At 36.8% G+C, this 103729-nt stretch overlaps 2 protein-coding genes across 2 annotated transcripts; one reads left to right on the top strand and one right to left on the bottom strand.

Annotated features, from left to right (window-relative positions):
- The first annotated feature begins 415 nt into the window (after window positions 1-415).
- LOC140160422 (neurotrypsin-like) lies at window positions 416-9985 on the top strand. Its single transcript, XM_072183657.1, has 6 exons — window positions 416-422; window positions 2081-2252; window positions 2770-2942; window positions 5573-5734; window positions 7866-8024; window positions 9030-9985. The coding sequence occupies exons 1-6, from the start codon at window positions 416-418 to the stop codon at window positions 9179-9181; spliced, it is 825 nt and encodes a 274-aa protein (XP_072039758.1). The 3' UTR covers window positions 9182-9985.
- Window positions 9986-16236: 6251 nt separating this feature from the next.
- On the bottom strand, window positions 16237-87561 carry LOC140160421 (uncharacterized). Its single transcript, XM_072183656.1, has 25 exons — window positions 87193-87561; window positions 86111-86317; window positions 84989-85057; window positions 83070-83100; window positions 82288-82392; window positions 79871-80013; window positions 79110-79199; window positions 76834-76917; window positions 76471-76577; window positions 75110-75229; window positions 74643-74716; window positions 72514-72605; window positions 70425-70570; window positions 70036-70079; window positions 68307-68470; window positions 67319-67485; window positions 65096-65603; window positions 63109-63271; window positions 32570-33317; window positions 31884-32137; window positions 29852-30006; window positions 28237-28369; window positions 21439-21563; window positions 20518-20585; window positions 16237-17710 (listed from the first exon to the last, which is right to left on the bottom strand). The coding sequence occupies exons 1-25, from the start codon at window positions 87544-87546 to the stop codon at window positions 17665-17667; spliced, it is 4197 nt and encodes a 1398-aa protein (XP_072039757.1). The 5' UTR covers window positions 87547-87561; the 3' UTR covers window positions 16237-17664.
- Window positions 87562-103729: the final 16168 nt, after the last annotated feature.

Raw genomic sequence — 103729 nt, 5'->3', positions numbered from 1 at the left:
TTTCTGTAAACATTTGTGTTTGCTGTTCATTAAATTAACAACAAATGTTATTTAATGTTATAAAAACGATTTATACCATTAATGTACCCTTTATATAACCCGACATTTAAACGTTTTCTGACAACATTTTTCTGACAACATTTTATAACCTTTTGCGAATGATGTCGAAAACGTTTTGTGTTTGCTGGGTATATAGGTTAACGTCCGTGGTCCCGGAAGCTGTTCCGTGCAGTGCATTTTACTGTTGTGTCAGTTGGGTAACTGCTTGGTTACTGACATGTGTTTAGAGTAGAGTATTGAAGTTATCCTGTGTGTAATTTTTGTTCATGTACAGGCGAATAATTGGAATAATAAGATATGACCTTGTGAAAAATTATAAGTTTCTTTTTGAGGCCAGTTATGTATCTCGTAAATAATGTCTGGTACTTGGGCAATTTTTTCGTTTTAATACGCCGGTAAGAACAGCGACGAAATAATTATAATTATATACCTCAAATATAGATTTTGGTTACTGGGCATAATACCGACCTAATAAAAGTAGATAATAGGACCAATAATACGACGAAACGAAAAAACGAAACGGAAACCTTTTTTTTAAATAAAAAAAAAGGCAGAAAATTAGGAAGCCTGATACTATTTTTATTTCAATATAAAGGCAATAAGAAAAGCAATTTATTTTGTCAAGTCATACAAGCATGTAATACAACTGAAGCTTGTTGAACTTTGATCGGTGTTACCCAGTGATATCGTGCAGCAACGTGTGATCGGTGTTAACCAGGGATATTGTGCAGTAAATAATGGCACACACTTTATCATTGTTTATGAGAGCATTATATCAGCCTGATTGATAAGCCATAATTAAACACCAAAACACAACAAAGTCTCTCTCTGTTGTTGCAATTTTAATAAAATAAATTCAGTTATTTGCAGTAATTTGCTTTAAACGTATTTATTGATAAATATCGGTGATAATGGTAAATTTGTAAAGGTGGGTCAAATCAGTGAGAATCTCGCATTAATTTTGGTAAAAAATGTGTCATTCATTGAGATGTACAAATTATATTGAGGGTTACTTAAGGAATCGGATAGCAACGTTTGCAAAGTATTTTTAAGAGTAAGTCCCGCCTAGGCGGGAGCCCACACAAGTTAATGAAGCCATGCGATTTCTCGCAAAATTGGGCCGTAAAGAAAAATAAGTCAGGGTCAGGCCTACTTTTAGGGTGGTCGGGTTACGCCAATCAAACATTCTTCAGGCCTAACACCTGTACCCTTCAAATATTTCCTACAGGTTGTTATTGGAAACGCACCAGAAAGTTACAATGGATTGCAAAAAACTATAAGAAACAAATTGAGTTTTCTTTGTCTGCGAGTTACACTTTGTAAATCAAAGATTTGAACTGGCCCAATGTACGAAGGTTTTAATCCTGGATAAAAGTTAACTGATTATTTATATCCATTACAAACAGCAGAAACTAGCAGAGCCTTGAGGCATGGGGCGGGCAAATGGGCCACCCTCGTGAGAAGTCTTGCCTCACTCCTCCCCCTTTGGGATACTGGCCGCCCCGATATTTAATATTTTTATGCCTTTTTGGTAATTTTTTGGCACGCATTTTGACCAATTTCGTGTAAGTTAGGCCCCATGTCACAGGAGGAATTGTCCAAAGTTGTCAAAATAGTATAAAGTCATTCAAAGTTTTACAAAGTTGCTGAAAACACATGAAACACGCTTAAAAGTTTTCAAAATTACTCAAAATTGCTCCACCCTGCGTACAAATGCGTAATACTGAGGCCTACTAGTACTAAGTTGCCGAATATCACTCAATGTGGTCAGGCAAATGCGAGGCATATTTGTATAAAATGTTGTGAATGTCGGAGGTTTTTGGACAATTTGGTCAACTTTGGGGAATTTCCCCCTGTGACATATGGCCTCAATTTTGCCCCCTTGAAACTTGCCTCTCCCCCACACCACACACCCGCCCCCTCTGAAAATGTCCTGGCTACGCCACTGGTCCGTCCACGTCCAGTAACCATGATAACATTTAAAGGTTTAGTCTGATCATACATTGCATTTTCTCTGCAGCTTCTGCCTACAAAGAAGTGAGATTATCAGGAGGAACATCACCCTTTGAAGGCCGTGTAGAAATCTTACATAATGGAGAATGGGGAACAGTCTGCGATACAAAATGGGGCATGAATGACGCCAAAGTAGTATGCTCACAACTTGGGTATCAACTACATACTCTCGCGGACACGTAAGTATAGTTATGAAAATATCTTTCCAGGATCTGTGATTATAGGCCTACCAATCACGACGTTTCGTGTGACAAACTGTCTCAAACAATGTTGCTTTCTTAATTGCACCCATCAAGAAGCAGGCCTTTCAAACATTTATGACACATTGCGAATACACTGTTAGAGCGACCCAATCGTGGGTGTCATGAACAAAAGATTAAGCCAAAATATTTAAGAGTGACATTTTTGCGAACTAAAGTTGTTCGCAGGGCACCCATCATGCCCACTATGGTTGGGTATGTTTTACCAGTGGCTTTCTTTCACTTTACCTTGTTATTTCAGCTTAAATTTGACAGAAATCTTCACTGCAGTTATTACTAATATTATTTCTGCATTTATAAAGTGCCAGTTTGCCCAAGCGTGCACTTCTTTAAAATTGACGTAAGTCGACAAATCGTACATTATGGCTTCAAGGTGCGATTTAATAACCAACAGCATTCATTTTTGTGCCATTTTATAATCCTTATTTTTTGACAGCTCTCTTGAATTTGGTCCTGGCAATTATTCGAGTCAGATCTGGATGGACAGGGTGGAATGTAATGGCAATGAATACAGTTTGGATGAATGTGATGCTAAATGGTCGGATACGGAGCCTATTGAATGCATAGATCATTATAACGATGCAGGAGTCATCTGTAGTCCGTTTGAAGGTGAGCCAATGCTCCTTTAGATTTATCATTATACTACCTTTAAACATGTTAACATGTTAAAGACCATCCACTATCATACAAAACTTATCATCTTAACATCTACAGCAAGAAAGAGTCAGGCATGAAAACTGGTCTTGAAAAAAAAAACCCACACATTTGGGACTTCCCTTTTCCAGAACGTTCACTGTGTATTGCACCATTATTGTCTGTCCAAATAACTTAGACACCCGGTTTTTAGGATATATTTCGAAAAGTTTTCACTTTGGCAAAAAGTCATGAAAGAAAAGTTGCTAAACACGGTCAGACCTAACAGAAATTATTAGTAAAGCGAAAAAATATTCTTCCTTGTCTACTTTTATTCAATTTTGACCGATTTACAGCAAGATATCTGGGTCCAGCCGAATATTCCTAATGACTTGAAACTTTTGATGGGATAATCTATTTACAGTAAGGGGTGTTTGAACATTGTAGTCATGCATATTGATCAGTGATGACACCCTTTTTCTTTGATCCTTTTACTAATTCACAATAATGGCGGTCTACTCAAATGCATTCAACAAAAGCATCTTTGCAATCACCGCGAGAGGTCGTCTCACACGCATAACAAATACACTACGATCAAATAGGTTGATGACAATATTTGATTGAATGGACAGTGGATTTCGGTGAAGGACATCGGTTCAAATCCTTTGTTTGGAGCCAATCAATAATTTCATGCACAACCTCTATAACTCAAAAGATGTCACAGTTGGTGCATTATAACAAATGATAGGGCAAGTTACTGTGCGTCTGGAGTGTATTGTGAATTATACTCCTCACCAATAACATCAGAACATTCATAGGGCATACAATTTGTATTTTCTTGGAATTGGGCCAAGCCAAAAGCATGCACAGAACAAGATTCAAATACTGCGCCGAATTGTTGTAATTGGTTGAGGGACAACTGGGATCACTGCGTTAATACACTAAGAATAAATATACCAATAAGAAACACTGTCTGCATTTTATGAACTGAATTATATTTTTCATTTTTATAAAATGTTTTTGGTGAGGAGTATAATTAATTTACTATTCATCCATTCACTATCCAAAATCACAATACCTACAAATCTGTATAATGAGACCTTCCAAAATAATGGTACCCAACTTCTACCGGATTATTTTTAAAGTGTTGAGAAAAAACCTTCCAATTTCAATAGAATTTCTGGTAAACTCTCACTCAATGCTTTGGAAACACAAAAATCCCGTTAGGTCTCAGCGAATGTTAACACTTTTCTTTCATGACTTTCCTTGAAAGTGGATATTTTTTCAAATAAGTAACAAAAACTGGATACAAAGTGGATATATGATATCATGGGGAATACCCACAGGAAGTGTTGTAATGTGACAGAATAGTCTATTAATAGATCATGGGTTTTCAGGAGTATAAAAATGTGGAAGCTTTAGTTTGCTCTTTGCAGAATATCATGAGAGTTTGTAAACTTTCTACGTGTTGTTCATAAATGTGCTTCAAAAAGAGGTACATTTGAACCAGTTTGCATAGTTAATAATGTGATATTTTAATACAGCAACGAAGGAGATTTTAAGTATATGAAGGTACTCCTCCTCCCCAAAGGAATAAAGTTCTTCTGTCGACTTGCTGGAGTCTGGTTTTTAAAACAACAAGTCTGTCAATAAAGTGGAGCAGTGCAGAAAGAAGCCCGTTTCCTGGAGAAAGAGAGTGATTGGTGAAAGAAACACCATTTTTGGAGATTGTCTTCTGCACAAGTGTTTTGAGAACGGCGCAAGGTTAAAAGTATTTGGAGAAAGCAGCACAATTTCTGTGCAAGGATTTTATACACAAGGATATATATAAATGCAACCGTACAATGGACTTCGCTGAACAGTGATTTTCGTAGGATAAGCAAACAAGGAGATATACATCAGCCATGCAGAACATTGCAATAGAACTCTAAGATCACCAATAAGATTGCTGGTTATATAAGTACTGATTAATTTAAACTGTGATTGCGTGATTATATTGTATGTGCAATTGTTGTCATGTAAAGTAAGAAAAAGGTAAAGGAGACGATCCTGTATAAACAGTGATCGGAGTGCCCATCTCTCTTTCATTGGCGATTGGGCCAGACTCCTCCATGTAATGTTGCTATCATGGGATCGCTACACCTCCTCTATAGCGAGTCTGTTACCTTCCCAGCATGTAAGAATGCCGGTACCCATTTAAACACCTGGGTGGAGAGGAGTAATCGAGATAAAGTGCCTTACTCAAGGGCACAACACGACGGCGTCGCCGGGGCTCGAACCCGCAACCTTCCGATTATGAGTCAGTGCCCGTTCCGCTAGGCCACCGTGCTCCCCTAAATTGGTACATTGTCATGTACCAATCATATTTTACTTTCAATTTAAGACTTAGATTTTGTTAACTTAATCAAACAGTGTATTGTTGTTGTGCATTCGTGTGAATTTGGGTAAAAGGTGATTTTGGCCTTGAGTCAGTACAACTCGTAATAAAATGTTTGCACCGACTCAGCACGGAATGGGTACTGTATACAATTTTGAATTTGCTGCGATTCAGTCACGTCAAACATCTAGTACAACCCCGGAGTAAAACTTCTTTTCTTTTTCCGCAGAGGGAGCCATACGTTTGTTTGGTGGTGACAGTCGTTTTGAAGGCGGAGTAGAAATGTACTATCGTGGTAAATGGGGAACTGTATGTGATCATGGCTGGTCAGGAAATGATGCTAAAGTTGCTTGCCGACAATTAGGGTATCCAAAAGCAAGATATGCAGTATGTAAGTACAACTAAACTAGTGCGAAGGCAATTGGCCCCAAAATGACCTTGACAAAGCTTTACCGTATGGCTATAGACGAATCCAACGAGCCAAGTCATGGTCAGGATTTGGTCGGCCATATTTGGTTCCCCGCATGCACCAAACACGGGTGATAGAATGCAGTTTAAAATACCCTTCCAAGGCCGCATCATTTAACATTTTAGGCGAGATAGCTGGGTCCCGTCGCGGCTATGGCTGCCATTGAGGAGTAGGAATGCGTGAAATTGGATTCGTCTATACTATGTAGACTTAACAATAACATTAATGAGAAGCAAGGCATATTGAAATGCAGAGTCCAAGAAACACAAAATAATGGTTAAGTATTAGGAATTAAACTGCTCTGGTACAAAAGTGACTTTGATTTGTTATACCATGCACAGACAAATTATGAACTTGTGTTTTTAGCAGTCTCACCCCCTCCAAGCGCTAAAGAAACTTGAGAGACAATACAATATAATACAATATTAGTATGATTAGCAACACTTTAACATAGCACAAGTGCCTTTCTCATGCATGAATGGATAACACCATAAAAGAAAAGAACAATTGGATCACCTTCACTTCCAATTGAAAATCACACCCCCACTATGGAAGATTTTGGAATTCCATCAGTTTAAGGGATCTAAAATGAGCGTTTATTGCGTTTCGATAGTATTTTTGTGGGACATGAGAGCACCTCAGACCTATCGAATTGCATTCTGAATACGAAGCATGTCTTTCTGATATCAAATAATTTTCATTTTTGAAAATCACAATATAATACAAATTTTATGACAAATTATAAAAATTTTATATTTTTCAAATTTTTGATATATAACAGTCCTCGAAGTAAATTATATAAATCTAATGATATATTCTTAAAGTGTATGTAGCAGGGAGGAAAAGCCAACGGTCAGTTGAAAATTTTGACCTTTCATATTGAAGATATAGATTTTTTCCCAAAAAGACCTAATTTTTGTTGGTGTTTTGGGAAAAAATCCATATCTTCAATACGAAAAGGTCAAAATTTTCAATTGATCGTCGGCATTTCATCCCACCTACATACACGTTAAGTATAAATCATCAGATTTATAAAGTTTACTTCGAGTACTGTTAAATATCAAAAATATCAATTTTAATGATTTGCCATAAAATGTGTATTAAATTGCGAATTTCAAAAACCAAAATTATTTGATATCAGAATGACATTCTTCGTATTCAGAATGCAATTCAATATGTCTGATGTGCTCTAATGTCCCAAAATAAATACTGTCCAAACGTTCATACCCCAGCCCTTAAATTATTCCAGATCTAACCATTTTCATCCATTAAAAGTAGATTTGGTGATGCAGATTTTGGAATACCAATCCAAATTGTCTAATTGTAGGCCAAATTGTGCAAAATTCAATTGGATATTTATAAATTTCATAACAGCTGGAATCTGAATTTCACATAAAACTAGCCAAAATTTCCAATGACATTGCCCATAAGATGCAACTGGAATTGAGATGGCAGTGAAATCGTCCACAGGGTGTGTGGATTTGAAATGGAATAGCATATTGTCAAACCAGTGGCTTAACTAGGGTTGGTAGCGCCCGGGGCAAGAAACAAAATTGGCGCCCATACACCCCAGAAGATCTTAGACGCGGGTAATTCTTGAAACAATTGCAAAATTTTGGACAAATTAGGCCTACCACTAATTAATTTTGGTTACTAGAAGTTGAATATCGGTCTTAAAATGTTATTTCAATTGATTTTGCGAAAATTTTGACTTTCATCGCTTGGAGGCGCAGAATTGATGCTGAATTGGTCAATTTGGCGCCCCCTAAGGGTATAGCGCCGGGCATGTTGCCCCTCCCGATTGAGGCTCATCACACAAACATTCTTATTTCATTTTTGAGTTTAATCTTAATTGCTTTAGTAGTATAAAATTGCGTATCACTGTGGCCTTGTATTCACTCCACCGAAACACGGGAAAAAACATTAGCTTTCACCCAATACCCAAAATGATAAATGATAAATTATACTGTGGGGATGAGACTGTTAGTCAGGTCAGACACCAATCTGGGTTCATTATATCAACAAATTGTTCTTTTCTCTGTGATATTTCCAGTGAATGCAAGGCAGTACTACGGTAGTATAAGGTATGACTACATCGTTGAAGATCTTGGATGTGATGGTTACGAATCTAAACTAATTGACTGCTGGCCAATAGATTTCACTCCTGGCTACTGTGATTCGTATGACTTAGCAGGTCTTGTTTGTTATGAAAGTAAGTTGAATTGTAAATTTAAGGTTGGTCAGATGGCAGGAACAGTTTTTAGCCATTCAACTAAAAAACTGCAGTGTACTTCTTACTATTAATACATTGATCCTATAGGAAACGAGTCAAGGAAGTAAATAATCATATTTCTATTTCCGTATGTCTTGCGGTTCTTGAATGAAGGCTAATAAGCTATCAAAACAAAATCAAAAATATTTCAAACATTTGCATGAAAATGAATATTTTAACTTCATTAACTCAGTTTTAGGCCAAACAAAGGTTCGTCTTTCAAACCCAAGTGCAGTAAGTATGTGAAAGCAATCCAAATATGTATTTGTGCTGGGCTTTTTAAAAATCATTTTAGTTATACCCTGAAAAATTGGGCACGGACACACAAAATCCTGAGTAGAACTTAGCTTAAAAAAAAAAAAAAGAAAAAAAGAAGCATAGCACACCGCTCTTTTGCAAATAATGTGCGACACAAATCTGTTTTTGGCCCAAACACATGTGCATTCTTAAGGCACCATCAGTAAATTTGCTAAATCAGACAGTTAAAAACTTTTTTTGTAAAGAGAATACCAAAACAGCCCAAGGCCAAAATGTCCCAGTTTGGTAAATGTTTGGGGAGTTTGATCATACATACTCTTGTAGCTACATGCAAATGAATGGAGAACTTCAAATTTAACAACAGTGTCATTTTTGATCTTTTTGTTAATAAAAATATATAATGACAATTGCATTGTTTTATCTTTCACTTTCAAGCTATTTCTAATTTTTTGCTGGGTTCTCCGATAGTCCACTTTAATGTTAAGGCACCAGAAACAAATATGTTTGTTCTTTGGATCGAGTCGATGCTTGTTATTAATAATAATAAATTAATTGATTTCATAAATAATAAGGATCGACCAAGCATCGATAATTCGATCAAAAGATCGAACTAATTTGTTTCTATTGCCTATGGATGTCAATAAAGAGAATTCTAACTAAATATCAAATTTTTTTATCTCATTTCAGCTGTTCCGGTTGATGAAGAGGGCCTATCTCCAGAAGCTATTGCTGGAATTGTTGTTGCCTCAATATTCGCTTCATTATTCATGCTATGTTGTTGTGCCGCTGTGTGTTCCTCAAACAACAGAAAGCGTAGCACACGTACTCCATCGCAGTAATCAAGGTCAAATTAACACAGTGTATAATGTTGAGTCTGATACCGCAACCTTTGGTGGGTATCCTGCCCCTCCCTCCCCACCTGGTCCTGGTGTTAGCACAGAGCCTTTTACACCACCTGCTGGGTATATACCAGGGTATCTACCACCAATGATGGTTCCTACTGATAAACCACCAGCATATGAGACATTGGATAGGAATGCTACAAATACCGCATCATCACAACCGCCGAGTGTTTCAGTGGTCACAACCAATCCTGCATATCCGCCACCTTTGCCTTCTTCATCACAGCCGGGCGTTTCCGTGGCCACAACTGATCCTGCATATCCGCCACCCTTGCCTTCACAGCCAGGCGTTTCCGTGGCCACAACTGATCCTGCATATCCACCACCATTGCCTTCTATAGACACTCATCCAGCTGCAGAGTCATCTCCTATTTACGAACAAAGTGGACAGTAATGATTTTTGATTGAATGTACATGTATAACTTGTGCATGTGGGGTGAGTGCAAATTGGGGTCAAGGGTTATCTTGGGGTCATTTTGAGGTTTATATACCTTGTGTAAATGAGCATGGAATTAGCCTTTAGCACAGGCATCTATTGAGGGAGTATACAGATTTATTCACTGAGCTGCTTAATTCCTCAGTGAAGTCTTTACACTACTCTAGCTCATTGCATCCATTTTCAGGTGGGTATCCTTCCCAACCCATGGGCCTGGTATATTGCATGTGGTGTGAGCAGGGTAATTTTGCGGTGGGAAAGTTCTACTGATGCAGACCTGTAATATCAAAAATACAAGGCAAAGCCATAGGCAAAGAACATTTTACAAATCAAACATACACATGTCAAAGTGTGGATCCTTGCATTTATATCCCGGGGGGGGCCACTCAGCTATAATGGTGTACACATGCGTGAACAAAAAAGCGCGTAAAAAGGGTCTTTTTTCTGACGAAGCGTAATGCTGCGTTTGTGTTTAGGGGTCTAAAAACACTGATTTTCAACAAAAAGGGGTGTTCTTTTAGGGAGTCATAGGTAAGAAAAAACATGTTTAGGGGGTAATATTTTGGTCAAACCTGAAAAAAGGGGGTAAATTTTGAGTCAAACCTGAATAAAGGGGGTAAATTTTGACGAGAAATCCTTGTTAAGGGTTGGTGTTTTCTCGAAGTCCCAAACTTGTTTAGGGGGTATTTTTGAAACCCTTGTTCACGCATGTGTACACCAAATTGTCCAAGTGGCCCCCCCGGGATTTATATACACCCTAGATCCACCACTTGCAAACTTCGCTTTAAAAATTATTCAATTTTTTCCCCGAGCTGGGTAGGAGGCTGTGGGCATCCAGCGTTTTTTCACCTCTGGTGCTAAATACCGGGACAAAAATATTAGCTAAATCTTACTATGCACTTTTGCCTTTTGGCCTGTTTTAGCCAAATATTATCCTCAGTATGCTCATTTTAGCATTAAAATTTTAGAGTACAAGATGATATCCTGACATTATACTATTTTTTAAAGCATATGTCAACATATATTTCAACTGCTTAGTTCAGTACCGGAAGTGAGTAAGTACAATAGCTGCTCTGTGAACATTTGGCAAATTACACTTCTGGCACGGAGCAGTTGATTTGTAGTGGCATCTGTTTCACCCTGTGGGCACTACCGCCTTTCTTACACTGCTCATGATTGGTTAATTACATGATATAATCATCCAAGTACCAATTAAAATAGAGCTTTTAGATCTCTTGGTACTTTTAAGCTTAATCCCTTTCAACCCTACATGCTAATCTTACCATATCTCTGATTGGCTTAACATATGATATAGCCCTCTTTGTAATCAATCGAAGTTAGAAGCCAAACAGAAGCTTGTAATTTGGCCCATGAGGGTTAAAACAATACTATGCAATTTTACCAAGGCATAATTTTGAATTTGGATGAGCCAATCTCATCGCATAACGTTTCACTACCTGGAGAGAATTGATCAAAAATTGAATTCCCTCCTGAGGTTGGTACATGTGTTTTGTATCTGTCAATGAGTTGACCCGATCACAAGCATGTCATTATAGCTAGAGGCAATATATAGACCTTTTCTGTAATTGCCCACCTTTCGTTGTAGATGGGGTAAACATCGATGTCACATGACAAAAAGTGTCGAAAGCGAGGGCAAATCTCGCCGTAGATGGGGTAATTGTGACAAAAAATATCGAAAGCAAGGGCAAATTCCATGTTTTCCCCATCTACGGTGAAAGGTGGGCAATTACGGAAAAGGTCTATAACACAAATGGGTCATTGAATTACATAAAAATGACCTTGTGTGGTATTCAGTCCCCAGGAAGTGAGTTTTGCCTGAGGCAATTAGTGGTGAAATGTTAATCCCTCACTACAAGAGTTATTACCGTCGATTTGGTTGAAAAAGGAGGTGAGACATGATCAAATCTCTCCAGGTAACAAAACGTAATGCAAAATCACTAAAACTGACAAAAGTTGAAACAATTTGAAACTCTTTCGATCAAAGTTGTATAAACGTTGAAATGATTGTTGAAATCAACATTTATACATTGAACGAAGTAGGTACACTAAAGAAAGCTTATCCTGAGTTACTCAAGTTAATAATATTTATTTCTCATTTCATTTGTGTAAGGAAATATTTACATTCTTACAAAAAGCACAATGAACCCAGCATGTTTACTGCACTTTAATGCTTCAAAATTTATTATCAGGTTGTACATAATCTCAAATCCTGAAACATGTGTGTGTGAGTCCATCTGCAATTCTATTTAAATTGTTATCACAAGTACATTACAAATATGGAGTGCAAAATATTGATCACCTTAGAACTTCTATAGACCTTTTCATACTGAGTAATTCCGATAAAACCCGAAGCATGAAATAATTTCCCTAGTCGCGCACCCGTCGCGCACGCATAAAAGTACCTCTTCAGCATCATGTACAGTGTGAAGTTCCAATGTGTAACAGGCATCATAACTACGATGAACTTTCGATTGTCAATTTAGGGACGAGAGAGGTACTTTTGCCAATGATACTCAACGTGCAATTGAGCGTATGGTTGTAGCGTTGTGTAAGACACTGACTATGGAAGAGGTGATGAACGTAAACAAACACGTTCTGGAAAAAAAATTTAACTGACGAAAAATTACGGACATTATCCATTTCTTTCCATTAGTATCTTATTGTGAAAACCAAGTAGCTGAGGTGTTAGCTCAATATGCTAGGAAAATATTTCTGGGCGATGACCCATGTTCAAATTGGCTTAATAAGCTGTATTTTCGCGCAAAAGGGTGTCGTAATTCATGACATTTCTTGTCTGCCAGTTTGGGTACAATTTGACCCCCTAGCTTACTAAATAAATATCGCGGTTTTCCGAACTTTTCCGATCTTGATATGAAAACTTCTATTGTAAACAGTACTTGATTGATAGGTAGGGGCTATGTAAACTGTTGCATAATTAAGACAATTTATTGAGCTGAAACAGATAAAAATTTGTACACTTTTTGGTGTTCACTTGAATATCTTGGGAAAGTTAATTGATTAATTTACATATGTGTTATCTAACAGATCATGATAGTTTTTTGTAAATGGGTGCATTATTTTGCTAAAGAACAAATAATTATGTTTGTTTGGGGTATTTCCTTTTTTTTTGGGGGGGGAAGCAAAATTTTTTACCAGGTATTGTAAAACTTGGTTAGGGAATGTACAGTACACTAACCTTTATATTGTGACCTTCCAGTGTTAGAAACTCAAACCACAAAACTACAGTGTATTTTAACGTCACAATTTCTGCTTTCGATCCTTAGATAAGAAAATGCCTTCAACAAACTTTATACACACCATATAAGGTGTCTATTGCTATTCATACACTCTTAAGATAGTGAGAATCAATAAGAGCAAACATTAGAAAAATACAAACAATGCAATGATTTTGTATAATGCACTTAAGTATGCACAAGTACACACTTCGCGTACTATGCACAGTGCTTTCGGACATTGTTTATTTTTTCTTGCAGGTTGATACATTTATAAATATGCTTGTATTTTCCAACAATTTTAGTGACAATCTTGTTATGAAAATAGCAAAAAAATCATGGAATTGAATTCATTTGTCATGTATGAAATAGGTTAATAAATGCGTATCACTTGTTGCTTGAGAAATTGTACAGATAACACACTTGTACAATGTTGATGTGTCTAATGCACTCCCTAGGGCTCTTGCATTAGACACATCAACATTTATTAACCTATATAATTAAACCTTATTAACCTAGTCAAATTAGCTCAAAAGGCAACAAATTGCAGCACAATGTCTGTTTTCACAATACAGGTCCTTGTATGAACGATGATCACACACTTTAAGTCTAGAAAAATGAACCATCATACTTCTATGGTCAAATTAAACTTTTTTAAAATCCTTAATACTTTGGTGTGGTTTTTAACAGATTATACTTTGTACTGAGTTTGAGTAACCTTTTCTCATATATTTTGCATGGGGTGATTTTTCTAGTTGCTATACATGTTCATACAAAAATACATGAAGGTAAAATCAATTCTGTAATTTCTATTGCAATTTTTACCACTTGTAGCTTTTGAATCAAATTGACTGGCCTATATGATTTGACACAAAGTCCAATCTCCCTCATCCGGACCTCTTTGACACGGATCTCTCTATTATCTTTATAGAAAAATGTTTTTAATGCTTTGAGTGCTTGCATGATTTCATGAAAGCCATAAGTATAGCATAAAACACCCAAATAGTACTTTTCAGTGAATTATTACCCCCTTTGGAATCACTTATCAATGTTCAGACTTTCAAATGCAGAATTACATATAATTCATTTATCTGGATTTTCACTTATTCGACCAATGCTTGGTCCCATCATGGTCAGATAAGAGAGGTTAGACTGTACATGTGTAAATGATATATATGTTTTTTTCATATCTACATATTTCATTTTCTGTAAATACATTAAAAAAATGTCTGTTTCATAAAATATAAATGTATGTATCACTATGGTGATGTACTCAATAAATACACAGAATTAAATATAAATATGTTCCCTGACAGTACAAAAATATGTTGAAACACTACCAATTGTGAGGTAGGTTCCCAGCAAACAAAATGTTATGTTTTCATGGCCTTAATAATTATAACCTAACAAGGTTACTGATATTGTTACCAAAACTAAAACAATTTATAATGTTTTAAGACATTTTTGTATTTGCTGTGTTAATATTTGTACATGTAGATGACACTTTGGACCCAAATTAATTAATTAACTTCAATGTGTATTGTTCAGCGAGTTATGCATGATCGATGCAGTTTAACTCAATGTCAGACTCTTATCCGGACGTCTTTTGGATCTCTCTATTATCCGGACACATGGTCTTCATTTAAGTGTCAATTAATTTTATCTATGTACATAGATATCAAAAGAATTTCCACATTATTTTTGTGTGGATAATAAACTGTTTTGTGACAATAAAACCAGCATGGGTAAACTTCTCTTCATCAAGTTCCTTGTTTTTAATTTCTCATTACTGTTTCCCTTTTGCATAACAACTACATTGTTCAAATTAATGTTCATACATGTACGTGTTGGCAAATTTTAAAAGCAGTAAGTTGAACAGTCATGAAACAACAAAAAATCATGGGAATAACCCAAAAGATTGATGGCTTCCTATTAATGTTCTCACACAGCTGGCCCCTTCCATTCCTGTCCAGCGGTTCCCAAACTGGGGGGGGTCTCAGCCTCTTCCAAAAGGGGTCACAGGACTTGCTGGAAATTAAAAAAAAATTACATGAATCTGTCCTAGTAAAATCATTTTGGGAGCCAATTTCCAAAATCATTTTGGAAATTGTGTCCCCCCTTTGTGGAAATTTTGCCTGGTACACTGCTGTTAAGTTTGGGTAAGTAACAGCATTTGCATTATGCTGTGCGTCGCACCATGGAGGTATATAAATAAATGGAGAATGATCGCCAGAATTCTAATCTCTTAAGTGGAGATTATCCTATTACCTCTATTCAATGAGTCACCAAACTTGAATGACTAGCCACTTCAGCCAAGCTATTGATCTCCACGATGGTTATGAGACTCTACCATGGTTCATTGATCGTCACTCCCAAAATTTCCTCATAGGAATTGACCCTACATTGACCCGCACCGGAAGGCTTGTAAAAGAGACTATATAATGACGTCAGCTAGTCAATTAGCTGTTCAAAGTCGCCAGTTTTGATAGCTTATAGTTTCAATGTATGATTGTGCGAAAACCCGTTGAAAATTGGATGTTCTGTTCTCAAGTTATGAAACTGTTTTCTACACTAGTTGTGCCGTAACTTGACAAATATACTTAGTTTTCATGTTCATATATCAAGCTTAAGGGGGTCTGAGGGAGTTCAAATATAGTGCAAATGAAAGCAAAACGTTTTTACCTTCCGATTGTGAAAAAATTATGTTGGGCCAATTTGGGCCGATTGAGTTAAGAGCTAGTAAAATTTACCGGAAGTACTTGAATTCAGGTAAAATCTTTTCATCATCATTAAACTTCTCATTTTATAATAAATAATTATCAGTATTTAGGCCTAAATGATTATTAATATTATTAGGGGCCATCATTTTCTTTTGGAGGGGTTCCAAATAGGTACCGGGGGTCATAACTTTTGGAAAGAAAAATAGGGTCATAGCCTAATTTAATTTGTCAAGAATCATGGCCAAAATGTAGGGGGTCACACTATTAACACAGATATAGGCCTACAGATAGGGTGTTTATTTTATTCAAAAAGACTGATTTCAATGCAATTTTTTGGCGAAAATGACATTTTGATATTAAATTTTCTGAAACATGAGCACTTTCCAATAAACATTATAAGTAACTGCATTTAGCACCCCATTGAAATAAATGACCAGTGAAACAGACTTAACAATGTAATCAGCTTAGCATAATCAATATCCCCTGAAATTGCCTATTCAACAATAATTGGTCATAACCAACGTAGTACAAAAGATGCTTGGCTAGATCATTCTCCATTTATTTATATACCTCCATGGTCGCACCATATTTCTAATTTAATTTGAGTCATGGGGGAAAACTTGGGGAAGCTGTGGCATAGGCAAAACAAATAATCTACATTTTAACAACTCCTCCCTAACAAAACTAATTTTGTTTACAGGACATCATTGATCTTTTTGGTTGTTTCTATAAGATTTACCTCAATATTTCAATGCGAAGTTGCGAACACAACACTTTCAGGTCAGTCGTAAGAGTCTGTGTTACAACATCAAGTCTTGGAAGGTCAACTCCATCACAATATCTCTGGAGTACGTTCTCCAGATGAGGATGTGTGTCTCCACATCAAATATTGAGGGAAATCCCAAATCATTTTGTCTTGAATGACTGTTTATATCTACTTACTGCATAGCAACAACGTTGTTATCATTGTTTATCCGCTCAGACCTCAATGTTGAAGATGGTTACTATACTAACTTACGCTAACAGTAATAATATGTGACATGTCATGTCAAAAGGAGACACTTTTGGGCAGGTTATCAATTTTGAGGTTTTTACATATCTTAAATATAGAGGTATTTTGCTCCACAACGCCGTTTTCCCCAATAAAATCGGACTTTCCTAAGCGAAGATATTGTGTTCGGAAGTTATGGTATTATAAAATTGGAAATTGAGATATCGGCCCTTAAAAATATAATTGACAATGTTGAGAGTAGGAATTACCTTGAAAATTGTCTAAAACAATACAAGATGCCAGTTATATTCCGGTCTGAAACTATCAGACAATATTTTTAACATTAATAACATCACAAATTCGCAACAAACCCAAATTATGAAAAAATCACCCCGGACAGATTTTTGGCTATTTCTCCATTTAAAATTCTGCCCAAAAGTGTCTCCTTTTGACATGACACGTCACATATAATAGAGTTATTTGTTTTATAACCTGTTGATGACACAAACTTATTACATCAAGTACCTTGCCTGTCATTTCGCCAGTCTCCTCACAATACAGAGCTATAATAGTTTAATACCATGTTAAACAAAATCGTTCAACAGAGCTGTTAAGTTTCATACCATGTTAAACAATGTTACTCGCAAGGTTGACAAGTAAATATCACCAAAGAAATACCTTGTTGAGGAAACTTAATAGAGCAATCTTTTCAGTGACATTGTTTACTATGGTATTAAACTGATAGCTCTGTATGTGAAACAATCATGTTGCGTCTAATTGATCAGAATGTGATTACCCGACGATTTGTTCAGTTGAGAGGCATCTCAGATTGACTCATGCTGCAGTCATCATGCTGTGCATGCTATAATCATATGCTTCAACAGAAAAAGTCCCAAGTTTTGGAACTATCTTAAGAACCATCGAACTATAAAGAAAGCTCATGTCTGTTGCAAAGTTCCCTGATGAGCACTGTCGATCAGAAAGGATACATCTCCATTTTCATCTCTAGTTCTTCCATTTTACCAGTCATCAAAAGGATCATCGTCATCCGTTGTGGCTCCTTGGCTGCAGAAATAAAATCATCATACAGGTTTATTTATACATTTTAACAGAAGAGTGTACATGTATGGGTATTTGACCTAATAATAAACACCCTCCTCTAATAAGCACCCCTACAGTCAAGTAGCAGTCAAGTTGGCTCAATCGTTAAGGCGTTCGACTATGGTGCGAGAGGTTGCGGGTTCGAACCCTGGCGGTGCCTATTACGCTCTCGTGGAAAAATTGAGTTAGCTTGAAATTCCCCTGGACAAGGAACTCACTGCTAATTTGTCTTGTTGTAACCCGTACGAAACTCGGGGAGATGATCCTGGTTGTGATGGTTATTTGTGGAATGTCTAGGGTGTGTGCTCTTGAAGCAGCAAAATCCCTGAATTGTTGTTTAATGGTTTATGGAATGATGTGGGGCCATAGTGGTCAGCGACAACCTGTAAAGTGTGCTGAGGCTTGTGGATCAACGTCTAGGCGTTGTGCCTGTGCGTAGCGCACTATAAATCACTGCGCTACAGTGACAAATGTAAGCATCTCTTTTCCCTGCACCTGTACAACTATATTCCATCAAATTGTTGGCATAAAATCACCTTGTAAACTTTCTAGTTTAGGATTCTGATTTAATTTAGTTTTAGTAAGCCCCCCTGACCATGATTGCCTTTAAAAAGAGGAAGCCCCATCAGAGCAGTTCTTCTGGGGTAAACCAAACCGTTGTGGTTATCAAATTAATCAGTGACAAGGTTATCTCTACATTTGACAGTTGCTAATAAGCCCAATCGCCATTCTAACTTCCGGTTTTTGAGAGCAGTTTTGGGACACTTTGACCTCTGACATATCGGGAAAATTGCGTAATTCTCGCTATTCGCAATAAGGGCGCCGCCAACGGTTTGCGATGTAATAATAATGTATAATGGAAAAAGGTCGACATCCAAGTCCGCATAATACGAATATTACCATGCTATTACATAGGAACACGTGACAATATTTTTTAGTTTGTCAAAATAAAGGTGTACAATATTTCTGAATTTTCTGAAAGGTCAAAGGACAAAGTATCTTAAAACTGCAAAACTGTCCTACAATGCATTGCAAACTTCCAATGCCGATTGGGCTTATTGATGCAATTAACATTAAAACATCATTAGCACCTGTCAAATTCAGAGATAACCTAGTCAATAATTAATGTGATAACCAAGGAGGTTTGGTTCACCCCAGAAGAACTGCTCTGACAGGACTTCCTCTTTAAGCAATTAAGCACTTGGGTGCAACTAGTTCAAATAATTTAAATGCTTGCTTTTCTTGCATAATGGTCCAATACCAAAGGAAGGCGTTTGCAAGTTAAGACCCCTTATTGATGGCAAATCTGATAATGAAAGAATCTCAACCTTTATCCACTTCATGCATATTCCATTCTCTGTAGTGTAATCTGCACAACCAGGTTCTTATTGCTGCCTTCCCCAATGGTACACTGATGCCGCGCACCTACTTCTTTGGTATCAGAGTACCATGTGACTTCATTGTATGGGTACTCTCCAGTACACACATGGAATTACACATATGGTACACACCCTGGTACGGGATTGGTGCTGCACTGGTACTCTAGAGTACCCACAAAGTGATTGGGCAGCAGTGCATCTCGGGTAGCCAAAAAGTAGCTGGGCAGCAGTGTGGGGGCAGCAATAGGAATCTAGTAGGTAGGTCTAATGTTACAGTCATTCAGGTCTTGGACTACCCTGTTGAGTTAGCATGGTTAGAGTACAATGCCATAAGACCTGGCGATTTGAAACATTTTTTAAACAGCTGCATGCACAATTTTGCTTTAACTGTTACACAAAGAGTAAGAGAAGCCTTTTTCCCTTTCATTTAAAACTCCCAACATTTCAGCGAACATCTTTATTTCCATCATTGGTCATCTCATATCTACAAGAATCTTTATCAATCGACATCACTTTAATTGTATCCATACTCACGATGAAAAATTCTCAAAATGCTAAATCCCTTCCAATGCACACAACTCAGCAGCTAAATGACTAAACAGGCAGTCTACACATATCATGAACATAAAAACGGAAGCTAAAGACTGAATGATATGGTGATGTTTAAGAATGTTTTAATGAAGCTTAAAGCCATATGATAACATTTGCTGAGCAGGACGCCCTCAATATTTTTTCAATATTTTGTTTTTTTACACGATTGTAATATACTTTAATAAACTACATGTAACATGCCCTGCAAAAAGGTGCTGTAGTTTTGTCAAAATTCGCGATTTTGAATAAAACGCAGGAACAGTTGTTTTATTATTACAATGGAAATATAAGTCGAACGCGTACACAATGTTTACATCACAGTACGTACACAGCGTGAGGGATGGTACACACAGATCAAAGGCCAGTGCAGTAGCACAACTGAAGGAGTGATATGCATTGGCGACATTTGTATGGTAGTAAATTTCAGTTTTCTTTGCTTTACCTCAATTGTCCAGCTCAAAATTAAAAGGAGTCATATCTGACAGTAAAAGTTAACATTTTATGCAAAAGAAATACTTATCTATTTTTTATGGAAATGATAACATGGCTTTAATTTAACACAAATGTGTGATAAAGTGGTCTTGCACAAAACATTTGTTTTGAATTGAACTTCATTAAAACATTATTGAACATCACCATATTGTTCAGTTTTCTTTATATTTTTATAATGCATACAAGTTCCTATTCATGTTCAATGGGAACTTGTATGCATTAGGAATGAATCTTATGGTGCTTTGCAATGGCATGGTGCATTGTAGTGATGTGGTGAAAAGTCTTCTTTGAGAGTCAGTATTAACATACCTCTTCTGTTTATCCACTGCTTCTACACCTGAGATGGACTCCTGAGAGAGACCGCTTAAAATAGACGCCTGCAACTGAATAAATATATATAGATATCAGCTAGACTGCAACAAATGACAACAAACGTGGATATATATATAAATAATATCTGTCTTGACAACACAAAAGATGTTGACATATATTTGTAACTGATTAATTAAATGGTTACACTTTACAGCTTTTAAAAAAGAGCCTTTTATGCTGATACTGTATATTTTGAAACAGATTTTGACAAAGGATGCATGCGTATGAACAAATCCCCCTTCTATGCTACGCATGTGTATACGGCCTGTGGGATTAGGTTAGCGTGTGCGGTTCAAAACTGCCACTGCGAAATCCAACATGGCGTCACTCTCAACTTGAGATGAGACACACTCTATAAACAAGGGTTACTTTGGTACCAACTTTGGCATATTTTGTGATTAAATTACAGGCAACTATTAACCAATCTGGTTCATTCCTCTTTAACCTAAATACAACCAAGCTCGTGAGATGCTCTAAATACATTCAACATCTGCAGAAACATTAACATATTTGACTAATATTGATTGAAATAAACATAATACTGCAAGTTGATTTAGATTCTAGGGAATAATGTAGTTTCTAATAGATGCAAAATTATTTAGACTTTAATACTCTATACCCACTGGTGTTTACTCTCTCCCTGCAAAGTGGTTGCACCAAATATAACATTTTTGTCCAAATTGGCTCCATTTTGGTTCCAAAATTCCGCAAAGTCACTAATCATAATACAGTATTGCACATTCTTGTGATCCAAATCCAATTTTCAATGGACCAAAATCACAACATATGGCCTCTGAGTGAACCCTGATATCCAGTATCTTAAGCCGTTCATTTTGGTTCGTAAAGAATCGCACTAACCTTCTGTTCATCTTCCTCATCTTCCTCTTGTGGTTTTTTGACCTTTGAACCCACTTCCTGTTGTTTTCTCTGCTGCACCATCTGCATGTATTTCTGCATGACTGGGTCAATATTCAAACCTTCATCTGCATGAAATAAGATGGAAAAGTTGACTTAAAATGTTCACTTCAAATATAACACTTGAAGACAAAAGAGAGAAAATGTGATTGCTAAGGCAATGGAAACAAATTAGTTCAATCTATTGATCGAACGTCAATGATTTTTCGATCCTTATTACTTATGAAATCAGTTGATTAACTATAAATTAATTCCACGCCACTGGAATGCACTGTCCACGTCCATCAGAGAGGCCCTTTCACTGCAGATCTTTAAAAGGAATCTTAAAACCCACCTTTTTAAATTATTGTAATTTTATTTATTTTTCTTTGTTCTGTGAAGCGTTTTGAACTGTGAAAAAGTGCTATAGAAATGTTTTATGTATGTAAACTGGTCCCAAAAAAGTAACTTACCAGGTAAGAAATTCGTCTGTCAAGTTCAAACGACAAATCGTATTATACTGAATAGCATATGAGTGGAAGCGGTGTACATTTACGCGGAGTTTGACACCTCATTTGTCGCAAACAGATCAAAACTTTTGAAGTTATGCTCATTTGAACAAGCCTACTATCAAATTTGAAAGTTGCAGGTCCGCCCCAATGAATTCACACAATAAACAGACACATTGTTAATTGTCATTTAATTGTCATTGAACTTTGATCATTCTTCATCCTCACAAGAAGCAATAGGAAAGTTAGTCATGCAAAGAAGAAGAGGAGAGCACTGATTACACCTGTATACTGCCAACCATCTCAAGTGGTATGAGTGCAACTTTCATTCCAGTGGATAGGTTCGGTTAAATAAGCATAACTTCAAAAATACTCATCCGTTTGCAACAAATGAGGTGTCAAAATTCGCGTAAATTAACTCTGCTTCCACTCATATCCCATTTAGTGTAACACAATTTGTCGTTTGAATTTGACAGACAAATTTCTTACCTGGTAAGTTTCTTTTTTGGAGCAGTTTATGTATGTATGTATTGTTAATTATTATAACATGAATATTTGCCTGTATTGATATAGAACAATATAAATTAAGCATTAATTTTGATTAACAAGTGGTTAGTTCATTAACAACATGCATCGAGGGATTAGAGACACTGGATTAAATTCAAAAGTCGATGGAAATGGTTGATCTGCTCAAAAGCTTAATTGTTGAAATAAGGTAAGAACTTGAACTAAACTCATGCCACAGGATGTCGTGAATACGGTGGGCGCCCGGGGGGGACTCTAAATAATACACATTTAGCAAATTGAAAATACCCTGGGTGGGCGCTTATTGGGGCATGGGCGCTTATTGGAGCATGGGCGCTTAGGCCAAAAAAAAAGAGGTTTGTCTCAAAGCTTGCGCGCACATTTTACCTAGGGACCTGAACCCTCTTTTTTTCCTCTCAATTCGCGAGTTATAAAAGGTTGTTGGGTATGGGGGTGACCAGTTGGGTCCCCTCAACACCCTTCAGGTGCACAACCAAAAAAATATAGGTAACTTTTTATTTTACGGGGGGTCATAGAAGGGGGGCCTCGATGTTTGTTAATTTTTGTTCAAAGTATATCGACATTGGACTCAAATTAAAGGAAATTTTGTTTGGATCATGACATTTATTTTGTCATACAACCTTCCTGAAAGAAGATAATTTGAAAAATGTAAACCAGTGTGTATTTGTAGTTGAAAATGTGTGTTAAAGTTTATATAAGGAGTACGGGTATCAAAACAGGTAAGTTCATCATAGTTCCTGAATGACTTACTATCAAAATGGTATTAAGCTGTATAGCTTATTTATCTGTGGTAAATTAGTTTATACCTTATCTGTAATGCCCTCATGTTGTTAATGTTAATGTCCCTAAATATTGTTAATACTCTATAATATTAATAACATTTGAACTTGCCAGAGCAATCGTAGACAAGAATCAAGATCACATGTTTTAAAGGTTATTCTACTTATTGGAGGATACCACCTGGCATATAACTTCTTTAAAGCAATTTGCAAAGATATGAGAGACAGTGGTGGTGAAGATATTCTGAGAACTAGTGGGCTGTGTCAAGAAGGAACAGCCAGAAAGATGTTTGGTGATAAAGCTGACTATTACCAAACCCAGATTTTGAATGAAGCGATGTGGCGCTTCTTCTACAATGCATTTGAAGATTGGTGTATTGAAAGGAGCAATGTTGATTAGGCTGATGACATTTCAATGATTTTGCAGATAGTACTGCTCGAGTACAACCTGTACAGAGCTGAACTATTAGAAGCAATCAGTAAATCTCACTCCAAGATTGAGATTCTCTGCAAGCACATGGAAGAATTCCAAGACTAAATCTCTGACAAACCAACGGCAAAGCTGTGGATGACATTTATGGAGATGTGTGATATTCTTCTCAAGTTCCTGTGCCATGAACGAGAAGGAACTGGTTTGGTCATCTAAGTGAGACTGCAAATATGCTACCATACCTAACCGCTGCAGGTCATTACAAATATGGTCAACAATCTCTCCCTAAATACTTGTCAGAGATGAAACAGCTAGAATCTGTAGCACCTACCATCTATAACTCATTTGTACAGGGGAACTTTATTGGTAGTTGTTGCTGTAACAGTAATGGACGCCTGCATCCGTAGCTACAGCCCACAGATGTATAGATGGTATGCGATCTGCAGGCAGTCACAATGCTGTTTCTCTAGACATGCTACTGGAACAAACATATAATGCAGATACGAAAGAGTCCAGTGGTCTTGATGGCATAACAATGAATGAATCGGCACAGACAAAATGGGTCTACACCAAGTCTCTAACAGCTGCTGCATCATTCCAGCTAAAATACATGTTGTATTTAAACCCTGAAACACAAAATCCTCACCATGAATCTGGCAAGGCATGTATCAGTAAGGATAATGGTCTGATTCTGAATATTACAGAGAATAATGACAACAACCCATTTTCAGTAGCCAGCAGCGATCTAATCAACATTGCTTACAGACAGATTGCCAACAACGAAGTAAAATCTGATCTGACCACCGTGAAGGATATAGGTGTAAAGGCCCTGCAAGAAACAACACAAAGTAACAAGACTAAGAAGCCTGTCGTAAAACTGAACACATTCCATACCTGAGCAAGAAAGGCAAGAAGCCTGAGAGTCAAGTTCCTGGTAAGAGTATAGAAGTTGAAGCTCTCATGAGAATGACGCAGATTACGGCAAGAGGTGGTGAGGTATAATGTAACTAAATTCATTAGCAAACATGAATGTGCTAACAAACCACCATCCCTATTTGACAAAAACGGCGAAATGAGAGCACCCAGGACAAAGGCCATTCTTGTCAGGGTTCTGAAAGAAGACACACAGGTGACACCAGAAACAGAACTCCCACAAACCAACCTCAAAACATGTCTCATTATTGATGGCATGCATACAATTAGGAAATGGTCTTCTTAGAAAGAAGAGCCATTTCCGGTTGTTTCCACCAGGTATAGAAAGTCGATGCTTGACGATGTCCCTTCCGGCACTGGAGAAGATGGAGGCTTTGAAGATGCTGAGAGAAGTATAATGTTGACAGAGTGTAGCTCACGTGACGTTCCGGATTTAGAGTCCTCGCATGAGGAAGCAGATACACGGATAATGCTACATGCCATGTATGCCACCACAGAGAATGCAGTCGAACGAGTGGTTGTATATGCAAATGACACTGGCGTTGTTGTTCTCAGTATCTACTGCGCAACATACCTCAGCCTTAAAGAGCTATGGATAAGAACGCAGCATGACTGTTACTTGCCGATCCACAAGCTTGTTATTGCCTTGGTGATGAGAGATGCTACGCCATTCCGTTTATTCACAGCCTTTGGTAGAGATGTAACAAGCTACCCCTTCGTCAAAGGAAAGAAGTCGTGGCTCGACAAGAGCAAGACAGTAGAATTAGATGGAATCGCGTTAATCGCTAATTACGCAGAGAGTGACAGTATCTACAAGCCAGATAGACCAAGTTAGGACACTGTTGATGGCTCTGTGTATAGTTCTACCAAAGACCAGTCATCCTTCTCTAGTCTGGCAGAAATGCGAGCTTACAAGTTCCTCAACGCTTCTGCTGCACTCAACCCGCTTCCACCTACAGAGGATGGATTTCGTCTGCTTTTGAAACGGGAAACTTAGCAACCATAATAGATAAGATAGCACGTATCCCGAAGCCTGACATACTATCACCAGAAGACTATGGATGGAAGTTGGAAGGAGACCATGCACTATGTCCCAGTACCCATCACAGTTAGTGCTTGGCCAGATGGTACCACCAGCAAACTATCATGTGGTTGTACTAAGCAGTGCACCATCAACTGCTCATGTGCCAAACGTCCGACCCATGTTATATTAAACGTGCATAGGAGGTTTGCCTGCAAACTGTAGTCGCGCAAGACACACAAAACAGTTAGGTTCCAGTGACAGCAGTAGCAGCGATGAGAGTGAATGTGAGGATTGATTAGGTAGGCACTTTCAGTTCAGTCTTCTGAAAACCTTTGTGTGTTTTTATAGTTTGAGACAAGAGACAACCATTATTGTATTATATCATACTAAAAAGGTAAAGGTAAAGGAGACGATCCTGTATAAAAAGTGATCGGAGTTCATCTCTCTTTCATTGGCGATTGGGCCAGACTCCTCCATGTAGGCCTAATATTGCTATAGGGGGATTGCTACACCTTCTCTACAGCGAGGTTGTTACCTTCCCAGCATTTAAAAATGCCGGTACCTATTTAAACACCTGCGTGGAGAGGAGTAATCGAGATAAAGGGCCTTACTCAAGGGCACAACACGATGGCGTCGCCGGGATTCGAACCCGCAATCTTCCGATTATGAGTCAGTGCCCGTTCCGCTAGGCCACTGTGCTCCTATCATATATCATACTATGTTGTATAATTATTAGAGACATAAAAAGCTATAGATTGATTACTGATTGGTGATTCAGTGAAGAACATACCTGTTTCGATACACATAACCCATAATTTTTACAGATTTTCAACTACAAACGCACGCTGGTTTACATTTTTCATATTATCTTCTTTCAGGAAGGTTAGATGACAAAATGAATGCCATATGCAATAATCTACACAGAATTTACTTTAATTTGAGTCCAATGTTGATATAGTTTGAACAAAAAATTACCATAATTGAGGCCCCCCTTTTATGACCCCCCGTAAAATAAAAAGTTACCTATATTTTTTTGGTTGTGCACCTGGAGGGTGTTAAGGGGTCCTCACTGGTCACCCCATACCCACCAACCTTTTATAACTCGCGAATTGAGGTCATGTGTCCCAGGTCCCTAGGTATTTATAAAATCGCTGTGTACTCTAGACATCGTTTCTTTCTCAAAATTGACTTTTTTTGATATGTTTGTACTTTGTTATGTTTTTTATAAATACAAGGAATGAAAATCCAGATTTGTAAACTCCAACTGCAATATTTTAAGGATTTTATTTCACTATTCCACTCGTGTTTGAAATTGAAAAGGAAAGAAAATCTTTGTTGTACCAGCAGGGTACACGCGCAATAACGCATCGCGTTGCGTATCGCGCAATTTGTTAACGCACAAATACGCTTACGCATACGCCGACGCTTATCTGCATCTTGGGCGCATCTTATGGAAGCACCGCGGAAGCACTGATTTCACAAAAACCTAGCGGTCAAATGGCTCCGTTTTAGCTGATAAAATGTGAGTTTTTGCAAGTTCTTTCCCCCGATTTAAATATCAAGTTATGAATGGATTTCGCTCAAACTTCTTAAGGGGCTGTGGATTTACCCGATGTTCACGTAATAAAAGGTACAAAAACGAAAACTGCTGCGTTCTCCTGTGAGATTCGATGAAAGAGCAAAATGTGACCACTTTAAACTTCAACGGCCATTATTTCAATGTTCATTTTCTCGGTAAAATGACGATTTAGGTACACGATAACTCAATAAATACAGCATCTATAGGTAAGCAAATATGATCATCGTAAAAAGCATGATCGACTCAAGAAACGGTTTTTCGTTTTTTATATTTCGGTCTATTTCGATTTTAGGCATCATTTTGTGCAAATAGGCATTTGTGAATTTTAAAAAGTTCAATTTGATGCCTTATATGGTCAATATCTCAAAAAATAAGGCCAATATCAAAAAAATTAAAAAACGTTTTTGGAATGGAGCCTCAAGATTGAGCTAAAAACAAAATAAAATATTTTGGAAAGCGTGTTTTTTGTTATGATGTACCTAACAAATATTGCCAAAATTCACTTTTTGTGATTTTCTTCATAATTGTTGTTTTTACCCCAAATCTGTATTTATATTAAGATTTATTGATGTCTTGCCTTCATAAAATGTATACTTTTATATGTCTTATGCAAATAATTACAAAGTTATTGCACTTTTACTACATGCATGTCTGAGAGTACACAGCTGCCTTAATCACCAAATTTCACCCCTGCATAAGCGGCCATTTTGGATTTATGCAAATTAGGCACTGTTCCACTGCTTGGATTTTTGGGGACTTTTGATACATTTTTGTGTGAGCTTTGTGTGAGGGCACATGCAAAATGGATTCTGTTGCAATTAGTGGTGGGTATTTTTTTAATTTGACTAGCCTATTACAATCATGCAAAAATTAGAAATTCAAGGAAAAACGGAAGGTGTCGCTGTGGCCCAAATCACATATTATGGCTTTAGCTCTTCCTTCTTTCTCCACATTATCTTTACCTTCATCTTTCTTGACCCCTTCACCTGTCTCTTCTTCCATATCTTCCATATCTTCTTTCATCTCATTTCTTCTTTCCTCCTCCTTCCTTGATTTATCATCTTCATCATTTGATGATTGATGTGAGTGTGCTTGCTGAAAAAAACAAAAACAATCTAGAATGTGCTACATTGGGCTATTCCAGTTGAAATCCATACACCCCCTATGGAAGACATGACCTTAATCTCCCACACAGGGGTGTAAATTTCAAACGGAATCATCCATTTAGGTAATCCCATTTGAAATTCACACTTCCTGTGTGGGAGAATAAGGTCATGTCTTCCATAGGGGTGTATGGATTTCAACTGGAATAGCCCATTTTCAACAAATAATGGCCAAGCCAATAATCCCAGCTGCATGTAATCTCTCTCTATTGTAGCATGCATTATAGACAAATCCCACAAGCCAAGTCATGGTCAGGATTTGGTCGGCCATTACTGGGTCCCTGCTACACCAAACTGGTGTTTTGACCGCCCAATTGTGCGAATAAAAGCCGCCTAACGCCTAGAGAAGATGCAAGGACGAGGAGGGTTAATAGAATAATGTATACAATAGAGATAATTCCGCAGGTAATCCTGTCGCATCTATTCATACACAATCCTTTTGTTCGCAAGTACTAGACATCCATTTGAAGTAGCGTTTGATATGGTGTATGAGACCGTCATGGTTGATCAATTTGCACGCTGGAATTGGAAATATTTCCAATGTTTCTATAGATAATTTGTTGGAAAGTATTAAAGATCCCCAGATTCCCCAAAAAAGCTGGTCTCTTTTGTAAATATAGGCCTATAAGTGTCTGATTGTTAGTGATGATTATTGATCATTTTTACTTAGTTTTTTTTCTTCTGTATTTTAGGTGATTTCCCCAGCCTAATGTAGCCTATTAATCAAAATATTCTGGTAGGGCCCACTGAATAGGCTAAAAGTGACAACAAGTGACGAAAATGCCATGGGCATGAGGGACCTTCGATCATATTTAATCTGAAATCTGAGTGTCGGCCTGTGTATGGCATGCATGGCAATAGACCATGTAGAAGCTGTGATTTGCCGAAGGGAATTCTATTGTGTTGTAAACTTTCATCATTCTTTTGTCTATGTGTGTTTTCGCAGATGTAAAACGTGTGATGGAATGCAGTTTAAAATTCCCGCCAAGGACTGAATTATTTCACATTTTGGGTGCATTGTAGCCGACGGGGACCCAGTTATGGCTGCCAGTGATGAGGTGTAGGAATGCGTGAAATAGGATTCTATAGTACATGTAAGATCAGAATCATGTGCTGTAATGCCAAAACATGTAATTGAACAAGTTTTGTATGGGCTATTTGTGTGGAGGAGATAAGTTTAAGTGACCGCTTATGGGTTCAAATTTCATCCAGCCTAATCATGAAGCTCCTGTGGCCAAGTGGTTAAGGCACAGGTCTCGTAAACCTGAGGTCCTGGGTTAGATTCCCAGGTGGGATCACTTTTTCTGCTTGTCTAAATTCTTTATTATATGCGACGGCGAACCTGATTAAAAAAATAATGTTTATTTATATAATTCCCGTTGATCATGCCACTGTTTTTCCAGGTTTTGTTTACCTCCTCTTGTCGTTGTAGTTCCATCAGCATCTGCTGTTCTCTCTCCCTTGCTTCTTCCTCTCGTCTCTTCCTTTCCTCCTCTTTCTGTCTTCTTTTTTCCTCCCATTCCCTCTCTTCTCTTTCTTCTTCCTGAAGTCTTCGCAAACGTTCTTCTTCTGTAGATTCAGTACATACAAGTAAAACGCAAGGTTGAATGGTTAAGTAGGTTTGGGGCTTAGGCTAAACAAAAAATGTTGTCTCCAATTCATTTTTCTTAGTTCATGCATCCATTTCTACTGAAACAGCAAATTCATTTATTATTTCCTTTTTAATTTTTAGTTTTTTGTCATAAAATCATAAAATTCTGAGAAATATTTTGAAGAAAATTTACTGATTTGATTATAGGTATAAAACAATTGATATTTGTACTTCAATTGTGTAAATGAACGAAAATTGTATATGCTGTGTACTGTTGAACACTCGCAAATGACATCTTAATTCAAAATTAAGTTTTAAAAAAATCTTTAAAAAAAATCTTAATAAAACCAATGCATTCAATTTTGAAACTGCCAAGTCCATCAACCAACCCAACTTGAACTTGAAGTTCAATACCTGTTAGTTATTACATTTTGTGTCTGAAGAAGAGTGTGTATATTTCTTTATGAAGCAGAATTTAGAAAACAAAGGTATGGTTTTGACCCAGTTGTGTAAACAACCTAGAGCTTTCAGATTCAGGGGTGCAGTGTAACATTTTTAGCCACAGCCAGTCAGGCAGGTAGGTTACCAGTTAGAAGACAAGGTTGCTATGTCGGCACGCATAGTAGGGGATAAAAGTAGTTTTCCAAGTGTTGGATGCGTGCCGTTAGAGGCCTATAAAACAAACGCCGCTTATCAGGCCCATTGGTCTAACGGCACGCATCCAACACTTTAGGTAGGTTACCAGCCTGACAGAAATTGTACATGCCCAACATACACACTACTTAGAGCCAGAGCCACACTCAATAGTTACAATTTGCACACATCTAACTTACTGACCGTGTTGCTTTGCGTGTGTATGATGAAAAGAAACCTATTCATTTTTCTGAGTTTTCGTATAATATTTCACTATCCGCGACGATCAATCAATCAATGCAATACAGTATCGTCATATTCATTGGGAGGATGCCAGACTTACAAATTGTGGATCTTTTTTGAATGAAAAAGTGCTCTTATACTGGATTTTTAGTAAAAGTGGACATAAAACCCTTAAATGTTGCCCTTTTTGTACTTTCTGAACACTTCATCACCAAAAGTGGACCTAGAAAAGTTAGCAAAAGACATTCCAGAGTAGCTCATCTGAGGGCTGCAATATTAAACAGTTTATCATCCTCAATTTCTTACCCACCAGGTGGGTGGGCACTTTTGAAAATTTACCTGCCCGAGAACAAAGTTACCCCCTCTGGCTTTCGGGCAGTGTTAATAAAGTACATCCCTGTTCAGATCTATTGGCAATTTTAAGCGTAATCCCCTTCATCCCTACCGACTATATTCTTACCATATCACTGATTGGCTCAGTACATGATATAGCTGTCCTTATAACCAATCAGAATAGTTGTTAGAGGCAAATAATTTGGCTGGCACTGCCCATGGGTTAAAAAATTCCATATGCAAGTTTGGCCAAAGAGATGTCCAAGCAGGGCTGCTAAATTATGCGACCAGCTCCAACAAAACCCGGAACAAGTCGACTTTCAAATCCTTGAAAGTACTTATTAAAAAGAGGTCTATTTAATCAATAATTGACATTTGAAATATGATAATCCCTATTCAATCCTGTGTAAAGCAGGAAACTAATGAGCCCATTATACTAAGAATAGCCGTTCGGCAAAAATATCAAGGTATCATTTTACACAATTATCCATATCTTGAAAAGTATTGATGATATGTATATAATTTTGGTATCATTTTGAAGCTTATTGTCCCATGCTTACATTTGTATTCAAATCATGAAATATCAAAAATGCAACTTGTTCCTGGTTTTGTTAGAACGGGTCACATATGCCTTCCATTCCCTTACCTTGTTCCTTATGTTGAGGTATAAATCCACTGGATCCTTTCTCATTAGCATGAGGCACACCATCATCTCCTGCCAGATCCTCTTCAGAAGATGATTCATTATGTCTAGGCATATTTGACACATCCTGGATTGCCTGTAGCCTGCTCTCATCTAAGCGTGGAGGGGTATACGGAGGTGGGCTTTGTGTCAATGAATGGTGCTCAGAGTGTAGCGAGTGCTCTGAGAGTGAACTCACTGAACTCTTGTGATGAGACCTGAAATGTTGGCAAATACATACATCCTGTCATGAATGACAAAGTCTAATGCTGGTTTCATACTCCCATGCCGCTTGCTGCCGAGCGGCGTGGCGCACACGCATTGCAGACAAACGGACATAATCAAGGCTTGTCATTGGTTGATACGTCATGCTGCTTGCCGCAGCGGCATGATAGTCTGACAGGGGCATAAACAAAGCATTACTTTCAAACTCCATAATATGCTGTATTTATTCTATTAAGCAAATAAAGTAAGTAAATTTTTTTTGGGGGGGGGGGGGTGTGCTTATTTATCCCATTGTTTAGAATCACTATAAAAGCGACCATAGCTGAAAACAGCATGAAAACAAACAAATAAGGTCATTATCACCACAAACTTTGCATTTTGATATGGAAATTTATAATTAATACAAATTAGTATAATACACCTACTTCATAGTGAACTGTGATTGGTCAGGCAAGTTTGAGAGGTCATCCATTTTTGGCAATGGTTCGTATCTCAAACTTCCTGACATATCACCATAACTGGTTCCATGTGTTAAGTGGCTCATCTGTTCTCTCCCTGTGGGTACATCACCAACCACAGTTTGTTGCTGGTTACCACTAGGTTTTGCACTTGATTCATATTCAGGTAATATTGAAGTTATCATTGATTGAGCACCCCTACTAGGTAATGGGACGTCCTCCATTGTTTGTGGCAACACTTTAGTTGAGTTCATTCCATCATCAAGGGGAAGATTTTCAAGGGGGGTTGGCTGAGCATTGTCAGTTCTGTCTAAACTAATACCGGCAGGTGTCTCCCTTTTTTGAAGTGGACGGTTCCTGTAATGTGAAGCTGTTGAGTTCATTCCACCAGTGAGAGGGAGATTTTCGAGGGGGGTTGGCTGAGCTTTGTCTGTTCTGTTTAAACTAATACCAGCAGGCGTTTCCCTGTTTTGAAGTGGACGGTTCCTGTAATGTGAAGCTGTTGAGTTCATTCCACCAGTGAGGGGAAGATTTTCAAGGGGGGTTGGCTGAGCTTTGTCTGTTCTGTTTAAACTAATACCAGCAGGCGTTTCCCTGTTTTGAAGTGGACGGTTCCTGTATTGTGAAGCAGCAGCAGATTCCATTGAATCTCCGAGGGGGTATTCAACTAGAGGCTCTGGTGGACTCGAAGGCTTGGTAATTTGATGATCTGAACCTGTTTCAATGAAAAACAAACAAAAACAAAACACCACTCTTTAGTATGAAAGAATGTGAGAGGAAAAATAATAGCATAATAGAAACAAATCACTTAAGGGCTGGGGTATGAGCGTTTGGACAGTATTTATTGTGGGACATTAGAGCACATCAGACATATCGATTGCATTCTGAATACGAAGAATGTCATTCTGATATCAAATAATTTTGATTTTTGAAATTAGCAATTTAATACACATTTTATGGCAAATCATTAAAATTGATATTTTTGATATTTAACAGTACTTGAAGTAAACTTTATAAATCTGATGATTTATACTTAAAGTGTATGGTAGGATGAAAAGCCGACGATCAATTGAAAATTTTGACCTTTCAGTATTGAAGATATGGATTTTTTGCCCAAAACACCAAAAAAATTAGGTCTTTTGGGAAAAAAAATCCATATCTTCAATATGAAAGGTCAAAATTTTCAATTGACCGTCGGCTTTTCCTCCCTGCTACATACACTTTAAGAATATGTCATTAGATTTATATAATTTACCGAGGACTGTTATATATCAAAATTTGAAAAATATCAAATTTTTATAATTTGTCGTAAAATTTGTATTATATTGTGATTTTCAAAAATGAAAATTATTTGATATCAGAAAGACATGCTTCAGTATTCAGAATGCAATCGATAGGTCTGAGGTGCTCTCATGTCCCACAAAAAATACTGTCAAAACGCATAATAAACGCTCATTTTAGATCCCTTAAACAGCCAAACAAGTAAGCTAATAACAAAAATTAAAGCTATAATGTATCATGATTTTAGTCAAATTTTAATTTTGTTATAGTATGTTTGTCATTTCTTATCTTCTTGTTGATGGGGTAGTGCGTCTGAGGTTAATACCATCTTAAAGCAATATATAATGTGTGATTTACACTAGGGATGGGTGCAAGAGGTTCCCCAGGGGTACGCTACTGTCTAACATGCAGGTAGGGTAACTTGAAACCGGGGGGAGGGGCACCCTAAACAAGTATTACTCAGCGCATGCAAAACATACCCTAAACAAGTATTTTGCCATTTTTTTAACACTAAGAAAGTAAAAATTCATGTTCAGGTTCTTGTTTAATATTAGTAGTTTGATCATGATGTTTCTTAATATTAACCTCCGATGTGTTCTGATAGAAGCCAAACATAGCATATTTTCACCTTTTTTTTATTTTGCCATTAAACTTTGGTACCCTAAGCAAGTATTTTGCTTGGAAAAGTATACCTTTTTCCTGATTTGTGGCGTTTTTGACACCCTAAACAGGTACAGCGCTGTACTTGCCCAATGCTGAAAAACAACCCTTGTTTTTGTACATGAGCATGGTGTCCACCTTAAAATACAAGTACCCCCCACAAGTTTGAATCCACCTATTGCCATTTTTCATTCTTCCTTCTTTTTTTTTCTTTCTTTTTGTCTTTTTTTTCTTTATATTGCTAATTTATATTTCTTCTGTATTGTATATAAAGATATCATTTAATGAATTATTAAATAAATAAATTTTGATTGATTTATTTCTATTTCCAAATACCAATGTTTGTGTTTCCTTCAATTTTGTTTTTATCTTTTATTATTGAAATTCATAGGCATAGGCCTAATAACTAAAGTGAACCAAAAATTAATTAAATGCAAACAGTTTTTTTTGCTTTATGAACTTTTCTGTTATTTCAGTACATTAGGTATTTTGTAACTAATTGTTCTCTATATTTCTAATATGGTTTAATTGTTTCAAAGGTGAATTTTGAGATAATACGCTTATAAATAATAGTAACCAACTAACCATGTGTCAAATATACCTTAATGCATAAATTGCAGGGTTTTGACACCTGAAAATATTTAGTTTGAAGAAAAAAAAACTGACCATTTTAGTAACCAGGAAATGCACAATATTATATCTTTATCTTTTTCATGTAAATCGAGCAATGCATTTGCAAGTTATGGTAATTTTGCTGCCAGTAATAGATTAATTTTTGTATTCTAGAAGGCAATCAAGTGCAAATTTCCCTGGGACACTTGTTCATATTTCACGCCCTCTGTTCAATAAACCCGGTCATATGAAGTTCACCATATGATATTCTATTTGTAAAGTTTTGAATCCCTCCCTCCCCACCAACCAATGTTGGAGCAAAAATATAGCCCATTAAAAAAAATGAGGTGTTTGGTGTACAACATTGAATTAGGGGAGCGGGGAAGGTCATTGAACTATGGAAGTGTCGCAGCTTGTTCCAAATTGACCAAAATTCAGCATCGATTCTGCGCCCCTCCAAGTGATGAAAGTCAAAATTTTTCGCACGCTTCGCACACATTTCAGCTCAAAATCAACTGAAAGAACATTTTAAGACTGATATTCAACTTCTAGTAACCAAAATTAATTAGTGGTAGGCCTTATTTGTCCAAAACTTTGTGCGCTCCGTGCACATTATGAATTCTTAGCCCTGGCGTCACAACCCAAGCGGCACCAATGCCTGCGTCTAAGATATTCTCTGAGTATGAGCCGCGAAGCGGCGAGTCGTTTCCAAGAGTTTGTGGTTCCCAGTAGTTTCCCTCCTTATGGATAATATAAGTACACGGTTTGTAACACAGACTAAGCAGATGTAGGCCCTTATTTTAGTACCTGCACTCCCTCCCCCGACCCCCCCAAAAAAGAGAGCAGCTTTGTTACTGATGAAGTTCACCTTCCTTGGCTTTCTGGGTAACAAAAGGGTAGAGACAGGATGTAAATATTATGTCTGCTATATTGTTTCAGTTTTGATTGTTTATGCTATTATGTTATTAATGTTCAATAACAACGAGGAAAGCATAAATTTTGACTGATACTTTTATACACAAAATGTATTTATGTTCATGCAGCAAACTTAAATCATAATGTACTTTCCTGTTTTAATTTGTGACACCTAGTTATTATTTATGGGGCACAGTGTCTTCGACCCTATATCTTCATGGCAGGAATCGCCATGGTAGGTTAAATCCACAGCCACGATTAGCCATTTGGTTCAAACCTTTAAAGCTCTTTTAAACTAATAATTAGTCGAGGGACATAACTAAGGCTACTCACAATAGCCGGGTAATCGATCTTGGTTGTGCGTGATTAAGCTTGTATACCCCATTGAGGTCAATGGTCATCGACTTTTTATACTGCCTACAGTGAGTGCAGCTGTACTACACGCTGCACGCTGTAGTCCATAACAGGACCAACGCAATATAAAATGGTCAAATTTTGAGTTCAAAGCGCACGGCCAATTTTCAAAGCGCATTCTAGCGACTATCATATCTGTTCAACACGTATTTCCAAGTTTATGAGACCAAATCTGGTTTCTTGAGAAAAAAAAATCATGACGGGAGATATTCATCATTTTCTAACCCGGTATCAGAAGATTTTTGTCTGATATCAAAATCGTGCATAGCAATTCACGTGTATCGATCCCGTGTATTCATTTTAGTGTCCCTTCTGCACCAAATAATTATTAGCCAGGCGGTGTCGGTGTGTGGGGTTCTTAGTGGTTGTATGAGAAGGGGATGTGTGGCTGAGATGGTTTTTGTAATGTTCAGCCTCTTTGGCTTAAGGGTACACAATGCATTAATTGTTGGTCAAAGCAGTCCAAAAAAAAAAATCAATTTTCATTATCGTAATCAATAAAAAATAACACTTTGATGTTTTGCAAAAGTTCATTCTACAAATCATACTTTGAAAACTTGCTTGATTTATTGTTGTTAATGAGGTATGTACGTTTTACAAAAGTGTTGTTCCTTCAGCCCTCTTTATAACATAACTCAAGAACCAAAGGACCTACAAAACTATATCTGTGATATTTGAATTTTTCTACACACTCACTTTGAAATGACCAATGCAATTTTTGCCACAGCTCACTACCATTTGCAAGATGCTGTGAACTACCAAATTGCAACAGTTTAAAATAGTTGCTAACCTTAACTATGTGATACGATCAAGCAAAACAAATCATTTGTCAGCATTGTCGCTAAATTAATTGGAGATATAGCCAATAATAATTTTTCATATTTCTATGTTTTAAGTAACACAAAAATAGCCATATCTCTGGAAACCAAGTCCAATTTTGATGCGAGTTTTCAGCAAAATGTCGCTTGATCTGTTAAAAATCTATGGAAATATACATGTATATTGGAGTTACTTTGACACACTTCTGATTCGCTTCATTGCCTCACAAATGGGTTATAAAATTGCATCAAACTTTTTCTTCACAAAACAAATACATTTTTCATTGTTTTATAGCAAAATGTGTGATTTTATTCCCTCCTTTATTATTGTTTTGGTAATTTAACTTCACTTTGAATAGGAATCATTTATAAGGGTAATTTTTGTTCAAAAAATTGGTAAATTTTGCTCTTTCAGGGCAAACTTTTCTAAACATTGCCTCATGTCTAAGGATTTTTTGCAAAAACTTACACCATATTAAAGGGATTTTCTGTGAAAACAACAGACCCAAAATTTGGATGCCCCCAAACTCACAATGAGGAAGGCATGTGCACTCCAGTGACCAAGTTTTGGGTTACAAATAGGGCCTATATAAGATCAACAGTGGCGGCTGAAGCATTAAAATTTAGAAGAGAAGAGCATATTTTGTTCCGATCTTTCGCAAAAATTCAATTTCAGACTATTTTAGCCCCAAATGAAGGTGAATTTTGCAATGGAAAAGGCCAGTGCATGTGTAGTGCGTGTACAATGTTGTAATTTATATTTGGGTTCTATAAACATGGTGTTTTTCGGACTAAAAAAGGAAAAATATGCATGTGACAATGTTGGGCCCCACATTTTTGTCTTTGGGGGTCCTAGTCCCAGGCCCATCTGGCCCAATGGTAAATCTGGCCCTGCAAACCATACTCCTAACTCCTAAATTACAAGGAGGAATAACCCATATCTCTGTACACATGACAAGTTCAGATGCAAAACCAGATAATTATGCCATTTATAAACTTTTTTAGTTAAAATGTTTAGTTTCCTGTATCTTAAGGGATCTAAAATGAGCGTTTATTTGCGTTTCAACAGTATTTTTGTGGGACATGAGAGCACCTCAGACCTGTCGAATTGCATTCTGAATCTGAAGCATGTCTTTCTGATATCAAATAATTTTCATTTTTGAAAATCACAATATAATACAAATTTTATGACAAATGATAAAATTTGATATTTTTCAAATTTTTGATATATAACAGTCCTCGAAGTAAATTATATAAATCTAATGTTATATTCTTAAAGTGTATGTAGCAGGGAGGAAAAGCCGACGGTCAATTGAAAATTGTGACCTTTCATATTGAAGATATGGATTTTTGTCCCAAAAAGACCTTATTTTTTTGGGTGTTTTGGGAAAAAAAATCCATATCTTCAATACGAAAGGTCAAAATTTTCAATTGATCGTCGGCTTTTCATCCCACCTACATACACTTCAAGTATAAATCATCAGATTTCTAAAGTTTACTTCAAGTACTGTTAAATATCAAAAATATCAATTTTAATGATTTGCCATAAAATGTATGTATTAAATTGCTAATTTCAAAAATCAAAATTATTTGATATCAGAATGACATTCTTCAGTATTCAGAATGCAATTGATATGTCTGATGTGCTCTGATGTCCCAAAATAAATACTGTCCAAACGTTCATACCCCAGCCCTTAAATTGAAAAAAATTGGGATAATAGGATTTTGCATCTCTTCAACATATGCTGCGTCCCACCCTCCTTCCCCCATACTGGAATCTGGGTGATAAACTTTTAACATTCACATTTGCAGGCCAAGTAAGTGAAAGTTTATTGGAAGAACACATTCCATGGTCTGGCTCAGTCTAGCACATCCCTGGGCAATTTTTTTTATGGGAGGGACACTTATCTATTAGTTTGTTTATAAAAAAACCATCATATATTAAATCATTTCATAGTATCATACAGTGAACTTCAGGATAGACAACATTATATGTATAACAATAAATAAATGACATTTAGCTTTGTTGTAAAGTGATGACATGTAAAAGGTGTACAAAAGATAAAAATGAAAAGCAGATATACCAAAAGACAATTTAAAAAGAAATATATAGTTAGTAAAAGAAAAGGGAAAAGAAAAGAAATAAGGAATGAATTATCATTGTCAGTCTAACTAACTCAAAAATAAGATTTCAAACTTGGAAGATACTTTATAGTCGCTCCTCCATTATTTGAAGGTTGGTCTGAACCATGGACTTATGGAAAACATTTTAGCCTTTTAACTTCTAAATTGTTTATCTAAAGTGTATAAAAGTATACATACGGTATTTTGAATGGAAATTACCTCACGAATCCAGTGGTGACGTCAGATTAATTTACAAAATGCTCAATTTTGGAGAAAATCATCAACAAATTTTTTTTATGATTTTCGAAAACTAGGTATGAATTTTTTTTGAATTTTGACCATCTTTTAGAAATATTCGATAAAAATGGTTGAAATTTAACAGTTTTAGCCTAATTTAGGCAATACTGGTGTATATTTTTGTTTTTGACAGAAAAAAAAAAAGGCTCCTAGAGGTAAAGGAGCTGTACACGATAAGACCAAAATCTTACCTTTATTTTCTATAATGAATCTGTTAGCTTTAACGAAAAATTGAAAACATGCACAAAAATGAACACGTTTTAAATTGCCGTTTTGTATCAAAAGTGGCAGTAGCCAGCAATCAAACAACCCATATTTCAAATGTGATCATCTTTATTCCTGCAATTCATGCAGCTAGTAGTCATAATTAAGATACACCTTCATACACAGACTAATGAATATAGAATTCAAGAAACTGGAATTCTGCATTTTTAAAACATTCCATGGTTCAGACAAACCTTAAAACCAAACTACAGCCTAATTCTGATATTTGTGAAATTAAACACTGCTAGGTCGCTAAAAATCACAACTTTGGATGAATCATGATAGAGTATCAAGATATTACCACCTTTGAGGTAAAGATGCGGTCACGAAGCTAGCTAGCTCCCACATCTTCATCAATCTCCCAAATATTATGACAAACAACTTCCTTACAAATGATCTTATATCAATCATACTAAGATGGATATCATACCATACTTGGGGGAAAAAGTTCAAACATGCATGAAAACAACATAAAGAATTAAAGGTTACTCTGTACATTGTATATCTCACATCACCTGTAGCATGTTTGATATTAGGCCAAGAAAAAATAAAAACATGTTTCTAGTCAGGATTTGCAAAAAAAAAAAAAAAAAAAAAAAAGGTGGAGGGCTTTTTATTTATTTTTATCAAAAAATGGGTGTAGATACATGTACCATGTACCTTCATTTGGCCCTATATAAAGGAGGCCTTTTTCATTTTATTGTTCTTTCTGGTAGGTAAGACCCCTCTAATGATCACAGAAACTTGCAGAAGTGTTTCTTGTGTATTAGAAAGTCTATAGAAAGTATCTCAATGTCTTTTTTCAAAAGTTATAAATCAATCTAAAGTAAATAAATAAATAAATAAATAAATAATGAATGAATTAAATAAATATATTTAAATAACTTGAAGGAGCCTCAAAAAAGGAAGTGAAAAGATGTGAAAGATATTTTATTTTTTACTTGGCCTGAACTTATTAGGGACAGACACACAACAGCCAATCAGAGCTTGACTTAGTTTAGGCAGTGATTTAAAGCTTCATACATCAAGATTACTTGATAAATGTCACCTCATACAATTGGATAGTAACTTTAATGATACTATATATATGATCAGACTTTTACATGAGTATCCATACTTTTTCTGACCATTGAAAGCAACATACACTATTCATATTAGCCGGCAAATTTTCTTCAGCCACTTAACTTTTTGTTCTGCACTTCAGCAACTTGCCATAACAAAGAACTTCTTCCAAAATCTTCGTAAACTGTATGCGATTAGTGAAGCTGAAACTTATCCACATTAAGTTTCAATTTTTTGAACTTACGAAAAAGTAGCATTCTTCGACACTTTTGCAACTTCATTTTTAAGAAGAGAACACATTTGCGAGAACTTGTGCTTTTTAATACAGATTCTGAATTTCAACCAGACATCAGAGAGGTAAGTGTAGATCTTATTTTCTGTCTATTTAAGATAACTGATAACTACTCCCTATTCCAGAAGAATACAGCACTAGATAATTTTTTTTTTGAATAACCCTAACACATACTTAATCCAATGAAATCTATACAGGGAAAGCCATGCACTGAGTATGCATGCATCCCATGTGATGCCATGATACAATCACCCCAAGCCATATACACACAGAATCACTAGCTGGGCTAGCGAAACACCCGTGGCTACTGGTCCGTAATTCTGTGGTTGGCACATGAGGGATCTAAGGTTTGAATCCCAGGGGTACCAAGTGACTTGTTTGTTCATCTTCTTTCCTTTTTTCAGCCATGAGAATGATCATCCATGAAAAAAACCTGAAAAAGTTTGAAAAAGCCTGAAAAAGCGTGTGAAGGCCAAAACCGGCTGAAATTAAAAGAAAGTGTGGAAATTTGGACCACAAAAAAGTAGGAAATCCTGCAAAAGCAGGAAAATTCTCATGCCTGTTTTTTGTTTCTTCTTTCCCTTCCAATAGCAAAAAACCTTAGGGACCACAGCTAAATCCTAAACCTTTAGTTAGTCATAACTGGCAATGAAAGTCAAATTGTAGTAGTTGGTCAATATTTATGAGCCTTTAAGAGCTAAAAACATGCATTTTTAGGTCATTTTTTTGTATGCTGTGACAATCTAATCCAAAGACTTCCAGGCACAAAGACTATTCTGTTATTCAGATTTCCTTTTACAAATTAAGTGTACTGCTAGCCGTCCAGCGCGCATTGTTTTGCACAAGGTCCAATGCACATTCTTGATGTTGCGCAAATATGCGATGGTTAACGCTGTCGGACAAAATTATAACTTCTCTCATTCTTATTTTTGGAAACACATTTTCTAATCTTTCTTATAACCAATTATCAAAAATAACATCAATATTAAAATATTGGGCAAACTCATAACCTATACTCAGAATTTTGAATGCTAAGACTTAAATTGTAAAATAGTCATCATTTGACTTTTATTGCCACTTAGAACTACAATATTAGGAATTAGCTATGTATCATTTGGCAAAACAAGATAATATTTTTTTAATTCCAAAAAATTATTGCTGTATTTTTCTAGAATCAGGAGTACTTGCCTATCAAAAATGCCATTCATGTGTTAAAGGAGGATTTTGTGATCCTAGCATCCTCTTTTTATGACATTTTTCAGTAGATATCCACGAAAAAAGCTTAATTCCAAAATTTCAGTTGATTCCGAGTTTGCGGTTGTGAGTTATGCACGATTAAGTGTATTACACTGCTCCATAGACAATGTGTTGTAATTTCGTTCTGGTGCACCAGAACGAAATTCAAATTTAGCGATATTTTTGCTAAACTAATTAATCTGCAAGAAATATTTGGTACATAAACATTATGTAGCCAGAGGTATCCAGTGGTGTAAAAATCTCAACTTTTTTGGGAAAAGTGGGGGATGAGGCTGTGGATCACAAAATGCCCCTTTAATGTATTGGCTTGTATGAGCATAGAGTGTCATGTAGTTATTTTAAAACTGGGATTTTCATCGATCCAGAACAAAAGGTATAGAAATGTAATTTTAATGATAAGGGAAACCTGGATAACATATTTGAAGATCATGCTTTCAGGTCAAAACAATTTTAGTAGGCCTACACTAAAATGATATTTTAACTTACTGATAGTGATATTATAAAATTAAAATCAAAATCCTATACTTGTACTCTACTTGTCTTTTTTATGCCATCCAGTGGCGTAGTCAAGGGGAAAAGGATAGCCCCACCCAAAAGGTCTTGCCCCCTCTTGAACCCATGGAATGTTGGCTCTCCTGATATTTGAGATTTTTAGGCCTTTTTGCAATTTTTGTCAAATTTTCCCGCTTTGACTTCCCCTCTGAAAAAGTCCTAGCTATGCTAACGATGAGCAGTTTGATAGGCTATGTAAATGTTTTTAATTCATTGAAATGCTTGATACATTTAGGGGCCGTCCATAATTTTCGCCATTTTAAGTTATGCACAAAGCGTGCGTAAGAGGGGGAGGGGTAAACTGTTTCAATTTGTTACAACGTAACATTTTTATAATACGGAATGCCAACAGCAATTTTCTCTTTAGTATTTAATTTTGAGTCTATTTTGCACAGCGGTCATACTTGCTTAATCTATTTCATACCAGAATAGGCCTACATAAAGCATGTTTCCTATCCTGGAGGATGATCAATTGCTATTAACGTCCGTCATGAAACTGTTAAATGTATGTAGATTGTCACTGTTTGGCGAAAAGACATGAAGCCCAAAGTTAAATTGCAAGAACATTATACCAATAATATCCCCCCCTTTTGATGTGATACCGAGAGGTAGAAATGTAAGACTAGGATGTGCAACTAATTTGAGGTGCATTTTCAGTCATAGTAGTTTAGATTCGGGCTGCATTTTGATATATTGATGGCTCTTATTTTCATGAAAATATGGTTTAAGAAAGGACATTTCTCAACATTTTTCAAAACAATCTGTAAAAACATTTATCCAGGATTTAACAAATCTACCTTATCATAATTATTAGTGGGTTTTTAGCGGGTTCACCGTTGGACAAGTTTAGAACTGTTCTTAACTTGTTTAGAACTTCATAAACACCAGTACAGAGTATTTGGATATCTATTTATCAGTAGTACGCATGGGAAATTTTTCGCCATTTTATTTGTGCATAATTCAAGGGGGGTAAAAGGTTATTCACGCTTTTTGCGTAATCAAAAATGGCAAAAATTATGGATGGCCCTTAAGGGATCTAGAATGAGCGTTTATAGGCGTTTCGACAGTATTTTTTGTGGGACATGAGAGCACCTCAGACGTGTCGAATTGCATTCTGAATACTAAGCATGTCTTTCTGATATCAAATAATTTTCATTTTTTGAAATTCATGATTTAATACAAATTTTATGACAAATTATTAAAATTTTTCAAATTTTTGATATATAACAGTCCTCAAAGTAAATTTTATAAATCTAATGATATATTCTTAAAGTGTATGTGTACGTAGGTGGGAGAAAAAGCCGACGATCAATTGAAAATTTTGACCTTTCATATTGAAGATATGGATTTTTTCCCAAAAAGACCTAATTTGTTTTGGAAAAAAAAAAAAAAAAAATCCATATCTTCAATACGAAAGGTCAAAATTTTCAATTGATCGTCGGCTTTTCATCCCACCTACATACACTTTAAGTATAAATCATCAGATTTATAAAGTTTACTTCGAGTACTGTTAAATATCAAAAATATCAATTTTAATGATTTGCCATAAAATGTGTATTACATTGCAATTTCAAAAATCAAAATTATTTGATATCAGAAGGACATTCTTCGTATTCAGAATGCAATTCGATATGTCTGATGTGCTCTAATGTCCCACAATAAATACTGTCCAAACGCTCATACCCCTTCCCTTAATGCAGATAATAAAGCAGTGGCTAACATGAATAGTCCCTGTGAGAAGTCTTGTCCCCCTCTTTCCACCTTGTAATGCTCTTCCACCCTCTTCTATTTACCCTGAACCCAAATCTGCATGAAAGGAACAATCAAGTGGAGTATATCTTGGGTAAGAGATTGATGTATCGTTTACGTTGCCAATTTGTCCAAATCTAAAGTGCCGAAAAATAACGAGCATTTGCATTTTTCTTTCCATTACTGACATATTGTGAAATGCCAAATAGTGGAGGTATTAGTTCAGTATGTTGAAAATATTGTATCTGATGACCCCATGTTTACATTGGCTAAAATATATACTCGCTCAAAAGGATACTGCGATTCCAATTGAATAAAAACTGCAATTTTGTTAGATGCCACATTTGAAAGTTTTTGTGTAAACAGTTTCAATATATAGAAAACATTGCTTTTTAAAATTTAAACTCAAGTTTTTGCCTTCAATTTTAACAAGGCGGTTCTCGAACCACGAGTCTTGCCTGCTTTCCCGACCGCCTGCTTAAATTCTCGCTATTCGCAATAAAGGCGCCGCCAGCGGTTTTGCGATATAATCGTGATGTATCATGGGAAAAGGTCGACATCAAGTCCATTAATCGAATATTACCATGCTATTACATAGGAACACGTGACAATATTTTTTAGTTTGTCAAAATAAAGGTGTTACACGCGAATCGATACTCAATAATACTTAATAATGTGATTTGAAATGTGCACAATAAATTTTTTCTCTATCGATTTGCGTGTAATACCGTTATATTGACAAACTAAAAAACATTGTCACGTGTTCCTATGTAATAGCATGGTAATATTCGTATTGCGCGGACTTGGATGTCAACCTTTTCCCATGATACATCACAATTTTCCCATGATACATCACAATTACATCGCAAACCGCTGGCGGCGCCCTTATTGCGAATAGCGAGAATTGCAATTACATTTGGTAGAAGTAAATGAACCTGCAACAACCCAAGGTGACGCCGAAATGACCTTCCAAAAATTTGGCTCTAAATGTTGACTGTACCCACAAAGTTTCATGCCCATGCAACATTTTTCAGTAATTTGACCTCAGATGACCCCTGGGTGACCATGGATGACCTTGAAATGACCTTCCGAAAATTTGGCTCTAAATGTTGACTGTACCCATCAAGTTTCATGCCCATACAACAGTTTTTAGTAATTTGACCTCAGATGACCCCTGGGAGACCTCGGATGACCCTGAAATGACTTACCAAAAATTTGGCTCTAAATGTTGACTATACCCACCAAGTTTCATGCCCATATGCCAGTTACTAATTTGACCTCAGATGACCCCTGGGTGACCTTGGACGACCCCGAAATGACCTTCCACAAATTTGACTCTAAATATTGAATGTACCCAGCAAGTTTCAAGCCCATACAACAGTTTTTAGAAATTTGACCTCAGATGACCCCTGGGTGACCTTGGATGACCCCGAAATGACCTTTCAAAAATTTGGCTCTAAATGTTGACTGTACCCACCAAGTTTCATGCCCATATGACAGTTTTTAGTAATTTAACCTCAGATGACACCGGATGACCCCAAAATGACCTAAAAATCTAATCAGGTCGAGAACCTCTGGTCGTGCTACTCCCCACCAAGTTACGTCACTGTACCCCATACGGATCTCCAGATATTTTTTCACAGGGTATTTTGCTTGTTATCTTCTGCCTTATCCCCTTCCTCCCCACCCCCGTACTGTCCATCCTGCCCTCCAGCACTTTCCCCCATCACTGAGCAGCTCGACACACTTGCCCCTATCACTGTTCAAAATTGCAGCTTGATACATCAAGCATGGCGAAATACATAGCCTGAGAGCAACTTAATCCAAATTTAAAGAAAACATTTGACCTCAAATGACCTATATGGTGACCTTTGAAATGACCTTGAAATCATGTGACACAACTGCATAAAGAACTTCATACTTCACCTATGGCCCAAGTTTTCTTGCAATAGGATTTGAACTGTTAATCTGAGAGCATTTAATCAAAACTTTAACCAAATTGTCACATACACACACACACCCGGACAGACAGAAATAGTGATTACTAAGTCCCATCCTGAACATAGTTCAGGCGAGACAAAAACTGCTAATTACCAGACTTGTAGTGACTCGACTCGAGTTTTGGTGACTCGATGACTCGACTCGAGCCAAGGCGACTCGACGACTCGACTCGAGGGTTGATGACTCGATTCGACATTTGATGACTCGACTCGATGACTCGAGGCTTGTGACTCGAGTCACTGTGGCTGAATCGACATTTTAAAAATGACTCGAAAATATATAAATTATTTCTAATAATACCTGCATGTTTTGTTCCACACATCTCAGTGTATACTGTATTGTGATTCTTATATTTCACAAAGTGGGCTTACTATCTATCAGCATCTTTATGATACCCAGCCTCTCTCACATCCCTGCATACTTGGTGTATTGTATAGTAGTCTAGCACCAAACCCAGCTGTTCCATCTTTGCCCTCAGACCGGGGGTACTCAGTACAAATGACCATACGGGACGTGCCGCAAACATGGGTAACATTTTCGGCCTTCTGGTATATCAATGACCCCTTTTTCAAAGCCTATTTTGGTATATGAATGGGTCCTTTTTTCAAAATTTTCTCAATTTTTTCGGAAAACAGCCCAATTTTGCCTTAATATAGCCAAAATTTTCAAAATTTTCCCAAAATTTTAGGAAAATTTGTAAAAACTAAGAAAATTTTGGTTAATTTTGGCAAAAAATTTTAACTTTTTTTATATCAATGGGTCCAAATTTCTTGAAAAATTGGTATATTTATGGGTCCACTTCCAAAATCTCAGCGGCACGTCCCTACCAAAACCAAAGTTGAGAACCCCCCCGGGCCTCAGACACGAAGGGGACACTTACCGTTGTACTCAATGGGGCCATGGTGCATGGGGGAAATGATCACCAGCCATGTCATATAATAAATATACCTCTTTGTGAAACAATTCAAAAGTTTGATTTATTATCAGGAATACGCTCCCAAAAAATTACAAAAGGAAACGCACATTGGTGTTTTGTGATTTTTATGCGAGAAAATTGACTGGAACTGAAAGGTCCTGTACAATCCATTTGGGATGTTGTGAGCGCGTCCCCTTTGACAGTGTGAGAAATGGGTAAGTGCACTAGATGGAACAACCCCGACCGAGATAATTGTGTTGGGGTGTGTGTGTTAACTCGGTGCACATTTGTTCAATTTTGAAAAAAAAAAAATATTTAGAATTAAATATCACATGTAAGCTACAAAACATGTGCCACATGCTTGAACTTTTGTTTGGTAACAGCATAATCCCCACCCCTCAGACTGACTGATAAAATTGGGGGGATATGGCCCCACCCCTAACTGTTTTGTATTCAAGTGTAGTTTTCAACACATTAATCCAAATTTTCAGGCCGGCTTTAATAAATTAGGTAAAAAGTAAAGCTGAATAGGCCTATTTACATACCGGTAAATAAAATGGTAAACTGGGAAAACAATGCAACACATTTTCTTCTTCAGATTTCTGAATGGTAATTTTCTATTATTATGATTATTATTATCATTTGTATTATCATATTACTCATATCATTATTATATTTTTGATTATACCCCCCTCCCATTGAATACATTGCCCTTCATGTACATGTATGCTGTGTGCATCTTTGAGTTACATATGTCATGTCCCTAATGTGCCACACACACCAACACCTCCACATAAGTCTGCTGCCTGATCCATGTAAATACATGTAGTTTTTGAGAAATGTACCTGTGTAGGGGTGTATTCAGGTTTATTAAATTATTGTAATGGTGGTTGGGTTGAGTCTTTGAAGAGTATAATCGTGTATGGCTGTTGAGGTGAGTCTGTGAAGTGTCAACTGTGTGGGGTGGTGTGAGTTGAGGGGGGGGGGGCATTGTGTGACAAAAAGGTGTTATTTTCCTTGAAACTCTGCATAGTCCTACATTGTGGTAGTGTACATGTATATTATGGGATTGATTCCAAATTCTTACAATTCTTTGATAAAAGCCATAGCTTCCATTTTTTGACATGGACTCAGAAGGGAGGCGGGGCACTCAACTTTAGAAGTAAGTGTGGGTTCCATTCATTATAGTCAAATATACCTGATGACATCTTTTTTAAGTCGTACCCGATGATCTCTTTTATTTTTAGGGTCGGCTACCCAGTGACCCCCTTTGATTCTAGCATTTTATCATCAAGTTGCTATAAAATAATGCAGAACTTTCAAATTCTCTTATTTTAGCAAATTTGTATTGTACATTAAGCAAATCAGGAATCCCCCCAAACACACACTTTTTAGTGACTCGAAATGACTCGACAACATATATCTGACTCGACTCGACAGAATGGCCTGACTCGACTTGACTCGACTCACAACTTCAAATGACTCGACTCGACTCGGACTCGAAGGGCTTCATGACTCGACTCGACTCGAGACCTCAATGACTCGACTCGACTCGGACTCGACTTTCAGTGACTCGACTACAAGTCTGCTAATTACTATTCTGAGAAATGGGCCAATTAGTTTTACACAAGATTGAATAGGGATTATATACTAACTGTTTAACTGTTCATTAATGATTAAATAAACCTCTTTTTAATATTAAAGTACTTTCAAGGACTTTACACAGTCAAATACCATGAAATTAAGAATTTCAAAATTTGAATATTTTTATGGGAATGTCATCTTTAGAAGCTATAACTCAAAAACATGTCTGGTGACTTGTTCCAGGTTTTATTGGAGTGGGTCACATATGTTACACCTTTCAACTGATACCTTATTTGCAATGATTGGATCATTTTGAAATTTTGATAAGACAAGGTTTTGAGGCTTGACTACAGTTTAGCAGACAAAAGTGTGTAAAAAATATTTACATGTAGGGTGAAAATGAACATTGACAATCTTGGATTGAGACATTTCTAGTGTAACATTGTCTGAATTTTATGATTTTGGCAGTTAAAAAGCTGTACATTGTATTTTCTATCTTGGGTGACAACATTTTCTGTCAGATTTTGTTTGCATATTTTTCGAGTTATCTTGTCACAAAAATTGTGCAATATTGTCAAAAGTGAACTCTGAGAAATCAATGTTTTAGTAAAAAAAATTTAAAGTTATACACAAAACGTCCTTATATTTTAAAATGGTAAGACTTTCACGCTTGTAAAAGCTCTATCTGGTGCATGGTCTAATGGTCTTTTTGCACTAATGAATCTATGTCTGCTTTTAGTGCACCAAAAGTCAAAATAATTAAAAAATATAAGTGGCATTTTGACTGTAAAATTTTGTTTTGTTTACACCACATTTGCTGACGTTAACAACATACCGAATGCGACTTGACTGCGTTGGACAATGGACATACGTGCAGAGTTGCGCGCGTCACATGGATCGTAGCAGAATCAATCGCATCCCAGCATTTCTGACTCATTATTTCCGCCAATTTACTAAGCTGTCTTGAGCCATGTGACTTTTTAGAGTTGAAAAGAGTGAAATAAATCAAGCAAAAATACTAGTCGGGTTTTGATTGAGCAAACTTCAATCAAAACCAAAATTGTCATTGGCGTAATAAGCCCTGGGTTTTGTTGAAAAGGGTTTCATTGTCCTGTAGATCAATAAAAGGTGGAGCCATGCGTGTTGTGACATCAGGCCGACACCGTTGTGCATCCATGCCTTGTGTCGAGTCGCGTGCCAGTAGCCAATCATAGGCAGCGGTTCTGGAGTGTGGCTGTTTTCTCAGAAAATATTGCCGGGAAAATTCATAAGCTGTTTTGATACCATCCGAAGAGGTCAGGAAAATTTTAAAACCCACCCACCACTCCCTTTATGAAAAATATGATATTAAATGGCATTGTTTCTTTTGCTTTTTACCATTTTGTCCAATATATGAATCAAAATGGAGATACATTGCTGCATTTGAGCAAGTCATTGGGAATGTTTTCACATACTTAATATTTAATGTCAATTCCAAATTAGGCTGTTTGGAAATTGAATGGGGTTGTCCTAATTCGGAGAGGAGTGATGATTAGGTCCAAGCCAAATTATGCTGTTTGGGATTTGAAGTGGGTCGTCTCACTTCAGGACCGTAAATGGCATCAGATGATATAGCTGTCTGATTGCGTAAAAGGTATCAGATGATATTGCTGTCTGGATACATATATGATTGCTGTCTGATACATAAAGCTCAGATGATATAGCTGTCTGAAGTGATATTAAAAGTATTAGATAATATAGACAGTTGATTTCCTGTCAACTGTGTATACTCTCAGATAATACAGCCGTCTGAGGTGATATTAAATGAGTAATTGTTTAAGTCCTAGCCAAATTATGCTGTTTGGAGAATGGGACAGGTATCAGATGTTGTAGCTGTCTGATACATCTGAAGTAATATACATGTAAGAACCTCAGATGATATAGCTGTCTGAGGTGATACAAAAATGTATGTGATATTAAATTAAGTATGAAGAACACAGTTGACACTTGATCAACTGGGTAAATGAAAGGAAATAAAAGATTCGGATGGTAAAGATCCAGCTCCGGCAATAGTTGTGTTTGATCTACTTATTGCGTCCATAGGACAATAAATATTAGCAAGTTGTATTTGATCAGTTTCAAATGAAAGAATACATCTTAGGTTTGATAAATATCAAGAAATCTCAAATTTGGGTGCGGAAGAATATGTGCCTTCCATTACTCTGGCCTTAAGATCTATATACATTGTAGAAGACATAATTTACACAAATGCTGCAGCTACAATACAGAGGGGAGTACGGCAAGCTAGGGGACACAATCTTTCCCAAAATATTCACAGCTGCCATGGAACAAATTTTCAAACAACTAGATTTAGAAGAAAGAGGCATTAACATTGACAGAGAATGGACCGACCTGAGGTTTGCAGATGATGTAGCTCTAGTCTTACATCACCATCAGTTTAAGCTGCAGAGTGGATAATGAGAATGTAGGCAAAATATGCAAATAAGCCCATTAATAATCATAAATATGCAAATAACATGACACAAAACTATATACAGCACATTATACCACCATATCCGATCACCATACCAAGTTTGATATAATATTGGATGGCTGAGCATGATACCATAACATATCGGATGAGTCATAAAAATATCGGACGAGCCAACGGCGAGTTCGATATTTGTATGATGAATCCGATATGTTATGGTATCATGCGAAATAAGCCATCCAATATTATCATTATTAGGTTTTCTTAACTCCTAATAACCCTGAAAACATAATAATGAAGTTGATCGGTTATTGCATTTGAGCTGCAGAGTGGATTATGATATTTGCTTCCGCCCGGACAGACATGCAGCCAGCCAACATCCAGCCACACAGACAGACAACCATTTGGACATTAACATATAAGTCCCACAGATGTGTGGGGGCCAAAAACTGAATCAAAATGTACATGTATTGTCATAAGGTTAATAATAAAAAAAAGTTGTTTGATTGTCCTCATCCGACCAATCCCAATCTGGAAAAGAGTTTTGTTTTTGTTTTACTGTCTATAAGAATACAAATAGTTGTTTTTTTTTTCTTCAAAATGTTTGACATCCTAAAAAGTTTCTCAGTTTCTTTACACTTCTAAACTGTTTTAAAAACATGAAAGAAGTGGTACACAGTAAAGAAATATTCCAATTCACACCTATTTGGGCTACTGAAATAAAATAAACATGTTGTGGCTCATATTGTCTTTAAAAAACAAACAAAAACAAAACAACCCCACCAAAATATAATGATAAAAACAATTTGACCAAACGACCCTACCCCTTGGAAGGGATTTATGGACAAACAATTTTTTTGGGAATTAGTTACTTTTAGTGACATGTTTATTAGCATGTGCAAGGATCTAAAATGGTTTTTCCTTTTCATCTCCAGTCACAACATGTACACATCTCTATCAGCCATCGCATCCCTGCTCCTTATTGTGTCTAGTCTCCAGTTGAGTGTCATAGCAAAGAAAAAACCAAAACCACCACCAGGAGGAGGATCAGGAGAGTGTAATGCCTGCTGCCAAGGCCCTGTAGGCATTCCCGGCGAAAATGGCAACAACGGCTCCCCAGGCAACAACGGCGTACCCGGCCGAAATGGCGATAAAGGCCAGAAGGGCGAGATGGGTGCCGACCCATCAGAACCAAGAAAATCGGCTTTTACAGTCACAAATATAGGTCCTCAAACTGTAGCTGGAGGCCAAGTGCTACCATTTAACACAGTAGAATTAAACCTTGGCAATGATTTTGACACGGAAAGTAACAAGTTCACATGTCAATACCCAGGAGTCTACGATTTTCATACACCATTGCAGGTAATGAAGCCAGTCACCAGCCATGGATTGAATTGGTCAGAGATGGTACACAGATTTGCGCCGCATTTGTTCGTGATTCTGTGGATGATTTTCAGCAGTCATCAAATACCGTTGTGCTGAAGCTGCAGAAAGGCAATCGGGTGTGGCTACAGAGTTATCCTAGCGGTACACGTACAGTATATAGCGGCCATAACAAATTTAGCACCTTTTCTGGATTCCTCCTTTATTGAACATGAGTGAAAAGTTTAAGGATATCTGGCCTATAGTCATGTAGTATATCCTACTATATATATTTGCTATTGCAAACTGTACCGCGTTGGACATAAGACATTTTGTATGCATAGCATTATCAGCTTTCACTACTTGATTTTTGCTACCTTTACACACTTCACTGTATAAGTCTATGGCATAAAATTGCTACACATTTCAAAAATAATTATGTGACATGATTAAGGGGAATGAGTCACATGTCGACCCTGGTCAAAAACGAGTTTTACGCATGTTTCTAAAAAGGACATTTAGAGCTTTCAGAAACTGAAAACCCCATGTTGATAAAACGTTTCTTTTTCTTTGCGAAGTTACGTCAATTTATCAATTGCTGAAAACAATATAAAACAAAAGAATTTTAACACTTTCTTTTCTAATATCTCAAAATCAATATTAGCGACATCCGACTCATTCCCCTTGATCATGTCACATATGTGACACGATCTGGTCCATGGGGCCAAAGGAGACATTTTGAAAATTAAGTTACTGTAATTATTACATTATACATACAATAGGCTATCATTTACTGAAAACACCAACGGTCTAGCATAATTGGTTCTAAAGTTATGAAGTTTTTGATGTCTATTTTCTTATGTATTTTATTGTTTTTTTACTCCATATTTTTACCTTTATCTCAGTTTCAAATTTGCCGCCTTTGGCCCCCATGGACCAGATCGTGTCACATTTGTGCAAACATGAATACAATGTAGATACATGCATCCTCTATATTTGCATATCCATATGGGTGATCATTGACTTCCCGTGAAGTTCGAGTTTGGCAGCGCATTATGAAGACTATCGCCGGACTGAGGTTAGGTCCATGCAGAAGGCGATCAATATAACATCCCTGGATTTATTTATAATCCACAATTATTGACTTTGTAGACTTTTTGTAACATCTTAATCACTATGTGACCATCCAGCACAACTGAGACCGGATGTCGCCAGTGCCACTATTGAGATATGCTCAGTGAACTTAACAATAAACAATAGGAAACAAAGGATTTATTGACTGTTTTATTGATTTTCACTACTTAAATGTCAAGTACTATAGACATGATATACATCATTTTAAAGCTAATTTCAAGCAGAATATTTTGGTTGAATATCTCAAAAATGATGATTGGCGACTTCAGGGCTCAGTTGTGCTGGATGGTCACATATGATGAAAATGAAATATGGTTCTGATAAAAAAAAAGACAAAGGCTTACTTGATCAATTTGGCCATGTTATATGCCATGAAACATTCAACAAGTTGGATGCAAAGGTAAAGGCACAGTCAAATTAAATTTTGGCAGTGGAATTAGAAATATAAGCTTTATGATTAATGATTTTAAAACCATTTTATAAGAAGGTGATTATAATTAAGCACCAGAGCCAAATTTGTTCGATCTTTGCTGCTTCAATGCTTATTATTAATGAACAATCAACTAATTAATCAAAAGTAATGGTAAAATTATATTAGACAATTCATTACAAATAAAGATTTTAATGTTAAAACAATTAATAACAGCTAATCAATCGATATTTCATAAATAATAAGGATCGACAAAGCATCTATCCTCGATCTAAAAACAAAAACAAACTAATTTGGTTCTATGTTTTAAAATTGTAAATTCAAATATTGTTCTCATATTTTTACAAATGTATGTGCTTTTAATTTCATGTTTTGTAAAGCGCCTTGAGTTCTTTTGATGTAATTGCGCTATATAAGAAATAAATATTATTATTATTATTATTATTATTCTATTATAGCCTGAAGGATACCCAAAAGCGATGACTTCCTGTAAACATTTTGAGTCATTGCTGACCCCCTCCCTTCCCATCTGTAACGGAACTGAAATAACATTGAGCATAGGAGAAATGAAATCAGCTAGCATTTAGCGGCCTATTTTTGACAATTTTTGTAAACTTCCCTTGAAAGTTGCCTGTTGCCCCCCCCCTCTAAAAAAAAGTTCTGGCTATATATGCTATCAACTTGCACCTGCACAGCTTGTTTAAAAAGTGCTGGAAAACGACAAACATTTGCACTTTTCTTGCCAATATCATGAAGTGCCAAAGAGCGGAGGTATTAGTTCAATATGTTCGGAAAATATTTTATCTGAGGACTCCATGATATGTTTACATTGGCTAAAATAAGCTGTATATTTGCTCAAAAGGATACTGTGATTCCAATTTGATAAAAACTGTGATTTTGTTAGAAAGCTTTTAATATGAGTAAAGAAGAGTAATAAATATAAAAAACATTTTTTTGTTGTAATTCAAACTCAAGTTTCTGCCTCCGATTTTAATAAAATTGCAATGCATACAAATTTAGATTTAAGAATTTAAGTTTCTAGTTTGCTTTATTTATACTACTGTCCAGTATTCCAAATTATTCTACTAAGTTTAATTTATATTAATATTTAATTTCAAATACTAGTAGCCATTCATTACATGATTTGCTTTTTGGACAAAATGGGTTCAACCCAATGCTAGCAAAGGGGGTAGGCCTATTTGATTGTCATTTTTTGTCTTCATATCAGTGCATAATCAGAATGTTTTAATGTTGAGGATATGTACTTTTAAAAGATGGTCAAACAATTTAAAATTGCAAATTAGCAACTACATACAATGCGTTGATGTGCATCAAAATGACAAAAAATGGCAATGGTCACCTTTGTACAGTATTTTTGTGGGACCTAAGAGCACATCAGACATGTACCAATTCTGATATCAAATAATTCAGATTTTTTGAACCTCATGATAAAATACAAATTTTATAACAAAATTAAACTATTAACAACTGAAAATTTTGACATAACAGTCCTTTATAAATCTAATGATATAAAGTGTATGCAGCTGGGAGGAAAAGCTGACCATCATAAGAACAATTTTGACTTTTCGTATGATACATTAAGTTTCATAAAAGACCTAACATTGTTAGGTCTTTTATGAAACTTCATGTAAATCTTCAATATGAAAGAAAAGTCAAATTTTTCATATTCAAACATGTACTTTTCTACAATATACATGTATGTGCTCATAGAAGTGCTGGGACATTCACCACAGACATCTTTGGGCAACATCACCAATCATTGGTCTTTTTATCACATTAAACCATCATTCTTATCATCTATAATTAGTTATTAGAGAATCTGTTAGGGGTTGGACGTATGTGTACAGTAGGGCGTGGCCAAAAAACACTTTTCTCAGATCATTTTGGAAGTCTCGGAGAATTTTACTAGATAACTACTAGCGTGCTGAAATATCAGTAAAATCCGAGCATATTTCTTTCAGGAAGTAGACTTTCACAAAATCCATACTTCTTTGCTATTTTTTATTGTATAAACTCTATTGTAGAGAAAGCAGTAGGAACAACCTGGGAAAAGAAGGCATTAAGCTGCAGATCTCAGCCAATATTTTCCATAATTAAACACATTGAAACCTTTAGTTTGGACCATCTAGAAGATCACCAGATAGCATGTGCTGTAGTCTCAATTACCATTATTTGCTGCTATTAGACAGGTGTGTGTAGTTAAATATTGATGGTATTCAAGTTGCAAAATAAGGGGTAGGGGTATTATGGAGCATATTTTCCCAGTACTCAGTCAAGTTTTACAATTTGTTGTATACATTTGAGCTGCAGTATTACCACAAATATTATGATTTTCAGGCAGTCATGTCTTGACAAGAGGTCAAAAGGTCACATGGCCTTGAAAAGCCAGCAAACTCATGCATGTGCATGCCGGGTTACAAAGGGTATAACTATAAAATGGTTTGAAAAATCGTGACATAAAATATTCTAACATTTGAAACATTATCCAACTCTGAGACGAATATACCTAAAGGTATATATTCGTCTCAGATTCAACTGTTGAAAAAATGTTTTGTTGAATGTATTCATGATCTGTAACCCAACATTTGAATATTATTAAAACATTTTGAATAAGCATTTGAAAAACATTTGTGTTTGCTGGATAACCACCGCCCTAAAATTTACTTTTTGTGCTTTTGCAGTTCATATCCATGCAAAAAAATACCCAAACTCTGAAAGTTGACAGAGTGAAACCGGGGTAATGCTCCATAATACCACCCCTACCCTTTAATTTATATTAGCAACACTAATAATCATAGATATTTACTTACTGTACGGAACAACAACATGTTGAGACTACTTTTACCTGGTGTTGTTTTGGAGGGGCCAAACAAAGTACCCAAAGTGTTTATTGGTTATGATAGTATGATGTCACCTGAATGCCTATTTTATCCAAGTTGTTCCTACTGATTCTTTATAGAATTATTCTGTCGGTCGGACATCCGGGCTATCTCTAGTCTCGGGCCCAAACTGCATGTGGCTCACGGTTTGTTGTGAACAACAGAAACCGGCTGTGAAGGAGGCTACATAGCGATGTTGCTGGAGTGACATTCAATTTCGGAAAAAGCGACACTTTCGACCATGGAATTTAATTTTAAGTTTGTCAGTATATAAACGGTAAATCAAGTAAGTTTCTTTCACTCTGAAGACTTAGAAGCGGTTGTTTGATTCCACTGACTATTTGCGATCGAAATTTACATTACACCAATGACAGAAATCATCAACAAAAATCGAATCAGGGACTTGTTTTCACTCGAACATCATCAACCGGAAGTGACGTGACACGGACCGACAGAATACAGCCCAAGTAAGTAGGGATTTTGTGAAAGTTTACTGCCAAGGTGAAACATGCTCCAAAATTTAGATTTTATTGATATTTCAGCACAATAGTAGTATGTACCCTAGTAAAATTCTCCAAGTTCCAAGTCGATCGTAGCACTTAAAATTTTTTTTTTTTGCTACACCCTAAGGGGTCAGGCGTGTCTCCTGCAAATTGGGAAAAAAGTGTACAAGCGATACTTATGTTATGAATCACAACTATCTGCATCTTATCAGACTTGTAAGTTTGGTAGTGTGTTTTAGCATTTTCAAAAACTTTTCGATGATAAGCTTGTTTCCATGGTAACTTGCTCATCATTTCTCGAAAGTATGATGTGCAAAATTATCTGTTTCAACTGATACCTGATTTGCAATAAACCATTTTGAATATTTTGACAGTTTACTAGTTTATGGAATTGCCCAGTGTAAACATAAACAATGCGATTTATAAAGCACCTTTTACAAAAGTAAGCAAAGCGCTAAAAGAGAGAAAGACAAGAAAGGAAAAAAAAGAGTAAAAAAAAGGAAAAAAAGTGTAATACTGTTGGATGACTGATTAAAAAGAAATGGGCCAAAAACTTTCCAGAATATACATGTATGATTCTCTATTAGAAACACCATCCCAAATGACAAAAAGGACATTAACACCACAGAATCATCAGTCAGTAGACCAACAGCATATTACACTGCTGGCGACGGAGAATGAAATATTTGGTTTAAAAAAACGAGTGTTGTTGACCTGTTTTAAATCTACTTAACTGAGCTATTTCAGTTTAAAAATTGAACCCAAATGTATTGTCATCATGGTCATAACATAAATAAATAAGTGTTTCATTTTCTTCATCTGACCAACCCTAATCTGGAAAAAAGTTTTGTTTTTGTTTTACTGTATAAAAAAAGAAGAAAAAAGAACACCAACCATTATTATTTTTCCTGGCCTAATCAGAGTGAATTAGTTACTTTTTGTGAAATTTTAAGTTGTACATGTATGTGCAAGGATCTAAAATGGTTTTTCCTTTTCATCTCCAATCACAGAAGCAACATGTACACATCTCTACCAGCCATCGCATCCCTGATCCTAATTGTGTCTAGCCTCCAGTTGAGTGTCATAGCGAGGAGACCAAAACCAGCACATCACGGGGGAAAATCAAAACCACCAGGAGGAGGATCAGGAGAGTGTAATGCCTGCTGCCAAGGCCCTGTAGGCATTCCCGGCGAAAATGGCAACAACGGCTCCCCAGGCAACAACGGTGTACCCGGACGAAATGGCGATAAAGGCCAGAAGGGCGAGATGGGTACCGACCCATCAGAACCAAGAAAATCGGCTTTTACAGTCACAAATATAGGTCCTCAAACTGTAGCTGGAGGCCAAACGCTACCATTCAACACAGTAGAATTAAACCTTGGCAATGATTTTGACACAGAAAGTAACAAGTTCACGTGTCAATACCCAGGAGTCTACGTATTTTCATACACCATTTCAAGTAATGAAGCCAGTCACCAGCCATGGATTGAACTGGTGAGAGATGGTACACAGATTGCCGCCGCATTTGTTCGCGATTCTAGGGATGATTTTCAGCAGTCATCACATACCGTTGCGCTGAAGCTTGTCAAAGGCAATCGGGTGTGGTTACGTAGTTATCCTAACGGTACACGTACAGTATATAGCGGCAATAACAAATTTAGCACCTTTTCTGGATTCCTCCTTTACTGAACATGAGTTGAACAGTTTAAGGATATCTGACCAAGTATGTGCTACTATATATTTGCTATTGCAAACTGTATAATAAAGCTCAGATACCGAACATAACTCTATTAAATGCTTTTTCTATTTTCAAACGCCCCATCTTTTTTCAAAGAAAAGTGATTGAAATGCAGATATATTCATCCCCTTATAGCATGTATGCATCATAAGCTTAAAACTGGTATGTCATGATCGTGAAATTGCATTGATAAATCCTATTCAAACTTATATTTCCACCCAATTCATCACCACATTATAGTAGAATGTTTATAAATTGAACTAAATAAATCGCATTCTTGCATAAACATGCATTTACAGATCTAATTGCATATACAGTACATGTATTTTCTGTATGGGCAGAATCATGTTAAATTTCAAACAGGTGGTGGTATTTCACAAATTCTGGAAGTTTTGAGAGTGTTTTCGTTGAAAATTCACTTCTAATAAACATCTCCCTTTTCTAAAATGAAACGTGCGGGGTGTTTAATACAGTAAGTACGGTCATAGAATTGCACTGTCTACTAATACCGTAACCACCCGGGTATAAGCCCACCCCCTATTTTTCAAAACATTCTGGGAACAAGGGTGCACTCGGCTATAAGCCCAGTACTAAATTTTGGCTAAGTTCTTAAATCAAATCAATGCTTTTCTCTCACATTTAAGAACAAATAAAAAAAAAAAAATCAGTTGATAATTAACATATTCTACACTTATAATTTTAAGAAATTTACATAGTTCTTAACAAAGTTCTTAAATCAAATCAATGCTTTGCTCTCATATTTAAGAACAAATAAAAAAAATATCAGTTGATAATTAACATTCCACACTTATAATTTTAAGAAATTTACATAGATGATAGAAATTACTGGTACATTGGGCATATACAAATGGGGGGTGATTGTTCTTATTTTTAAATTCAAGCACCAGCCCTTCCCCGGTTATAAGCCCACCCCCATTTTTGAAGTGAAATCTGCCATCTAGGGGGGTGGGCTTATACCCGAGTGGTTACGGTATATGCAAACATGAATAGATGCATATGCATCTTCTATATATGGATATATCCTACATGTCCTCCATTATGGGTGATCAGCGACTTCCCGTGAAGTTGGAGCTTGGCAGTGCACTATGAAGACCATCGCCAGACTGAGGTTTGGTCCATGCAGAGGGCAATCAATATACATGTAACATCCCTATAATTATTGACTTTGCAGACTTACCAAAATTAACAAACTTAACAAAATAGCAAAAACACTCTGCTTTGGATTTATATGCAACTTATATCGTTACCTTTTTGTAACATCTTAATATACATGTATGATGAAAATGAAATATGGTTCAGAAAAAAAAAGACAGACAAAGGCTTATTTGATCAATTTGCCCATGTCATATGGCATGAAACATTCAACAAGTTGTATGGAAAGGTAAATGTAAAGGCACAGTCAAATTAAATTTCGGCAGCAGAATTAAATGTTTTAAGATTAATGATTCCTAAACCATTATATAATAAGAACCAAATTTGTTTGATCCACCGTTGATGCTGCTTTGATGCTCGCTATATAATGAACAATCAATTAATTAATCAAAAGTAATGGTAAAATTATACTAGATAATTCATTACCGGTACATACAAAGAATAAATGTTATAACAATTAATAACAGCTCATTAACTGACATTTCATAAAAAATCAGGATTGACCAAGCAATGCTTGATTGAAAAAAAACCAACAACAAGCTAATTTGGTCTATTGCCTTCAGATCTCACACCACCAAATCAGAGTCCCATAGAGATATGTGCTAAATTTGCCTTAAGAAAACATCATTTTTTCTTCACAGGAGCGACTCAGTTTTAAGCGACAGCTATGATGGTTGAAATCAGCCTTTGCCTGATCCCTCTGGCTGGGAAAAAAATAAAGGTTGACCGTCATTATTTTTTACGACTGGCCCTCAAAGTCTACAATGTCTGGGAATTTCCTATTTTTCAGGCAAAACCCTGCCAGTGTTTCTGTAAAGAAAAGGCTGCTTAAAATCATTAAAAGTTATTCGATCTCTCCCATCTGTGGTACACTAGCTTGCAGGAATTAATATTACTATAATCATGACCAATCCAAATTTGGCTAAAATTATGCAAATTTCTGCTCATTTTAATGCTTAAATTGAGAATGCATGGGTTTTTCTGAGAAGTGAAATTAAGGGCGCACAACCATATAATTCTATTTGGTGGTGTGAAATCTGAAGGATACTCAAAAGTGATGACGTCCTGTAAACATTTTATGTCATAGATGACCTCCGCCCTTACCATCTGTAGCAGAACCACCGAATTGGGGCAAAATAATATTGATCAATGTGATGAGCATAGCGGAAATGAAATCAGCATTTAACCCCTCCTTCCCTAATAAATATAGGATGTCATCAATCTTTTTAGTTGATAGCAAATAAATGAAGCTTTTATTTTATGGTAAAAAAAAAAGGTTTATGTGTTAAATTTTCATATGTCCAAGATTTGTGTATAATGTGCACTTCAAGTAGGATCCCCAAACACTTTTTGAAATAAATGGAAAACATATTTTTTACGAAATGTAAAATGGTATGTGTATTGTGTAGCCTTATTTGTTTTACACATCTGGAACAACTTATAGCATCACACATCATTGTGTTTTGTTTAATTATGTAAAAAAAGAAGCCAATTTAAAAGTTACATCTCAGTCCATAGGAGTCAATTCTCATACAATACGGTCCCAGATAAGTCGTCTGAAGATATGGCTAGTGAACACTACACATAGTAAATATTCATGTGAAACATATTTTGGCATTTTGTAAAACCCCTTTTTTCATTTTCAGCCAATTATAAATGATCTCAAATGACATTTGACATCAGTATGTGACCTTGAACACCACCAATAGATGGGGGTTTCCATATAGTGCAGCTATGACCCAAGTTTTGCTGCAAGAGGATTTGAACTGTTCATATGATATGAGACCCAAAAGCAAAATGCCTTACATAATTGTTAACGGGCAATGACGGACACACACATACACACTGGACGGACGGACACGCAACTTGTGATGCCATATGGTCTTTTCCTTTGGAAGACCTAAAAACGATCTGTAAATATTTTAAAAGCAGTTAATTTTCAACCAAGCTAGATTCAGTACAAAACTGAACTTTTTTAAATGTACAGTATCTACAAACCTGTTTGTCTTGATTGAAGTGGGGTGGCAAAGTGTAACCTATCACGGGGGTGCCCACCCTGTGCTTGATAGGTGGGAATCCTAGGTGGCCCTGGAGGTGATGAGTGAATGGCTTCTGGATTGGTTACACGATACTGGAAATTCTGATATGTCTGCTCCAGATTCTGAACAAAATAGAAGAAAATAAAAGTATATTCACTAACTTTATTCAAAATTAAATTTGTATCCTACTACATATAATTATAAATCCTCTATCATGTATTTGAAGTATGTTGAGGAAAACATGTGCCTACAAGATCTTACAACACTATTTGGCCTTTTTCTTTGTACAGCAAGATTTCTTATAATAAGTAATTGATGGCTGTGTTGTGCATATACATTGTGGTTGGTGCACTTATTCTTGATTACAGCATAATTATGCAGCAACTCTACACAATAATTTATGCCAGTGTTGGCAATAACTGAAAATAGTGGCCAACAGCCAAAGTCCCTCTTAGTGCCCTGTGGGTCAACCCAAATACTCTGGCCTAATTTGGACCGACAGTGGATTGGATTTTTAAAAATTTTAAAAATTTACGGGTCAGGACAGATCGGTTAAGGGATCTGGAATGAGCGTTTTGAGCGTTTCGACAGTATTTTTTGTGGGACATGAGAGCACATCAGACATATCGTATTGCATTCTGAATAAGAAGAATGTCTTTCTGATATCAAATAATTTTCATTTTTTGAAATTCACGATATAATAAAAATATTATATATAACAAATTATTAAAATTTGATATTTTTCACATTTTTGATATATAACAGTCCTCAAAGTAAATTTTATAAATCTAATGACATATTCTTAAAGTGTATGTAGCTGGGAGGAAAAGTCGATGATCAATTGAAAATTTTGACCTTTCATATTGAAGATATGGATTTTTTTCCCAAAAAGACCTAATTTTTTATGGTGTTTTGGGGAAAAAAAAATCCATATCTTCAATACGAAAGGTCAGAATTTTCAATTGATCGTCGGCTTTTCATCCCACCTACATACATACACTTTAAGTATAAATCATCAGATTTATAAAGTTTACTTCGAGTACTGTTAAATATCAAAATGTGTATTATATCATGCTAATTTCAAAAATCAGAATTATTTGATATCAGAAGGACATTCTTCGTATTCAGAATGCAATTTGATATGTCTGATGTGCTCTAATGTCCCACAATAAATACTGTCCAAACGCTCATACCCCATACCTTAATATACCAACTGTGTCATACATTCTATATCAATTCATTTCTTTCACAGTGAGTCTGGTCTATTATGAGCTGATCAAAGTATAATTGTTTTTAAGCATTATTTAACTCCGGTTTGGTGTGAGGGTATCCTTTAATTGTTCACCCTGTGATATAGCATATTAAACAGTGTGGATTATTATCTGTCTGCTAAGACAAAGGGCATAACTGAAATACTGATTATTGAGATAAAATTGCTAAAAACTGTGCTATGCCTCCATAAAAATGTACATCAAAACACCCAGTAATAAGAACATTTTATGTGAGGCATAATTTATGTGTTTTATGTTACCTGGCCTACATGATTATCTCAATGTCAACAAAACTGCCAGTTGTACCCATATGCTTTGCGACAGCAGTAAACTTCATGGAATTGAACAATTAATTCTAATGCCTATGACCTGTAATGTAGTAATTGCAACGATAATATGTGACACGATCAAGGGAAATGAGTCGGATGTCGCTAATATTGATTTTGAGATATTGGCAAAGAAAGTGTTAAAATTCTTTTGTTTTATATTGTTTTCAGCGATTAATAAATTGATGTAACTTTGCAAAGAAATGCCGTATCAACATGGGGTTTTCAGTTTCACAAAGCTCTAAATGTCCTCTTTAGAAACATGTGTCAAACTCATTTTGGACAGGGTCGACATGTGACTCATTCCCCTTGATCATATCACATATAACCACAAACCACAATGACATACCTCGGCCTCTTTTTCTAGTTGTCGAAATCTGTGTCTTGTTTCCTCCAAGAATGCCAAAGAATTATCAGCTGAAACCTCCCCATCATCAATAGCTGTTGCTTCAAACCTCTGCATAGGCGCAAATCCCCTAATGCTACTCTCATCAGCCAAGAGGCGGTTGGCACCAGTTGTGTCAAATCCTGTCATTGGCTGCGAGTCCTCCATACTATCTTCATCAGCCAATAGACGCTGCTGACTATGTGGCTGGTGCCGTGTACTCATTGTATCAAGCCGTTCCATTGGCTGTAAATTGTCCCGAGTGTCCTCCTCAGCCAATAGCCTGTGCTGACCAGTTTGCAGTTGGTGCTGCACACCTATTTCAGCCAATGCCATTGAGCCAAATGTTGTACGTTCATTGGACAGTAAGAGTTGAGGGTCAATGTGTGACTGGCGTAGAGCAGTGTCTATGTATTGGTCTTCAGGGTTCAGCTGGTCATGGACAGGTACATGGTCAGAGTGAGTGGGCGACCTTTGGCAAACACAAAAGCAAATGAAATCAAGTTTTACAGATTCACTGATTTACTGACTCAATACTTCCTTACCCAACCCCACTTCTACCTGCACCAAACCTACTCCCAACACCAATCACCAATACCTGTGCCCAATCTAAACCCCTTACCTTACCCCTACACTCTTAGAAAAAACTGTTCTAAGTAGAGCCTAAAATGGTTCTTGAGCTGTCCTGTACATGTTGAACCTTAATGGTTCTACAAAGAGGGTTCTACATACAGGACAGCCAAGAACCCTTTTTTTCTAAGAGTGTACCCTATTCTTAATTCCAACACCCTTTACATCCTCCATTCCCAGCTTTACACCTACTATTACCCTTCCACCACACTCTACCCACCACACCCCTACTGTTCAATCTCCTCTAACCCCACCACATGCTACCCCACCCAAACCCAATCCCCCCTCATACCCCAAACATACACTACAACACTGTACCCCACCCCTATCCAGGGGCAAAGCTACGGGCAAGGGGGCACATGGCCCTGGCACCATGTTGAAACCTACTAATTTTGGGTGGTCATGCATATATTCAGGGTGACCTCCAAACAGTGAAACTCCACACATTTTTGTGTGCATTTCAACAAAACTATTCATTATAAAAAACCTTTAATAAACACCAAAATTTACCTTATGACCAAATTAGTATTAATATTTGCGCAAATTTTCTCACAATTTTGTATTAAAAGAACTTTATAAACATTTACTAGGAAATAAGCAATTTATTTTCAACATATTTCTATATCATCTGGAGATCACTTGTCCCCAATTTATCAAATTTTTCACAACATTTTCACCAAAATAAGGACAATTAATGTGAATTCTCTGTGAGTTTGTGTGATCAAGGGTGTGTTGACACTCCATCATGCAAGTATAAGTACTAAGAAAAAAAAAAAGTGATCAATGTGAATTTCCTGTGTTTGTGTGAGTTATTTCGAGTCAACATGTTGGGTATTCAAATTAGAGTTTTAAGAGCATGTATCTCATCAATTTGTCTCCATAGACCTTTGTCTTTTTCAGGTTTTTTATTTGCGTGGTTAATTTCAAACTCAAATGATCATCTGACATCAGTCTGTATGATCACTGACCTCAACGGGCAGAATATTTATTTAATAATCACACAAGGCGGTACACAGCAACCTTCTTTCTTGCAAACTCTCTGCAATGCATCAGCAGATAGGCAAGGGCTGCTTGTTCTCTGTTGACAAGGGGCTATGAATAGCTATTTTCAAAGCCACCAAATATTTTTACTTTAGCAGATAAGCGAGGTCTGTGTGTTAATATTCTCTGTTGACACAGGTCAATCTTCAGTGAACAGCTCTTTTCAGAGCCATCGCCTGTTTACCTTTCTCTGTTGACAAGGCAGTCTTCAGTGAATGAGTCTTTTCAAAGCCACCAAAAACTCTTACATTCACTGTTCACAAGGGTCAGTCTACAGTGAGCAGCTCTTTTACAGAGCCATCCGTAGGCATGGGTACTTTGTCCTGAAGAGGTCAGAGCTACTCCTGACGAAAGCTTGACAGTTCTAAACTTGCTAAAAAGTTACTTATTACTAAAAGCTCACACAAATATATTTGACTCATAGGCTTTAAGGTGTAGTTGTTTACAGATGAAAATACAAGAAACCATGAAATTGCTCAGATCCCGATATATATAATATAATTCAATGGTAATTACCCAACAGCTCCACCGGCAGCTGGAACAGGACGACGATAGACCTCATTCTGTAGTGCTGTCTGTGTTTCCCTCAACACAGCCCTGAGATCTGATAACTGCTTGTTCATATCTGCCGTCTGTTTGGACTGCTCTTCAAGCTGCCGTCTCAACTCTAGTTTCTGTTCTTTCTGTAAGGGAATAAGCGATCAGACACGGATTACTGTCATCATCAAATCAGCTCTCATCATAAGTTAGTTAACCCCTGAGCACTACCTGCCGATCTAACATTGCCTCTGATTGGTCAATTACATGATATCTTCATTTTAATCACCAATCAGAATAGAGCTTTGCAAATAATTCAACCCAATTTTTTTGTGTGGTGAAATTATTATAACAATGTTGTTGATTGGTCCAATTGATAATGAAAACTTCTTTTTGGCCAATCGGCAGGTAGTTCTCATGGGGTTAACAACTAAAATCCTTGTCAAAAGTGTTGGGACACTGTCAACAGGGTAATGAAAATGAGGCCAGTCCCCAATCACATGTTGAATCATGCAATGTTGCTCACACATACCTAGTAATATACACTCAAATTTTGATTGGTGGGGAAGTGGATGGATTGGGAGGTAGGAAGGGTTTAGGCTTGATGCCAAAGAAAGTGGGTTTTCAGTAAGTTAAAAACAACAGAAATAGGCGACTTATGCATAGGTATCCCAGCAACTTTGGACAATTATTGTAGGTTTTGAGTGTCTAATATTCAGTGTCAAATTCAATGTTTCCAGATATTTAGTAAGATGTGATTCTCTTCATTCAGTGTCCAGTAGCGAGCAGTTTTTGATAGGATGCTTGGGTAGGATGAGCATCCTGTCAAAAACACCTTTTTTGATGTGTTCTCATAATTGGGCAAGTGGATGTAAGGGGTTTTGCAACAAAGCTCTTTATATATATTTTTACATTTGTTTCAAAAAGTGTTAGCCGGCTCTTATTAGTGGCTCCTATATATCTTCACCTCATCCTGCAGCTTGTTCTTCATTTGCACCTCCCTGTGTTCCATGAGTGTTTTCTCTTGCTGTGTCTGCTGTCTGGCTCTAGTCAAATCTCCCTGCAGAGTCAATAACTCTGGGTTTGGTCTGGACAGCTGCTCACCCATCTGTTTCAATAGCTCCTCATGCCCTGTCATCATGACAACAAATTATTTAAAGGGATGTAATCAGAGGGCCATTTCACTAAACTTTACGAAGCTTCGTAAGTCTCGAAATCGTTCGTAACTTACAACGAGTTGTAAGTTCCATTTCACTAAACTTACTTATGAATGGTACCCTTCGGTAGTAATAGGGATTTACAACAGGGACCCTTGGTTATTTGAGTTATGAAGGGTTAATGGTTTAGTGAAATGGACCCCTGATACACAGCCATATGTACTTGTATTTAAAATCTATATATGCATGTATGTTCAAAAAATTCTCACATCATCAAAGCAAGTACACATTTCAGGCTAGTGGTCCTTGTTGTATGACATTTAATGAACCTACATACCAGTAACTTTAAAATGATTGTTATAGGCCATGAAAAACAATTGTCAAAAAAAGTTCAAAAAATCAACAATTTGGCTATGAACCCCCCCAATATCGTAGAGAGCAACAAATTAAATGAGGTATCAAAATGCGAGGAGAAAACTGCGCTTTATATACATTAAATAAGTTTTTACTATATATTTCAGTCCCCGATATATCTGACCATCTATAATCGCTTCGATACTTTCTGGGGGTCCTCTCGCTATTCAAGGTCCGCCATTCAAGGTTCGCTATTCGAAGGTTCGCTTTTCGAATGTGTAATTTTACCATTCGCTATTCGAATGTAATTAAAGGTTCGCTATTCGAAAAACGGTTCTCTATTCAAGGTTCTCTATTCCGAAAATTCCCAAAACACAAACAGGTTCTCTATTCCGAGAACAGAAAGGTTCTCTATTCGAATATGAAAAAGGTTCTCTATTCGAATATTCAAATATGGGTTCTCTATTCGAAAACAATTAAAGGTTCTTTATTCGAAACAAGTCGCCGTGTTTCTACTCGAATATGAAAAAAAGTTCTATATTCGAATATGTTATATGCAGTGGAATTTGTAACATCATGGCTAACCGAAAAACTTGACTTGGTTTATTTAGGACCTTTTCCTCCATCATCAAACATATCATTCTGTCATGGCTAGCGCTAAAACTACAAAGGCCCCAGGGCCCATATGTGGTACAGTAATGGGTCATACCCCGTAGATTTATCCGTTGCCCATCTTGGCCCCAAAGGTCAAAGGTCACGGGTCCCAGATTTCGGAATGGAAAACCCTTTTTTCATATTCGGAATAGAGAACCTTTTTTTATTTTCGGAGTAGAGAACACGGTGGCTTATATCGGAATAAAGAACCTTCTTTCGTTTTCGGAATAGAGAACCCATTTTTTCATATTCGGAATAGAGAACCCTTTCTGTTTTCAGAATAGAGAACCTTCGTAATAGAGAACGTTTTTAATTTTCGGAATAGTGAACCTTCGGAATAGCGAACCTTCGGAATAGCGAAGTTCGCCCTTTCTGGGTTGAGTTTATATTGCACTCAATAGTAATCATCTTTAACTTTTACCTCGGCCAATATATTCTTGTATCACATTCAAAGCATTCAAAATTGTATAAACATTTGCATTCAGAACTGTCAAGGTTCTTTTATAAACCCAAAGAAAACTGCATACTTACTTGCTCTTTCCATCTTTTGTTCATTTGTAAACTCGGATAGGCGTCTGAAACAAAAAGGCAAAAAGGAATATTTAATATAAAAATATATACCAGGTTACTAGCTAGTAAATTCTATGTAAATCAAGGCAATGAGCAGTTAGGTTCAGGGGAATTTCAAGCTATTGCTCCATTAATATTTTCCAATTGAAATCCAAAACATCCCCTTAAGACATGACCTTAATCTTCCACATATGGAGTGTAAATTTCAAATGGGGTAACATGAATGGGTGACTCCATTTGAAATTTACATCCCCTGTGTGGGAGATTAAGGTCATGTCTTCTATAGGCAGTGTATGGATTTGATTTTAACTAGAACAGCCCATGTACTTGGTACTCATCATTGAACTTACAGTTTGGCATTCTCCAATTCTCTTCTTAACACAGCATTAGTCTCTTTCACAGTCTGGTAGTCAATCATATCTCGTACTTTCTCATTCAATACCTCGTTCCTCTTCTCTGATGCAACAGCGTCGTGTCTCATTTGTTGTAACAAAATCTAGTGCAAAAATAAATAAAAAATAAATAAACAATATTATTATTGCTTGCCATAATTCCTCACAAATATTTATTTTTGGCTGTCCACCCTATAGTAAAACTGACTGCAACTACATGTACACTAGCTGTCCATCATGTACGGCATTTTGTACATGGGACTGATAGTTTGATATCACCTCTGAAGGATGGAACATTCTCATAATTCATTTACTTTCTTCAAAGTGTACCAGCGGGAGAGTGGAAATTTATATTAAATCTATCAATATTACAAATTATAAAATTGTTGTTCACACTCTTTCGTCAAAACCCATCAGGTGACACTACTTGATTGGGATTGACCTTTGCCATGCTTGTTGGACAGACCAGACTTTTGTTGAGCAATTGTTTTCATAAACGAGACCTTTACCAAATTAATTAAGACATGATGAACTTGGCTAGATTCTGTCAGAATTGTTGCCTTCCCGCACTAACACACATGCATGTAATTGAAGTGGTTATATTGTAAATATGCAATATTTGGATCACAAACACTATCTTGTTCATACATAATTCTGTTAACAAGGTGACCCATTTTCACAGCTTAATTTTAGGACGGTTATTTTCATCCACACGTGTCATGATTACCTTTATAGGGATACCTGTAAAACTATACATATTTAGAAAGCTCTTGCCTTGAATAATTCAATTCTGGCATAGATTTTACTCTAGGATGTATCTCCTCATCAGTGGACCCATTTTTTTTGAGTGGTACACCTTCCTATGGAAAAATTACTGATATTTGTACTTGTAACTTCTTAACATTTGCCCCTATCAAGAATATAATGTAATTTTTGAATTCCTTGGAGCCAGAGCTTCAACAATTTGTATACTTTTAATACAGTGAGATGTTTAGTTTGTGCAAGGCAAATATTTAAATCCAAGAATGCGTAAATTTCTTGAATTTTGTCGTGTCACACAACAGGGTCCCAACTTATGACACATGGCCATAATGAAAGTGGGATATTTTGCCAGTGTTAAATTTTCTTGATGAATCTGCTCTGAACAGTTTTATGATTTCTTGTATTTGTGGCAAGAAATAGCTAATAATTAATGCCTAAAGTCCAAAACTATTTAAGTGGGCTTTTAAATTTACAGTTCTTAAATTGACAGCAAAAACCTTGTGACAATATCCCACTACACAGTATAACGCTCCTTTCGTACAAAGCTGTCGCTACTATTGTAGCATTTTGGAGGACATATTTTGCTAGTTCTATTGGAAAAGTGACTCTCCACTACATTGATAAGAGTTGCTAGCATTCCCATCAACTTGCAACCAATTAATCTCAAGGTAACTCAATGGCAAGTCAATCTGCGACTTTAGCCACAACTGCATCATCACTGCTAGTGTTTATTTAACCAATTTTAACCAGCGTTTGATCACCAGTAATGCATCTTCTAATTGCTGCAACAGCTACACTCCCACAGGCAATTGAATGAACACAATGAGCCATTTTTTGAAGAGATTCATCATGAATACAATACTCATAGTTTTTCAAAGTATATTCCAAGAAAAAACCATACAGTTTAGGCAATCCAGTCTGTTGTCTTTCTCATTAATTGTGTCTGCCAATAGATCCTGAGGGCGTCATCATCTTTTGATGATGTCATACATTGTACCATCCAACAAAGGATCGATTGGTAGACACCATTGAGAAAGGCAACAGACTGGATTGCCGAAACTGTATGGAAAACATGAGTTTTTTCTTGGAATTATACTATGAAAAACTTTGAAATTGAAACAATGTGCCATGTTAGACATATGCATAACTGCACATGTCTGTTGGGTCCTGTTACTTCTCTGTGAGCGCCTTGTTATGAATAAGTGGCAGGAATGCGGGTGGTCATCACACTGTGTTCATTCTTACGCCCATCATATGATATTCACATAATTATAAATGTCCTCACCTCCAGCTCATTCAACCTTTTCTGTTTGTCTTTGACATCTTCTTTCAATCCCTTGAGAGTCTCACTTTCTTCTTGCAGGTTCCTCTTTTCAGCTGAAAATAAAATTCATTTGTTTCGAAATAAAGATAAAGTACCTTTAAAGGTGAACCTCATTGAAAATAAAGTTATATATCAATGGAAAGCTTATGATGTCAGGAAGCAGAAAAGAATATTTTTATTTGCATAGCGTGCATCAGGCTAGACATAATCTCCATGCAAAGATTGGATATTGGCACCCCCTAAATTACAAAACGAAATCGTTCAAATTGGGCGCTTTCGTTGATGACGTCAGCCCAGGGACACACAGTTACTTCCGGGTTTGATTGTAAACACAATGTCCGTGTATTACTGTGGCATGCATCGGGCCAATGCACAAATTCAGTCATTGTCAACTTACTTTACATGAAAACTATCTTCAATAAAATAAGAATAACATGAAGGAAATATCATGATCAAATTAAGAATGAAGTTCCTGAGTAAAGTGTGTGGATTTAAAATGGGAAAAGTGCTGGCGGGGTGATTTGGGATAGGCCAAGCCATCCACGATATGCATAGGGAATATTAGAGTAAAGCACGAAGAGAAAACATTCACCTAAGAACAGGAATGAAAACAGATTACAAAAAATAACTGCTAGTGCTACCAGTACAGATCGTCACACCAAGTTGAGATGAACTTATCACAATGAGAAAATGAAGGAATAGAATAAGGTACATGTACAGGATTTTTTAATTATTTCTTAGCTTTACAACCAGTCATGGCCGGCCATGTATGATAGGCGAACTCATATAGATACATACGGGATGAGCTCAGTGACTGCACTGAGTCTCACTACGCCGAGTGTTCAGTATCCGCGACTGTACTGAACTTGCAGACAAAATGACCGATTTGATATTCACATTCTGATATTTCCAACTTATTGCTACTTCATCAGCAACATTTATTCCTGTAAATGTTCCAAATATAAGGGAACGATTGATCAAATCTGCTGAAACACCCCATGAAACACGGAGGACGAAGCCCGAAGCTTAGTCGCTGTGTTTGTGCATATCCGTCCCTGCAATTCAGCACCAATTTACGCATCGTGTTCGGTAATCCATAAAACATGAATGTTTCACTTTTTCAGTACCGTACACTGATTGTACTATCATTAAAGAATCATGACACAAGTGACAATATTTTAATTTTATTCAGATTTCAGAATTCCATCAAATAACGGCATACTAAGCCTAAATTGTATTTATTTTATAATAAAGTATCTGCCCGAGTATCTGTTTCTTTCAATCGCGATTGTGTGGAAAGAATGTATTACCGCAATACGCTAAATATGAAAACCTTTTATGGGCTGGATTTGATGAAATCGGTTTTTATTAATTTTTAATTACTGCAAGACGATATTTTTTAAATCAGACATTTTAAAATGAATCAAGAATATATAGGGAATGTCACAAACAACTATTTAATTTGTTATTCGATCATGTTTATTCAGTCCATGACATGAACGGTAACAGCATTTGCGCATGGGATTGATCCCAGCGCGAAATTCAAACTCAATTACCCAGTTATACCCAGCCAGTTATGACTGATTTTGTCAAAAATGTACGGAAAATTTATGTGTTGACAATAATTCTATTATTTTAATATATATAGAAGGAACCAGCAATTTGAAGATTCCTCTAATTTCAAGCTTTATTGTGAAAATCAGACTTGCCGGGCAGCTTGCAAAAGTACAGGAAGCAAGTCTTGTTTACATGTTTCCGAGTAGGATCACGTGACTGCGAACCCTGAGCTTACGTCACGAGCATTCCCAAGGTCATAGACGATTTGCTTTTTGGGCGCCTTAAAAAAGACCAAAAATTCAATCATTTTTTTAATTTTTCAGCTTTATTAGCCATCAAAAAAATCGGAAAAAATAATTTTTAATATCCTGACATCATAAGCTTTCCATTGATATATAACTTTATTTTCAATGAGGTTCACCTTTAAAAAACTGAGTTTTCAATCCCAACAGAATATTTAAGGTTATGGGTTTAGCCCATCATGAATGAGTTGAGATAATATTTACAAATAGAATATTTCAACTTCAATTTACCTCTAAGTTTTGAGTCCTTTTCGTCCAATTCACGTAACCGATCACTGTACTTGGCTTGCACTTCTAATTCAAATCTGGAACGATAATCATAATGAAATTTCAATTGATTTGGACAAACTTGTTGGGCTCTTTTATTTAGAATGTCATCAAACTGTTTCATATGCAACTGTTCTCAAATTCATTCATTCATGTTTTAAAGCAAAGTGCGGCAAAACTTTTGAAAAGCTGTTGATACATGCATGCAGTGTCAATTAATTTGAATTACCACACAGTCCTACCAGGGTCTTAGCCAGAAATTGAGGTTTGCCTGTCATTTGAATAAAAATGCCTGTCCTAATTTGACCTTTGAAACATTTACCATACTTCTACAGCCCATTGGGGGTTTAAAGAGTAAATAAGTCAATGGAGACTTAAAAAGACGGCTTAGTTCCTTCTATGGTATATCCTTCACTGGGCAAACTACTTACTGGCGTGTTTGTTCCTTGAATCGTTTGTCGTACGTATCTTGTATGTTACCCACAGCTGTCTCGCGCACCTTGAGATTTTCCTCCATGGTCTTACAGCGTTCCTCCTCAAACTTGGCTGCCCTATTATTGCAAAAAATGCAAAGACAAAGAGGTAGAACATAAACAATTACCTCATCATGTTGACATGTAACTTGGAATCATTTTTGGACATGTTGCAAAACAAAATTTGCCTTTACTTTGTTTCCGCTTGAGTTTGGTAGTGACACGAGTGCACATTTATTTGACGGGAACACTTGTGGTATACAAAAAACACTGATGTCACTTCCAACCTAAAGGTGAAACAAGTAAAGAAGCTAGTAAATAGTAGGCTTGCTGTAGTTCCTTTTTTCTTTGGCAACATGTCGCCAAAACTTGGAATCCACCATTGAATCTTTGTCAACAAACAAGTGAAAAATATTGTCTTTAAAGCTTCCGAATTTAGCACTCAATGCGTTTATTCATACATCCATGACAGCCAATGATGACGAATGGTAGGCCTATATGCGTCCCAGTGTAAAATATATTAATTTGCTTCCCTTTGTATAGCATCATTTTGACGAGATTGTAAAGCTCTTGGTTGGTACTTTTTACTAGTAGCTATATACTAGTCGTGCATAATTTATTATTGATAAATAATATAGTAAATAGTGATGTCTATTTGTTGATGGATTGAACTAAAGGATTAGATATAAGCTGCTGAAAAAAATTCACAACCCCAGTTTATCACACCATATGTGCGACCAAATCAAATTGCTTGTTAGATGATATATGCATACACCGGCGCGGAGGATATTGATATTCATCAATATGTGACCTAGTGATGGATTACGCAGCACAATGACTTCTGTGTGTGCCTAATACATGTATATGCCCCAGAACAGTTCAAGCCAGCGCAACTACTATACGATGTATTTGTACATAGCATGATTTTGTGCTGTTGGAATTGGTCATTAGCAGCAAGTCCGTATGAGCTTGTTCAAAGTTTTGAAGGGTAAAATGTTATTTTGTAAAGTGCGGAGTTGAAAATGACGGTCATGAATTCAATTCATAATTTGCATCAAGTACATGTCGGGCATTGTGAAAAATCTCAATTTTGCTTTGGACCTCGGAATATCAGATTTTGTTCCAAAGGCATAATGTTTAGATTTTTCACAATTCCCTCCAAACAACTGATGCATAGTCATTTACCTCCAAATAATATTTTCTGAATCAGAATAACTTAGTGCTGAATATATCTGAGTACATTTTTTGTATAAGCCAAATTTTCAGGATTGCTTGATTGTAAATCACATGATTTTTTTTGTCAGTGATGACATCATTACCTTGCATTGACATCAGCTTCTCTCTTGAGTTCTGTTTCTCTCTGGCGCAGAACTTGAAGCTCTTCCAGTAGGCTCTGACGCTGGGTGTATGTTTCACGTTCAACATGCTGGTGTACACAAAAATTAATAGCACAAATCGTTTCTGAGAAACTATCCGCCACTGTATGTCAATATACAAAAAACGGAATAATGCACCTGGGCGATAGGGTTAACAACTCCCCCCCCCATTGCTTTGATGTAGTTTACTGCTAAAAGGCTCCAAGTTGTGGAAACTGGGTGTATTGAGTGTATCATTGAGATTTGGGTTACTTTGATAGCTCTTTAATGACCACACTTCTGCAGCCTAGCACTGAATATACCTACCTCTCGTTCTTTCTGTAACCTCTCCATAGCACTCCTTTCTCTCTCCTGCAATGCCTCAGACTTGGCTCTATACGTTTGCTCCATCTACACAAAAAAGTACACCAAATAAAATCCTAAGATAAAATAACCGTATTTTTACACTGCATAAGAACTGACTGACACAAAAGTTTGTGTTCGCCATTGCTTTTCACCTGAAAATTGTGTAGGTTCCTCCTGTTTCCTGCAAATTGCCTTGTAATTGCCCTGCCTGCAATGCTATGGTAAACGTAATTCTGGCACATTGGTTTGTCATGTTGGAAACCAAAATAATGTATCTCTGGCATTTATTTGAAACAAGGCCAAAATCGAATGATAATTTGTTTCTTTGAGCTAGAGCGTTACAAAGGCTTGCTCATATTTTAGCGCTTAGTGTTTGTTATCCGCAAAACGCTGTAGACACAGAATGCAAACATTGGTCATATGATGGAAGAATCCGGAGAGTCACTATTTTACCATCATAAGCAGCGCTGTACCATGCAAAAACTGATTGAGCCAATGGCTCCTAACTTTATAAATTTAGACTCCAAAATTTTGCTCCTAAGTAGGCCCAAAACTGAGTTGAACAATCAAAACTTTCGACCTATCCTATATTGACTGCACCCATGTACACACGCACATTTAATTACACAATACTGTATGACCGGGGCTTCCCTGTCACAGTAGCTTGGCGTAGAGCCACATGCGTTCAATATTCATAGCTGCTGTACTCTACTACATACTCCATACACAGCATCAAGACGTCATGGTAAATGGATTCATAGCCATACACTCATACTATTTAACGCTACGCTACGTATCAGTACATGTTTTGCATTTGCATGGGTCACCCTTTGACATGTGAGGTACATTCTAGTGATTAATATGCATATTCATAGCTGTACATTCTGACTATTGACAGCTAAGTTGCATACATGTTTTGCGCTTGCAGGGCTCACCCTATTGTTTTGTACATTCTTGTGATTGAATGCTGTGTACTTGTACCGTATTTTGTTTATCATGGCAATGTGCAGATGTTGTAATATAGCGGTGAACATCACAATGATGAATGATGGCACTGAAAAGACTGGATTTAATAAAAAAGATGATGGTTATTTATTCATAACCTCATTAATAAATGCGATGCGTGCGATCCAATCATATTTTATTATTTACGAAAACACGAACGCAAATCGAGGTCATTTTATATCTCAAAATTGACCATATTGTGCGTCCAACAAACTGCGCACGCGCTGGCTGTCGTATTTGGATTTTCGCGCTACCATATTTGCACAGATTCTGATACGCACTTTTGTTATTTTTGGTCGTCTTGTTTTAGCCTGATCGATTTTGGGAAAGGAAAGATGTAAAAATTGTTTATTTTTACAAACTTTTGAGGAAAATTTTGTGTTATTTTGTAAAGTCAAAAGATAAAAGTGATGGTTATGAATGAGGTTAATAACTTTGCATCGGTAATATATAGGGCATTGTGAAAATCTAAACATTTTGCTTTGGACCTCGGAATATCTGGGATATTCCTCGGTTCCAAAGGCAAAATGTTTAGATTTTTCACAATGCCTCCAAATAACCGATGTGCAGTTATTAACCTCTAAGCAGTCAAGTTACGTCAATCGTTAAGGCGTTGGACTATGGTGCGAGATGTTGCGGGTTCGAACCCTGGCGGTGCCAATTACGATCTCGTGGAAAATTCCCTTGGACAAGGAACTTACTGCTAATTGTCTCGTTGTAACCCGTGACGAAACTCGGGAGCTGATCCTGGTTGCGAAGGTTATTTGTGGAATGTCTAGGGTGTGCGCTCTTGAAGCAGCAAAGTCCCTGAATTGTTGTTAAATGGTTTATGGAATGAAGTGGGGCTGTAGAGGTCAGCGACAACCTGTAAAGTGTGCTGTGGCTTGTGGATCAACGTCTAGGCGTTGTGCCTGTGCGTAGCGCACTATAAATCACTGCGCTTTTTTTCTTCTTTTTTTTTATAATTAGTTAGGTTGTTTAAACTGGCATATTAGCAGCCTTTCAAGTTATAACTTTTGTTTACTGTGGGGCAGGAGTCCTGGCTATTTACGGGTTAAAAGTTTGGTTGTCATTTGCACCAGGGATTGAAGGTTTTGTCACATCAGAAATAATCTAGTCGCCAATGGTCGACTAAAATGGTCGCACAGTACAGCACTGCTCATAAGGGCGACACACAAAACCACGGTGCTGCCAGATTTCTTTGGACCTAATCTATAAAAATTGGGCCTTACCTCTCTCCTGGCTCTGGCTATTTCTTTCCTGCATTTCTCACGTTCTTCTAATTCCACTCTTTTCAGTTCACTTTCCTTGAATCGAGATATCTGAATTGGAAGAAAGAAAAATCAAATTGACAAAGGGCTTATTTCAGCACATAAAAATGAGCTATTATCATAATAACAAATTTTACAAATTAGACCCCCCAAAAAGTAGCTGTACATGTAGTTTCTAACCATGTCCTACCTATCCTAGATTATCCAAAGTCAATCTGCCTATCTATTGAAGAGCTACAGAATCCTGGCGGAAAGAGGTACAGGGGGATTTTGCAAAAACAGTACTGGGTACATGCCTCATATACAAAGCTGAGGCATACAAACTGCACACATCAGTCTTTTTGCGATCAAGCAAAATCAGTCGGAACTCGGCAATTACATTTTCAGTTTCTTATAGGAAAGTAAAAAACATTTACAAAGCTGGATTTTGCAGAAAACCCCATTGAAATTGAACAGCCAGTTCCAAAGATAAGAGCAATCAAAGAATTTTCAAAACATGGGGAAACAAAAGGAAATACTTCCTTTGTATGGCTATATCTCAAATCCATATTTCAGAGTTCCGGCTGATTTTGCTTGATCGCATCACATATGAAATATTTAATTAAACCACAATGTCAGTAAGCACCTTAAGATGGGAGACGTGGTCTGTGAATGCAGAGGAGTCTGTGAATTTACAACACCATCAAATTGATATTCTTAAGTGTGTAACCAAATGGTCATACCTCCATATTGGTTTCCATTTTAAACCTGGCCTCAATCTGCCTTTGTAGTGATGTGAGTTTGTCTTGCATTATTCCGTACTGACCAAGATTTTCTTCTTCTGCTTTGCTGCTGTAAAGTATATCCACAGATTTCAATTTGCTCTCTGAAAGAAGATGGATCACAAAATGAATAGTACGACAAAACTGTTTATTTTTCCTCCTTTTTCATAACTTTCATTAGGAAAGCCCCATTAACAAGTCTCATCTCCCACAGAGGAGAGGGTGGACAAAGTCCATGGGCCCAAGGGTTCAGGGGCCCCAAGCAAAAAAGTGAAAATTAAATCAGAGCTGATAATGGAGAGCAGGCCCGGATTTACCATTGGGCCAGATGGGCCCGGGTCCAGCAAGTTTTGGCCTGACCCAGGACCCCCATAAGGTAAATCCCGCCCTGGTTAAAAGGGCCCGTACTGCTTGTCCATGGCCCCTGATGCTCTTGGTATGCCCCTGTACAAGTGGATCACTCCCCATCAAATGGAGTTGTTTTGTGGGATGGATCCCACTGCCAATCTCAGGCCAAAAAATAAATTGTGAAATTTTCATGAAAATTTTGGATCTGGAGCCGAGCGGTTGTTTTTCCTCTTCGTATATACTACTTCAACCATTTTACGCCTTCATTGAGAGGTCAATATGTTTTCTAAATAATAACGATAGCTACCCAGCAAAATCAAACATGTTTTTAAAACATTATAAACATGTTTTAGTTATGGTCAAAATGTTTTAATAATAATATCAGCTTATCTCACAGCAACTGAAAGGACTATCCCATTATGCTTAGCAGTACCATAATAGAACTGCACTTAGTTGCCATAGCAAATGTACACAAAATCCCTCACTTCAACTTTCAATTACTCACCTAATCAGGGGTGATTAGACTTTTGTTTGAAAAAATATCACCCCAAAATAATATGAATATATGTGACACGATCAAGGGAAATGAGTAGGATGTCGCTAATATTGATTTTGAGATATTGGCAAAGAAAGTGCTAAAATTCTTTTGTTTTATATTGTTTTCAGCGATTGATAAATTGATGTAACTTCACAAAGAAAAGTCGTATCAACATGGGGTTTCCAGTTTCTGAAAGCGCTAAATGTACTCTTTAGAAACATGTGTAAAACTCATTTTCGACAAGGACCGACATTTGACTCATTCCCCTTGATCATGTCACATATAGCTATATCAATATTTCAGCAGGTCTTGCTAATTTTTTGTATACATTTGCTATGGAGCAAGCAGAAACCCTGCAATGCATGGATGGGATACTGCACGGGTTACATAAAGGGCATGAAAACGTTTTAAAATGTTTTGAACAACACTACAACATTTTAAAAATGTTATCAAAATCTTATTGGAAAATAGTTTTTGGCAAACATTTTTGTAAAATATAACCCCATATGTAAATGTTTTCAATCAAATAAACTCCTCAAAAAAAGCACCGGTGGGGGTCGAGGGGACGAAGCCCCCCGAAGCCAGATGGTTTCTGCACATTTAGCACCACAGGAAAGGCCATTTCAGAGGGTAAAAAGAACATTTCAAAGCTCCTGGCTTGTTCTACACTCTTTTAATAAAAAGTGCTTCCTTCTTCCAGAAAACATGCTTTAAAGTTTCGAGTTTCCTATAGATACTTTTATGCACAAGAGACACTTGTCTTTTGGCTTTATCCCAATATGGCTGATGTTGATATATGTGAAGCAGAAAAATAAAGCAATAATTAACCATTTGTGCTTGGCATCCACTGCCTGCCCCACCCCACCCCACCAACCGGCACCCCATCCTGGGCCTTGATGGTCAGTGTGCTTTTAGTTTCAGGACGACCAACATTTTAGTAGATATAGCACCCCAAAAGAGACCATTTTTGACATTAAAACCTGTTTTAGAAAAAAAAAAAAAAATGCTTCCTTCATCCTAAAAAAGTGGTTTTAAATGTTCAGATTCCTATACTTTTGTACATGAGACACATTCTTCAAAGTTTTTTTTTGCCTAATAACAAGGCTTACATGGCTGAAATTGATATATATAATACGCAATATAAAAACAATGATTTGTATCCATTTTGAAATCATTGGCAGAGTATGACATGAACACAAACTATCACTTTGCATATTAAAAACACAAACAATATGTTTTGTAGGTCAACCATGAATGATCCTAACATTTAGTTCTTGGTCCAGGGACCGGGCCAGAGACACTCCAAAAAAAAAAAAAAAAAAAAAAAAAAAAAAAAAATCTGGAGCATGTAAAAGAATCCGGAAATCCGGATAAATCCGGAAGTGTGACATCTCTGCAAACTTTTTTTGAGGAGTTCATTTTATGTTTGCTGGGTAGATTACTTTTAAAATTGAAAGTACAAAACAAGATCAAATGATCACATCAATCATACCTAGTGATTTCAAGTGTGGAGGGTTCTCATCAACCTGTATGCCTTTTTCTTCAGATCCTCCATGATGACTTCTGGCAACCTCACACAAAATCTGCCATAGCAAACCTGAAATTAAACAAGCAAGTTTTAGTCAGGCTTGATCAATCGGAATTGTTGATTTTAAATTGTACACAAGAGACTATTAGACAGATAATGGTACATAAGGTGTCCACCAGTCTTTTGCACGGGCAATGTCAAAAGTGGGCAGGTGGAAAAATCATCAACCTTCCATAAGACTGGCAGAAAATCCCCAATGAGATGTATATAGTATATGGAAAGAAAATTTATTTTGATTTATTTCAACCTTTACTATTCAGATCCTTTTAATTTAAACGAATATTAATATTATAGGTCTATTAAAATAGGGTCTTTGACTGCATGATCCTGATCAAATTTGCCTTCTAAGTGCAATGGATCTTATTCAATTGGGGAAAGTTGTCAGATATGCATGTGCTAGCAACTTGCAAGTGATTTTAGTTGCTTGTAAGATATGAATTAAAATGTTTTTGTTTTATTTTTTTGAAGCAACAGTGCATGTCATGTATATTATATAGTTATGCATCAAATGGAGACAAAATGGAGTTATGCAGGCCTGCCAAATTCGGTATACATTGAATCAAATTGCATGTGATTGATCATGACACATGATCGATAATTGATTTTGGATAGGCAATTTTTGGATCCTGGCTAACACCCTGATGGTACACACAGCTTTCCTGCACAGGCATATTTCATATATTTACCTTTTGATTGTTGAGATGAGAGCTTAACAATCTGAAGAAAGAAATGGTAAAAAAAAAAAAATGTATTAAAGATTTTTAAAAGTTTAAGGGATCTGGAATGAGCATTTTGAGCATTTCGACAGTATTTTTTGTGGGACATGAGAGCACATCAGACATATCGAATTGCATTCTGATTACTGAAGAATGTCTTTCTGATATCAAATAATTTTAATTTTTGAAATTCACGATATATACAAATTTTATATTTTTCACATTTTTGATATATAAACAGTCCTCGAAGTAAATTTTATAAATCTAATGACATATTCTTAAAGTGTATGTAGCTGGGAGGAAAAGCCGACGATCAAATGAAAATTTTGACCTTTCATATTGAAGATATGGATTTTTCCCCAAAGAGACCTAATTTTTTTTTTGTGTTTTGGGGAAAAATCCATATCTTCAATACTTTAAAGGTCAAAATTTTCAATTGATTAACGGCTTTTCATCCCACCTACATACACTTTAAGTATAAATCATCAGATTTATCAAGTTTACTTCGAGTACTGTTAAATGTCAAAAAATCAAAATTATTTGATATCTGTCAGAAGGTACAGCTTGCTTGTATCCCTGCAGCACTATAATAATACTACATCAGTTCAGGTAGAGGACTATTTATATAGACATACATGTACATTGTACATGCAGCATTCCATTGAGTCCCTGCATGCATTCATAGGCTACTTGCAAACCAAGTGGATACAACATGATTTCATTCCACAGCTATATGTGATGCGATCAAGCAAAATCAGTCGAAACTCGGAAATATTGATTTTCAGATATAGCCAGACAAAGGAAATATTTCTTTTTGTTTCCTCTTGTTTTGGAAACTCTTTAATTGCTCATATCTTTGGAACCGGATGTTTAATTTCAATGGGGTTTTCTGCAAAATGCAGCTTTGTAAATGTTTTTTACTATCCTATAAGAAACTGAAAATCTAATATTTCCGAGTTCCGACTGATTTTGCTTGATCGCATCACATATTAGGAACTTGGCTATTAGTGACCTGTCAATCAGCATATGTGACACAGGGTCTTAGCTAGAAATTGAGGGTTGCCCGTCATTTGAATAAAATTGTCTGACCGAATTTGACCTTCACAACATTTACCAGATGTCTATAGCCCATTGGAGTTGAAAGAGTTCAAATATGTGCTGATATGGCCTTGTTCTACAAATCTGGTCTACTAAAAAGGTCAATTAGCTTCTCAACACATACAATTTCTAATGGCATCTGTCAAAGGCATTAAGTTTGCCCGTCCCAGGAGCAAACTCCCCGTCTCAGATGATGGCCAGACGGGTGGCTAGCTAAGACACTGATGTGACACGATCAAGGGAAATAAGTCGGATGTCACTGATTTTGAGATATTAGCAAAGAAAGTGTTAAAATTTGTTTGTTTTATATTGATTTCAGCGATTGAAAAATTGACATTACTTTGCAAAGAAAAGTTGTATCAACATGGGGTTTTCAGTTTCTGAAAGTTCTATATGTCCTAGAAACTCATTTTCGACCAGGGTTGACATACGACTCATTCCTCTTGATCACGTCACATATACTATGTACTATACTCTGATCAGCTTGTAATACATTGTAGGGGGGACTCATGACATCGTGGATTGATATAGAATGGCTTACACATGGCTGGGCGCAGCATCTACTGAAAGTTGAAACTACGCTTTGGGTGTTGTGTGACTGACACACACTTTTGTGAATTTACTGGGGCATAACTTGGGACTAAATTGACTCGCGCAGTAATAAAAACCGAATAATTCTGGCATGTTACAAGCTGATCATAGTATATCATAAAATATGTAAAATTTAATAAAACTGATAATCTAATTTATAATTATGATTTATAATTTATAATATCATTTGTACAACTTACCAACTTTTTGCCTAACTTGGAATCTGGATGAATTTTGAGCAGATCAAGAAGGTCATGAAGTGTAAACAGCTGAAAATATACAAATATCAGTGGAGCAGGGCATGAGGGATATTAAATATAGTATATCATTAGTGTAGTTATTACAGGGATGTAAGTAGGCCTGAAGAAAAAATCCTGAAAATCTGGAAAAAGCCCGTGAATTTGGGCTAAAAAGCCCCAAAACGAGCTGATAATAAATAAAAGTGCGGAAATTTGGACAAAAAAAATCCTGAATTCAGGATTAATCCTACAAACTTACATCCCTGTTATTAGTTTATTAGTCTCTCTTAGTGTCATCCTGACAGCATTGGCATACCATCTGGGACTCACCCTGGTGCAACTCAAAATAGCATATAATGCATCCCAAACTTGCAAAGTGAATACTGTAATTCCCCATCAATTTTCCAGCCAAAATAGATCAAATTTCCCCGGTATCTTGTGTAAGTACATGTATAAAGCTTACCACGGTCCACACACGATCGGTAATTGCCATAAATGACATCGCAAACCCAGAAGTGAATCAGAAATCATTGATCATAAGTTCACTGTTCGTCACTTCTGCCTAATTTTTAAGCTTACAGGTAACATCTTTTTTGGTAATTATTGTTGGAAAAATTACGTCAAATAAATATCCCTTTTTAGTTTTGGAAAATACAATGCCCATGGGGCGTTTAATAGAGGAAATATGGTATTGTCTTGTTTGACGATGAGTGACACAAATGAGTACAGCTTCATCCATTCATTTTACCCCGTGGAAATTCAAAGAAAGCTCATACCAATTTGTTGTAAGTGATGGGGAGTGAACAAAAATATGCAAACTGGGTTTGTGGTTTAGGTCATAGGTTGATGTTTGAAAAAAGCATGTGTGCACTGTTTAAAGATAGGTGACCCAAGTGACAGCTTCATCTCATCCACCCATTTATTTATCAATTTATCCAGTGACAATTCGGGTCTCCCCGTCAGTCCGAAACGCCGTCAGTCTGACAGGGTGTACCCGATCGACAATGTAGGTTGAGTGTCTTTTTATGGCTTTTGCTTTAAGTGTTGGAATACTTTCTGAGCGCAATATATAAAAATAAATACCTTGTCTTTATCACTTTCACTTTCAGGTAGGAAGACAGCCAATGAGTAATCATATCCGCACTGTTTGAGGTGATCTGCTACCAGGCTATTGGCTGCACGGTGAAGCAATGAAGCGCCCTCTAGCAGGCTTTCTTGGTTTTCATTATGACGCGGACCACTCAAGGCACTCCGCTGCAGTTCTGATACCAATTTAGTTCTCAACTGAGACTACAAGGGAAGAGAACATACATTGTGTTAAAAGTTAAACAGATACATTTTGATGGATATAAAGTTTAAATTTATAATCAATGTAAAATGTGCATACATTCAAAAAAGCTTAAATAATCTATAAAAAAATAATCTATAATGAAGGATCTAACATGTTCATCTATAAACCCCAATATGTGTGCACATTCATAAACTGTAATGAATATTGGGCTATACCAGTTGAAGTCCATATACACCCCCTATGGTAATCATGGTCTTAATCTCCCATATAGGGGGGGCATATATTTCAAATGCAGTCACCCATTCATCAGGTAATCCCATTTGAAATTGTCTACCATAAGAGGTAAACATCTACCAAAAAGTAATTACACCCTTTATTATGAATTAATTATGCATTAAAATTTAACAAACTCAAATTTAGCAAAAGGAAAAAGTTTTGTTTTGCAAATTTTGATGCCTCATTTGTCTTAACAGCCCAAATTTGTTGCCCTTTGAATGAAAAAGATGTCTATTCAAAAGCCGTACCTAAACCCACTGAAAATCTTGCTTTTGTTGCTAGAGTGCCTAGTCATCACTGGTCACCTCAGGTCATCCTTGACCAGTCATGTCAGGTGAGAATGAATTTTGGTACTGACTTGAGTAGCTTTTTAGTGCAACTTTTGAAAATGAATCTTTTTCATTCAAGGAGTCACCATGGCTACAGATTTTGAGCTATCCTGGCAAATGAGGTATCAAAATTAACATGTTTTGTTTTTGCTATTTCATTTGATGTATATATTTTGAGTTTTATCTCGTAATAGGGGGGGGGGGGCTAATAACTTTTTGGTAGGTGTTTATATGGATTTCAACTTGAATAGCCCATTTTATATCCTTACCTTGAGCGAGTCCACCAGCCCTCTCTCTTTAAAGGAATGATATAGCCTCGCCTTAAACTCCTCTGCACTCAGACCAGGTGATGATATCCTATGTGCAGCACCACCTAGCTTGCCCATTTGTGGTGAGGGAGACGATGGCGAAGACATTTCATAGCTAGGTACAGCATAGTGTCTGGCCGATATCGATGAGGATGTTGAGGTGCGGCTATACGCAGCACGTTTTCTACCCGATACTGACGATGCTGATGAAGATGTCCTATGGCTAGATGTAGCATGATTCCGTCTACTTGATGACGAGGATATAGATGATGATGAGGAGGAAACTGAGTCTCCATCAGCCATTGTGATTACCATCAGAGATTACCCCTCAAAAAAAAAAAAAAAAAAGCATTTAAGTCAAAAACACTATAAAGGGACAATACCTTTAATTACCAGTGTGCAGCTTCCCCCAGCTTGACGGGGAATCCCTCATGGGCGCTTATAAGCAGTGCACATCAGCCTTTGCAGCTTGGCTAGGGAAGGCTGTTCACTGGTAAATAGTAGGGCTGTCGTCGGCAAGATTTTGGCTTGGCGACATGTCGGGAAAAAGTCAATCCCGACGTCGACACGTTGTCGATAAAGACAACAAATCAGATCAACCAAATTGACCGACTGCCAAAACACTGTATATGTATATTATAGGGGCAAGGAATCCAATTACTACACTGGAATTTCAGTGACCCAAGACAAGCGGTTCGATATTTATGATAAGAAAAGAGGTACCGCTAGAATGTACCTCATTTCCTATCATATATACTGAACCGCTTGTCTAGAGTCACTGAAATTTCAGTGTAGTAATTGGATTCCTTGCCCCAATAATATACATAACTTTTGTTACCAGTTTGTTATTAGTTTTTGAGAAAAATGCAAAAATAGTCACGAATTTACCACAGGGGTGTAGTACCCCCTTAACGTCTAACTAACGTCTGATATGCTCAACAAATGTTTCAATGTAAGAGCCTCTGTCCCTAGTACACATGAGTAGAAGTAAAAACGGATACTATGTCTATAGCCAGAGTTCTAGGGCTAACGGAAATCTGAAACTTTCATTACCGGGCATAAATGCATAGACAGTTGCCTTTTGTATCTCTTTCCTTGTTGGAAAGGTATAACGTTGTGGAGATAGGAACATGTACGACCATCCGGGACCTACTCTGCCATGTTTGGCTGAGTAACGCTACGTTGAACACAGTCTTTTGTGCCTATGTAAATTATCCTCTGACAGGTATTGTGTTGAGAAATGACCTAACAACTTTCACGTGCTTGGAATTGTACCATTGACATTTATCAAATTTTGACGTTCGGACAACGATCGGATCTTTCTATATATGCAGATCATATTCGTTAGCCTGATATCTGGCCTTTAAACTTACCAATATTCTTCAGAAACTTGGTCATACTTCTTTACGGTATGAAATAGACGACATTTGTGTGATATTGGCAATGTCAAAGGTTACGATAATTTGGACTATTCTACTTTACGGGGGAGTCCGAAAATGAACTTTGGCAGGGGCTGAAATGCATTTTTTACTAGCGCAATCTCTGTTTGTAACTAAAGCATTTGGAGTTCCAAGACAATCCAGCGTGTATTTTTTATTTTTCTGGCTGCCGGCCGGTCGGACATGCGTGAGTTATTCTCGTTTTATACAGGTGTTTTACGTTTCATGTTAATTTACTATTCCTAGTCCACTACTCCGTCATTTATCCACCCCACAAGTAAAATGGACATGACGACCCCGAGATGTGGCGAGGTCAGATGCGGTTGCATGATGGAATTGAAGACCGAATTAAAAAGACTAGTTTGCGTCTGACGTCAGGGCAAAGGCGCGACGTGATTGGTTACTGACCTGCGCAGTACGGCATTTTTGGTCTGGTTGACAGGACGTCATACGCAAACTAGTCTTTTCAATTCGGTCTTCAATTCTGGTTCTGGTTCTGGTTCTGGTTCTGGTTGAGTCGGCATTGCCAGACATGCTGTACTTCACCAACTTCGCGGTCAAAGGTCTATGCGCATTTAATGGCGTCGGCGTCGCGAAAAGAGCTAATTAATGAAGTTTATTTTTGAACATTTCCCGCTTCGTCGCTGTCACTGTCGTCTCGTCGAGGTCATTCCAGTCGGTCGTCGTTCTGTGGAAGTAGCTGAATTTGTGCACATCCTTCCTGATCAGCTCCCTTTTGAGTTTCCTGCTGTTTCCTCTTGTTTTCAATCCTGCTGTTCCACCCTGATGAACATAGTCTTCCGCTCTAATTCCAACTTCCCCATTCATGATCCTATACATGAGCTGGAGTCTGGCGTCTTTTCTTCTGTCTTGTAACGCTTCCCATCCCAGCACTCTGGTCATTTCTGTGACACTGCTGAGTTGCTTGTAGTCATTCATACAGAATCTTGCTGCCTTTCTCTGCACTGCCTCGATGGCTACGATGTCCTTCTTCTTGTACGGGTCCCAAGAGCAACCAGCGTATTCCAGGATTGGACGTACCAGCGTTTTATAAGCTGTCTCTTTCATTTCTCTCGGGCAAAACCACAAGTTACGCTTGAGGAAACCAAGAACTTTGTTGGCTTTGGATGTCAACTTCTGGTATTGAGCCTTCCAGCTCATCTTGCTATCAATTTCGACACCAAGGTATGGATGAGAGTCTACCTCTTGCAGCGGTTGTCCACAGAAGTTGTAACTTCTGTCGGGCGCTTCTTTCTTAGTTGATAGCTTCATGACTGAACACTTGGCTGGGTTGAATGACATCTCCCATTCCTCTTGCCACTTTTCCAACTGGTGTAAATCTTTCTGCAGTATGTCCATCTCTCTACTGGTCTTCCCAGATGTATATATGACGCAGTCATCTGCAAATAATCTAGCAGTACTCCTGATGTTGTTTGGCAGGTCATTTATGAATAACAGGAACAATAGGGGGCCCAGTACTGTACCCTGAGGTACACTAGAAAGCACCTCCCTTGGGGCCGATACCATGCCGTTGCATACCACCTTCTGAGATCTTTCAGTCAAGAAGTGTCTAATCCATTTCAGCAGGGATCCTCTGATACCATGGTGATCAAGTTTGCCAAGGAGTCTCTCATGGGGACTTTGTCAAATGCTTTGGCAAAGTCTAAGATGGCCATATGAACTGTCTCATCATTCTCCATACTTTTAGTAAGGTCATGAGTGGTTAACACTAGTTGAGTGACAGTGGAGTGCTTGGCTCTGAAACCATGTTGGTTGTCCACCAAAATATTGTGTTTCTCCAGGTGTTTCATAACATGTGAGTGTATTATGTGCTCCAGAATTTTACTCACTACACTTGTGAGAGATACGCCTCTGTAGTTACCAGGGTTGTCTCTAGCCCCTTTCTTGAAAATGGCACAAATATTTGCCTCTCTCCATTGATTGGGTAGAGTTCCTTCCTCAACCGACTGTTGAAAGATGTCTGTGAGAACAGGGGTTATCTCTTCAGCACACATTTTGAGAATCCACGGTGGTATACCATCTGGACCAGGGGCCTTGTTTGGTTTCAGGTTGTTAATCTGCTTCAGCACGCCTTCTTCACCAATCCGGAGATCTGGAATGTCAGGGATGCTACTTCTTCCTAGTGATGGTATTCGGCTTGTGTCTTCTTTGGTGAATACTCCTGCAAACTGGTTACTAAGGGCTTCAGCCTTCCCAAGATCATCACTGATTATTTTATTGTTGACTTTCAGATCAGCAACTCCTGTATCTTCCTGGCGGATCTTCTTTATGAAAGACCAAAAGGCCTTTGGATTTTCCTCCATAGAAAGTGTTAGCTTACCCATAACGTACTCTCTTTTGGCGTGGTTCAACTCTCTTTTGACGGTTCTACAGAACTCTTTGTATTCTTCCCAGTCTTTCTGATCGCCAGTTCTTTTGGCTTTACTGTACATTCTACCCTTCTTCCTGCTCATTCTTCTGTGAGTTCTAGTAAACCAAGGAAGATTTCTTCTGTTGGATGACATTTTGGTTGGAACTATAGGGAAGATTTCGCATCAGGTCAAGAGGTCAAATGATGCCAATGATGTAAATAACGGAAGAACTGAACAATTCCCTCCAAGTAAATGCAAGCGTTTTCACGGCAAATCAACAGGGATCGTCGAATTGAAGGTAACACAAATGGGTACAATATGTTGGTCAATATTGAGGTTCATTTAAATAGGTAGGGAAAGTGTGCATACATATGAAAAATATGTTTTTTCAAATGGAATTTTACAGCTCTTGCGGTGACCCACGAACACAATGAAAAGGTCAATTTTCATCATTTATTTGTTCTGTTGCGTTCAACCATCTCCAACAATTTTTTCAATGTAAGTGCCTCTGGCCCTAGTGGAAGTAAAAACGGATACTATGGCCAGAGTTCTAGGGCTATAAATGCATGGCCCGAGTCATGGTGGAAAGCTTCCGAATTCTGAACTTCATGACTTTTCGCAATTTCGTCGCGTCGTCGAACATGTCGACGAAGCGAAGAGCTCCAAATTGAAAAAAATTACCATTAGCCTTAGGCGACGGAATATTCGGAGGGAAACATACAGAATTTACTTACAAGGTGAACTTACTGTGAAAATCGAAAACATTTTATAGTTAATACTTGCAATTGAAGCCTTGAAACTAAATATAACAAAATTATACAAACTCTTCAATTTGTTTACAAGCAAAAATCCCGGCCATAAAGGTCAAAGTTGAAGATAAATTCTCCAATCAAATTAACTCTTTCATTTCTTTATCGTTACAAGAGCCAATGAAATATAGTCTTTGAAAATCAAATTAGAGGGCGCTATAAATGTAAACATTAGGCTCAGCGGGTGTGTGTTACGTGTCTTCTGCTTCCGCTTTGATACTCCTCCTCAACGCTACAATTGTAACTTAACGACGAGGAGTCAATGTGAGCTACTGTGGTTATGTTATGGTTATCACTTTGGTTTAATTTAATTCAAAATTTCACCTGTGGTTTATATGTCTTTAACAGTTGGCCTTCCGCAAAAAAAAGCCTAAATGGCCGGGCAGCTGCAGGCATTAACATACCGCCGGCATCATGAGGCCCTATAGTAGGCCTACTATCATACTCGGGATCATACTATCATTTATTAAATTAATCTAAATACATGGGACAGATTTTTTTCTTGGTTTTTGGCGACAAAACCCCCAAAAAACCATCACGATTTGCGATTTTTAGCCACAAAGTCAATAATCAAGTCATTCAATAGGCGTTTTCAGTATTAATTTAATTGTTGAGCTTTGGCGGCCATTACTCGTTGACTGCCGATAAAACGCCCAATAAAGACTTAGTCACCGGACCGCGCCGGCCAGTTAAAGTAGGCCTACATGCCCTATCACACCACTCCACACCATACATAAATTCTCCCAGTCACATTTCCCAAATATGAAATTAAAAAAAGTCAAATTTTAATTTACTTCTTTTAAAGTTTGGCAGATGCGGGGTTCGAACTCACGGCGCAACGCTTAGTACTCTATGAGCCTAGCGCCTTAGACCACTAGGCCACTTGTCTTCTTGTTATTCAGCTGAAACTTATTTAAAAATATAATCGCAACTTCAACATAGGCCTACCACGTGACAAGCAAAGGCAGAAAACGTATTATATTTTGGAATTTTATCTGCTTAAAACATTAATGTGTATTATAATAGAGCTAAAATTATTTATATTGTTGAATTCTCAAGCGCATAGAGACAATTAATACGAGCGTCCTATGATACATACACAATACATAAAATCGATTTTGATCTTCGGCATTACTCGGTGACCTCCGATAAAACGCCCAATAACGCCGGTCAGTTAAAAAAATGCTTAAGTACATGCCCTATTGAGATAAGCAATCCTTTTGTGATATGTCCATTCATCCATATAATAATAGCAATCAGATTTTTGGATGGATGTTTTACACAGTGATTGGAGAAGAAGCTATGGGTCTTTTTATCTTTTCAGTTTCCGTAAGTCTTTTGTTCAGATACGAAAACGCAAGGGATTCAGTAAGTTACTGTAATCTGATTTCATTGTTAACTCTGAAGTACCAATCAGCTTATTTCAATAGAGGTGATTGCTTATGTCAATAAAATCGGGAGAGAAAAAATTATGTTAACACCAGTGTTTTAATGGCCTAGCGCCCTCTTGGTAAATTGATCTACATTGATTTGACAAAATGCATGCCAATCCGAATGACAAAGTCCACTTTTTTCTGTAAAAACGTTGCAAATAAGCCCTAAAATCACAAAAGGCCCGCTTATGAGCATATCGCACCCTTAATGCACTTGTGCAGGGCCACAGTGTCGCCCTTCCCTCGTATCAATGTCTATCTCCCTATTTTGCTTCCTCCTGCCCCCCCATGATCAGTCTCCCTCTCCTCCCGTCCCCCGTCCCCCGGTCCCTACTCTCTCCTCTCGCGTTCTTCTCTTTCTAGTATTTCCGCCTCTCCCTCTCCTCTCTTTCTTCCTCACCCCCTCCCACTCTCGCTTGTTCAGTCTCAACTTAAGTATCTCCTCCTCCTCCCTCCCCCTCGCGAAATTTATCAGTATGATCCATGACTGAAAATAAGCTCTGCAAAAATAAACATTTAAAATAAACCCGAGTCTTGCATATAGGCACAACCAATTATCAGATTAGCTTGCCATGAATAGAATACATTATCTTTGCTCCAATGCAAATTCTTTTCTATTGCATTTCAATATAAAACATGATTACCAAATCACCACTTGTACGCGCCTCATTGGGATATTTTAGACGCTCGTTTCATCGCCAATATGAAAGACTTTTGCTTATAACTTGGCAACATGGTTAGTATATATTTCAATGCAAGACTTTTTTTACGAGGCACTTACGGCTAGGCGTAAGTGCATATACAGCAGACAGGAGTCAATTGAAGCCGTACAATTTACCGCGAATTTAGGACCGTAAAATTTAGACTCTTCTTTTGTCTAGATTGGCACCCAACCGCACATCTCAAGGTTTTATGTAAAAAATCAATATAACTTACCAAAACGAAAACTGAAATTCACGAGCTTCAAATTTTCAGTAACTAACAAAAGGCTAGGATAAAAGATTGGTCATACCTGGGAGACTACCACTTCAGAATAACAATGACTTACAAAAACTATTACGGATACGGAAACAGAAACTGAAAAGATAAAACGACGGTATGTAAATAATCAAAAGTACATGTCTACAAATTGACAAGGACAACTCCTTTTGTCAAAATTGTTTTCACCTATAATTGCTCAGTATGTTAATTAATCCGATTAATTACGTAATTTCGCCAGCGTATGATATATCAGTACTAATATGTAGGCCCAAGGAGGTTAGATATAGAAAGAAGAGGAAATAGATTACGTATCGCATATTGGTCCTTTGTGCCTATTAGAGTTTCCGCCAAGGGAGGAAGAAAAAAAGGAAGGGGGGGGAAGGAGAGAGGAGAGGGAGACCGATGGAGTCACAGGGCTCTAAATTACATAGGCGTAGATCGGGGGGGATAAATGCCACAATATTTTGCCAGGGGGATGGTCAATATAATCACCCCCCAATATTGACGCCTGTGTATTGGTTTGTGTCGATTGGAGCCTGAAGCCATCGTCAAGTCCACATCCCTTCAGGCTTTCAAATTGGCTGTCCAATCCCACCTCTTTTAGCCAGTCTCTTTGTGTATTTTCCCAGCTATTTCCTTTTGCTTCTTTTGTCTGTTTGGCATGTTTTGGTACCTTTTTGTGTTTTCATTTATACTCTTTGTTTGTTTTTGATGTTATTCATGTATAGGCATCCCTTCAATTTATTGCTTGTCAATATTGGGTTTTGCCTGGCGTTTCGCCGAATGTTATAAATAAATAAAATAAATAAATAAATTAACCTCATATTTGGCCATTTTATAGCCACAGAATGCCATTTTTAGCGCTTTGCGCGAATTTATTCCACTTTTGTCCCATATTTCACCAGTTTAGTTTCAATAGGCCTATGCTAAAATTTTCGCACGCATTTGTACCATAAGGTTCACTGTACTGGGTACTTTAAAAATCCTAACCTAACCTAAAACATAACTTTAACCCTTAGATTGGAGCTCTACTAGAAGTAAAAATATAGATAGTGAACGAATTTAGTATTTCTATATCTATGTGAGAATGATACAATAGAGGCCCTGCATGAAATTATTGATTGGCTCCAAACAAAGGTTTTCAACCGGTGTCCTTCACCGTAGTTATGGCGGAGTGCAGTCCATTCAATCAAATGTTGTCATCAACCTATTTGATCGTAGTGCAGGATTATGTGTGTGAGACGAACTGTCACGGTAGATTGCAATCATGCTTTTGTTGAATGCATTTGAGTAGTCCGCCATATTTACGGGATGATACGTCGCATGCAAGGCCTCTATATGACATGATGAACATAGTCATTGATGCATCAGTTTTAAAATAGACTAGGCGGTTACCCATATTTGGCGGTTCTCGGCTGGGCGCGATTACCAGGCTGATGGTGACATGCCCATATGACAATTTTACTAATTTGACCTCAGATGACCCCAGGGTGACATTGGATGACCCCAAAATGACCTAAACTTATAACTCTAAATGTTGACTGTACCTACCAAGTTTCATGCCCATATATGAGCTTTTACTAATTTGACCTCAGATGACCCGTGGTGACCTCATTCATTCATTCATTCATTCATATTTTATTTCCATAAAAATCAAAGACATTACATAAAAAAATATATATAAACACGGTAGGCCTACATATGGAGGAAAAGGCTGGAAGACCAAAAAGGTCTGAAAGTTAGCCTTTCCCTGAAATCAAATGAAATTAACAAAATAAATCAACATCACATAACATAACCAAAAGACAAGGGGGGGGGTGCTCACGAAAAAGATTAATTATATTTAGAGATCAGTTTTGTTTTGAATTGATTACGGAAATGTTTAACAGATTTTGAAGCTTTCAGATTTTTATCTAAAGAATTCCAAAGAATGGGACCTCGTGTACGTATGGCATGATCAGAAAAGACTTTCTTATTTTTGGTTAGATTTAGGTCATTTACATATCGTGTCTTGTAGTTATGTATGTCAGAACGTTTGGTAAAATAATTATCAAATGAACAGGGCAGCTCATTTATAGAGTGCCTGTACATGAATGTACCTAATTCCAGTGTGTACATATCTTCAACTTTTAATATGTTATAATTAGCAAACAATGGCGCTGTGTGGTCTCTGTAGTGACCGTTTGCCACCGTTCTAATAGCCCATTTTTGAATTTTTACAATTTTATTTAAGTAAGTTTTACATGTATTTCCCCATAAAAGTACTCCATAATTCAAATAAGGCAATATTAACGTACAATAAAGTGTAAATAAAATACGATTTGGAACAAAATGTTTCAATTTATTCATGACACCGACATTTCTTGAAATTGTTCTAGATACGCAATCTATATGACATTTCCAAGTGAGACATTCGTCTATTAGTACACCAAGGAATTTAGTTTGATGCACTCTTTCTAAAGCCGAGTGATCTAGTGTGATTTGCAGGTCTTGATTCATCGATGTCATTTTGGGTGTGCCAAGTATCATGTAATTTGTTTTGGTAGCATTAATTGACAATTTATTAGCTTTAAACCAATTGCTTACTTCCTTTAACTCTTCATTAACAAGGTTTGTCTGGCGTTCTACGTTTTTATGGGAGTATAAAATGGTGGTATCGTCTGCAAAAAGGACGAATTCGAGTACTTTAGATGCATTGGTTATATCATTGACATATAGTATAAATAGAAGTGGTCCCAGGATTGATCCTTGTGGAACACCACATATAATATCGTGTGATTCTGATTCATAAGAATTATAATAGACATACTGTTTTCTGTTACTTAAATAATTTCTGAACCATTCTAACACAATACCACGAAATCCATAGTGTTCTAATTTATGTAAGAGTATGTTATGATCGATTGTATCAAAGGCTTTTGATAAGTCCAAAAATATTCCAATAGTCGTTTCATTTCTTTCAACTGCTGCAGTAACTTTGTCTACCATTTGCTCTACAGCCATAAAGGTCGAATGTTTTGACCGAAAGCCAAATTGTTTGGGGTTAAGGATTCGCTTATTGTCAATGTAATCCGTACATCTGTTAAAAACCAACCTTTCAAGAATTTTTGAAAAACACGGTAGGAGAGAAACTGGACGATAGTTTGAGAATGCCTCAGCATCATCTTTTTTGTATAATGGTATGACTTTTGCTATTTTTAATTTATCAGGAACAATCCCAGTAGATATAGACAAATTAAATATCATATTAAGAGGTTTAGCAATTTCATTACACACACTTTTTAATGATTAGATTGCCAATATTGTCATGGCCTCCACCTTTGTTTATGTCGAATTTATCAATTATTTTTACAATATCGGATTCAACAATAGGCTTCATATACATACTACTGGTTTTGTTCTCACTGAGATAAGCGAAATATTGCTTTCCTGTGTTTTGGATACTTGATGCAAGCTTAGGGCCTACATTTACGAAAAAGTCATTGAACTGATTTGATATTTCTTTAGGATTGGTAATAGAACTGCCATCTTCAGCTTTAAATTTGCTCTGTGAAGATTGTTTCTTTCCTCGTCCAATAATATTATTAATTGTTTTCCATGTTTGCTTCATATTATTTTTTGCATGCTCAAACTTGGAGAAGAAGTATTTGCGTTTTGATTTTCGAATAAGCATTTGCAACTTATTTTTATATGTTTTGAATATTTGAAATTTTTTGTCGTTTGGAGATTGAATGTATTGTTTATATAACATATTCTTTTTATTAATACTTTTTAACAATCCCTTCGTAATCCATGGCGATATTGGTTCTTTTTTCTATTACCAGTACATTTCTTTAGCGGAATACATTCATCGTAAATCGTATTAAAGGTGTCAATGAATTTATTATAGTCATCATTTGCATCAATATTATCAAGAATTTCACCCCATTTAACATCGGATAGTCTTGTTTTAAATTGAGCAATATTCTTGCTATTGTGATTTCTTTTGTAAATTACGTCTTTCCCTTTACACGTTCGATTTTCTACTTCGAGGTTGGTCGATAAAGTAGTTGGAAAGTGGTCGCTTATGTCAGTAACCATAATTGTTGATTTGATAATATTGTCATTATTTGTAAGGATATTATCAATAATTGTAGCAGTTGATTCTGTGATTCTAGTTGGTTTATAAATAGTAGGTATTAATGAATAGGAGTAAAGAAGTTCAAGGTAATCATGGGTAGGTCTGTCGATGTCTACTTTAAGCAAATCGATGTTGAAATCGCCCATAATATAAATATCTTTTTATCCGAAGTTAACTTCTTAAAAATAGGGTCAATGTCTGTGATGAAATCATTGATTGAAGTGTGTGCTCTGTATAATACTCCGACTATAACATTCTGTTTAGATTTACATTCAATTTCAATAAAACAAGATTCAAAATTTGAATTTGCATGACAAAGATCTTTCCTGAGTTTATACCTTACTTTATCAGAAACATACATGCAGACACCACCTTTTTCCCGACCAGTCCTGTTCATATACTCCAAATTATATCCAGGAATATTAAAATAGTCGTGAGTTTTTCAAAATTTTTAGACAAGCTTCTGATATTGGCATTTAGTATATTAAATTTTCCACGACTTGCATCAGGGTCTGAACAGAACTGTGCAGGGGTAACATATGAGCATTCATGCGTGTAGCAGTTTACACTATCTACAAAATCATTATAGTTTTTATTATTCAAATTGCAATCCAAAGTTAAGGGATTAAAAATCATATTATCATATTTTTCTAGGTCTACATCTGATATATTTTTAACGTGCGGGGACTGGTTTAAATCGTATACTTCATTTTCAATATCAGAATTTGAGTTGTTGCAACTTTCAAAAGGTCTACTGCACTTCTGACAAATCCATTCTTTGGGATTTAGAAGTTTCAGTTGTTTTGGTTTTAATAAGGTACACTTTTTATGAACATAACCGTTACATACTTTACATGATATACTCTTGTGACATTGGTTTACAGTTTTTGAGCACTTTACACATACATCTTTACCTAACATAAAAAGGAACAAAGAACAACACAAAATTGATAAAATGTAAATTTCCAACTACGTATAGGGCCTATATAGCAGGAAAAAACTTCTTAAATTTGAAGATAAACTGTCTTCACTATTTCAATGAGATAAATAACTTTGATAAAATCAATTAAATCATAGAAAGTGGTCATACCTGCACTGCATGCAACAGGAACCAAATCGATCTTAAACAGTATACAATTGCATATAATAGTTTAAGTAAGAATACGAATAATTAATAAGCAGGCGTTTATAACGCATATATTAGGTGTGAGCAACGCATTAAACATATGAAGTATTAACTATGAAGTGCTATACTCAAAAAATATACTTGTAAAAGTAATGATCACGGCTGTTGTATGCAAGCAGATTATCAATTGTATTTAATTTAATTTTGTTGGCCTTGTAGCCAGTTTAAAAGTCGATACACTATGAAGAATATGCAATGTTCAGTTTACAATATATACAATGTTCAGTTTTCAAAATGGTGGATTCTTTCACCCATGAAAATTTAAGACACATCTACGTCTGGTACCTCACCATATAAGTTTATGAGGTTGTCAATGTCCCACTTAGCTCTGATAACATGCCGAACTGGTCTTACAGTGTCATGTATGGTAACGTAGATGACTCCATCCCATGACCAGGCTGCTCTTGCCCGGGGAATTTTGGTTACCATGTCCTTTGCTCGGTTTAGAAGGTCTTGCTTTGTCTTGCAGAGTAGTTCTTGTATTCCTTTGTGGGTACCTTTCAGTTTCTGTCGTGCTCTGATTAGTTTGTCTCTTGTGTTATACCTAGTGAGTTTTGCGATTAGAGCTCTTGGTTTTCCATCGCGTCTAATGTTCTTTGACACTCTGTGCGTGCGATCGATGTCCTCTGGTTTCAGTTCTATGTCCAACTTTTCTTTTGCAAAGTCAATAAGGACTTTATCAGTGTCTTCTGGAAGTAGTTTTCCATCTTGATCCCTCCGCTCTGCGGTTTCAGCGATGCCAGATATTAACAAACAGTTTCTTCTAGTATATTGTTGAAGATCTGTAATGTTGACACGGCTTGTGAAATCTCTTTCATACAACACACTGCGGTCAGTTTGAAGATGTGCTACTGTCTGTTGTAATTTAGCTAAGTCCACATTTAATTCGTGGATTTCTCCTCTTAGTTTTTCTGATTCTAGTTCCAGTTCTTCTTGCTTCTTGGTTACACTTGCAAGCTTATTTGCAACTACTTCCTCAATAGTTTGCTTAAGTAATTTCTTAAACGATTGGTCATTTTGGACCATGCTTACGAGTTTGTCCACAACCTGCTGTGACGCGTCGTTCACCACGTCGTCGCTAACAGCGACAGAAACATCCTCAGAAGCCATAGTAGCAGAGGTCCATAAATTTCCGTAAATGAAAAAATCCGTAAATGAAAACTTTAATGTAGTAGCATCCAATATAAAATAAGATCCAAGTAAATAGTCAAGTAAACGTAGTTGGTTGCATGCAGTGAGCAGGCCTAATCACTCGTAATACTTTCCAATTGATTTTACATGTTGATGTGGAGAAGTGCGAAAACACGTCCGCACTCGATGAAATCTAAATTATAAATTTGGATGACCTTCAAAAAATGCTGCTTTAAATGTTGACTGTACCTACCAAGTTTCATGCCCATACGACTCTTTTTAGTAATTTGACCTTAGATGACCCCTGGGAGGGGACCCCGTGGTCGGATGACTTAACGAACATAGACATCTTCTTGCCAGGACAGAACTACACCCACCCACCGAGTTTGAGCCCCATAGGACCTAGTTTCATGCCCATATGACAGTTTTAGTCATTTGACCTCTCAAATGACCCTGGGGAGGGGCCCTGGGGTCGGATGACTTAACGAACATAAACATCTTCTTGCCAGGACAGAACGTCACCCACCCACCGAGTTTGAGTCCGTACGACCTAGTTTCATGCCCATCTGACAGTTTTTAGTCATTTTACCTCAAATGACCCCTGGGAGGGGGCCCCGGGGTCGGATGACTTAACGAACATAAACTTCTTCTTGCCAGGACAGAGCTACACCCACCCACCGAGTTTGAGCCCCGTACGACCTACGACGGCCTCACATTAGCAGTCACAGACAAAACCTAAATCTACAGAATATATCCATTACTCGTCGATACTCGAAAGAGCTCAAAATAAATAACTTAGAAAATTTTCTTGATGTCCTTTAACATGTTTTCATAGTGAACCATCGTTAGCCATGGATATCTATCATGAGAACTGACCGGTGACTAAGTCCGATTTATTGGGACGTTTATCGGCAGTCAACGAGTAATGATTATATTAATCAAATCAAATTAAAAAATCTGTTGAAAACTACCTAGGCCTATCCACATTTTAGCTTTTTTTGGTTTAGTTATAAGTAAAAACCTTAAGTGTTCCTTACAATATCAACCCTGACCCGAGTTAACCATCCCTTAACTCACCGTGAGTGATGCCCCTGAACTATCCCCCATGGTTGGTCTGAACCCTTAAATTATGAAAACTTTCGGGCCTCATATTAAAATTGTTGGTCTAAAGTATAATAAAAGTAGGCTATACATATTTAGAATGGCAAAGACTTGATAGGTTCATCTGTGAGGTCAAATTTGGGCCAAAATGCTCATTTTTGGCCCAAAAGTTCCCAAAAACGGGTTTTTTGGCCCACTTAAAAGCAATATTATAACATTATCATACAAAATAGATTAGCATTTCTTTGATATAAAATGTTAGTTTTTACTGTCAGATATATCCCCTTTTATTTTTGAGCCGAACAACTACGGCAAAGCAAAGAAAATTGGAATTTACTACCAGCGCGTATGTCGCCAATACATACCACTCCTTCGGTCATGTTATGGTACGACCCTTTGTTGTGTAGATCACCGTCCCGCACTGTGTGTTATGGGTTACGGTTCGCTATCTCTAAGGTTCGCTATCTCTAAGGTTCACTATCTCTAAGGTTCGTTATCACTAATTACGAAAAAGGTCCGCTATACCTAAGGTTCGATATCACTAATTTTGAAAAAGGTTCGGCATTTCTAAGGTTCGATATCACTAATTTTAAATAAGGTTCGCTATCTCTAATTTTAAATAAGGTCCGTTATCACTAATTTATTGAAGGTTCGCTATCTCTAAGGTTCGCTATCACTAATTTAAAATAAGGTCCGCTATCTCTAATTTTAACAATCCCGGTATCCCTAAGGTTCGCTATCTCTAATTTTAAATAAGGTCCGCTATCTCTAAGGTTCGCTATCTCTAAGGATCGCTATCTCTAAGGTTCGCTATCACTAATTTCAAATAAGGTTCGCGAGATAGTGGACCTTTTTTAAGATTAGTGATAACGAACCTTAGGTATAGCGAACCTTAATCGAAATTAGTGATAACGAACCTTAGAGATAGCGAACGTTAATTAATTAGGAATAGCGAACCTGAAACAAAATTAGTACGGTGATAGCGAACCTTAGGTATAGTGGACCTTTATTGAATTAGTGATAACGAACCTTAGATATAGCGAACCTTCAATAAATTAGTGATAGCGGACCTTATTCAAAATTAGTGATAGCGAACCTTATTTTAAATTAGTGATAGCGAACCTTATTTTAAATTAGTGATATCGAACCTTAGAACTAGCGAACCTTATTTTAAATTAGTGATATCGAACCTTAGAAGTAGCGGACCTTTTTTAGGTATAGCGAACCTTTTTCTCTATTAGAGATAGCGGGATTCTGATCGCCATAGACTTTACACGTTAGTGATAGCGAACCTTAGAGATAGCGAACCTTAGAGACAGCGGACCTTAGAGATAGCGGGATGTCACCGTGTTATGAACATCGTGTAGGCCTATGCGTTCGACTAATAATTTCATCGTAATAATAAGACGCCGGTTCCGGCGCTTTATTCAAAATATCGGATTTTGACAAAACTACAGCACCTAGAGTCTTGATTTTTGCAGGGTATATTGGTTTAATAAAGTACAATATAATTGTGTAAAAAATGAATTTTAAAAATCAGTGAGGGCGTCCTCAACAGCAAATGTTATAATATGGCTTTAATCTTTAATCAATCTTTTAAATCGTATACTTCATTTTCAATATCAGAATTTGAGTTGTTGCAACTTTCAAAAGGTCTACTGCACTTCTGACAAATCCATTCTTTGGGATTTAGAAGTTTCAGTTGTTTTGGTTTTAATAAGGTACACTTTTTATGAACATAACCGTTACATACTTTACATGATATACTCTTGTGACATTGGTTTACAGTTTTTGAGCACTTTACACATACATCTTTACCTAACATAAAAAGGAACAAAGAACAACACAAAAATTGATAAAATGTAAATTTCCAACTACGTATAGGGCCTATATAGCAGGAAAAAAACTTCTTAAATTTGAAGATAA

This window comes from Amphiura filiformis, chromosome 9, assembly GCF_039555335.1.
Source record: "Amphiura filiformis chromosome 9, Afil_fr2py, whole genome shotgun sequence".
In the NCBI taxonomy this organism is placed as follows: domain Eukaryota; kingdom Metazoa; phylum Echinodermata; class Ophiuroidea; order Amphilepidida; family Amphiuridae; genus Amphiura; species Amphiura filiformis.
The sequence above is the reverse complement of the archived record's forward strand: the minus strand, read 5'-3'. Positions and strand labels throughout refer to the sequence as shown.

Coding starts and splice junctions, on each gene's coding strand:
- LOC140160421 (XM_072183656.1), bottom strand. CDS start 87,546: ATGGTAATCACAATGGCTGATGGAGACTCAGTTTCCTCCTCATCATCA. Junction 82,393..83,069: donor CTCATCTCAACAATCAAAAG/GTAAATATATGA, acceptor GTTTAATTTCAG/GTTTGCTATGGCAGATTTTG. Junction 79,200..79,870: donor AAATGGAAACCAATATGGAG/GTATGACCATTT, acceptor CTTCCAATTCAG/ATATCTCGATTCAAGGAAAG.
- LOC140160422 (XM_072183657.1), top strand. Junction 5,735..7,865: donor AAAAGCAAGATATGCAGTAT/GTAAGTACAACT, acceptor TGATATTTCCAG/TGAATGCAAGGCAGTACTAC. Junction 8,025..9,029: donor AGGTCTTGTTTGTTATGAAA/GTAAGTTGAATT, acceptor ATCTCATTTCAG/CTGTTCCGGTTGATGAAGAG.